This window comes from Thunnus albacares, chromosome 10, assembly GCF_914725855.1.
Source record: "Thunnus albacares chromosome 10, fThuAlb1.1, whole genome shotgun sequence".
Lineage (NCBI taxonomy): Eukaryota > Metazoa > Chordata > Actinopteri > Scombriformes > Scombridae > Thunnus > Thunnus albacares.
The window spans coordinates 2,350,924-2,464,613 of NC_058115.1; the positions used below are offsets into that span (position 1 = coordinate 2,350,924).

General features: G+C 39.5%; 1 pseudogene; it reads right to left on the reverse strand.

Annotated features, from left to right (window-relative positions):
- Positions 1-41,485: 41,485 nt before the first annotated feature.
- Positions 41,486-96,373, reverse strand: LOC122990949 (annotated as a pseudogene).
- Between the last annotated feature and the right edge of the window lie 17,317 nt (positions 96,374-113,690).

A 113,690-nucleotide genomic window follows, 5' to 3' on the forward strand; every position in this document is an offset into this window, starting at 1 on the left:
TCGGTGTTGGTCCTCAGGCTGCGGTATCTTTTGCCTGACTGCAGCACTGAGAACAGGCCGTGGTCCAGGTGACTGAGGTCGTTAACTATCCTCCCTGCCCTGGTTCTACACGGACGTGTGTAAATGTCATGCAGGGCAATTAGGGGGCAGTGACACGCACCACCTGCTCAGTGGCGTTGTCAAACCACACCGTGTTGTTCCCAGCCAGGAGGCTCTCAATGGTACCCATGTAAAACGCCCTGAGCACCTGCCTGAACCTGGCCAGGTGATGCAGAAAGTAGAGGCGCTGCTGTGCCTTCACTGTTATACTGTCAGTGTACTTGGTCCATGAGAGGTCCTCAGTGAGGTGGACACCAAGGTATTTGAAGCTCCTCAACCTCTCCATTGGAGCCCTGCTGATGATGAGTGGGCTGTAGGCCCTGTTCTGTGTCCTGCCACAACCACAACCAGCAAAGTCCAAAACCAGCTCCTTTGTCTTTTTAGCATTAATGGAGAGACCTGAGCCAATCACAGTAAAGCATCACAACATTGGCTCAATAAATAGAAAGACACTTCTTCAGAAAAACATCTTGTTGTCTGGAGGTGCTGAACGTCGGGATGTGAACACACTTCTGCAGCCAGAGTTTGATAATGTGTTGCATCAGTCTGATGTTATTTCAGTTTTAATTATATTGTATCTCTGACCGTAAATGGTCACATTGTCAGTGACACAACAGTGTTTGCACCGCAATGCATTTCAGGAATAAAACATGAAATGCTACTTTTGCAAAAAAGAAAGTTGGAAAAGAGGCTATGATGAGCCCTGGTAACCTGACATTTCCTCTGTAAACAGGCAGAATATTGAGTTGTAACTGACCAGTCTGGTGTGTGTGGAGGTGTGTGTGGTTATTCTGTAACAGCCTAGTGAAATCAGGTGGTTTAACAAAGGTAAGTGAACAGTGAACGTCCGTGTGTAATGGCACTGCACTCTGGCAGCTCAGAGGCTGTAGATTTATCAACATATCAGTCCTGTTGCCTTCAGATGCTGCAGGGATTAAATGAAATGAAGGAGAAACCTTTCATACAGTGAGTGTTTAATTAAAATAATGTATTTACATTTTAAGCATTCATCTGTTATTGTAGTATATTTGCTGCAAGTATTTACTTTACTGTAAAATCACCAAAGTTTCAGTGGATTCATTGCAAAGTCTAGGAGCCAATTTCCACCAAAATACAACAACTGGCATATGAATGAACCTCCCACCTGTGCACTGTGTGCTCTGCGCCTCTGTTGCTCTTCCTCAGTTTTCTTCTATTTTTTTCACAATTAAGGTGTTTCTTCTTTGTTTGTTTTGTTTTTTTCTAAATTCTGCTCTTTGAGGGAAATTTCATTTATTGAGCTAAATATTAAAATAGATTTGACAAAACACATTGTTGGCTTTGGCTGTTTCACCAGCCTTATCCTTTAAATCTGCTGTTAAATGAAGTACAAGTACAAAAACTTTTCCAATTTTGTATGTAAAAAAACAAAATAGTAGGACTATACATGTGTATAAGAAATATATACATGCTTAAAACCATCAAGAATCCATATCCAGAATATATTTGCATCAGTCGTGGCATCCATTGTTCTGGAAATGAAAAGAATATGGGAAAGACGACACAAGTTGTAGCCTAATGTCTACATGGTAGAAGGGTAAGAAAACAGTGGACAAAATATTTCTTATAGGTGGAAAAGGAACACCTAGTAACACCCTGAGTGTACAGTTGAAACAGTTAGCAGAGAAGCGGATAGACGCCTCAGTAGATCTACAGTCACAGAAGCTATGTCCTCCATCTCTAACCCCTTCCACACATGCACTGCAACCCTGAGATTGTCTAGACATTATCCGTAGGAGCTGTTTGTGTGAACACAAATGTCTGAACCAGTCGGACCAGATATTAAATGGACTTCCTCCTGCCAGCTCCCTAGTATAAAGTTTGTTTAATGTACGATTGAGCCCATGTGTGAATACAGGAGCTCATTTTCCGGAGAATTCACAGTGATAGACGCAGCAGGCCCGCTAAGCTGCATTGTTTTGACTGGGACTGAATGCTCCTTTGTGAAGCTAGCGCTAATGTTATTTCTCATAAAATAAAAGCTGTTTTATTTCTGGTGAAAAGCTTAAAAACGCTGAATTACAACCACAGTGTACTTTTTGCCTCATGTTCAGCCTCCTGCATGCTCTACCCAGGCGCCACTCCTCACCTTAACCAAATGGAATATTGAACATGTCATGTGACACGGACAGTCTCCTGCTGTGTGCTACATACGTGAAAGGGCAACTCCGGACAACGTCTGGACCTGATTCTTCAGACATTGTCTGGAGTTCATATGTGAAAACAGCTTCTATAACCTCAGTGTTCAGACTGAATAAAAACAACAGTAAACCAGGAACTATTTTCTCCTTTAACAGTCATCTGTGAAGGTCATATTGCTGCTTTAATCCTATTGGCTCCATTCAGTGGTGCTCAGTTGGCCTGAGTCTCTCTCTATTTGTCCATCCCTGAGGCTGGCTTTCTGCTGTGTCCTTGGACACTGTGCTCACACTTCACAGCCAGTATGAGTGCCACACACACACACACACATACAGTTACACACGTGCAGATTGCTCACACACACATCCACACACCGATCAGTCCTGGCCCTGGGGAGTGAGAGGTGCGAGCCAGAGGCATTTCTATCTAATACAGCTCTAACAGCTCCTGTGTTTATTCCTGGATCAGTTTAACACCTTCTGCACACTGCTCACCCTCCACCCATCCCTTGCCCACTGGGAGTGAAGAGGCAGGAGGGTGGTGGTGGTGTGAAAACACAGAGCGTGCTCTATGACACATATGCTTGCTTGTGAGTGTGCATGCTGCTCCCAGGGGATCAGAGTGGAGTTTGATTTCCTCTCACCAAACCCCTCCAAGATTATTGGGTGCTATTCTTATCTCAGCGGTTGGGATAAAGGCAAACTGCTCGCCTTTTGTCCCAACATGGAAGCTCCTGATTGGGTGTCAGGCAGGATAACCCCCCCATCACTGCTCCAGGCCTGGCTGAGCATCCATAGTCTCAGACCATGAATCACTGGATTCAAGTGATATGGGCTTCAGACCAGCAGTGCTAACACTGATACTTTCATTGTCAACATACACATTAACACTGATGTCTAATATCTTTAACTTTGGCTATTGGATCCAAAATAATTACAAGTATTCAGTATTTCCCCCAGAGTTTACACCAGTAAACACTTAAGATAAGAGGTACTAGAGGCATTCAGGCATGTTTTAAAGCAAACTTCTGTAACTTCCACTGAGCAGTGGCCAATATGCCACAAGTGACAATTACAGGATAATAACAAATAGACTGAAGAGTCATAAAGTCAGTAGTGACTCAGTAAGGTCCGTTACACAGTATTATCATACCAGATCTGGTAAACATGGAGCAGCAAAAAACCTGAGTGTGTTCAACTGCATGTAGGTGTATTTTGTTGCTGATTTCAATGTTCGTTTGTAAAAGGAAGAATGTGCTATTTCATCTTTAAAGAGTTACAAAGTCTCAATCATGACCTGCAATGTCTCTGGTTCAAGTCCTGCCATGGACCTTTGTTCCATGTCATTCCCCATCTCTCCTCATTTTCACTGTGTTTTGACCACCTCGACTGTGTGCTTTGTTTTTGTGTTGCAAAGCTGGCGTGCCTTACAACAGCCATCCTTGCAGGATGACGTAAAGAGATGTCATCTACAACTTATGGCAGCAGCCAACATGACATAGCAACTGAAAAAAACAAACTCCAGAATATAGCAAGTTCATGCATGTGACGCAGGCGACAACCACAAGATAAAAGAACTTTCTTTGAGACCATAGACATTGACAAAGGCAGAAATTATTACAATTTACCTGATTTATCCCTTTGGATGACATCACATTTTCAAGTTCTGCTGTCTTAGTTTTATGGAGTGACAGGTCAGCATAACGTTACCATCAACACACTTCATATCTGAAACTGTCATACTAGAGATTTACAATAAGGTTGTCAAGGTTGTACCTGCGAGTTCTTTGTTCTTTTGCCAAAAAATAAATGAAAACTGTTGAAGGAAAGCTCAAGCTGTGATAATACCTTTAGTATTATTGCAGAGTTATTCAATTGTCAACCATATTACCTAAACTGCATAATTTTAGTAACATGTGCAGTAGACAGCTGTGTTAGGGCTGGCTTATGCTAGAAAAGATCTAGTTTGTACAAAGTTTTTTATGACCATATTGGAGGACAAAGTGTTTTTAGCTTTTCAGAAAGGCCACACTTAAAGGCAGGGTGTAAACCCTGCTGCCATAGTGACAGACCTGTTGAAATAAAAAATTAAACATGGGGCCAATCAGTGCGTGAAGTGTGTGTGAACATAGTCCACCATTGCCACATGGGAAAGGTGTAGGGGGAGGGGATTTCAGATGCTGTTCGACCATCCGACAAACACTTCTTTTCAAGCATACTGCCCCCTTTATTTAGGTAAACACAAGTAACAGATCCCTTATATTAACCCAATACCACATTTAAATCTTGATCATGACATCCCTGTTTAGGAAAATAATAAATGATAATACTTGAACAAGTTCTAACCAGGAGCATTTCCCTCTGTTTAAATATCTGCCAAATAAATGTCTTTAGCCAAAGAACTAGTAGGGTTGTGGTCACAAAACATTCAAATATGTTAAGCAAAGGAACAACAAAAAATACAATGAAATGACTGACCTTAAATTGCACAGTCTCACCAACTCTAGTGCACTTGTGGAAACTATGTCACCCTTGACATTGCAAAAAACGTTGTTTACGTGATTCAGTGTTTAAAATGTCTGGGGGGGGGGGGATTTGAGTATAAAACTGGGTAGACAGTTGGAGCCAAAACAAAAATAGAGTCTGTTGAGCAAGCAGGAGCTGCAAAATATCTTTCCAAATGTGTTCAGCAGACTTTCTTCAAGGTTGGAGTGATGACGAACTGTTTGAGGTTGAACACGAGTCAAAATCATCAAAGCCGTTTAACTAAGATGTCACTGGATTGTGATCCACTGCAGATTGTTAACTTCAACTGTCTGACTGCAGATTTTTCCTCAGAGAAGAAGGAGAATGCTGAGGTTAACATTTTTCTGTCTTTGCTTATTGTTAGTTTAACAATAGCACTATTGTACAGGACATGTGGTCCTTATTGATTATGATGGGCCTTTAGTGGCATCATAAACTAGGTCCCATCAACCCTTAATGCAGGGCTGGATGCAACCCAATCTTCTTTCAACCTATATTTAGTTCATAAAAAGGTTCTCATTTGCTGTTGCAACTGCTCAGTGTCTCAGCTCTCTCCTGGAAAAAAAAACATTCTCTGGTGCACAGGAAGTGATGTGTTTTATATTGCTTATTAGGATAAATTTCTATATGCATTAATTCTGGTTTGGTATCACTTTATGTGGTGAAGGCACACCCATATAAACCTTTCTGAAACAAACTACTGTATTCATGTTCTGCTCGTCTTTCTGAAGGGTGGACATTGTGCTTATGTTGCCCCACAACAACAACAACTGTTGACAAAAGCAGTGCTCAGATTACCTTGCTAGTTTTTAAGCAGAGCAGAACGACCTCCACCCACCTCCATGCACATTAAAAAAATCATTGTCCATAACATGGCAATGGCAATTTTGCTCAGAACAGAGAACAGCTTCAGTTACATTGAGCACAGGATACAACAAGCACTCATGGAGTGTATTTAAATATACTCACATGTCTTTTATAAATGCCAAACTATGACTATTCTTTGTGAGTATATGCATACGTACATAAACACAGACACACACTGCACATTCCTTCCACTGTGCAGCTCTAGCAAATCCAGATGTGTATGGGCTGTAAGACAAAGAAGGTCTATGAATGGATCTGGCAACCGAGATATGTGTGTGTGTCCGTGTGTGTGTGTGTGTATTTGTGTGTCTGTGTGTGTGTGTGTGTGCGTGTGTGTGTGGTTTACGTGTATTTGTGTGTGAATAACTGTGGAGAATTCCTGCTATTTGACAGTTATAGCAAACAATGGCTCTGACCTTCAGACTGTTGGCAGTAAAATTACCCCACAAACTCTTTGGAAGGAGAGCTGTATCCAAACACTGGCCTGTTCTGAAGAAACTCACAACCTTATGCTGAAGGAAATGTGCGTGTGTGTGTGTGTGTGTGTGTGTGTGTGTGTGTGTGTGCGCACTCTGTTGATGTCTGCCAGTACTTTTTTTTAATGACTTTTCTGCTGGTGGTGGCAACTATACAAAGCCATGTGGAGGTAAAGTTCTAAGCGCCTGAAGAACTGTAGGAGGCTCAGGGAAGAGAAGAGAATGATTGAAAGAGGAGAGGAAAAAATAGGTCACAGCTGTTCTGTATCTTTTCTCGAACGCCCCCCCACCCAACTCCAAGCACTCCAGCCAACCATACCCCATCCCACCTCCTCAGCAATCCCACCACGCCAGCATACACACACATACACATACACACACACACACACACAAACTCACACCACTTGGAACAGTCTGCTGATCCCCAGACCTCACGTTTCATGTGTTTATTTTCTAGGTGCAGGGGGAAAAAGGGAAAAAAAGGTCCACATTCCACAGGATACATGATCTGCTGGCCAGAGGAGGAGGAGGAGGAGGAGGACAGAGTTAGATATTTATCAGTGCAGTGCTGTCTGCAGTTCTGGGAACTAGTGTCACCATGTGGAAATGGTTTAACTACATGTTACAGTAGCTTAGTTCAACTGAAAGAGAGAGAAGCATGTTTTATTTGCACATCAGAAAACAAGATGCAAGAGTTTTTAGGTTCAAATCCTATAAAAAATGAAACAAAGGAAATGTGCTGTCAATACAGATGCTCAAATGCACACTGTTTGATCTCTGAGTGTCCAGTACAGAAAAAGATCCAGGATGTGGTTAGCCTAGCTTAGCACAAAGAGTGGAAGCAGGGGGAAAGTTAGTAAAGTTAACTAATTAACTAATTAATAAAGTAAAGTTAACTAATTACCATGTTATATGTGTTTAATGTACTTTTAAATGGCTAGCTGCTCTCACCAGCTTCCAGTCTTTATGCTAAGCTAGGCTGACCACATCCACACAGACATGAGATTGATATCTGAACATCTCACTCAAATTTTGAATTATTCCTTTAAAGAGTCAGTGAACAGCAGACTGAACAGCAGGAGTTCTCTGGGTAGGGTCAGATGTGTGCTCTGTTGCACCTGTAACCACATTTAACAGTGATGTCACATGGTCATGAAGTACACGTGTACATCACTGCAACAAGGTGATCCAAAACAAGGTTTTCGGGGTGTGTTAAGTTACTCTTTAATGAAGGTGTTGTGCAGTGAGCCTCCAAATGTTACTAGTTACTAATTGCAATAAATAAATTGAGTCAATAATATGTTATTGCACATAAGTTGGTCTATATCACTGATACACCAACATCAGATCAACACATTTGCTTGCTGTCTTTGTCAAATGAAGCCTGCAGCAGAATGTGAATGTATTCATTAACTGACAGGGTAAATGGATGAAAGAAGATTGGCACTGAGGTGGAGGGAGGTTTAGACTGACTCCTCATGGCTATTCACACCTCATGCCTCTCACATCACTACACCCACACTGTGTCCCTCAGCCAGGGCACCATATGGGTCCTCTGCCCCTTGACTGGGGACTCTGGCTAACTGTTTATCTGGGATTTGATAGGAGTGCAGTTTCTCTTTCCATCTGTCCCCATGTTCCTTCCCTGCCTCTTTGCACACATACATTAATATGGTATGCAGTATATACAGTATATATGTATGCATGTATGCATACTGCAGTTTTTACACCACAATAGTCTCATGAGTCAGATAAATCGTCCTTGAACAAGATAATGGATCCCTGCAGGCTTCAGAGTTGCTGTGCTGCTGCTGACCCCAACCTTTGATCTTTGTCTGGAGGCGGAAAAAGAAAGTATGAATTCCCATGCGGGGACCACTGGTGGAAGATGTTTTCAGATCTTTTAATTAAGTGTAGAAACAATACAATATTCAAGGTACAAGTAAAAGTCATACATTCCAAATCTAACAACAGAAGAAATATTATCAGCACAACGTACTGAAAGTATCAAAAGTAAAAGTACTCATTACGCAGTCAGAATGGCCTCTCTGTATAATATTAATGAATTTTTATAACTGATGCATGGACATGTGAGAGGGGTTTAAATGTGGTAGCTGTTCCAGGTAGAGTTGTTTTTACAACTTTATATGACGTTTGACAGTTTTTTCCATAATGTTCCTTGTTTTGTAAGCTCATCATTTTTTTCTATAAAATCCAAATCTACAACTATTAGTACAACTCTCAAATAAATGTAGTGGAGTAAAAAGTACAATTGTTACATCTGAAATGTGGTTAATTAAAATTATAAAGTAGCACAAAATGTAAATACTAGCACAAGTATCTAGAAATTGAACTTAAAGCTGTATTGATCAGTATTTTAGATTCATAATGGATCATATAACTATGTGTAATGTGAAAGTCACAGGAGGATTGTCACCCAACTCTGCAGCTCCTTTCAGCTCTAGGAAGCATTTTAGCCTCTTTCAGCTTATTGTTTTGGTTTTACGCCCCACAGCTTTACTGTTTTGATTCACTGTGATGGCTCTCAATGGCATTGTTTCTCATTAGTATTGTTTCCGGCAGCAGCAGGCTGAAAAAGCTCTAACAAGTCCACTGCATACTACCGGTTCATCACCTTACAGGAGAGAGACAAAGTTAGAGACTAGCTTGTGAACATAGTGGAGCATTTAGCAGCTAAAGAGGGCCAGATATTTTTTTAGGAGTTGGTGAAGACCAAAACAGAGCTAAAAGAGAGTAAATTTTGGACTTACATTCATCAGGTGATACAAACACAACTTAAAACTTAAATAAAACAACTTAAACTTCATAAACAAGTGAATGATGATATTGATCTATGCCTGCTGGATGTGTAGGTATGCAACTGCTTGCTAACACATTCACAACAACATTATAAAGTAATAAAATATCTGTTTTGTGTTTGCAGCTTTAATCTGATCCCTGCACAAAATCATACCTTGTTATGATCAACATGTCAGCAGACAGTTTCCTATTTACTCATCCAGCAAATACAGAGTAACATTAGCATTCATTTGTCACATCACATCCAATATTCACTCTCCTTTTGGCTATGGTGTTGGTCTACACCAAATCCTGAGAAAAATATCCAGCTCTGTAGTGCTGGGCAGGTAGTGTGCAATGGGTTTCAGAACATTTTGGTAAAAACAGATGCCTGCTGCTGGTGGAAATGAGCAATGAAACTGAACCAAAAAAAGTACATTGATGGGCTGTAAAACCAAAACAATAAGCTGAAGGATGCTAAAAAAGTCCTGCAGAGCTGAGAAGAACTGCAGAGTTGGTGAAAATTCTCTGTGAGTTTGTCACTGCAAGTGACTCTTTTCACATTACACATTGTCATTTGATCCATTGTCCATAAAAAAAATATTTATTAGTGCAGCTTTAAGTGCCGAGTAAATGTATATACCTGCACCTGTATGTACCTGCATATTTTTACATCCGTTGTTATGCCGGGATTTTCAAAGAAGCACACACACACAGACACACACACACACACAGGCACAAAAAAAAATCCACACAAAGATTGCAATGTTTAGCTGGAGTCTCGTGCATGCTTATGTTGTGCAGAGACGAGAAAACAGGAAATTGGTAGCGTCTCGTTCCCTTCTGCCAGGCTTCAACTGCTAATTGAGCATATGCTTTCCCCCCATAGTACCTCATTAGAGAGAGAAAGAGGGGGGAGGCAGGGGGGCAGAGGCAGAGGAGAGAGAAGGAGGAAGAAGAAAAAGTGATTCAAAGACAGTGTGAAAGGAAGAGAAAATAAATGATGGCAAGAAAAAGAAATGAGAGAGAGGAGATGTGAAATTGCCTTCAGGTGGTAAATTCTGCTGTGACTGTGAGGCCCTGTGGCATCAGGGAGAATTCCCTTCCTCAAGTCAAGCTGACTGCTATTCCTGTCATAGAACCGCAGGCTATGCCACACACACACATGCACACACGCACGCACGCACACACACATACACACACACACACACACACACACACACACACACTCACACTCACTATACACTGCATTAAGTGCAAACTCTTTACCCACAAACGCAAGAGCAGTATTGCATTTAAAAGCATCACAGCTATGCGACCAATCTGGATGTTCTATTCATAAGGTAATATACTGTATGATACAATATTTTACATTGAGCTTGAAAGTTCATCAGTGACCTTGGAAAAAGTCTTAGCACAAGTTCCACTAACTGGATATTTTACATAAGTTTCAGCTACATCTGTGTCCTAGGAATGGGAATACAGTCATGTGGTAAGTTTTGTAAGAGTTATAAGATAATGATAAGTTATGATAAAATATGTAAGTCACATGATAACTGAACCATGTCCATGATAACGCTGAAAGCTCTGGAACTTTTCCACAAAATAGACCATGCACTAAAAAAATGTTGTCATATTGTTTTACATGACTGTGAACACCTATAATACCACTAATATATGCACACATTTGCATTATGCTACCTCACCCAACAAAGTATCAGGTTTGGAGCCAGTTTATATACTTGGTTTACAGTATTAATTAGCCTGTTGAGCAAACATTCAGTAACGGATGAAAAAAAAGAGAAAGTATAGCTGCCAGTGTGTAGTCAGGTGCACATTAAGTTCTTTATTCTACATCCATATTTGTTCACCTTCTGTATGTCTTGTAAACTCACATATTTAGGTAAATGGGCCCAAACAGCCAGTAGTCTTGGCTTTTGCTGGATTTTTTTTTGTCCTCTTTCATTTTTTTTTCATTCTCATTGCTAAAACCGCCTTTCTGTGAGCATAAAATACTGCACAGCAGTCCAGCCTGGTTCTGATCAAACATTTTAATCAACTGTGGGTACAAGTTACTCAGTGGCATTGTAGCAACATTTTGAAAAAAAAAATCAGACTGTTGGCCCACTTTGGGGAAATCTTTCATGCTTTAACCTGACAGAAATCATTGTGGAGGTACTGTGAAGGTGATATTAACTCTCTAGTCCAAAACTCAAGGTGCTGTATAAGATATTTAGACATGGATGAATAATTCTTCTTTTTGGTTTGAAAACTTATCAATTGATTGAAAGCTGACTAAAAAACTGCATATTTTTCTTCAGAAATTCGTGGCAAAGGTCGTCACAGTAGAAAAAAACTCGGAATGAATTGTAATACTGAATCAAGCTGACCAGCTGCTGTTGTGAAGTATATCAATATTGTACTTAAACTAGTGTACCTGCACCATTCAATATCTTCATATGATTAATGACTCAAATGATTACATGTAATGTGAGAGGTGTCGCTCATAGTTACAAACCAACAAATAATTGCTAATTCTGCATTTCCCTCAGCTCTACAGGCCGTTTTAGCATCTCTCAGCCCATTGTTTTGGTTTTACAGTCTGTTTACCCACTTAACCTATTCTGGTTCAGTCTCTCTGCTCTCATCAACCTGGTTTCCAGCAGCAGCAGGCAGCTGTTTTCAGTGAAAATGCTCTAAAAACCCACTGCACGCTACCTGCTCAGAACCAGACAGCTTTTTTTTCAGCATTTAGCAGCTAAAGAGACAGATATTTTTCTCAGAAGTTGGTGGAGACCAAATATAACTAAAAGGAGAGAGAAAATTGGACTTAAAATTCATCAGGTGAACACAAACATGACTGTAAATGAATGCTAATGTTGCTCTGTGTCTGCTGGTTGTATAAACAAGCTGTTTGGTAAAATATCCGCCATATCAACTTTGTAGGTGATTGTATGTCAGTATTTTCAGCTTGTTCTACTGCCTCCTGGTGGCCAAAACATTAAGTACTGCAGACCTAAGTTTGTTGATGATACCACATTAGTAGATATGATTTGCAACAACAATAAAATGGCTTGCAAGAGTGAGTTTCATGTTTCGTGCACTCATGTGTCAGAAACAAATGTTTTCAAAACCAAAGCACCAAAGCAAATTGCTATCAGCTACACTGAAATGGCAATGAAGTACAGTTGAATTTAGTCCCTATTGATGATATGTAGTGCAACAGGTATACCGTGTATGCAACATGTATGTATATACATTCACTGAGCACTTTATCAGGAACACATGTGCATGCAATTCAATACAGCCATGCCAACAGTGTGTCCAAACTTTTGACTGGTACTGTATGTGCAGAGTATGTGCTTCTATTGATTATATATATATAAATAATATAAACAGTCCAAAAAAGATTGGAATAGATGGACATTTCGGAAGATGGGCAAAAACTAAAACCATAAGAGCCATCAACAGTCTCTTACTTCTCTCATAAACCTCAGTAGAATTTGAAATATTTGCTCTAACAAGGTGTCAAACATCCCATCATAACCTGCCTCCATGTCCACCACTCTGCCTGCCTGTCTCTCCTCCGTCATTGTTTCTTCTTTCATCCTCATTGTCCTTCCTTTAAAATCCTGCCTGCCTCTTATGATTTAACCAAATCTGGTGGAAAGTAGCAGGCTCTCTAGAAGCCTTATCTCTCTCCTGACATCTCTCCTCCAACCCCATTTGAAAGGCGTACCAAAGCCAATCTGAAGGCTCTCAAATTGATACTTAAATCTTCCCAAATCATAGGAGGCTCAGAATGACAAATTTTTAATCTCCAGCCACCCGCAGGCCACAGCTCAAACTACCATAACAAACACGTCTCTCTCTCTCTCTCTCTCTCTCTCTTTCTCTGACTCTCTATCCCCCAGTTTATCTCTTCTCTGTTGTTGTGGATTTTCTTTGTCATGATCTAACCTCCATTGTTCTCAGCAAGCATTTCGAGGATGACAGTGTGCAGGGGCGAGCCAAGATTAACATCAGTTTACGTATGCAAAACATTCTCACATCATAGTAAGTGTCAATTTTTTGGGGTTGACTCATCTTGCCAAAAGCTGAAAGAAATTCAGTGCTGAACACAAGGGGCAATTTGGCACACACAGACTACTTCCTGCTTCACAATGGCATATTAAAGCCCCTTGGAAGGCAAATCCATCATTGGCTCTTAATTATTTGGGGTCTAATGTGCATATAGTAAACACCTAAAAAGTATGAGAACATAGCCTTTGACATAGTTATGTAATTCTTTAGAAAGTCTCTGTCTCTTCAATTGTTACTGGGTTGTAGTTAGGCGCGGCTAAGCAAGGACATTAATTACATAATAAATGTCTTCTCAGTCACATTTAGGAGAAAGATAATTGATGTGGCTATCTAATCAAGCTGACTTCACAACACATCCAATCATCTCCTCCATGGGAAAACACAAAACTGTGTTAAGCTACCTGGCAGCAAAGCTAATGCTAACTGTTTAATGTAAGTGAATGGAAGATGCTAAAACACTTACTGTCTTAGGAGGTATAGATCAATAAAAACACATGTCTGTGTGGTCTACCCTAGTCTGCTAGTTAGCTGATTAGTCAGGATTACTGGCAGACTACTGGTGTAGTTGATAATAAGCTCAAAAGTTTCGCATAGAAAAGCTAATGCTAACCGTTTCATCTAAGCTGGAAAATGCCAAAATGATTAGCACTCTGGGAAGTATAGTTAAATAAAAACACAGATTTGGGTGGTCTAACCTAGTTTGTTAGTGGAATATTAAAGCTTTCTACTATGTAGAGTCCATCTGATAGATTTGGTAGTTAATAGCAATATGTTTAAGCTATGATAACCAATTCATGTATGTAAATGGAAAATGCTAAAACCATTAGCATCATACTCCAAGAGGTATAGTTGAATAAAAACACAGATTTGGGTGGTCTAACCTAGTTTGCTAGTTAGTCGATTAGGCAAGCTTTCTAACCAAGTAGGGTCTATTTGTTAGATTTGGTAGTTTATTCCATGACAGCAAAATGTTTTACTGATTGAATGGAAAATAAAATGGTAACTGAGCCTAAAGGGAGCTGTCAATCAAGAGTGATCTGATCATGCCCCCACAGTCCTGAGGAATAGTTTGATCAGCCAAATAGCTGTTTTTGAACTAGGTTTTCTAATATGTTATGTTATGAACATTTATTTTCACTCAGATTTTTGTGGATGCTTAATGAGACACTCAATTTTGATATCATTTGCATTTTTACTATGTGAGGCCAAGGTTCCAGTGGCTTTAAATAACAAATGTCAAGACAAAAGCTAAACATTTAGCTTCTCATCTTTTTTAGCCATATACCACGCACAGATGTTTAATATAGGAGTCATGTTTACAGAAGTTGATTATGCATTCTGTTGGATTTAGTAACATCGTGCAATTTTTGACAGTTTGTCAGTTTTGCAGAGACAACGCTGTGCCTCTGAAGACCAGAAGTAAACATGGTGCAGATGAGACGTAAGGAGGGAAAAAGAAACAAATGCACTAAATAGACCTTTACAGAAGTGAAATCTGATTATTAAAAACAAAATTAAGCAATGAAACTTTTATTAAGGAACACAACAACTGATTACTGTAACACAAACAAATAGTTAATGTGGGGTTTTGATTTGAACTTGAACTTGAATTTGACCATCAATAAACTGTAAAATCACTACAGGCTGCAACAAAACTGTTCTCCCTTCGTTCCGACATTTAAGTGTGTGTTTATCTGCATTTACCAGCAACATGTCAACACCATCTCCACCTCCACCCACTGCACTTGTCACTCTTGACTTGTGCTGTGTACAGATTTTCACTGTTTCTTTAAAAAGTAGGTAGTTTCAAACTGAGTTTCACTTTTTTATGTTATTGTGTATCCAGAAGTTATGTTTTATTCCTCCAGTAAGATGCTGTAAATGCACTTATGTGTCAGAATAAATTGTTCAACAACAACAACAAAAAAAGTACTTTTACAATCCAATGTTAAGCAGATACTGAATATAAATGATATGTTTTTATATCTTTGCCACAAAAACAACTACCTTACAGGGTCACCTGTAGATTTTGGGATAGAGTTGTAATTTTCTGTTGCATACAAAATAAGTAACTCAACAATGTAATACATCCCACTAGTAAAATGATTCTACATATATTGAGCATTCATATTTACATGAACGACAATTTGTTGCAAATCCTGCAACTGCTGGAGTGTTTCACTTCCCTCCATTCCTCTATCTCAGTCTGTGTTTAATGACATTCAGTCCTACAGCATGTGTGCATCTAATTGGTCTGCAGCATCTGTCCTCACACAGTCAGACACGCACACACACACACACACAAACACAAACATGCAGGTCTAATGCTGCCTGTCAGACAAACAAGGGGGAAGACACAAAAAGCTTGCAAGCATGTGACTTCTGTGATATAATGTGCATAATTTTGAACTATGTGTATGTGTGTAGCAAGTGTACACCATTAAAACATAAAATCCAAGTGTTTATGATAGTAACACAAAAATAGGGGTTATATGAGCTTTTAAAAGAAAAGGAATAATCATCTTGCACCAGCATTGAGAAATGTGCATGTTTTGGGGTTTTTAAAACTCACAGTGGTGGAACATCCCTAATGACACACAGCAACCTAATACTTCAGGGTGGAATGTATGCATAGCTTAATGCCACATTTTGTTTTGCACATGGATATTAAAAGCATATGCGGTGGCGCTTGTTTTTACATCGGCTATGAAAAGATACTTTCTCAACTTCCCTGGGCCGCTGGCAAGTTGACTTGCTCGGAAAAGGATCAAGCATGAGAAAGAGATGAGGAGTTTGCATCATTCCTTTAATCTGAGTTTTAGGAGAGGGTTGAAGAGAGGGTAAGAGAGGGGGAGAACGACAATGAGCGAACAACAAAGAGAGAAAATGACAGAGGGAAGAAAAGACGAGAGGGGGCAAAACAAGAGAATAACAAGGGGGGCAGGGGGGTGCTTAACAGTTCTAAATAGAGCGAGGAGAGAGCATCTTTCTTCAGACAGGACACACACACTGATAATACACACCACACATGGCCTCCCTCTATCTACACAGATATACTGAAAGAAATATGAATCTATTTCTCTTCAGAGTGACTTGCAGTTGTTTTTCTTTTATTAAGTAGATGAAAGTGCTGTGTTTTTGCTTGTGATAATATTGGAACAAAACTGTTTTCTCTCATATTGTACCCCACAGTGTTCATAAAATACCAATACCAAACCAATACATCAGCCCAGATCCAGAGACAGAGCCAGCCGAGCAGCAGCATATTGATTTTCCTTGTGACCTCCTGAGTTAAGAAACAGATGGGTCTCAAAGAGGACACTGACAGGCGTCAGCGGCGACAGCGATCAAATTGGCAGAGCGACAGAGGCGACATCCAGCAGCATCCAGTCACAGCACGCGGTTGGAGGGCAGACAGACATGATGCCATTCTCGATCTGGCACTCTTTAGTCTGCCTGTCTCCACTGTCACTAACAGCCAGTGGCAGACATGGTGATATAGTCTACATAGTTCATTTGAGTTTACACAACATTTGCTTATTTTGCTGAACTCAAGTGGACAAAATACTTGATTGTATTTTCGTTGACAACAGTAATTCTATGTTTGTATTGTAGTGCTTTAAACGGTACAATGTGGAGTTTTTGGCCACTAGTAACACTGCAAAGCAATACTTTAATGACCAGGTTCCAGTTAAAGTCCATCAAAATAAAACAAGTCACATAACTCGTTTCCAATATACCGAACAAACAATTTCAAGTCTAAACCTGATCAGATCCCAGAACAATCAAAGTAAATAAGACAAAAACAGGAAGTGCTTACGTGACGTCACACCTTGACTATTTGATTATTCGACTTGCACTATATTAACACAGCTTTGAAAGTAAATGTTCAAATGTCATGTCATTACCTACCCAGGAACTTGAAACACTTGCAGCTTAACTTGGACTCACTTCGACTGTACTTGAGACTTGTTTTGACAAGACTTAAGAATTGACATGGACTTGTTACAACTGACTAGACACTTGCTTTGACAAAACCTGGCTCTTGACTTGAAATTGTCTTGACTACGTGTGGGACTTGACTTGGACTTGCCATAAAAGACTTTTTGACATTGTCTTCATTGGGATTCTTTATGACCTTGTTTTCAGTTTAAGATATAATAACAGTGCATGTTTGAATACTCTAATTTCAGACTTTCAGACACTCAGCTAAGACCATCCAGAGGCTGCTGAGAGGTTTGTTTGTTGGTTGGCACTATTTTTGACAGGGAAAGATAAACTCAAAGTTTGATAGTGTTAAATAATAAAATAAATGTTTTTAGTCACCATCCTTTGGCCAGTCTGTTATGATAGTGAGGAAATGAGTTTTCATGCAAACCCTTTCTAAACTTGAGCTACCCTGCAAACAGGCAATCAAACAGATGGATTGGGATGAAAACATAACTCCATCCAACACTACTGGCGCATGTAAAAGGATCGTGGATGTAGGCATTTCAACAAGTTAAACATGCAAACACTTCCAAGTTTCAGCAGGAGTGTATCATCTTGTTCTTTCGCCTCAGCATGAATATATTTCATTACCAAAACAAGAGATAAGAAGGCCTAGAATGATGATATGGCATCAATTTAAATTCCTGTAGCACTAGCATTTCAAAGACATGTCTAATAACTGTATAATAACAGTGAGCTAACTATGTTCAACTAACATAGAATCATGGAAATCACCATCCTCAAGGGATACAGTATAAATGCTGCAAAAACTCTATAGCTGTGCCACTGATACTCTATTACTACAAATATACAAAGCAGTGGCATCTGGTGATTATTAAACAGGATGAAGCAACTAAGATTGATCTCCTGTACAAACAAATTAAATGTCCCCCCTTCTGGCTTGATGTTCAGCAAATACCCAAAACACTGAAAATTGCCATTAACTGAGAACTTTGGTTCCAGCAACAGAGTTATCAGTTTATGAGATATACCTGTACAATGACATTCAATATATTGTCCACTGCATTTAATACATAAGGGGGAGGCAGAATATTAGAAAAAGCTCTCAATATAATGCAGTCCAACACAACATCACAACAAACTACAGTCTCAAAAATGAACACAAGGTTGAATAAACAGAGATATAGCTTGATTACTGACGCATAAAACAGTTAAGCTACTGTGTCTGCCCCTCTCACCAAGTAGCTTTCAGTGTGATATCAGGCTTGTCCGATATAAGGTTTTTAAAATCTTAACTCCTCCACTATTGTCCACAGGGATTAAGGTGCTTGCATAATCAACTTGAGTGTACTGGTTCTGATGCTGTACCCTGCCATTTTACTCATTGAGTGTACTTCAAAATTCTTTTTAAAAAAGCTAATTTTCTGACCTCTGGTAATTCTGCTTGTTTTCTGTTTTGCCAGGAGTTAGATCAGAAGCTCGCTATTGGTTCTATATCTTTACATTCAGTAGTAAGATATTGGCCCAGGTCATAAAGAATGGCTGCGGTGGGAAACAGTCTTATATACAGTATAAAACATATGGTATCTTTTTAGCTAGCAAACAGGCACCGATCCAACCGAGAGTCAGCTAGGTTTTGTTTAGATTTATGGACACAAAGCACAAGGGCTTGTTTTGCTGCAATTATTATCTCATTTCTATTCCTATGGGTTTTAAATACACGTGTAAATAAGACACTTCGCTGGCTGGTAATGTGCCACACATTGGCCGTATTAACCCAGGATTAAAAGATGCTAGCAAACTGCTACTACTGTTGCTGATAGTGAAACTATCCTAACTGCTATTACTTCTACTTTTCTCAATACTACCACTACTACGGCTACTACTAATTAACTACTACCACTATGACTACTACTACAATACTACAGTACCAGTATACATGAGCTAAAACTTCAACCAATTTTACTAAAATAATACTATACTTTAAACGTACATTAACTGAGTTTTTGGTCATTTGGGGGCAGCAGAAACAAGTTGTTAACACACCACTGACATATCATCATATTTTAAGCATCTATGTCCACATCCAGCAGTTACCGAGCAACATTATCACTCATTTGGAGTCATGTTTCTGTTGAACCTGGTGAACGTAAGTCCAATATTCACTCTCTTTTAGTCTCTCTACCAACTCCTGAGGGAAATATCTGTCTCTTTATCTGCTAAATCTTCACTATGTTCACCAGCTAGTCTACAGATAACTGTGTCTGTTTGCTGTTCGGTGCTGAGCAGGTAGTGTACAATGGGTTTTTAGTTGCAGCTGGATGGCTAAGCAATGAGATGAAACTCACTGTGATGCTCCATAAAGCTGAGGGGAGCTGAGAGGAAATATTAATTATAGCCACTTCAAATAAAGGTTTTGTATTCTATGAAGCATATCCATATTGTAAGCTACTATCTAAGTACTACTTTTGATTCAAAAAGACAATAACTCAAAATGTTCTTTTTATTGCATCAAACTAAATATTTTATCATGGTTATGAAAACACTGTTCTAGTGACAGAACTGTGTCAGTGACCTGGGGGATATTACTTTTTATTTTTTTCCATAGAAAGATGAAGGGACTACTTATTCCTATGAACCCAGCCTTAGACACTGTGGAGAATTAAACACACACTCTGAATGCTGTATGCCGCGCTCTAAGCCTCTTGTGATTTGTCCAGTCAATCAATCAGTCGATCAGCCCATTTGACTGTCAGCCTGTCAGAGCTCCAGTCGGCGGCGGCTCGGTGAAGCAGACCAGATAAGACCGAGTCCCTGCGGACGAGCAGAAAAACACCGCTGTCACTGCAATCATTCCAGCAGTGTGAACTTGGCCTCACCAACCACAGCCTGGCCACGGGGGCACCCACTAGAGCGCATGGGTGGGTGGGAGGGGGCAGTTCTGAGAGGAAGTGTCTTGTGCCTTAGGAGATGCCATTCTGGGAGCAGCTGGTACCCTGGCAGGATTAGATACAGAGGAGAAGCCACGCTGACAGAGAAAGATGGAGGGCATCAAACACCCACACAGTCATCCCTCTGCCGCCTCTCTCCCTCTCTTTCTAAGGGTAAACAATACAATAAAAACAGTGTCAGAGATAGCAGTGATGCCAAGCCCAAGGCTCTCCAACCAAACCATCTGATATTGACACAACACCCAACTCACACTGAGGAAGAGATGTTGTGGAGATGCTTGGCAGTTGGTTCTGTGTAAATGCACACTAAGGGGAGCACTCACAGTGCATGAGTTTGAGAGGGGGGGCAAATGCTATATTTCTGTACATACAATAACTGTTGAATATACTGTTTTAAACAACTCTTTTTGTTCCTCCACCATGAAGGGACTAAATCACAACAAGACTAAGAGTCTACAATGCCTTGACCTAAATGCTAACATGAGCATACAAACATGATAACAATTGTAATGCTTGCATGTTGATGGTGCAGGTATAGTGTTTACCATTGTAGTGCAGCACATGCAAACACTTGCACTTAGCACTTAACGCAAAGTACAGCTTAGACTGATGGAAATATCAGTAGTTTTGCAGGTATTTGGTCATAAACCATTTTGACCTGATGATGGCACTTGATGAAAAGTCAAAGGATAAAAGTTGTTACAATTCATTCTGAGGGGAACATTAATGTATGTACCAAATGTTATGGCAATCCGTACTGTAGTTGTTGAGGTATGTCACTCTGAACCAAAAAGGTTTATAAACTTTACAGGAAAAGTCAGAGGATCACCAAAGTCTATAATAGTCTATAATTCATCCTCTGGGGACCATGGAATATCTGTACAAAATTGTACAGATATCTCAACAACAATTCATCCACCAGTTGTTGAGATATTTCAGTCTGGGCCAAAGTGGTAGACTGACGGACTGACAAGAGATTGGCATCCCACAGCCATACAGGTAGTATGGCTAAAGACACCATTGATTCTACTTGTTAATGACCTAGAAAGGTTAGCTGAGATTAAGCAGCTGAAACTACTTAATCATAATCAAATCAGAATTGGATTTTGGTCATGGTTGAAACCTTTACTGAAAATGCAACCTCTTGTCAGAAACTGAACTGTTTAAGTAGCCATGGTTGGATGTCCTTTCAGAGCACAATGGAGCAGGTGATCATGTCATGTCACATTAATTCTCAACAAGCAAGCTCTCAGGTCAGATCTTCTCTGCATTTATATACAACCTGAAATTCCAAATTCTACAGTGGCCTAACTCTCATTCATATCCAGTCTTAGTTATGTGTTAAAATAAATCAGGTCATGACCTGAATACTGCAAGCCATAGGCCATAGCTTCCCTGAAATATCAATCTATCAATCAACATCAATCATTCAGTTGATCATCTTCAGTTGATTGTCATTCAGTTTATCAGACAAAACAACCATCTCCACCAGAAAATAAAAATTAAGGATAAATACCCAACCTTAACCCTAACCAATCAAGTAAAATCAACACCAGTGCAAAAACTCAAGATTGAGTGGGTTTCACAAAACATGTAATCTCAGTCTAGACACACACAGGCCCTCAATCACACACCCCCTCACACGCATACACATCAGATGCTGGATTGGTACAATCACAGAGGTATGTTTTATGAGAAGATCATCTAATAGGATCAGAGAAAACAAGCAAATAAGTAGACATTGAGTTGAGATTGTTTTGTCAATTGCTGTTTCTGAGGTCAAAGATAAACTGTCAAGCTCAATTTATTAACACTTAAGTAAAATGATCAGTGGTTTGTTATTCCTGTGACAGTCATTTATAATTTTTCAGGTGAATGTTCAGCATGTTGCCGTCTGTTTTACTGTTGTTGTTGACCACAGCAGAATATTTACATCTGAATGTGATAATCAGAGGTGTTGTTGGCTAGACCATTACAGCGAGGCCAGCCCTATAAACCCCAATATCTGTCCGTCACTGACTGACTGAGTGATGAAGTTACATTATTGATTGGCTGAAAGATGAAGGTTGCTGAAGCTTGGGACAGTCAAGTATCCCAGAATGCATTTCACACCAACCGGCGGCGATGGTGGAGATTCTGAGCCAGGCCAAAAGCTGTTGTAATTTCTGCTGTAGGATTATTAATATATCACTTTATTAAGTTTTAATATTTTTTCAGGTGAGAAAGTAACCATTTAGATTCCCAATATGTGGTCAGTTTATCCAAATAACACCTATTTAAAAATTTGCTCTGATATTTTCAGACATGTGAGGAGCCACTGGCCGGGTGACCAGCCAGTCATCTCAGCTGTTAGTAGCCCGACTCCTGAGATGATTGTCCATTGTCATCCCAGGGAGAGCATGATCCGATGAACTAATCTGTGCAGCTCTTTGGTGATTTATTGCTGGTTCTAATGTCTCTGTAGCATTTTGATATATGATATAATTCCTTTTGGAAGATAAATGTTGGTCTCACAGATGAAATCTAACAGTTGTAGCTGCCACATCAGTTTGTCTGAATGTAAAGTGAAGCTTCATGTTTTTACTGCATGGAACAACAGCGCTGCCTCTGGGGCTCTATATGTACTGATACACCACATTTACATAAATATAAATCTATTAAAATGAACAGATCAGTCTATATCAAATTTTGTAATATTTTTTTAAGCTATGTAAGCTATGTTTGGATTTTTATTATAGCTACATTATGAACTGAATAACATAAGTCACTGCATCTCTCTGTCAATGTTACTTTTTGTGATAAAAAAAGTGTTAGTGAAGCTTTGAGTTTAAGCTGAGCTGCTGCTGTCAGCAAGTACACAGCTGTTCCAATTGCAGAACGATCATACTGTGTCCTCCCGTCCTGTATTTCCGAGTCAAAGTTGTCAAGTCCGAACTAGTAAGTACATAAGTCCAAACTTGGTGTACATGATATTGAGAAATGCCCTATGTCAAACTGGCTTCAGTCAAAGCCTGGGGGCTTGGTTGCCACTTGTCACCACTTGCTGTATCTGTCGTTTCAAATTAAAAGCCCTCTAGCATTCCTTACACAGTCCAGCCATACACTAGGTTTTGACCTAGTCTTCTTTGTCCTCGTCTGCATTGACAGTTGTGCCTTTACCTCTCCCAATGTGATTGGCTGCTGTCAGATTGATTGCACACTTTTTTATAACATAATCTTTCATATAATCTTTCATCTTTTGTAGCTTCGAGTCAAAAGGCTAAAATCCAAGGGAAGCCACAAGTCATTGATGTTAAAGTCAGTAGTTAGTTGAGCTTGTCAAGTCTGACCAAAGTCATCTGATCTGACCAATACCATCATGTAAAAATACTACATTACAAGTAAACGTCCTGCATTCAAAATCCTACTTCAGTTAAAGTACAGAAGTATTAACAGTTATATAAGCATAAATTAAAGTACTGGTTCTGCAGTAAAATTGTTTATGCTGAAGCATCAGTGTGTAAGCAGCATGTTACTGTAGCTGTAGAAGTGGAGCTAGTTTCACTACTTTATATACAGTAAGCTAGTTTAGTCCAGTAGTTCCAAACATAGGGGTTGGGTCCCTCCAACGGGTTGGTATTAGTTTTTTAGACTTTATTCTTTTAATATTTGCATTTCTCTAAGATATTGGATAATTTGACCTCTCTGGGCACACAACTAGACACTGCTTTTGTTGCTAAAAAGGGTTGGGAACCGCAGTTTCAATATATAACAATGTATTTTATATGTTTATCATATGTTATTGTATGTTAATTTTCAGATTAAGAATTAACAAAGTAAAAAGTCACTTTAGCTGTCAAATAAATGTATTGAAGTAAATAATACAATATTTACTTCTGAAATGTAGCAAAGTATTAAGTAGCATACAATGGGAATGCTCAAGTACCTCAAATTTGTGCCTAAAGTACAATAAAATGTACTTAGCTACATTCCTCCATTGCCTATAAGCTTGTGACAGTTGGTTAATGGTAAATATAGTAAAAGGGAAATATCTTTGATCAAAGCTGGTATCAATGTATTTAAAGTGTTTCACAATAAGTGATGCTTGTGCATGCCCACTTGTTCTTCAGACAAACATGAACTGCTTTCCTTAGACTAAAAAGAATGAGCAGTGCTGCACTGGTTGAAATCCATCTAGATGCCGTCCTTTCTGTTGATTACCACAATTTCACAGTTCATGTGAAAGTCATCTAAAAACCAATTAAAACAGGTTCACGCTACATTCCTCCTCATTTCCACAGATCACAGGGAACTGCCGGCAGAATTAAAAGGTAAGATCTGGTAATTACCTCCAAACCGGCCAAAAATTTCAGATCTATTATGTGATTTCTCCACTGGGCTTATCATGGCCTTATCAGACTGTAGGCTGATTACGGAGCGAAGCCCTGTGATGAAAAATGAGGAAGAAATAACAAAATAGATAGAGAGTAAAATAACAGAAAACAGCATAGACACACACACACATACCAGTATATCCCCCACCCCCCCATCTCAGGTACTGAGGTGATTGTGGATTCTGGTTAAAAAGGTCCCCAGGCACCCTCCTTCTCCTAGTAGCAACAGACGGCTAGAAAGATGAAAGGACGAATGGATGTGTGACGAAATGAAAGGGGGGAAGAGATGAAAGAGGGGAGGTCAAGTGTAAGAGACGGAGCGACAGGTTTTCATCATATCTTTTTTTTGTTTTTCTGGATTAATGGCCCGTCACTTTGCAGCCCTGATTAGCCTGGTTTACTCTGCTCATTTACAGTGGGTGATGGCACTTCATGGGTGAGTTAGTACACATCTGGTGGCCCACGAGAAGATAAAGGGATGGAGCAAACCGCAGATTAAGATGAAGGGATGGAATCAACAGCACACTGACAAAAATGAAGGGAACTGTGTCAACTTCAAAAGATTTGACTTAGCTTTGTATGTTTTTTCGTGAAAGCTTGGTGTTCAAAGGTGGAGTTTGGGGGATAGACTGCTGATGAATGATTACACTGTTGAGGCTGTCTTCCCAAGAAAAACTACAGCAGTCGTTTGTTCAAACGCCTAAAACAACCTATGTTTGGCAGGCAAGGGTACATGTTAGGAGCAAAAGCCAAAGATGCTGACGTTGAGTTTCAAAACTTTGTAGGGAGGAGGCTGGGTGGGTGGATGGGTTAATATGTGACCTTGAAATGGTTCAAAACCTTGATTCTGTTCTATTTTATGTTGACAGTCAGTGCTTTTAACCATGACCACCGTTCTCTAACCTTAACCAAGTAGTTGTTGTTGTTTAAACCATGATGACAAAGATTCCATAACCTTAATGAAGTAGCTGTTTTTTTGAAGTAACCAAAACCACAATCTTTCCATATACTTCACCAAGTATTTTTGTGCCAACATTGCAGCAGAGGATCTGTAAATGCTATAATTGTAATCGTTTTGGAAGGCTTTGACAAAATATGTTCTCTTGCCAATAGTGGCATCAGATCAAAAAACATATGGGCAGAACTGTTGGAGGGCCATTAAAAACCTATAACTATGTAACCTAGGTGTTATACAAACAGAAGTAGTTAGTGTCTTAGCCAGGATGTGCCATTGCAGAGAGGAAATGTCAACCTGCTGGTGGTGCTAGAACAAAAGTAAGGGAATAACCAAAGTCAGTAGAATTAATCTTTTGCACACCATGAATGTCTGTACTCAACTTCCTGGCAGTTTATCCAGTAGTTGTTGAGATATTTTAGACTGGACCAGTCAGTGGACCGACTGACCAACTGACTGGCAGACGGAAATTGGCATCCATAAAGAGGTATGCTAGTGTAGCTAAAAAATGATCTTAAAGAAGAACTTAATAGCAGGCTCAACAAAAGTTTTCTCTGTCCTCTCTGGTTGAAATTTAAGAGTCTGTTTCACCTCTGACCACACCCAACAGTGATGCCACAGTGTCCTGGAGTACACCTTTACATCACTGCTGCAAAGTGAGAAGTTAAACCACTACAGATCAGCAGAAACAAGATTTTCACAGGCTTTTAGGTTATTCTTTTAGGACTGATCTGGAAAACTGCATTTATATAATAATGTATAATTTTTTTCTGATTGGCTGAAATGTGTGCATTAAAAACTGAAACTGCTGTTGTGCCCATAGTACACATTTTGGAGCACCACCCTGCATAAATTTTTACTGAATTTTTACTGTGTTTTAATGTACTGTATGTATACAGTATATATACACTCACCGGCAATCTAATGCACAATACAATCTAATCCAATACAACAGCTCTGCCATAAATTCTACATTTACAAAGCTTATACATTTTCAGGTTTTGTTGACAATAATACTTTGTTCACTCCATTAACATACATGAGGGGGGCAAAATACTAGGAACACTTTTCAATATAATGCACTCCAGTACACCATGACCACGCACTACGACCTCTCTCTCTCTCTCCCTCTATATATATATAAATATATATTTATAACCATCCGTTTTAATTATTTCACCTTTGACTCTGAGAAATCAAATGTTTTGATAGTTTTGGACGATAGTGGAAGTGGCTACATTAGCCTACCCATGATCCTCAGTGACCATTACTATGGTGAAGATGCCAGATAAAGCTGTAGCAAAACCTACATTCAGAATAACATTATATAGTACTGCAGATTGGTGGTTACAATCAGGAACAAAATACTGTACTGTATATTCAAATGTAAAGAAAGTAATGTGTGTATGTATAAAGTATGGGACTTCCAGAACCCAAGCAGCCCAAAGTAACCCCTCCCACTTCACATGTCAGTCTTATATGTAGGCCTATTATTATTATTGTTATTATGATTATGATTATGATTATTATTATTGTTGTTGTTGTTGTTGTTGTCGTTGTTGTTATTATGTATGGGCCAATGAGTCTAGGGGTATTTGGACTATCTATACATCTATCTATACATACTATATATAATTATATAAAAATTACAGCTCTTTAATGCTTTGAGACATTCATATTAATGCTTCATACATATGCTAAGGACAAGTGTGCTGACATGGAAGTATTTGCTACTTAATGCATTATTTTGCTTAATTAATTACCTCATTAACATAAGTGTTATGTTTAATATATCAGTGTGACTATAGCATGACATTAGGCAGTTCAAGTGCTTTGTTTTAGTGTTTTACTTTTATGCATATTTAAAGATACAATCAGTATTATATTACTGGCTCTCTGCCCAATCTTGGGTTCAATCCCAGGACTTCCCAGAAGGTGACGAGGCTAACCACTAAACCACAGTAATGCAGTACAAAACTTTGGGTTTTGATTTCATCAGTATAAAAAACTCAACTATCTCAACATAAGAGGCCAGTTAGCAGCTGCCGCTAGTCCAGACATGGTTATAACAGAATCAGAAGAGGAAAGGCTGACAAATGCTTATATCTATCCTGTGGAGATCAGACAAAAGTGGTAACATTACATTTTGTGTGAATCTGATTGACCCTGTTTTCTCATCTAAAAGGTTTTAAGAAAACTGAGAAGTTGTTGAATTGACATTGTTATTGTCTTTGAGAGGATGCATTCAGTAAGTCATATCTGGCTATGTTTATATATGCATAGCAGAAAAGCAATAGTCTGGCTCCGTTCTTGACGGTGTAACATTTTGGGTCCATGTTTCTTGGTTGAAGTAGAAGAAGATGAGTCAAAAACTCACAGCCACGCCGATACTAGGGTTTCCACAGTGCTTGTCGTTTATTACTAACATTCACATCAACCTTACCAAGCCCAGTTGAATGGCTACTATTTTATCATACATGAACAAAACAGGAGCCACACGTAACCAAATGTTACTCTTGAGTTGAGGGGCAAAAACAAAATAGCAGCTCAATAACATGCGTCCACTTACGTTGAGCAGCTTGCGCGCTGCTCAACTAACTCAAACAATACAAGGCGCTGTCTGATGACGTTTCTTCTCTTGTATTTAGGCAACGCAGTGAGTCTTAAAGGAACATTTCACAATTTTGACTGTTACAACGGCATTAGATGAAATCTTCCCATAATGTTGTTCGTACAACACCAAATACTACTTTGAAAATCCAGAGGTGGTTAGAGGTTTACTTTAGCAGTTCATTTAATACTTTTCACAATGATCAGGGAAATATGCCAATCTAGTTGTGATTTTTCTTAGTTGAGTTACGACAACTTGTGCAGCTGTGTCAATCTCTTCCACATCTTTTTTATGCCATTTTTGTGGTAGTTTATCTGTCATTATTATTCATGATGTAGTGAGCTAGATAGACATGTAAGAGGAGGACATTCCCATTCTTAATCCCACCTGGAAAACGCTGGGTATTTCATACACTGATGTGTTTCCTTCATTGATGTGTTTCCTTCCATTTGGTCCCTCTTAGGGCTCTTAGCACTTTACACTGGGATGATAGCACAAACATAAAAGTAGTTTTTCTTGACTCAAGGGATGTTTTGAAACATAAAACCTTCATGGATTGAAAATTCAGAACTCAAAGAGTAATATTTGACATTGTTTGCTGTTCCAGATGTCCTGGCCTGTTTTACATGTCTCTTTTGTAATGGAGGTTTATGGAGGAAATGCTTTTTCGGACGTAGAGGATTCTATTAGTTGCAGTACTGCAGTTGGTCACTGAGACAAATCGGCAGCAAGGCTGAGAGGCTGTGCTGCATACAGTTCTCTTATTACGTCTGTGGTGGTGATTCACAGTTCTGGAACCATGAAAGGATAGCAGTGAGGTACCTCTGAGTCAGATTGTAACATTGAGTGCATTGGCTAGATACACTGCTTCATACTTACATACTGGTTACCTAACGTGAAATTTGACCGTCAAATCCTTGTAAACAATTTGATAACAGTAAAAAGACGTGATTTTCTTGAAGAGCATGCTCTTGAAGAACATGCAGATGAGGAATTTTAGAAGTTTTTTGCTACTAATCACATATTTAAGTATCTGCAAGTATGACATGTGACATAAAGAGAAAAAAACCCTTTCTTTGCCAATGTCTTTTTCATCAAAAAAGCCAGCCATACTTTTTTCAGTGTATGAAACAGAAGACAACAGGGACTTCCAAAAACTTCAGAAAGTCAGAGCAGACAGATTCTAAAAGATGCTTATGGGAAGTAATGAGGTTCCAATTTGCTGAAGAATGGCTTGTCTGATAAGAAAAAAGAATCACAACAATGAGTGAGACAGAGAAAGTGGAGATTAAGCAGTGAGAAAGACAGAGACGGAGGGAAAGATTTAGAGACAGAATATTCCGAGCATCTGTTGTCGAAACTGATGATAATGCCTCATTATTGTAGTCATTAGGGAAACAAAGAATGACAGAGAAAATGATGAGCAGTGAGAGAAAGAGGGAGAGTAATAAGCGTACAAACTGAAAATATACGATACAGAAACACATTGTAGGTGGAGGGATGGAGTGGAGAGTTCACCTACCTTTTTGTTTGGAGAATAGACTTTACCATTTTTAAAGATAAGAGAAAACTTTATTGATCCCTGTGGGGAAATTGGGTTTCTACATCAAGTTACAGGGTGCAGCAGGGAAATAGAAAACTATAATATGACACCTGAAAAAAGCATCAAGTGGGTGGTAAAATGAAACAATAAAAGCAGAAAAAGACAAACAGTAGAAGCAAATAAAAAGGTAACTGTATAATATAAAAGCATTTGCAGGGTCATGTAAACATAGCTGCCAAATATACAGAGATCTGTTCAAATGGGAATTAGACTACCATCACGCTTGCTGCTCTGTGCGGCTGTTATGCAAAGCAAATTGTATGAGGATAAGGTCCAGAGTGGTGGTTGTCATGCATGCACACAATGACATGCTAACATGCTGACGTTTAGCAGATACTAGGTTTACCATGTTCACCATCTTAGTTAAGCATGTAAGCATGCTAACATTTTGTTAATTAAGGCTAAACACAAGTAAAGCTGCAGCTGATGGAAATGGCATTAGTTTTGCATTTTATTTTATATCTATATATATTTTTTAATTAATATATATTGATAATATATTATCATGGTATAAGAAATTTTCTAGAGATTCAATTCAGGCCATCACATTGATGCACATATAAATCCATCAGTCATTCTACCAAGTGACAACAACCTTGGCTTGAGGCTGAAACCAGTGTGAAAGTGTGTTAAAGTGCAATGCCACCAACACTAGATGCTGGCTCCCATTCAAAAATCCTCAACACACATTAACACATCACATTTTTGGCGAACGGGATCACATTTTTGGTGAGTGCCAGATGACGCTGTGAAACTGAAACATTGCAAAATAACTGGAGATCCATCATGGCGGTGCCCTGCTGCTAGAGGAAAACAGACCACAAAACCAAATAAAACAGACCAGGCTATCTTCACTGGAACTCTCAAAACTCTGGATAACCTATAGGACTTTGTGGATGACTCTGCAAGCTGTGCGTCATGAGTCCACCATAAAAACAACCCTGACATGACTGGTCCACCACAACTGACGACGGGACCACAACTATTGAGGTCAGAGTGCTAGAGTCCATTAATAATAAACTCCTGGAAATACTGCACACAGACATAAAAGAACTAAAAACAAGTTTCAAATACACCCAGTCACAAATCAAAATTTTACAGGTGGAAAATAAGGAATTCAAACTCACCATCAATACACTCGTGAATACAAGTGGAAACCATCTTGAATGAAAACAAAACTATGACAGAAACCACACTAGACCTCCAGAACCACAGTATGTGCGGCAGTCTCGTATTCATGGGAATAACAGAACAACCTCAAGACAACCCAGAACAAGCAATGAAAGAATTTATGCAATCAGCCCTGAAACTGACATACAACACTGACAAAAACATAACCTTTCATAATGGCATCAGAACCAAAGCAACAGCAGACCAGGGCTTATTGTCACCAAATTTGAATATTTTGAACAAAAAGAACTTGTTAAAAGCTGAGGAAGGGGATTTAAAGGAAGAAATTATTGGATGAATGAACAATATTCACAGGAAATCCAAGACAGGTGAAAGAAACTACTCCCAATTCTCAGACAGTGCTCTGAGAAGGGAAGAAGAGTCGCACTGACAGTAGACAATCTGTACGTAAACGGCCAACGTTATCGAGACAGCAACATCACCACCTGGCTATAACTTCACACTTTGGGATCCCACATCATGTTTAACTGAGCAAAAATGACAAATCTAAATAGACCCTCCACAGATATGGATATCTGTGTGTGTGTGCATGATGTACCAGGATGTATACAACTTTATCAAATCTACATACAAATGCCCACTCAAGTTTGTCAGCTGGAATGTGTGGAATGGCAAAAAGAACCAAAATTATGAATAACCTCAAAAAAATTAAAAGCTGATGGGTGTTTACTACAAGAAACTAAATTATCAGACAATGAATACAAGCAGTTAAAAACACAACATTTCAATCAAATATACCTTGCTGTATACAACTCCAAAAAGAGGCGTCTCAATTCTGATTAATAAAAACACGCCACTCATCCACAAACACACCATAACAGACCCAGAAGGACTGTCATTATTAATGAACCAATCAATAACATCATATAACAATTACAAGTATTTATGGCCCAAACACAGATGACTCAACATTCTATCATGACTTCTTTACTTCACTACAAGATTTTTCAACATCAGTTATAATCATAGGTGGTGACTTCAACACTGTTATCAACCCAACTGAAGATATGTCAGTCAACAATGTCACATCATACCAAAAACAGGCACTCAACACACATATTCAAACAATATCTTGTCGCCAACACCAAGATCCATCTTGGTGTTGGCGACAAGATACTGTTTGATGGATCTTGCTGTTGGCGATAGTTGGAGGCTACAAAACCCATCAGCTAGGGAATGCACTTACTTCACTCCAGTGCATCATTTTCATGAGTTGACTACTTCTTAACAAGCAATTCCATGACCCCACCATCCATCCAATCATCATATCCGATCATGCCCCAATTAGCTTCATAATGCACAAAAATACAGAAACTAAAATCAACCCAAGGTGGTGATTTACCACATCTTTACTCAAAAATAAAGGAAAGAACAACAAGTAGAAAACAAATTGGAGGGAAAAAAACAAACAAACAATTACACAGCTCCTATGAAGCAAACCTCACATAACAAACAGTAACAGAAATCAGAGAAGCTAAATTCCAAATTGAAAATATCATCAATAAAAAGACACAATTTATGTTACAAACACTATGATAGAACTACTCTGAACATAATGAAAAATCCAGCAAATACCTAGCAAATCATTTTAAATGCAACAAGGAGAAATCACTCATCTCAACAGTCAAAGACTCAACTGGGAACATCACCAATGATCCACAAACTGTAAACAACATCTTCAGACAATACTACTGTGACTTACAGTGACAGCAAGGGAAAAAACTCAGCAGAAATAGAAAATTTTCTAGATGGCATCACATTACCCTCACTAACAAAAGACCAGCCAGAAATCTTAGACACTCCATTAACATCCACAGAATATGAAAAGGCACTAAAAACAACGTCAAACAATAAAGCCCCTGGACTAGATGGATTTCACACTTTTTTATAAATATTTTTGGCAGACACATCATCACTATTCACCAGAATGGCAAACAAGATAAAAAAAACAAGCAAACAAACAAAAAATCCATCCCCTATCATATGAACACAGCACTCATTTCAGTACTGCTTAAAACAAATAAGGATCCAGCTCACTGCACATGATACAGACCCATTTCTTTAATAAATACTAATATGAAAATCACCAGAAAAGCACGAATTGAATCAATTATCTCATCCCAAATTCACCCATATCTAACAGGATTTATTAAAGGCAGACATTTATCAAATAATACGCGCCATCTTTTCAACCTGATAAATATATCCCACCAAAATGTCACTGAAACTATTGTTCTTTCACTAGATGCTGAAAAGACATTTGACAAAGTAAACTGGACATTTCTTCTAAAAACTCGGAGAGTCATTTGTACAATGGATTAAAACATTCTACAACAAACCAAGGGCAGCAATCATGAATAACAACCTAATCTCACAAAACCTCACACTCCACAGAGGTACCAGACAAGGATGTCCACTCTCACTTTCACTATTTGCACTTTTTATTGTATTATTAGAAGCAGCAATATGCCAAAACAACCGTATCACAGGCATCCGCACCCATCAGATAATAAATAAAATCAGTCTATATACAGACGATGTACTCCTATTTCTACAATATCCAAACAGATCAATCAAAGAACTTATCAAAACCATCAATACATACTCCAACATCTCTGATTATACAATAAACTGGAATAATTCCACCATCCTACCAATACATGGTGATAACACTCATGCTACACCACAAATCCCCCACTTACCACTCACTACTGGCAACATCACATATTTAGGTATAAAATTCTCCCCCAGCACTTTTCATTATAGGAAGTATTACCACGATAAAGATGATGGTATTACCAAGAATCAATTACTTATTAACAGTGAATAAGTAACCACAGTAAAATGGTTCAACACTGCACACACTAATAACAACATTTTATTGGAAAAACAAAACCCAAGCAAGCCATCACCACCACCCATGGCTTGATATAGAACAAATTTAATGCCAAGACATAGCAGTCACAGACTTACTCTTCCTCAGTAACACAGTCCAACACCACAACTGCTTCAAAAACATTGCAACTGTCACAACTCTGACAGCTTGGTGGAAAGTCAATAAAATAAAAAACACTATAATGTCACCTACCCATATGGCACAATCCAGATTTCACTGCAAATAAATCACCTCTAAAAGGCACTAAATGGAAAGTAAAGGGGATTACACACCTCCACCACATTTTTGACCATAATACCTTGTTAACATTTCAACAGCTTGTTGAAATATATGGCACTGAGGAACAACAATACTTACAGTACATCCAATTAAAACATTCAATCAAGGCAAAAATAGGCATCTCAAGCACACACCTGGGACAACCACCACTATTGGACAGCATCAGTAAAATTGCAAAATCAAACAAACTACTCTCAAAACTGTATAAACGTATCTTCCACTGACTCTATCAATGCACCACATATTCCAATAAACAAATGGGGAAAAGACCTCAACATCCACACCGATAACCACTTTTGCAAGCTGTCTCTGTCTTAGCCATAAAATTGCCAAACTGGAACAAAGAATATCCACCCTTTATCGGATTAAAGAAGGCGAACAGCTCCTTGAATCCCTGGTTAGCGTTGACCCTGCTAATGCTATCGCAGCTGGAGGGCAACTTGACTCTACTGCGCAACGCTCAGAACCAGTTCCTTCCCAGGCTGGAGATCCCTGGCGCAAACTAGGTGCTAGACCGAAGTCTCCAATTAGCTCTACCCCCCAGTAAATGGAGCCCTGAACCACCGTCCTAAAAAGCAAACATGGCAAAAAGAGTCCCTGTCCAGCTTGTCATCCCAGGACATCTCACTGGCCAACAGATTTAACGCCCTGGATGAGCAGAATTTTCCTCCACTAAGGGGAGGCCTCTGGTCTCCCCCATCTATGGACACAACAGTCACTGCCTTACCCCTAGCAGTCACTCCAGCCCTGTGAAGATGGATTGTATTGTTGTTCATATAGGAACAAATGACATCCCAAATCAACAACTGGAACTGCTTAAACTGAACTTCATCCACTTGTTTAAGGTCCTGAAGACACAGAAGTGCCATGTTTACATCTCTGGCCTAATTCCCACTCTTGGCCGATGGGTGGGTTGCTTCAGTCACCTGCTGAGCCTACACACCTTCAGTGTTATAGTGCATGCACCACTGGTTGGGAATTTCATGTTTTATATAGTGAATTCTAAAACCAATAAATCTCTGCACCAGTTTAGGAGTCATTTTGATGTTGATCAAAAACAGTATCAGATTCATTATTGTCAGTGCTGTCTCTGAGTTTTTTTTCTGTTTTGCTCCTGAGCTCTAAGTGTGTCCTGTCTGTTGAGTTTGTCAGAGAGCTGAATTGCAGTGAGCTGTGGCGTGAAACACAGCCTTCCAGTTGGAGCGATAAGACGACCTGTGCCAGCCTGTCTCCTCAGCCACGCAACCTGATGGCGAGAGAGAAGAAAAAAAGTAAGAAATCAATATGTCAGCTCTCTGGCCCTCACCATAATGGCTCCCAGAGGGGTGATAAGGAGCTTAGTGTTTCCCAATGAGAGAGGAGGGTGTGGGAAAAAGGAGGGGGGGCAGGAGACAGTACTGTGTGTGTTTGTGTGTGTGTGTGTGTGTGTGTGTGTGTGTGTGTGTGTGTGTGTGTGTGTGTCTGTGTGTTCATTTGTCTGAAACATGCTAGGTCCGACAACCCCCAGACATCTGTCCGTCCCCATAGGACTGGGCCCAGACACTGGAGGTATGATACATACATGCAAATGGGTGAGGAAAGGGGACTTTGGGTGCAGGGGAGAATCAGGACTCAATCCAGGTGATTTATTGAAGGATAATACTGATAACTTGGAACTGGTGTCAGTATTTTTTTTATTCAGTACAGTTGCTGTAGACAGTATTGATCCAAATCAGGTTTATTAGCCAAGCATGCTCACACATACAAGGAATGTGACTGCCGTAATCAGTAGCTGTGAATGGACGCACACACAGTGACAGAAACATACAGAAAGACAAACAACTACTTCACATCATGTGAACATTTATTATGTTTATATTTATTATATTTATATATTCATTAATTGATGTCAAATGTCAGAAAATTGTTCCCAGAGCCAAATGTACAGATGTTACTCGTTAAAATTGACGTGACTATTGTAGTAATACCGGTAATGGTAATGCCGTGGCGGCAGTGAAGGGGCGTGAAATAATTTATCCAGGAGTAGCTGGATAAATTATTTCATTATTTAATTTAATTATTTAAAGTGGTCTTGGTAAGAATAAGACAAGACACACTTCTGTGGGGGTTTCCTGTGGGTGTGAAAGGTGGGTGATGATAGTGATGATGTCTCCAGGATTCCCTTTGTCACTGATTCCTTCCTGTTATGTTACTTGGCTGAATAAATTGTCCTCTTTCACTTGTTTTTGTAATTTGGTCATACAAAACATTGCAAACAAGAAAGTAACATAAAAAACAATCTGACTTAAAATTCCTGTTATTTCTCACATTCCTTTCTCACATTCCCAAACACATCATTATTATTTGACTGTACCTTGAGCATCCAAACCTGCTGAGCTGTGTTCAACTTTTTGATAGCGGGATAAATAAATATACAATGCATGTCTGTTGACTTGCTCTAGCGCCAGGTCTGAGCAAATATATATATATAACAAATATAGAGTTATATGCAGCGATCCCCCCCACAGCTGCATCTCCCCATTGAGAGAGAGACGCCATGCGTATTTACGTACGAGCCTCAGCTATGTAGATATCATGCTGTCAAATAGTAGCAAGGCCTAAATGTAGCAAAAGTTATGCATTTTAAAATGAAAACATATGAAGGTGGATGTAGCCTTAATGTGTTTGCTGTGTGTTTTGTTACAGTACATCATTTATGATCAAGATTATCTTAAAAGTGACAGTACTGTATACTGTAGTAAATGAAAGTAAAGCCAGGAAGACACTTCACAGAAAAAGTGTGACTGTGCCCAAGTTTACGCATCCACATTTTGCGCAAATTACACAGTACACTTAGCGTCCTGCAAAAGAGCGTACATACATCCAGTTCCACAGCACTACTCCACAAGGAGTGGAAATACGGACAGCACCACTCTGCCATTGCTGACCACACTGTGGTCCAAGGGGGTCTATAGCAAAATCCTGTCAACAGGATTCAAGCACTCTGATGCCACCTAGCATCTACAGTTAGGTAGTGCAGCCCCTACGTTTACTGCCGTGGCAGCACCGTAGTAACACGGCAATAAGTAAGTAAAGCAGACAAATGAAATGAGTAACATCTGTATTGTCTTCAGATGATCTTAGTCTGAGCAGCTGGGCAGAACACAGAGATATTAAATTTATTACTGAGGAAGAAGAAGAAGAAAAACAGCAAATATTCACATCTGAGATGCTAGAACAAGATATTTTTGGCATTTTACTTAAAAAACAACTTAAATGAATAAACGAGGATGGATATTGTTGCAGAATAATTTTCTGACGATTGACTAATTGATTAATAACATAAAATCAAATCAAATTAACTTTATTGTCCAATTTTGTTGCATAAAAGTAGTCTTCAAGTTCCATGACAATGAAAATCAATATCACATCATTCACATCATACGTTACAAAAACAGTAGGTAAAAAACATTTTACACTATACTAGATACAACGTAAAAAATTGGCTCCACCAGTCTCTTTGACTCTTCCTACTGAGTACTGAGCATTGAGCATTACTGAGCATTGCATAACACATGGCCGACATGGACGCTGACAACATACTGTCAGAGAGAGAAGATGCCAAATTTTTAAATAAATTACATTTGTAAATAACCAAACCTGAATCAGCATGAATGGTATTAACCAGACCTGATGCCTGATATTTTTTACAGGTAGCAGAATTCTACTGCAGCGCAAGGTAAACTATGTGACAAAATTGACTGGTTACTCATTCTTTGCCCCCCACGGGGTATGTTCCAGAGCTAGAAAAACCCAACAAGGGGGCTCAGGGCAAAAATGAGGTGTGGGCCCCTACTGAGTCCCTAAACACTTGTTCCCCCAACCGTTTTTGCCCAAAATCCCAAACCAGTACTTCTACAATGGGATACTTTCCTGCACTAGGTTTGCTGTATGTCAGTAAGTTTGTGATAATTTGATTAAACAGTATTTCCAAACAAATTTGTAATTAATCAGATTACCATAAAGAAATAGCCACAGAGACACCCTGGTTCCCCTGAGGGTCTGTCACCTGTTCATCCAAGTGTCTTGACTAGTCGAGGCCTGGCAGTCATGAGCATTAGGTCTGTCAGTCTGTCATCATGTGCTGTTCTGAGATATCTTTTGACATTTTAATGCTGAAAACAATCTCCATCAAGTGTGGTACATAGTGGAAAAGCAACAGCAGTGTAGAAATACTTGGCAGTCTCTGAGAATGCTTAAGGCGATGAGTTCTGCTTGATCAAGGTAGAAAGTATGCCTTTGCTGTCACCTTCTACATCTGTTTCAGTCATGGGGAACAAAGGTGTAGGAAACTGACATAGTGGCTGGCGAGGTCATATTGGTGTGACATATTACACATATGCACGGACAGAACCTGTCAGTGTGGACACAATGCCTGCAGATTACGCTTGTACCAGAGTAAACTTTTTTTTTCAAATAAAAACTAAATATATTGTTCAGCATTTATATAATCATTTGGTATAGTATTTGGAAAATGAACAGAAAGTATAAAACATGATATAAAATACGAAACATCATCACAACAGGAGTCTGATCTGTGGTGTTAAAGAGGTTAATTTTCATTTTCCAATTATGTTTTCCTAAAGACAATTTCCAGTGTATCTGAAGTTTATCATTTAGCATTTCAATGTAAATCCATCCAATCCACGCAATCAATTTCATAAGCAAATCCCTCAGGGAAGCTAATCACTTTAAATCCCAGTACAGGATTTTACTGCCATGGCAGCGTTGGCGTCATATTTTCCAACAGTGGATACAGTATCTCACTTTAAAACAAAAGACGTTAAATAATTGCATAATGCAAGTGGGATTACCTGTGATAATCCAATATGCTGAGCGTCTGACAGCTGTGACGAAGCTCAGAGGCAGTAATGTGATCAGTGTGCTGTAATTGGTGTAATCATGAAAACAAATCTCTGCATAGATTTAAGCTCACGGGAGAGAACCTTGGTTCTCGTCTTTCCTTTGAAAACAAATAGATGTCTATGTTAAAAGCTCTTACTATCAGAGGAAGCCAAGCGGCTGACAGTTCTTGGTTTTCCTAAAAGTTAAGATATGGTAAAATGTTCATTAATTTCTTGTCTGTCTCCAATTAAGGTTTATTTGAATTCCAAAAACTGATGAATGTTTAAATGAGTCCTTACAGCTAGAAAATAAGATAGAATTTGAAACAAATACCTCTATTTCATGATGTTGAAATTCAAATAAAATGACAGTGGCTGAACAAAAGAAGACTGAAAATTCAGTTTCTCCAAAAAGGTGGCCCTTTGGCTTAATTTACCCCAGATCAGAAGTAAATTAATCCTAGTGGGAGAGTCCTTGTGCCATCTGGGGGCAAACTTATCCACTAAAGTACTGATGCACTGTATCTTGGCAAGATATAAATATATTGTTTCAATGTCAAGTGATCTTGAATTAGTCTTAAATACAGTTTAAACTGCAATTAGCTCTTCTTAGCCATGGTTACCCAAGAGCTGAGGATGCCCAATATGAATGCCACAGGGCCTGAATGTTCCAATTCAAAAAGTTCCCAGTCAGTAAAATGCCCTGATTCATTAAGCTCTGATGCAAATGAATCTTTTATGGGAGCTTTTATCTCTCCTCACTTGTTTTCATTAGCAAAGAGCAACAAAAAACGTATACCGTAGGTAGCAGACAGACCGTCACTATCTCTGGTTAAAATGACAGACATCAGCGGCAGCTAATTAACGTTAATTCTGTAACAGCTATAATAAAAAATTGTGATTTTCTGTTATTTATATCCCGTTACGATGTCAGTATCTATGTTAAGTAAACATGGTCAAAGTTCCAAAACTTGAGGTAAACGTATGTAAATGCCACCTGCAAGTCAAAAGCCAGGGCTTCAACCAGTTCTGAACACAGTTTGTTTGAACACAGAACAGTTTGTAACGCATGCCCACAAACAGCCGTCTGTTCTGTAGTCTTTATTGCTAAGGTTGTTGCTAAGGTTTTTCCATGCGTTGTTTGCGTTGTCCACTTTGCATTGGATTTGGAAACCAATCAGAACAGTGTGGGTTTATCAACAGGCGGTCGTAAAGAGAGAGTCAAAACTGCCTGTTTCAGGCAGAGGCTGAGTTGAGGGGCTTCATAAAGGCCACAAGGAGTTTTTCTATACATAAGGAGCCCCAGATTAAAAATGTAGACCTGGAAATGTGTGGATCATGTCTTCTTTGGTGAGCGCTCTACAGATGCTGTCTGTATTCAGACTGTTTGAGAGTAAAGAGACACATCACTCAGTGGTACCACAGTATGACCGCCAGTGGTGCCTAGCTCCTCCAGTTTGGACACCATTGCAAAATTTGGAATATAATGAAATCGGAAATATATTTATTACTGAAGCAATATGAAATTGTATAAATTATATAATCTCAGAGAAAGTGTTGCATGGAAAAATCTAAAAGAAATCAAAGTGCACAAGAAGTTAAGTTAAATTTTCTTACGCTTTCATGGAGTATGCAGATATAGTTTACTTCAGAAAACTGGTGAGGTAAGTGCAATGAAACCATTATACCTTTTTTATACTCAACAATGGAATTTTGACTAACTTACTGCCACAGCCCATTTTACCATTAAACTTCATTAACACTCAAATGTAGTCTTGCTTGGTATTACACCTAAATAAGATCATGTCAACTCACTGAAGCAAAACTTGGCTTAATGCAACTCCATGGGCTTTAACAAAACTCTAACTTAATCTGCTCCATCACATCCCTGATCATCTCCCTACATTTTTCTGTTGAACTATGATATAACACTACCTTGTGCTTTGGCAATAACAGTAAAGAATCATTTCAAGGTGCATGAACAAACAAATAATGCAGTTTTTTATGGACAAGACTGTCCATAAACATACACTATATGACTATGGATCCATATTAGAATACAATATGCATTTTACTTTATTTGCTTAAGAAATCTGGACGTAAATGTTGTTATTTTGTAATTTTCTCTACATGTAGCAATGTATCCACTAACGACGGCAACATGTGGCAAGTTACAAACAGTTCTAGGGTTGCTGTGTTATAATGACTTTAATTTTTTTAAGACTGGTTGTGTTGTGGAAACTGATTTTAGCCATGACACAAAACCTTAGTATATAAAACTTCAATCTAGACCCAGCTGCTAATGCAAGCTGAGGTGCAGGAGCACATGGGTGAAGACAAAGACGCAATCATGCAAGTGAAATGTTGACGTGCACACATTTGCAAAAGCATACATTATGTAAATTATTAGTCTAAAAGCTTTCACCAAAAACGTACCCTTGTTTTTTAAAATGTCTCTGCGAAATATTCCAAAGGAGTTACAGCACTAAAGAAGCTAACAGAAGAGTTTTGTTTTTTGGGGGTTTTTTTGTTTTTTTTTAAAAACAAGAAAACTTAAAAGATCCTTGCTCGTAATGTAATCCACGCATGCTGGAGCCTCTCTATGCACCCTGGACTCATGAAGCAATGGCATATGACTGGGGGTCACTCATCAGGATGGGGAGATAGTCAGCTCACCCCCCTGCCGAATCTGCTACCAGGCCAGTCCAGGTTTTCAAACATAAACATCAGATTAAATATCAAGTAAGACCATCTGTACATCCATCTCAACATCGAAGGAAACAGTCCTGGCCACATGGATCTTCTGGGGTTCCTAACCGCCCAGATGGCGGCCTTTTCTCCCCGCTGAGGTCGAGAGGAGGTTCCAGGTGCATCGGGCTGGTGTTGAGGGGCTTGAGAGGAGCTTCTACCCTCTGGCCACTGGGATCCTGGATGGGATTGCTACATAGGACTGTCATCTGAGACCGTTTATCGTACCACAGAGCATGCCTGTCAAAACCTGCATCAAGTTCAAAGCAGTGTTACATCAGCAAAAACACCTGGGCTGTGTTTCATGGAATGCTTTTTGGACTACTGTTGATACTCATTGCTGTATTGTCTGTACGTGTCTGTCTGGCCAGAGCAGTCAACATTGATGGAAAACAACTGGGACAACAAGTGATTGAGCTTGGGACAAATGCTGGCTCATGGCCAGTTGACACCCCTACAGTGAGTCTTCATCATAACTTACTGGGATATTTTGCAGTCTATTCCTCTGTCCTGTGGCACGGATGAGCCCAGGTGCCACAGCGCATCACTGATCCAGTGGACCGGTCATCTGCCACCCCATTTTGGAGAGTAGCAGGTCTCCTCTTCATGCTGATCCTGCTCTCTGGAGATGTTCAGCTAAATCCTGGACCAGTGACACCTGGAGTGCTGCAGAACTTCGATGCTGATTTGCGCCCGAGTGTGTCTGGGACTCCTCTGGTGCCAGTAACGAATGAGCAGCAACTTTCTGAGCCGGGCTTCTCCCTTAACAGACTAAACTTTGTTAACACGAGGCATGATGGCTCCATGAATAACTTTTCACTACTGGGCTGTGGAAACCTTGATAGGTCCAGTGTCTCTCTCACAAAACCTGCTGCTGACACCACTGCATGTTGAAACCCTGCAGCAAGGAGGCAGAAGTTATTCAAAACCTTCCAAACTGTTAATCATGCAAAAGTCTTCTAGGACCCGAAGCTGAAACCAAAGGGACTATTCGGTGGACATTTTAACATCAGAAACATTACTGCAAAGAGCAATCAGCTAACTCATGTTGTGTCTGACTCAAATCTGGACTTTCTCTGTCTGACTGAAACATGGTTGAAACAAACAACTCCTGCGAGTGTGTTCATGGTGCCCGGATACCATTGTTTCAGAAGAGACAGACCTGATGGAGGAGGAGGAGGGGTCCTTTTTTATGTGAGAGACAACATCAAATGTGAACGTGTGGTTTATAATGCGGGTAACACATTAGAATATATTGGGATAAAAATAATGTTGTCCCAAACAAATGTCTTTTAACATCATAGGTGTCTATAGGTCCCCTTCTGCAGATGACACTTTGATTAACTCAAAGTGATTAACTCACAGAAGTCTTGAAAGAGTGCAATCTCAACAAGAATTATTACTTATGGGTGATCTTAATGTGAACTGGGAGGATAAAACTATGAGAAAAAAACTAAAAAGGATCACAGAGAAATTCCAACTAGAACAACTAGTAAAGGGCTGAACTGGGATTGCAAAATGCTCCAGTACACAAATCGCTCTGATATTTACTAACAAACCAGAAAGAATAACTAAAAGTTATAATTTAATCACTGGCTTATCAGATCATGACCTAACCCTATGTGCAAGAAAATTGACTAAAAGTAGATTTAAGACCACAGCAACTAAGACAATGATCCTTCAATGCATACCCAGAGCTAAGCAAGAAGAATTTTCCAGTGAAATTAACAGCTTGAACTGGGATGATGTACTGTCCTCTGATGACCTGGACTATGGCTGTGATACTTTTACTCACAGAATCATCTCTGTGAGGGAAAGATTTAATATGAGGATACAGATAAAATCTAAAAATAAAAACAATTTGCCATGGTTTAATGAAAATTTGTGGAAACTAATGAAATCTAGAGATGCTGCACTAAGGAAGGCAATTAAAACTAGAAGAGACACTGACATGCTGATTTAGAAAAGTTTAAGGAACAAAGTTATCCAAGAGCTAAGAGAAGCTAAATCTCATTTTTATCTCAATATTTTGAATGAGGCAAAAGGCGACAGTAAATTGACCTGGAAAAACATTGATAATCTCACATGGAGGGACCCAAAATTTTTAGGGATTTTAGAGATTTTAAACTCAAAGTACAGGGAAAGTTCATTTAAGATCATCTTACTGTTGCTTCTGTCTTTGATATTTTTTTTTCTTGAGTCTGTATATGAGTTAGTAAAAAAATTAATGAAGAGGACACTAGATATTGTTCCTATAGATGCTCCAGGTCAGGTTTTCGAGCTGGTAGAAACTAATGAGTTACAAGTAAAAAAAATCATCAGCTCCTTTATCAAATCACACAAAGATATTTTAACTCCCCCTATTGCTCATTTCATTAAATAAATTAAACTAATTGTCTTTTAAACACAGCGTCTTGAAATGTGCCATTGTCATGCCTATTTTTAAATCTGGAGACTGCCTTGAAGCCAGTAACTACAGACCAATAAGTATACTGCCAGTACTCTCAAAGGTTGCCGAGAAAGTTGTCATTAAACAACTCACAATATTTCTTAATACAAGCAATTTTGGTCTACATTGTATGCACTTTGGCTTTAGAGCATGTCATTCCACCGAAACTGCTACCTTGCACTTAATAGAGCAAGTTAAATCAAGACTTGACAAAGGAGGAATAGTTGGTGCCGTATTTTTAGATCTGCGTAAAGCATTCGACACAGTCAATTATGATGTTTTAATATCAAAACTCTCTAAATGTAACTTCTCATCTGGAGCACTGGCATGGATGTCTTCATATTTATCCAATAGGATACAATGTGTTAAAGTTGGTGACACACTGTCCAATAACATGAACTGCACAATGGGTGTTCCACAAGGGCCAGTGTAAGGTCCCCTATTATTTAGCCTATATATTAATCTCCCTCAACAGTGTCATGATGCAGAACTTCAAATGTATGCAGATGACACCGTACACACATGCAAAAACAGTTAGCAGAGTTAGCTGCTGCTAAGCTAACAATCGCATTGGAAAGGATCACACATTGGCTTGATCAATCATGTCTGAGTCTAAATGTAAACAAGACAAAAGGTATGTTTTTCTCTAAAACTATGGTACAACCTCCTAATGCTGATATTTTCATAAAAGGTGAAAAAATGCTTTCTACTGTTTGTTGTTGTGCTGTTGTATGTTTTTTGTCAGGGACTACAGATGCAAATTAGCTTCAAGCTAACTCTGGTGCAGTGCATCTTTAATGTTTCAAACTGCACACTGTCCCATTCAATAAATAAAAATATCTGAGAAGAGATTATATGCTGACAAATCAGTAGTTTTGGCTTCGGTGGACGGGAGGTACTTTTGAAGCCCTTTTATAGTTTCCAATCCAGTTCTGAAAGAGAAAATTAAAGTGACAATGTCACTAAAGCGAAGAGAAATATATTATTATTTTGGTGAAAGTAGTGTAATAAGTAACATGTTACTCTAGTAGGTTGGTATGCCCCTACTAGCCCATATATGTGGGACTGATGTGTTGCTGATAACGCCTATTTAATAGGCTGATAACAGTCAAATCGAGTGGACAGAGTGAAGCCTCTTATCTAGAGAAATGATCAGCTGATCACCTCACCTCACTTTAAGAACCTCCCAGTTCAACATTGATTCATTACAGATCAGATCAGAACATTTGATCTGATCAGCTCCATAGTTGTGAATCAGGACCTTAAGTATTTGGAGTAGGTAGCTGGTAAAGAACAGGAGGCTGCAGCTGTTAAGTGAATGTGTCAGATACATTAATCTATCATTTCATATATAATGCAGCTCAAATCATTTTGAGGTTGTGAACATTAATTTGTCTGCCTTTAATAGCTGCAGTGTTTCTGCTTCTCAGCCAACAAATGTGATTAGACATCTTTGAGCTGTAGTTATTTTAGCTTTCAGTTCAAATGTTGAAATGCAAATGTAATAAGATTTGATAAGGAATGCAAAGAAATTCAGATTGAATCTCATCCCTACAGATCTGTGATGACGGAAAAAATCTACATAAAGTGTGTTAGTTTGGTGTTGTTCCACCATGAGCCTCCAGAACAGCTTCAGCAAGCCTTGTCACACAATCTGCAGATTCTTTTGTGTGTGGAACCCTACTGTTGGGATGAACAGCATCCTTCCAAAATATATTCCCCCATTTGGTGTTTTGATGATGGTGGTGGAGAGCACTGGTTTTCATGGTACTCCAAAATCTCCCACAGTTCTCTACATATTTATTTGTATCAAATTCAGTTTTGGTTTGCAAGCCGCCTTGACAGTGCTGACCTTTGAGGGGACCATTTACTATCACACTAAAAAGTGTTCCACAAAAGAGCAATGGCTTGCAGACAGTTATGAGACAGGACTCGATGGTACAAATTTGTCTTTTAAATAAACTGTGTGAAGTTATTGTCCTATCAGTGACAGAGCTAAGATAGCCTAGTCTAGTTAGCTCATCAGCTACAGAAGTTAATCAATCCTGCAAGAAGTTAAGTCACCAAGCTTCTGGAACCACCTATTTCATGTTCATGAGCAAATGTGACTGAGGCATGACCACCACTTAAGGTAACAAATGCACTTGTTGGGTAAGTGAAAGTTTATGGTTTTGGTTTACACAAAATGTCTCATGCTTCAAGTAACTGCGGACTTAACCTTAAAGAACTGCCAGTACCTAAACAAAATTTTAATAATGCCGTAGTTACTGCCTGGGTACATTGTACTGCAAAATCTGATATTGAATGAAATACTTTGTTAGTGAATATTTTACATTTTCTCATTGTGTCTACAGAAAATGTCATCCAGGAGGCATTACATTTCCCTCAAATGGTACTTGCTCTTGTAATTTAGTAGTACATCAGTGTCATTTCTGGGAGACAGGGTTGCCTGCCTAAGAAATCCTCTATATCATTGCACACTTCTGCCTATACTGCTGACAGACAAGAGTCATAATTTACACGGCACCTGGAGGTCCCTTGTCAGTTAAACACAATCATTAGTCATATTTAGGCATTTGAATAAACAACATATTTATATACTTGTATTACCAATTTGGTAGCACTCATTGATTTTGCTGCTGGTTCTTACCACTTTATGCCAGCAGTTATGGGACCTTTCTGGTGGTAAACTTTTGAACCTGAAGAGCTGATGCAGACCGCCTGAAAGCACCATTACTTCTGGACAAGAACACCAAATGATAATGAGGTCAATCTTTTGCCGAGTGTTTCATTTGTGGAGGGATTGTAGGTTTTTCCCATGAGCCTTCAATCCTCTGAAGGCTGCAGAACTGTTACGCTGAGTATGTCATCTGAAATCTTTGTCATTTCTGAGGTAGAGCCACTGAAGACAATTAACCTCAAATATATCCTCCTACTTATTTCTATTTCCTCTCCTCTCACTTTACATGATCATATTGTAGAATACTGTTAAAATACTGAGGCCTAACATTGCACTTCCTTATTGTTGGCTGCCTGTAACTAGTTTGAGCAGTTGAAGGTTATTTTTCTGCTGCATTCATTGTAAGTCACTCAGTAGAATAGAAGCATCAGCTGAATGTCTACAATGTAAAATGTAAATGTAACCTCAAATCACATATTCCTTTACTCTGTGTCACTGTGCGCCTCTTCATGTATTTTATCGTCACCAACATGTCAGCCTCCCCCTTAACCTCTCCTTTCCTCTCTACCTTCCCCCCCCCTTCTCTCCCTCATTCTGGTAGAACAACAGAAACCAAGTCGATGGCAGTGACAGGTGACGGTTTAGATGAAAGTCCCTGACTCCAGCGGCTGTCACAGCGCTCAGCAGAGAACTGAAAGAACCAAAGGAAGAAAGGTTTTAGTTGGAGGGGAATGGAGGGAGGCGAGGAAGGAGCGGAGGTGGAGATGTGAACTGAAGTCGTGGAGTGTCGCCCCCGGGGCTCTGAGCCTCTAATTGACTGCAGTGGGCTGACAGAGGCTCTTTGTGACTGTCATTGCCGACACACACACACACACACACACACACACACACACACACACAGAGGTTTGTATTTCTATACTTGTGAGGGTTATTTGCACTCCCTCTAACCTTAACGCTTATCCTCACAGCCACATGTCTGGTCTTAAACCTTACCCAAACCTCATCTAAATCCACATCTGCATTTCTAAGAACATTATTCAATGGATTCAAATGAAATAGGTACAATCAGGCCCTGCTTACACCTGGCATTAATGTGCATCTTGGGTGATCTGATCTCAAGTGGACAGTTGTGAATGCACCCAAGACGCAGTGAGGACGCACTGAGATCTGCAGGATCATTGAGATGATCTGGGACGCATGTGGCCGCATTCATCTAGCAGTGTGAACACAATGCATCCTGGGCCACATTGAAGGACTGCCTACACAACTGACGCCCTCTATTTTCCGGCAGACTAGGCACAGGACTTGCATTGTTGCTTTCGTTCCTTGAATGCCTCTGTCCAAAGCTGCGTTTGATTACAGGACTTGTTTGATTACAGGATAAACAAATGCATTATTTTGTTTTTCCATTTTTCATGTGAATTAAAAGAAAACAAAATCTACTTCCCATTTTTCCAGTTCCAGTTTTTGTCTTCAAATGGGTAATTGGAATAGAAATGAAACCAAACCAGAAAATAACTTGTTTTTTGCTTGTCTGACTAAAAAGCTTATTTCAGAAGCTAAACATTTAATTCTGTTTCCCCTGGATAGTTTCCTCTGTCCTGTCAAGTTAACTACAGTTTTTAGTTTTGCTGTGCTGCTTGATATAATGGAGCTCAGGATTTATCAGGAGGATGGCTGCTTTACTCCAAACACTATATGAACCTTGACTGTGTGTGTAACAGCTGACCAATTGTATGTGTCGAAGAACACAGAACATTAACTAACATTAGATCCTGACCAATCCTGTTGGCATGTCAGAGATTTAAATAATCGATTAAGTCATGACGGGGCACACAATGCATTGTATATTTGTTTATCCTGTTATCAAACAAGTTGAACACAGCTTTGGATGGAGGGTACATGCCGGTTAAAAACAACAGAGAATTTGTTTTTTGCAAACGGGAATGATGTACATGTTTGGTGTAATCAAGGCCTCAGTGTATTTGTTTGTAGAAGCAAAGACGTCCAACTATGCCTATGTATGACACACATTTGCAAAGTCAACCATATAGTAAACTGTCTTATGTGTGATAACTTCGGAGTGTAAATGACACTGCAGAATCCAAAATAAGGGGAATATTTTTAGAATTTTTCTATAGGAGTCTAACACCTATAATCAGCTAGATCTACATTCATTTTTTGTTGGCCACTTGAGGGCAGTGCAACAAGACATAAACACAAAACACAGCGCTTATACATTTACTCTGGTGAATGTAAATGTTTTATGGGCTTGTCCCAGCAAACAAAATAATGTCCCCGGATGTCCCCTAAAGGTCCCTGTGAAGATCATAGTTCTCTTGGTCTCCTGAATGTTCGAGAGATGTGCCCTGCTTGCTGGGTATACTTAATCAGTATACTAGTTTAGGTTTTTGAAGGATCAGCTTCATGGCTGAAAGAAAACGACATCATGTTGCTAGGAGACGGAACGTGAACTGTGACCTCTACTGTCAGGGTCACACACCACAGGCGTTTCTCAATCTGCGTCTGTACTTGTGTTCTTGTAGACTTGTGACACATCATCAGTTGCAGCCCAACTACTGTTCCAATCAAAGTCCACATCTAGCTAAGTACAGTCCAAATACCTGGATGTGTTCTTGCTCCGCCCATTTTATCAGGGGTTCATCAGGAGCTGACTTGTGTGGATATGAAACAGCCAAGTATCCCAGAATAGCCAGGATAAAAGCTGTTGTAATTTTCACTGTATTTTTTCACGTTAAAAGAGTATATTGAGAAGTGTTCCTAATATTATACCTCCTTCATGTATGTTAATGATGTGGACAAAATATTTGTAAAAGTAGAATTTAGGGCAGAGCTGTTGTGTTGGACTGCACAGGTGTTCCTGATAAAGTGCTCAGTGAGTTTATATTCACTTCTAACCCCTACAGTAACTGGGTAACATTTCTTTTCTTGAGTGGATTGTTGTCATCCTCCTATCCTGTTCCTTCACAGAAATACATAAACATGCATCTATTTATGTTAATACACTCACAAGCACACTCACAAGTAGTTGTACAGAAAAAGAAATGCATAGAAAAATCCTGCATCCATGCACATGTCAACACATAATCACAAAAACACACACGCATGCACCAACTCCCACGATGGCTGTGTCTTGGCTGTATTCCAACAAATTAGACTCTCTGTTTCCTCCTCACCACTCCTGACACACACACACTCACATGCACACAGTCACACACACATACTGTAATTCTAGAAAACGGGTGACAGATGCAGCAAGGGAGTTTTTTTTCGAAGCCTTTTATCATGCCAAAGTTCCACTGGGACTCATTCAAATGGACTGCTCTGACAAAAACATGTTGATAATGGCCACGCCACATATAGCTGGGACAGGGGGACCAGAGGGGATGGGGGGAATATTCGGATGACTGGATGGATGGATGGAAGGATAGATAGATGGCTTGATGGAAAAATAAATTGGTGAGTGGCTAGGGAGGACAGGAGGTGGTTGTCCCAAGAGGTGCGGTCAAGACCAGATGGCATTTGTGTTTGAATCCGTGACTACGTGTTGACAGCAGGGAGACACACACACACACACACACACACACACACACACACACACACACACACACACACACACACACACACATATGCTGAGCTTAGGTAGGAAAAAATAAACAAGTAATACTCAACTCAACTAAAATGCCTTGGCCAAGGAATGTTAGGTTTGAAAGATGTGTAAAACTACACATTTATTGTGATATACGTGGTGTAACGACAGGTGTAGTAACAGGCAAGAGGACTCAAATGCACCACTCAGAAACAGAACTGTTTGGTCAAAACAGTCTTTACTTGAAGAAGTACGTTACACAGAGAATCAGCCTGAATGTGAGCCAAACGAAGTCCAGTAATGGGAAGACATAGGCAAGGTCCAGGGAAAACAAAGCAGGGATCAAAAATACCAGGAGAGTAACACACTAGAAAAAGGCTGGAACGCTAGACTTGGAGGTACTAAGACAAACTGGCACAGAGAGAGGGGAACACAAAAACTAAATACACTACGGAGGGAAGACCAATGAAGGGCAGGTGAAACTAATCAGGGCAGAGAAGACAATCACACAGGCAGGAAACACACAAAGGCAAGCAAGTAAAGTATCAGGAACCAGAGGAATGGTGAGTATTTTAAAATAAAACTGGAAACGGTGACAATGAAGCACATAACGTAGGGAGCAGGGCAGACATAAACAGGAAGGAAAGTCCAGGGGCATCTGGTGGACAGGTGGAGAAATGGCAAAGGTTAAAGCAGAGTGCTGAAGGCAGAGACAGAGACAAAAAGGGACCTAAGCAGGAATCATGACACATGGAATATTTACAGCCTATAACATTCAGGTAAAGCTTGTATGGATCTCATTTTGGGGCATTGTATGTCTTTATTACATAGAGAACAGTATGGAGATGATAAGAAATGAGGAGAGAGAGAGAGGAATGAAAGATGCAACAAAGTTCCCCAGCCAGACATGAAAATATCAGGCGAATAAGTGCAAAGTATATTTTGTTAAGTAAAATGTTCTTTAAAAATATACTATATATAATATATCTTCTCCACATCTACACCCCTTAGACAATGGACTGCTTTCCACACCTCACACCAGACCTGCTCTGTTGGGGGACAGAACCTTCAGTGCTGCAGCTCCTCCGCTCTGGAACGCTCTCCCTGCCTCAATCCACAATGGTGAGTCTTTAAAGCTGGTTGTAAGACACATCTGTTTAGCCAAGCTTTTTATTAACTCACCTATTGTGTATGTGTGTGTGTGTCCTTGGGTTACGAGAAAGGCGCTTAAAATCAAATGTATTATGTACTATTATGTATTATTATGTAGTATTATTATTATTATTATTATTATTATTATCATACCCAGGACATTTATGTAACCATATTTATCACAGGCACTAGGCACAAGCACAGGAATGTAACTGTTGTAGAAAAAAAGTGCTATAAATGTTCTTTTATAAAGGCAATATCAAGCTGTAGGGTCCTGTTTCCACCCACAACGAGCGGCTGGGAAAGAAAGACAGAGAGAGAAAAAAGAGAGAGAAGGAACCACACAGTGATGAGTGCAAATTGCAAAAATTGCATTATATTCTCTTAAATTTTTGTAAGGTCAGTTCTGCTCCCTTCAGTTTGATAGACTTGTATACAAACATACATTTTTATGAAGCGCAGATATAGTGGCACATCACAATAACACATCTTGAGTGCCCACAGCTAGATTCCGGCCATGGACCTTTGTTGCGTGTCATACACCTCTCCGTATCCATGTTTCCTGTCGACACTGTCGATTGTCACATAAAGGACAAAAATACCAAAAATAATTTTTAAAAAACTGTTTGCCAGTTCTTTTTCAATGAACCACCTGTGGCCATCAGCAGCAGCAGAGTGTGGCATCTGCAGTCTTTGTTTTTTGTTTTTTTATCTGCTAATTGTATGCACAGTTCACACAGTGTTGGTACCTTTGCTAATTATTTAAATCAACCGTCACACCAGGATCTAACAATCAAATGACTACTTGTGCTTTTAGTGTAAGTAATGTTCCAAACCCCATTTTCTTTGGATAATCAGAATAAATTGTCATGTCAAAAGGATTATTACTGAATTCTCATTTTATGTGTTTTTTTACAGTAGTGGCATCTTTGTGCACATGTAAATGTATACTGATATGACTGAGTGAATGCAACCTTTGAATCAGCTATTAAAAATATATATAGTCAACAAACAGTGTTAACTCATGTCATATACATACTGACAGGAGTTCAGTTTCTCCTCAAATGAAGCTCTGTCTCCACCTCTCACCTGACTAATGACATCACTGCACCTGCACGTGTAGCTGCAGTGATGTCTGCTGCTTTTCCCTGTAGAATCATAAATAAGTTGTTTTGCTTATGGCCATAACATGTAAATGCTTCCAAGGTATAGTGAGTCAACTCTTCTTCTGACATGATTTCTTGTGACTGCTGAGGAGCTGGTGAGGAAACCCTCTGTTGTCCACCTTCATAGGTAAATGAAACATACAGGCAAACAGCATTACAGGCCCAGACATGTAATGTTAGTGTTTCCTTAAAGTGCTTCTCCTCGACTCCACGCTGCCTAACACACTTTGATTAAATATTCCTGATAAATAAATCAGTGCACACACTGACACAACCACATGGTCACACGCACACACATACAGAAACATGCAAGACACACTGTCAACATCCTGATTCCATTGCCCTCTGCACTGATTTCACTCTCATGCATAATGCATTAGCTAAATGCTTAAGTTGAATTATTAGGATGTTTTATTCAGGAAGGGGTCGGGGCTGCCTCTTTTCTCTCTGTTAAGGAGGGTTCGTCGGGGAGGGGGCGAGGCGCCTAAGCGCTTGGGCACTGTGGAACATGATTTGGATTAATTAGTAATGGTGAGTGTAAGGTGCTGGAGATGTAACATTAATGTAGACAGGCTGAGGGCTACCGTGCTAACAGCTGCTTCCTCTTATCTGGCAGAGCGGAGGAGATGCCAGATTTCAGAGTTTAATCCTCAGGTCAGTGGAGCAGCAGCTCAGCCTCATGTCCCCTCAGAGACACCGTACACACACTGGACAGTTATGGTCTTTAATCCAAACAGACATTAAGTGGAGCTTTCATTAGACGCATACTGATAAATCAGTGCAGCAGTGGTCTAATCAATAGATTCAACCCAAATATACTCAGTGTATTATAATTATCATCCTCACTGTTACTGGAGCTTTAATGCCCTATGGGCTTAATGCTGCTTCATGTGTTTTCCAGCCTTTATTTTGGGAGATAAACTTATATGCTTTTTTTCTGAGAATGAGGGGGAAACAGCTAGCTAGTTTTTAGCACCTGGAACTATTGAACAGCAGCTAGTCCCTGGTTCCTTCAGTTGAAACACAAGTTAAGTTCCTGAGTTCCTCAAAAGGTTCTTGGTCACCTGGGAAAGTTCCTGCAGTGGAAATGCCCTACAACACATCAAGCACCCAAGCCACAAGGTTTAGAGGTGTTGGTAGGTGTATTTTTTACTTTTTTGCTAAGCTAGGCTAACCATATCCTAGCTCTGTACTTAACACATGGACATCTCACCCCAGCTAAGAAAGCAAATAAGTGTATTTCCCAAAATGAATTTACCAAAACAATTCACTGCCTGAGAGACTGACTACGTCCTTGAAGGGGATGTGTTCTGTACATTTTCAGGTCTATAGTTATTTTTTGGGGCTCCATTGAAATATCTTTGCGTGATTTACAGTTAAATACAGTTAAAACAGGCCATTTTAGCTCTTTAAGGCCCCCCTCCCAATGAACCCAGTCTCTTTGGGAGACTTCCTCCGGCCCCAGAGGCTACCTCAACAAACCTTGAAGCAAACTATAGTCATCAGATTTCTTTACTACTTGTTCTCATTCTCATCCTCAAAATGTCACCTTTTCAAATACATGTGTATATGTTCGAGCCGGAATCCGATCTGAAATATGAGAGTGGTCAGCGTGAACACATGGTAAAACCTTAGCAACAACCTTAGCAACCAAGGCTGTGGAACGACAAAAATAAATTCAAGTTTTGGAACTTTGACCATGTTTAACATGTGACATCATGACAGTATATAAATAACAAAAAATCACAGAAAGCATATGTCCCCTTTAACTGATGTGATTGAATACCACAATAAAAAAGTTTATCCAGAATTACCTTAAAATATCCCACAAAATTCTTTAAGTTGCCATCAGAAAACGTCTTGAAAATAACTCCAACTGAAGATGTTTGAGGCCACACAGTGGAATTTTAAAAACAAACATGGAAGACGATATCAAGAAAAGCAACTGCCCACTGACAGTTCACCTCACTAACGACCCAAAACACAAGGTGGCAATTATACTGATTCTTTTTATTGGTCTATGATCAGGTCACAAGACAAAACTACAAAATACTGTTGATTTTTTCAGTCAGAAAAACACTGACCAAGGCCAAGCCAGATCTGCTAGTTCCCATGGATACTTCTATATCATTGCCATTAGTAGCTGTGTGTGTACGGTGGGGATGTAAACACATCTCCAAATGTCTCAGTGTCCCACTGGAGCTGCTCACTGGTTGTTGAAGGTTGTGAATGTGTGTAACAGAGAGAATGTCATGCAGCACAGTGCTGAAGAACAGTATGTATGTTCAGATGGACCATTCTCTGGAGGAGTAAAGGCCAACAAGGGTATATGGTGCTGAGAGGCACGTTTGACCCCTAAACCACCTCAACATGGCCTCTTTCAGGTGGACTTATTGTAAAGGGAAGGCGGATAATAAAATTAGTCCTGCTCATCTATATCTATAATTTTAGATATTGCCATATAACAGGAGGTGTTTCTGTGAAGATGTACAACAGGAAAATTATGCAGGTTTTGTCACCATTTAGGCTTATGGAATAATTCAATTTAATACTATAATTAATATTATTATTATTCAAATTTCAAAATGTCGATTTGTCTAATATTTTTTATGACCAAATAAGTGCCAAATGAATGGCTAGCTCCCAGCAGCCTCGGCTGTCTAGTGCTAATTAGCAAATGTTAGCATGTTAACAAGTTTAACTAACAACTAACATGGTGAGCATGGTAAACATTGGTAATGATAATACTAACATGCTGATGTTTGTATTATCATTGTGAGCATGTTGTAGCACAAAGCTACAGCGTCACTGAGCTGCTGGCATGGCTGTTGGTGTAATCACGAGTCAGCTTTGTTTTTCTTTTTTTTAACCAAGCCAAATATCATCCCCTAATCATAACCACATAGTTGCTGCTGTACTAATGATGACAAAGGTCTCCTGCTCTTAAGAAAGTAATAATTCTAACCCACACCACATGTTTCTCTACTATAACAAAGTGATCATTTTAACCCAAAACATGATCTTTCCAAGAAATTCTAAACCTGGCCAAGCGATTTCGTGCCTAAACCTAACCAGACCTTGTCACATCATGAAACTGTGATTTGTGACCAGGGCTGTAGTGGTAAATAAAAGCTTGGGTAAACTCTACTAAACAATGTCATTGAAAACACTGTATGTAATTTAGATAAATAAGGGCCATATAGACTCTATATGGTCCCTATTTTAGATCAATGTTTGGAATATAACAGAATAACAAAACTGACTTGATGGGGAATGAATATGTTTAATCTTTGTCTTAAAGACAAATCGCGATCAAGATGAAAAATCTGCATTTTATGTTTCCTAATAGGCTAACTGAAACTGTCAGTTTTACAACAGTTACTGAGGTCAACAACTCTTTAACAGCTTAAGAAAACATCATATTAATGTAGTTGTGTCATGTTAGTACCTCTATCTGTCACAGATACAGGTGCAAGTTAGACTTTACTAGTCTGTATGTGTTTCTCTTTCCTCCTTAAACTTTTCAGGTCTTTACTTTCAACATGTTTTTCTTTCAACATCAACACATCCTGCAGTTCTTCCTGTCTCCTAATTCTTTGATTCATGCTCTGAAAAAATCTGATAGAGCATAAAGCAGTACTTCTACTTACATAGCGTCAATTATAGTAACTATGGATTAACAACACACTGTGAGGATACATGAGCAGTTAAACTATTCACACTATCAAGCCACATTACTGTAGGCTACTGTAAAGCAGCAGCAAGCTTAACTGGATGGATAAAAAAACACTAATGTCAATTTAAAAATAAAAAATAAAAAACTAGCTCCACTGAGGAGTGTTTGCTAGCTTCTTACTTTCTGGTCTTCTGTCAGGCAGATTGTTATTTGATGCCGCACATGTCAGTTAATGTCATATATGATCCTCTGAACTCTGATTCATTTGTCTGTCTCATGAAAGCGGCTCCAGTCTGCCTGCTAGCTTCAGCACAAAGGGGGCAGTGGTTTGTTGGTCACTCTATGTTAACAGTAACAGCTGTCTCCAGGCTTCATACGAGGATACAATGTTCACACGGAAAACAAAACAAGTACTCCTAGAAGCTGCAACAGAAACTACAGTAAGAAGCTAGTCTGAGCTAACTGCAGTAAAGTGATGGAAAGCCTGTGTTAACACTCAGAGGAGGCTGTGTTACGCTATTTCAGAATTTAAGAGATGGATAAACAGCATGTACGTGTATTTAGCCTCCGCTATAGTCCTGTTTCTAACGGTGTCAGAGTGTATGATCAGAAAATCCTTCTGTGTCATTCTGGAGTGCATGTGTGGCAAGAGCAGGGGAAGTTATTTTATTAATAGTGTCAACTATTAAACTATAACCTTATAACTATACCTTATAAAATACCCGACTGAGACATGATTCCAAGAATATACACAAATCTTAGTTAACAATATAATACATTTGTCAGTACTAGTTCAACCCACACTATTTACACAACTGCCCTGCCATTGGTCATCTGAACTAAAAACACAGAAAACCACTCACACCACACACACACCCAGCTGACCAAAAGGAAGGCAGCAAAATCAGGAACAGCTACCACTATAACCAAAAAAAAAGAAAAAGAAAATAAACAAAACAACAACAACAACAACAACAACAATAATAACAATAATACAAAACAATGAAATGCGGGAGGCACAAATACAAAATAAATAACTCAAAGTAAGTAAAGTAAAGTAACTAAACTACCAATTAACTGAGAAGGAACCTAATGTAACTAAACAATAAATAGGACCACATGAACTGGTCCACCACCACTTCAAATAAACTTAAAAAAGGAGGAAAAAAAGAAAACTGAAAAACTTGCACTGCTTAGTGTCCTACATGGGCTGCTTAAGTTCACTCCTGACTGAACTGCAAATGCAAATGCAAACTACAATGCAAAACAAAACACAGAAAAACAAACAAAAAAAACAATAAAAGTAAAATCTGTCCATATACAGTAGAAAGAAAACAGCTGAGACAGAACCAGCAGATGTAGAGATGTAAAAAAAACAAACAAAAAAAAAAAAACAGCTGATGTTGCTCAGGGAGTGGGGTCTGGGCCACCCACCGTAGTGCACAGCCTGGCTTCAAAAATACCTGCAAAGTGCACGAGACACTAAAATTACCAAGTGGGGACTACGCTTGAATTAAAAGTAATGCAAACTCTCGTATACATACCAGAGGGCGAAGGCACAGCAGCGGGAGGATGAAAGCCACAAAACCGCAGCTGAATCACTAATGACAGCAGATCAGAGACCCAAAAGAAAAAGTTACATTTAGCTGGAGGCCAAATAAAAGTAGCTTAAAGCTAACGAAATAAAATTAAGCGAGCAGACCACGCAATGCAAGAGAGCAGAAGCAGATATAACACCAATAACATATGCTGTAAAAATACATACCTTACCACTGCTGGGAGACCAGATCGCAAGGAAACACGGCGAACACGCCAGTCCGTCAAACTGTGCACACGCCAGCTGCACGGAAATCAGGCTCCAGAAAGAGGCAAAATTGTCCATTAGAGGAGTGGTCACCTGCATAGATATAGCACTGAATGTGCTGCCCAGTAATAAGCGCATAGCTGATTCATTGAATGTTTTTTTTGCAGCGGCCCTCTTCATTGGCACCCACACTGCACTGCCACAGCCTCAATTCAGATTTTTTCAGGCAGGGCTAATGTCTTACTTTCTTTATTGAGTATAAAGTAAGGTCCTATCATTCAACTTTAGGGGAGTAATGAGTAAGTAATAATAGATCACTTCTTAATTAGTGAGCTGTTGAAGACACATACTGTGGTATTGAGTCTATGATGTCATTGGTTCACTCCAAAGCAGCTGATGGCTCACAAGGTGACTATTTTTCATATCCATAACTATTCCATAATCATGTCCATACTGTATGTCTCAGTGGATATAATCACGCAGCAGGTAATGATCATTACATTATCAATCCACCAAAACACAATTAACACTGTTGTGTGATGGCACATCTCCTGTTTAGTGTGTGTGTGTGTGTGTGTGTGTGTGTGTGTCACAGACTGAAAGCCCTTAGGGGTCAGTATGTTAGGCTGCACTCATTTCCCATCTAACAATATGGTACAATTAGCGAATTAGCATGGAGTCTGACCACACCTGAACACACACACACACAATCTGTTGCACCTATGATATCTTGGGAGCGCAACCACTCTCTCCCCCTCTGTGTGTGTGTGTGTGTGTGTGTGTGTGTGTGTGTGTGTGTGTGTAGCAGTTGTAGGTCCAACAGATGGTCAGATCAGTGTTGCATATGTTCTGCCCCCACTCTTCCAATAGGGACGATTAAAACACAACTCTATTTACAGCTTTATTTACGCCACAGCTACACTGGTTACCTGGGGGCATCCTGTTTCCTCTTTAGCATATGCAGTAGACACTTTGTTTGAGCATTTTTTAATCACAACAATAATAATGTCTTCCAGAGGGCATTGTTGCAAGACATTGCACATTAGAGCCATATTACACAGAAATTTAGGGAATTATTGTATTTGTTAGCACTCATTCAGCTGCTCAGACACTTCTGGCCGGTGTGACTGTGAGCCACAGCTCCACCTGTGGATCCAGGAGAGAAACACTGGACAACACAAAAACACTGTAAATAGATTTCTTGGTTGAAAAAGAACAAAAAAACAAAAAAACAAGTACAAGTACAGCACTTTTTAAAACAAAGTGAGGGTAAAGTGGGTAAAGTTTAAAACATGGCAAGTACATTGAAACATACACTGTAAAACATCATGCAGGAATTTAGTAGTACCAACTCATCTTTTGTCATTGACATAAATATATACGTTGTTGTTATCGCTTGTTGAGTTCACTCAGTTGAAGTTATGTTTTTACAACTCATGAGACGACTTTAAACCCACCCTCCTCCACTGTACTATATTTTTCAGTTAGATTTTGTGGCACAGAATCAGACCTTTGTTCTGTCATGTTTGTGTGTGTCAAAACAGACAAACAGAAAAACAACAGAAAAACCAAAACCTTTTACTCACATGCAGTGAAACCAAAGGATGGAAATGTTGTTCTTTAAAGGACGGGTTCAAAATTTTTCAAGTCTGTCTTAAAACAACAGTCAGGAGCCCAAATGAACATTGAAACAGGTTTTCTTGCTGTAATCATTCCTCCTGTTCATGCTGACCATTAGAAGATCCCTTCATAATGACCTTACAATGTAAATGATGGGAAATGGGAGGATGAGTAACAGGCACAGCCCAGCGCCCTGAGATTTGTGATTTGTGATGCGACTGGCTGGCCTGCATTATCATCCAGGCAGAGCGCCTTTTCAACCCCTGTTCTTAGTAGGACAGCCGTGGAAAGCTGCAAAAGGGAAAGCTGAATAACCTCTCATCTTCACACAGCAGGGTAAGGACTGAGAGTAAATGAGAAAGTAAAAGGCCACAGAGAAAGCTGGGCTTCAAACTCTGGGTGACTTTGCTTTAAAAGATGTAAGAAGCATGTGCAGTAAAAACACCAAAATACTCTGTTTCCCAAGGATATGTTCTCTGACATGACTGAGAGAACCCTGCCTATCGTGGCTGCACATCCAACTGAAAAATATCACAGTGCACAGAGGGACCAATAATGTTGTGAAACAACAGTCTGAAGAACTGAAACGAGACTTTATCGATCTGTTGATCACAGTCAGCTCTTTAAATGGTGAGGTGTGTATCAGTGGCCCTCTACCACCAGTCAGAAGAGGAGCTGAGAGATTCAGCAGATTGTTGGCACTGAACATGTGGTCCTGAACCACATGAACTGTCTATTCAAAACACTTTATTGACAATTTCAACTTTTTCTGAGGCTGCAGACATTTTTTTTAAGGCAGATGGAATTTGTCTTATCAAGCCAGGAGTAAAATTGTTCACCTTTAACCTGTTTTACATCCTGCATCACCCATCCAAGGACAAGAGACAAGAGGAATCAAAACAGGAAGAAGACATAACTCAAGTGCAGCAGAAACCTTGAGGGAGAGCCACCTTGGCCACCATCTGAGGAAAGCTTTGATAATGGAAGACATCCGAGCTGAGAGGAGGAGTCCACCCCCCCCCTCACCAACAACTGTCTCTGAGGATCCACTTCCTTCACCACCCGAGGCCCCATCCAGGTCATCCTCCTCTCAAGTTACCCCCCCCCCCCTTGGAGTTCACTGACCACATGAAAGAGCTAGTCACTGCTCGGACCAAACTTACCCCACATTTTCTCTCAACTAAACTCCCCTAAACTCTCCTCAGTGCATGTAAAGGATATGGGGACCTCACTCTGTCAGGGTCTTCACCAAGTGAGGTTATCTCAACTGCTGTGGTTGTGAATGGCAGGTGAGAAGTTGTCATTTCTCTGACATGTGGCCTCCATTGACTCTGCAGGTTTTGAAACCACAATGAGTGTGATCCTCTTCTCTCTAATATGTGGCAGCTGTTGGCTCTCGTTAGGTTTTTAAACCTCAGAGAGCAGCCCTCTTCTTTGATCACTTCTCTTCCTCATCTGTGAGCAGTGTGGGACTTGCCTCTTCTCTCTTTGGGCCTCTGACTTGAGTGCCGGCAACTTTACCCGTTTGTAATGCTGACGTGCACCCACGTGGCTCTCTCTGCGACCTATACTGCTGAGACAGTGGTGAGGAGAACCTGGTACGGCCCTTGCCAGCTGGCCTGATTCCAATGTTTTCTCTTGAAGTCCTTTATCACCACCCAATTTCCAGGCTCAAGGTTGTGCATGTCGCCTGGCCTCTCATGAGGAAGGGCTGCTTCAACATTTGGTCAGTTTGTTTTCTTTTCTTTTTTGACAGTGCTGTTTTCTCTACTGCTCTTCCACTGTGTTGGTGGTAGGAACAGTGTTGTTTTAGGTCAATTCCCAAATATTCAAATAGTAAAATAATTGCTTTGCTTACAAAATGTATGCAATTATCACTACTGATTTTTCTTGAAATTCCAAATCTGGGATTATTCTCTTATCAACTCCTTTGCCACAGCACTACTGTTTTGCACAGATCTGACATCTTTCAGGAAAAAAAAAAGAAATTGAGTAATTTGAAAAGTCTCTTGTGCCGGTCAGTGTTCCCCCCTTTTGACACATGTGTCAATATAGAAGAGGAAGAGATCATTTGGGCGTATCAAATACCATCCTGGTTTTTGCTTCTTCCTTTTTCCACTGTTGTTCTCATCTGGTGTTGCTCTGTTCTGTAAACCTTTGAAATCAGCTGTTGGTGTTCCAGGTGTAGTCGTGTCTGTTCTCAGCACCTGTAAACAGGAAGTAGTTTACGCTGCGCGCTTTGCTGTTTGCTGTTGAGACAGAGTCTGTGTTATTTGTGTACACCTCGCATTTGCATACTGCAAGCTGTCCAAGTAACAGTACAGCATCCAGCAAATTTTTCCACAATGTCCCAAAATCATGGAACACCCCAAAACCTACTATCTGTATAGATAGTGGCTGTTTTCCCTTTTGCCAATTTGCATGTTTCTATTAATGCTTTCAATTCTGCTGCTTGTGCAGAGAAGTGTGTGGGGAGTGGTTTTGCTTTCAGTGTCTCGTGTTGTGTTACTACAGCATAATCTGCTGTTTTTACCCCAGTGTTTTGATCTATGGATGCTGATCTGTCTGTGAACAGCTCCAACTCTGCATTAACCAGTGGTGTGTCCATAAGGTCTGGTTTTGGGGCTGCAGACTGAGGAGTTGCAGGGCTAGGCACAGTACATTATTTAACAGTAATGTTAAGCACTTCCCACAACACTGCATGATATATCAGTCATCTAGCTGCAGAAAGGTGAGCAGTCTTTTGCTCCAACAGAATAAGTGACACAGAATGTGGTACCAGTAGTGTCAAATTTTGATAACCTACCAAATCTCTGGAAGCCATAATGGCTTTTTCTGCAGCTGCTTCTGCTCTTAGGCCGATTGGAAGCCCTGCAGCCACCAAGTCTAATTTTGATGAGAATTATGCAACCGGACTTAATCTGTCTCCATGCTCTTGTAGTAGCACAGAGGACATGCAGCCATTTTTCTCATTAACAGTCTATGTGAATGGTTTAATCATGTCTGGTAGCCCTAATGTTAGTGTATTTTGTAGAGCTATTTTAAGCCTGTAAAAGTCCAAATTAGCTTCGAGCTAACACCGGTGCAGTGCATCTTTAATTTTTAAAACTGCACACTGTCCCAATCAATAAATCAAATGAAAAGAGCGCTCCCCCCCTAGCAGACTTAACCTTGCCAGGTTTCTTTCAATGCTGCAGAGAGTATTGTCAGACTTTCACGATACCCCTGGAATAATCTATTGATCTTTACACAGTACAATTTCAATTTGTTGTACATGCTTAATCAGACAACATTGTATTTACTTTTAGCCCAGAGAGTTGTAGGAATATCTGTCAGCTCTGTGGAGTCAGCTGTTAATTGAACCATGGTTGTTTTTCTGCACAGGCCTTCTGGTTGTAACCCACAGACCTAAGTCCTTTCAGTTTGTGACTGATCCTTTTTCTAAAGACATATGTGGAGCTGAGTCATGCATTTTGAAAAGCCAGTGTTTTAGGTTTTCTGGTACTTCCACTCCTGCTACACATATGTCCTCTTTACAGTAAAACCACCTTGTACTCAATCTGTCACTTTCTCTATCTTTGCTGAACCCCTCTAGTTCAAATGTGCTCCTAATAAATGTGTGTAGTATAGTATGAGTTTATCTGCTTTATGTACCATACTACAATGCCTCTTTACTCTCCGGAGGCAGTCCTCGGATGAAGTAGGAATTCAGATGCGTTTCCAATGGTGTCATCTTGGTTGTTTGCAGGTGTTACGAGACCGCTGTTTGCATCTTCTAGTGGATTTGGCAGTTCTTCACCTACTTGTACCGTGTCTGTGTGTCCATGGTTTGAACACACTCTGTGTTCAGAGGATCATATTATTGGTGTCTCTTTCATCAGGATGGAGAACGTATTCTACCATGGGGAAGATACCGCGCATCTCCTGTTCCTTGTCTCCCTCAGGATCTGTGGGATAAGGAACAGCTCATATCTTGCTTCTAGTGTGCATATATGGTGGTCCTTGCCCTGGGCTGACCTGTGGTGGAGGTGCTGAAGGGGGTGGAAGCGGCCTTCTGGTGCCTTTCTTTGGCCCCATTATTCTTGTTGGTGGCAGTGGGACCAGGGTACAGTGGAGGATTACGGCCTTCTTCTTCTTGAGGGTTGTTTTGCGGCTGAAGACAAGCTAAGTCAGGATTCTGTTTATCTGTTCTAAGACACTGCACAGACTTGTTAGAAGCCCCTCCCTGACCTTCTGCTGCTACTATTGCTATTGTTTTTTGTTTTGCTGCTTCTATTTTTTTCATCTCACTTTCATTTACTTCTTCCTGCCACAGAATAAACACTTTCCAATCTCCAGTAAATGGAGTGAACTTCTTTCTTTATTTGACATCTCTTCTGCTTTCTTTTTATCTTCCTCTTCCTTTTTCTCCATATTCTTTTTCAATTGTTCTAGCTGTCTTGAGCTGAAACTCTCTTCCGAGGGGGAAGCCAAATTCTCTTACCCAGACCTCAAATTGACTACAGCTTTGTTCACAATATATCTTCAGCATATGTTGAACTATGGGTGGGACTGTTTTTTTCATCAATTCAATTTCATCATTTGGTTCTTTTTCCCATTTACTATTTTTGGTACCAATGTCTCTGTAGTCTGATTGTAATTACTCTATAATTATCAATAAGTCGTCACTTTTATGCAGACCCCATTCCTTTCCTTGTTTCCAATTTTGCTGTTCAATTTATGGCAATCTGCTACCTGGTCTTTTCTTTTTGGTTAAGAATCACAGGATATGATATTTTATTTATTCACCACATAATTAGACACATTTTGTGAAAACACAAAATTCAGACTGAAAATGACGTTCCCAGCCTTACTGTTACAAATTGCTGTTACTTTACATCAAAATGTCAATAGTATAATCCTGCCATCTCTAAATGAAGCATCACTGCAACATCACTGCCAACTTGTGTTAATGAAATGGCACAGATTTAAAAGGTGCAAATGAACAGCAATAAACTGCAATCTGTTGCACTATTTTACTGTAAAGTTAGGAAACAACAGCTCTATGATGTCTTTATAAAACAGCAACAAACTGCTAATAACAGCAACAGCAAAACACCATCAATTTTACAGTAAATTAATGGCAACCCTGCTGCCAGTTCTTTATTATTTCTCTGACGGAAAGAATCTCTAACAGTGAAACATGAGATGGGGAACAATAGAAGAAACACTGACTGGTTATTCAGTAACCTAACGTTTAATTATTTCAATATCAAGTCAAGTCAGCTCCATCCATACAGTGCCAAATCACAATAAAAGCAATCTCATGACTCCTTTCATATAGAGCAGGTCAAGACCAAGACCATCCTTTTGTAATGTGCTTCTTTCAAACTTCATCTTAATGCTTTTAATGTTTTATGATAAGCACTTTGAGTTGCCTCGCTGCTGAAATGCACTATACAAACAGACCCAAGCCATCCTGCCTTTTCCTTCTCCTTTTTTCCTCTCTCCCACAGACCCCACACACTGGTTCACACTTCTATTTGTTTCAGAACAAACTGTAACACTATGGTCCACTGTCACCTGCAACAGCCACAATAAATTAATTGACTGTGAAAAAAGAAATAACAATTTTGAATGGTGCCTTTTGAATAATATGAATCAAAATTTAACTCAGAACACCTAAAGAGTGTGTATCAGCTGCACAAATTTATCAGGCTAAAACAACACAGTATTCAAGATGTTTCACTGCTCTCAAATGTAAACATAGGTTAGATTAGACTCTGAACGGTATGCAAAGGCCAAACAGCATTACTCTGTCTGTACTTTTCAACAATAATTGTTTGCTATCACAATTGTATCAAAGTCCCAGAACAGTTTTTTTCTCTTACCGGACAATTCCTCTGAGTGAATTCACTGCTACGAGATGTCTTCAGTGACCCAGTGCTGGACTCAACACCTCGGTTGCCCCTTCTCACCCAACAGGACTTTGGTTAAGATGCAGTCGCTTGGAGGGGAGGTTTGGAGCTTGTCAGGGTCCCCAACCTCTGCTGTGCACGGTTTTTGGTTTTTGTCCACAGCAATGAGCCGTCACTGGTTCACATGTTAACATCCCACCCTTGTCGTCAGAATTGTTGTGGAAATTTAAAGATGAATTCACAGAGAGCAAGTTGTGTTTCAGAGTTTTATTGCAATATCCAGAGTACACATTTGCAAATGTGGTTCTCCCAGTTTGCTAGGCTGAAGAGATATTGTATAAAGTTCAGTGTTGGTATTTGTATATACAGCCACATGCATCACAATCATCCCATATTTGTCACCCTAACAGTTATTTTTAATTAATTCACCGTATCTCTAGGGAATTTCTTTCAGTCTCTGCTGAGAATTAAGGGTTGAAGGCAAAATCTTTATCTGCCTTTTCACCCTGGACTTTTTCAACAGCTGAACAACTTCTTGGCACTAAGCAACTGTTTTGATGTCTTCCAGTCAGGATTTCGACCACACCACAGCACTGAGACTGCTCTTGTTAACAGATTTAAAAGGTGCTTTGTGCTGCATTCGACACGGTCGAGCACAACATATTACTAGACAGACTGGAAAACTGGGTGGGACTTTCTGGCACAGTACTAAATTGGTTTGAATCCTACTTAAAGGACAGGGACTACTTTGTGTCTATAGGTCATTACACATCTGAGCGGACATGCGGTGTTCCCCAAGGCTCCATTCGGGGGCCTTTTCTGTTCAGCATCTACATGCTTCCATCGGCTCAGATTATGGAAAACAACAAAAATTGTTACTTAAATTATGCAGATGACACATAAATTTACATAACCATATCACCAGGGGATTATGATCCAATACAAGCACTGAGTAAGTGCATTGAACAAATAAACGATTGGAAATGATTTGCCAGAATTTTCTTCAATTAAACAAAGACAGACCTGAAGTCATTGTCTTTGGAGCCAAGGAAGAACGATCAGACAGCTGCAGCTGATTCAGAACAATTCTTCTCAAGGTCTCCCTGAGACCAAGAGAGTGGTTCACATCACTCCATTGCTCAGATCTTTATACTGGCTTCCTGTCTGTCAAAGCATTGATTTCAAAATACTGCTGTTGGTTTATTAAGTTAATGAATGAATGGTTTAGGGCCAAAATACATTTCTGATCTGCTGCTATGTTATGAACTATCAAGACCTCTCAGGTCATGTGGGACAGGTTTTTCTATCCCCAGAGTCAAAACTAAACATGGAGAGGCAGTGTTCAGCTTTTATTCTCCGCATATCTGGAACAAACTTCCAGAAAACTGCAGGTCTGCTGCAATGCTCGGTTCTTTTAGATCAAAGCTGAAGACTTGTGTATTTGCTGCTGCCTTTTATTAAATCAAATAATTATTAATTTCTTACTCTGCACTGTAACTGTTAGTCTTGTATTTTATACCTGTCTTATTCTATTTTAGCTTGTTTTTGTTTTCTATTCTCTCAGCTTTTAAATGACTGTTCTTAGTTGTATTTAAATGTCCTTTTATGGTGTGTTTATTTTGCACTTTGTCTCGATGATTTATGTAAAGCACTTTGAATTGCCTATTTGCTGAAATGTGCTATATAAATGAACTTGCCTTGCTATGCCTTATAGTAACAATCTGAGCCTGTAAGTGGCAAAAACAAGCACTTTTAGTGGATGTACTTTGACGGGCGCAATTGCCCCCAAGGATTACATTGCAGCCCATTTCATGGCTGCCGGCTGAAGCACTCTAGCTCAATCCTGGACCAATTTCAAAATTCTTGTCCCCATTAGTCACTTAGACCCAAAATGATGGGGAAATAGAACCCAGGTTGAAAAATACTGGAATTTCCCTTTAGTCTGATTTGTGATCAAATAAAGGAAGAGTACACTAAAGACAAGAAAAGCTGAATCAAAGTTCTGTCCTTTTTTGAAGTTCTGCCAGATTATTTACACTGATAGAGCAAGTTGAAAGCAGCGGGTGACAGATGAAACAGAAACATCACTGCATATTCAACATGCCTCTGATCTCTATTTGTGTGGTGTTGATTAACTTATGTATGTTCCCTGCGTGTGTGTGTATGTGTGTGTGTGTGTGTGTGTGTGTGTGTGTGTCCTTTGAATTTCCACTGGTATATAAATCATTTAACACAATACCACATTTGTAATAAGCTTGCCTTGATTCTGTCAACGCCACCAGAAAAAAAAAAAAAAACACTGCTAAAGTTTCAGCATCAAATAATTCCTGAAGTGTAAAGTTTTCACATAGAAATGTTTCTGTATAGTGTGAGGAGGCAGAGATTAGCGACATGAACTCATGACATCCAAACATGGATGTTGCGAGCTGTGACACACATCACAGTCAAATTTATGTGAATGTATTTTTCGCTGAGTTGCAGTAAGCTGCGGGTTTGGGGGTGTTGGCTTGTTGTGTTTTGATAGTGTGCTTCTTTGCTTCATGGCATAAAGATATCATTTTAAATGAATAATCAATGTTTAATACAAAAAGAAAAAAAACAGACATGGTTGCCTTAAATCAGATAGATTCACTGTTGTTCATTATGAAACTGTTCTACCACACAACCACAAACTGTTGTGTGTTTCAGATTAAAGGTTTTAATTGTTGAGCTTTAGTACAAAGCCCCTATTGTCCATAAAAATGATTTCTTTTTAGTAGTTTTAGTAGTTTAATAGCAATATGGAGCCTCAAAAGTCTAAAAAGATTTTTATCACACAAGTTAATATCTTGCAATTATCTTGAAGAAGAAAATAAGTGTTTAAACGCTTGAGCTTTTGTATGGAGCTCAATAATTCAAACATTGTTCAAGTTATTCAAGTTATTAACTCTGTACTTATTAACTGTCTGTACTTAGAATATGTTTGGATGTGACTTTTTAGCCCCAAACTTTTTTTTAAATGGGAGATTTTTCTTTCCTCCATAATCCCTGGAGTTCTGAATCCAGCACCACTTCCCTCCCTTCGTTTTAGTCCCTAACAGGACTGCTGTTGGTTTGTTGTGTCCCTCTGGTTGGAACCAGAAGCCTCAGGGTGATGGGTGGGCAGCTGCCTGAGTGGGTGGGTTGCTGTTTAGGGCACTTTGGGATGATTCCTGCTCTGTCCTAGTTTCCAAATCACTCTGAAAAACATGTTGATTGAGGAAACCTTTTTTCACCATGTTTTTTTTTTTTCTCTCTTCGTCCTCTACCTCCTAAACTCCCCTCCTCCCTTCTTCTTCACTCAACCACTCACTATCTCCCTGCCTCACCAACCTCATAAACAGTGTCTCTTTCAAGTAGGGTAAAATAGCATGTCATACCAGAATTTGACAGATTCTCGTCGTCACTGCCGCTGTGATTCCAGCCTGAGCTTTTTTGAAGTCAGTCAGAGATAAACACATTTTTGGCTGCAGGAGGGAGAGGAGAAGGGGAAGAAGGGGGAGGTAAAGGAAGAGAAAAAAGGCAAGAGGAGACAAAGAGAGCGTAGGAGGGAGAAAAGGAAAGGAGGAAGAAATGATAGAGGGAATCTGAGTTGGGCTGTGAAGTTTGTGCAGAGGCTCCTTCTGATCTGTTATTGACTGGAGGGATTGTCCCACGCACACAGCTGGACTGTGAAGTAAATGACCCTTATCTGGCAGGTCATTCACACACATGTGTGTGTGTGGGGGGGGTCTTACATAGGCTACTTTTGGGGACAAATTTCAGGCTTAAAACCAGTTAACTGGGGACAGCTTGTCCAATTGGGGACAAAAGCCGTACATGTCCCTAATTAGGAAAAATTGGATTTTTGGGTGAGTGGTTAAGGTTAAGGTTAGGCTTAGGCAAGTAGTGGTTGTGCTGTGGTTAGGAAATGAATGTGAGTTAATGTCCTAGTGACCTAGGACAGTGTGTGTGTGTGTGTGTGTGTGTGTGTGTGTGTGTGTGTGTGTTGGAGGAAGTAGGCAGCAGCTGATAACAAAATAGGATTATCTCCAAGCTTTCACTAGCTGATATTGTGTGCCCCTAAAAATATACAAGAAAAAATACAAGACTTCCTCTAAATTGTTTCATTCTCTGGGTGGAAACACCTGTGAAACAGCAGCAGAGCTGTAAAAAGAGGGGCCTACAGTCTATGGTGGTAGTGGTGTTATATGAGACGCAAAGGTATTGGTGAAGAACATTTGGCTCAGTATGTGACTTTTGTGGGTTCAGTGCACCATCTGAAGCAAATAATTAATGTTGCACTGTTGCATTAGCACCATGTATCTCAAAATGGGGGGCTGGTCTCCCTGGAGGGACATAGAGCCATTGCAGATAAGGGGTGGCACATGATCAGATGGAAAAATGTGGAGTGGACCTAAAGTTGAATGAATTTACGAATAGTTATTTAATAACCAGTAAAAGGAAACTCTGAAACTAATGCAGTCCATTTACTGGCAAGGCCATCAAGGTTCATGTTAGTAAGATCCAGACAGTAAAACAACATGTAAAGTTGGAATTAGTGGACAGAGTGGTGACAAGAACGAAAAGCAAACAGGTGATGCTTATCAAAAAAAAAAAAAAAAAAAAAAAAAATCCAAAATATGACAGAGTCTACCCTGCTGTCAGGTGTGTAGTTGGTGGAAGTACAGCTTGTACAGGGAGTGTCAGTGATTTGACGAATGCAGATGACCCTCTGATGTCATTTAGATCACTGGTTCACAACCTGATTTTTGAGAACTTCATGAGAAAAATGAAGAAAGAGAACAATTTACATCTGTTTTACAGTCCTTACCCGCCTGTCAGTTTCTGTATTGATTTTAAGCACATCATGTCTTACACCAGCCTACTCCTCTGACATGCTGTAATGTATGAGCCAGTAGGCCTTGAGTCTTTTAGTTATTCCAAATACACAAATACTTTTTTTAGTTTTTAGATTCCGAGCCTGCCTGAGGATCTGAGAGTAGCTCAGAGTGTTGATATCTTTACATTTATAACCTACCTCTTGGCTTTTGATTAGAATGCTTTATGGATATTATTTATTTTATTAACAATTTATTGTATTTATGTATTAAAATGTTGTAATCCCTCTAATCTATTTTATCTAGTTCTTATCTTTTTTATATATTTATATTGGTTTTATTATCACATTTTCATCATTTTTTTAAATTTATCATGTGCATGAGTCTCAAATTGTTTTACTGTCTACATGTGTTCTGTCTAATCAGTTTGCCAGTCATCTGTAAAACACTTTGAATTGCACTAACCTGTATATGAAAGATGCTATGCAAATAAAGTCTGATTGATTGATTGGACACTCCTCATGATGAGTAAACTGACATTGTATGTTTCAAATCTCCTTAAATGTTTATGTACAAAAAAGGATAAATGAATGAATCTCGGAAATTTGTATAACTTACACTTAAAAGAAAAATGAAAAGAAACAATCAACAGGAGCGTTAATGGATTTCATCACATTGGAGTTGGAGCAGTGTAAAGACTAACCTTCAGCATTTGTTTGCAGTGAGATAAGAGTAATCCTACTCCATGTAATCAGCTCCTTCCCGTGCCTAGCAGCAGCAGCATTAGCTGCTTGCTCACTGTGGCCTGTCAGAGCCATGATGTGCTTGAAGTTCAAGCCGGTGGGAGACAGAGGCGGCTGTTGTTTGGTCTCGGTGTTGTTGATGGGCAAGAGACGGAGGGGAAAGGGCACGGAGACCCCAGGAGAGAGAGCGAATAAGAAAAGGCTGGAAGATGAAAAACATCATGTGATGGAAACAGGGAGAGAGGGAGGTAATGGAGACCTTTGAACAGCAGCACTCTGGGCCTTTGAAAGGGTTTTGGTGTCTCTGGAGTCCTCAGTGACACTCGGCATACACACACACACACACACACACACACACACACACACACACAGAGTCACACACCGGCAACAAACAGGCTTCCACACATGCACACACAATAAGACAGAAGTCTGGCTGCAAACAGAAATGATGGGGGAGGAATCAGTGGATTGCAGAGGAGCACAGTCTTTGAAGTGGAATGATTTCAACCAAAATAACATTTTAAATATCTCTCTCCCTTTTCATAAGCTGGGGTGACATTTTTCCAGGGTCAAAAGCATGTTTTGTTCTTTTGAGTCCTTCATGGATGGTGACAAATCATCTTGACTTGAAAGATGCGATCACACCAGATTTTTACAGGCAATATTTACTTGTGTGGTGTGGTGAAGAAAGGGTGGGACAGGAAATAGCATGGATAGGATTGCAAACACAAACTAAGGGAACTAGCATGTTTATCAAGCCAATAAGAGAATTCCACTCAGCTTCTTATCAAACACTTTGTCATTGACCTCTACCATCATTGTTCTTGCACTCACTACAGCCAAGCAGTGTCCTTTTTTCTCTGCTGCTGGCGGGGTCATTTCACGCCCAGGAGACATTAGGAATAGTGAGTTCTTCTATGAGATGAAGAGGGAGTGAAATCTGGTGTGAGTGCATCATTAGTCTGGTTCCAGACCTCTGAACTGCCTTCCACACCTCTCATATGTTCAGTAATTCAAACAGGTGTGGTGTTGTGAGTGTTGACAGCTGTTTCCCCTGGTTGGAGAAACAATCATCCAATCATAGCTTTATAGGCAGGATTAAGAATGGGGAGGGATATATATGGTATTTTATGGATACCAAGCTACATAACTCCACATGTAAGAAATAATGATAGAAAAATGTGTGGATGTAGCACCATGGAGAGTAGGGGTGTGCCCGAATACAAATACATTATTCGGCAAGGCACAAATAGTGGGTTTTATACGAAAATTTGTTTCATACAAATATTTTTCAAATTGCAAAGCAATAATTGCCTTTGAAGTTCCTCCCTACACATTACACAATGTGCTGTCTCTGTGTTATGGATGTATAAATAAGTAGAGGTCTGACTGCAATGAGGTGATAAGTGAACTTTTAGCTCAGTAGTCAGTGCAGTCGTCTATGATCTGGGAGACTCCAGTTCAAGACCCGGTGTGGGGACCTCCTTCATAAGGTAGTTTATTCATGAACACTTATTGTAACACTTTAATTTAAGTTAAAAGTGTAATAAAAACAAAAACAGGACTTTTAAGCTTATTTCCACTTTTATTCGAATACAAATACAGATACAAATAATTTTGCTGCCTCAACAAATACAGATACAAATACAAATACCGGGCCCTTTGGTCAGAGGTCGGAACATTTGACTCAAGTGTGTTGGTTTTACATTTATAGCTCTGCAACTAGTAAGGCTCTTAAAGACACTATGTGTAGATTTTTTGTGATTATGGCATCTTTGAAATTATAATTAATATTCTTTATATTCATTTATATATCTCACTGTCTTTCTATCAGACCATTCAGTCTTTGTCTTTTTAGCCACACTAGCGGTGTGGCTCTAGTGATGCATCTTTGGTTGGCTGTTTGTCCACCACTTTGGTCCAGAACAATCCTCTGACTTTTCATTCAGTACCATCATCAGGTATTTCAACTGTCCAAAATTTTAGTTTGTGACTAATACAATATAATAAACAAATTACATGACATAGCATGTTAGCATGCTGGTGCTGTTGACACTGGCAGTAGGTGTTCCTAAGTCAAAACTGTTTCAAATTCTACACATATAGTTTTAATACATCTACATCTATCTTTACAAATACGTAAAAGTTCATATATTCTTGTAGTTTTTAGCATTTTGTTTTCATTTGATTTCAACTGTGGTAGTCAACTTTTGTTATGTGACTTATGTTATGTTATTAAATAAAGACTGAATCATCAATCAAAAAGTATCAATCAAATAGTTCAGTGATAATTTTATAATTAAAAAGAGTTGAAGCATAAAAAAAAGCATAAAAAAGAGAGCGCAATAAGATGATGTCATTAAAAGTGCAGCATTCAAACCTCAAACAATGGAAAAATGTGGAGAATCTGATGAAAATATGACATTTCTGTTTGTTTCATGTATTAATTTGAGAGAGATTACAGCCCTCTCATCTCTCCACACAGATCTGATGTTTTTGTCTGCTGCCATTTTTCATCTTTTAAATCACATCTTCATTTACAGTGTGTCATGATTTACTCTCTACGTCTTTTTCCATTGCACTTTAACACATTTTGTTTTCATTGACACACCAACTTTTCCACCTCACCGTTTTTGCAATATTTCTAGTTGTTTTGTATCGGGGATTTTTTTTTTGTTTGTGTTTTTTTTTTTTTTTTTTTTTTTCAAAATTTGGTGTTTCCACTCAGGTTTTCTCATGCACAAATTGAAAAAGCATATTGTAACAGATGGATGGAAATGCATTTATTGATACTGGTAATATTGTCAGTATCCAATTTAAAAGTCATCCATCTCTCTTGTGCTGTACTGGAGGTTAGTGAGGAGATGAGGTGATTTGGCTGTATTGCATGTGTGTAGCTGTGTTTTCTGCCTCTCTCTCTCTCTGTCTTCCCACAGGGCTCTGGGCTCTCCTGGTATTTCTCTCTGATTTCCATCTTTGCATCATCTGACATTGTGAGCCCTTCTTAGACACTGGGATCAGCCCGGTCCTCCACTTCACAGGCAGTGCAGTCTGTCTGTGTGAACCACGGTCACACACACACATTTCATATATGAACAAAAAGATACACACACACACATATTGAGCCACCCCTTGGGCTCCAATGCAAGTTGCTGCACTGCAAACAAGGTTTGCATTTGGGGGGCGGGGGGGCAACAAAGAGGGCTCCAGCAAAACAACACAGGGTCTTCCGGCAAAAAAAGTTGAACATGGTTAAACTTTTGCTGCAACACAACGTGACATCATCTGGTAAGGCATTGCCTTGGTGTGACAGCTCCAGTGTCTTTTCCCTTGGTCCTGCGGTCTGTGTGTTTGTGTGCTCACATCAGCCACTGCATTCATACACTCTCAAACATTACACTTCATTGCATTTATTATTGTTACATTAAGTTTGGCATGCCTCTCTCTCCTCTGTTAACAGTTGGTCAATCACATACATGTAAGCACACATTCCTGGAGGAAAGGTACTTTGTAACGTGAACGCTGTGAATCCTGTCTGAGAGTATTACAAACTGCTGTGCAGTGTTTTAGTGACTGAAAAGCCTTGGTGTATGGTAATCAGTGCTAACATTAGTGAGCTAGGATAACTCAGTGGAGTACAAAGTCAGCACAATGGATCCTCCTAAATGCTAAAAACAGAAAGCTTAAATCGCTGATGGTTAACACTATGTGAGAAAAGGGATAAAGATGCCTTGTTTCAACATATGTAAGCTATACATTATAAAGTTGTTCAGTCAGTAGACTCAGATAATGTTTCCACAAATATTTCCAAAGGAAAGTGTTCTGTTTTGAAAAGTGGAAAATTCTGCACAGAAAGAATTCAAGGTTCAGTTTGACTCTAAGGTTTGGTTAGGTTTAGGTAACGGATTGTTTAGGTTAGGAACTGTCAGCAGGAAACAGGATGGTTGTACGTCCAACCATCCACCCTGACCTCTTCATTAAAAGAGGCAATATCACTACTTCTGACAGAAAATATTGATTAATGGTAAATAGGCTGCATTTATATATCACCTTTGTAGTCTTCTGACCACTCAAAGCACTTTATACTACATGCCACCTTCACCCATTCACACACACATTCATACACTGATGGCAGAGGCTGCCATGCAAGATGCCAACCTGCTCATCAGGAGCTCTAATGCTCATTCATCACACACACACACACACACACATACACTCACACACCGATGGCACAGCCTTTGGAATCGATCTTCCGATTAGTGGACAACCTGCTCTACCTCTGAGTCACAGCCACCCCTACGCGGCTAAGTTTTACACAACAGTGTACCACAGTGCATCACAAGGAAAGCTGTCTGTATGTAGTCTAACTGTTTATCTGAGATTGCCACGTATCTTAACATTTGGCAAATACTTGTAAACTTAGTTACTGTCTAAGACAAACCAGTACCTCCTCTCTACCAGCAGAACCTGCAGGCAGTGAATCACATCAGCAGCAGAGGACAGAGGACAGGATGAAAGACTGCCTGCGCAGAGAGCAGCTGCGCACACATGTTGTGCACTTCCAGAAACAGATTGTGATAACAAAAAAGAAAAAACTATGAAATCGGGAGATTCACGGGAGTAATTACCAATCGAGAACACAGTGTGAAAAAGGGTTAAAAATAGGGAGACTCCTGTGAAAATCAAGATTGGTGGCAGGTATGCTTGTGCCACCCATGTGCAATGTTTCTAGCAATTCATTTTTCAATGTTTTATTTTCCTTGCAAAAGTTAGCGTTCACTGATTTTGACATTTCATGTGTTCACATGCATGAGACTTAAATCTGTGATGGTCCCACAGAGAGAGAGAGAGAGAGAGAGAGAGACAGAGAGAGAGAGAGAGAGAGAGAGAGAGAGAGAGAGAGGAAGCAAAACAGAGATGGTCCCTGAATCCCTCTCACTGTTGTCCTCCAGGCTACTGTGTCAATCCCTCTAATGAGGCCTGTGTGTGTGTATCTTTGTGTGTGCACGTGTGTTTGAGCTGTAGGAAAAGGTCACGTCTCCCTCAAGGCCTGTGCAGTAATCAGGCTGTTTCCAACAGATAATAAAACAACAGCAGCACAGCACCCAAAAGCTGCATGTCGTCCACCTGGAGGGACATTTAGAGGGCGGACTGGGACCCCCAGGACTCACCCCTGACTTGGCAGCCACCTCAGCCCCCACCCTGCATTTCAATCCAGCAGCAGCAGCAGCAGGTCCCTGCTTTGGGCCCCTAGTCAGCTAAGTAACTTCTCCTCCATATTGAACGAGTTTGGATCAGTAGAAGCTGATGTTTTAAAGATGGTATAAACTAGTTTTCTATTCGTCAGTACGACTCACAGCTGCATTCAGAAGATGCCTCACCCCAGCTTCACGAAATGAAACTTCATTGCAAAGGTTTTGTGGCTGATAAAGCAGTGTTAAAGTGGCACTGCAATGATGCAGTATTGCATTTCCACGAGGTTGGAAATGCAATACTGAAGAGAGAAGAATGATATCCTGAGTTTTTGTCCCTTTAGGCCCAAAACTTGCTACATGCAACAATGGAAATAGCAACACCTGGCCTGGCCCGGCTGCCACAAACATACTCAACGTTTGCTCTAATACGCTGGTGGAAGTGATCGATCTCAGTCCTCAAGGAGGCGATGTAGGCTAGTTAAAGCTAACTGGAGCATTTCCATGACCACAGTAGTACACTAACATGGCGTCTGCCAAAGCTTTGTCAAACTGGTTAGCATGATTGATTTGAGTGGAAGTGAGTCCAAACAAAAGTGGTCAGCTTTCTCTTGTTTCATGGTGTAGCGCCCCCTAGCTACATCGTTCAGACAACAGCTCACACTTGTGTTGCATTAAGAATTTTTAGGTGACTCACTGCAGAACATGACAACATGTGATATTATTCTTATTTCTGTTGTTATTATTAACAATCTTCCGACCATTCAAAGTGCTTTACACTACATGCCAATATTCACCCATTTACACACACATTCATACACTGATGGTAGAGGCTGCCATGCAAGGTGCTAATCTGCTCATCAGTTTCTAATCATTCACTCACACATTCACACACTCACACACCGACGTTACAGCCTTTGGGGGCAATTTGGGGTTCAGTATTTTGCCCAAGGACACATTGGCATGCAGACTGGAGGAGCCGGAGATCGAACTACCAATCCTCCAATTAGCGGACAACCTGCTATACCTCATGAACCACAGCCACAGTTAAAACAGTTAAAACCACAGTTCAAACTAGCTCCACCTCCAGCAGCTACAACAGTAACATGCAGCTTACACATTGATGCTTCAGTATTAATAATCTAATGATGTCATATATAATAATATATGTAAGATATAGAAAGATATAAAGCCATGTTAAAAGGCTATGTAACTGGGAATTGCAACTGCCTTATTTGAACTGGATTAAGTCTCTTGCTTGTGTGTTTGATGTTTGTATTCCCTATCTGTTGTGTTTCATTTCTACTTTAATCGTACCTGGTGTGCTGTCTTGGCCAGGTCTCTCTCAGAAAAGAGATTTCAATATCAAGGAACTTCCTGGTTAAATAAAGGTTAAATTTAAAAAAAATATCAGTCAGGGGGACCAAACCAATACTTTTATTTTCATATTCTTTAACTACATTTTTCTCTCACAGAACTGGTTCTAACGATGTGCTGTCTGACTACATCAGAAATCATATAGTTGTTCTGAACAGCTTCACTCAAGGGCCCACCGTCACAGAGAGGGGAGGGGGACAGGGAGACACAGTATTGTTTCACTACGGAGAGAGAGCGACACTACAGGGTAACCAGGGTAACCAGCCTACCTTGGCTAAGCTGGCTAGCATACTGCCATGAGCATGCTACTGCTAAGCACTGCACTGCCAAAACGTCCTGGGTTCTGGGTAGAGGTGTTGTTCTACACATCAGATTAAGTGGATTATTAAACTGTTTTGACAGTAATTTCTTGGGTCACGTAGTGTATGCTTCATACAACTGCATGCACTGAATCATAACATGATGGTTTGGGACGAATATACCTACTGTTAAACTCCTAGTCTGCACAGTGCAAACTGAAGTGTTAGTAGGTGGAGCTGGAGTTAGTTTGATGTTAGATATTCAGACATTCTGTGAGTTTAATCCTCAATAACTCTGGAAACATTTTGATCATCAGTTTTCATCTGATTTGTTTTTCAGAGCAGGATAAAGCTTGAAAATGATTCAATATGGCCCAGTGAGCTATCCTGACTTGTATTTACCCATGTTAAAATCCCCTTCATTCTATTTCCACTATTCATTTCCACCCAGACTATTAACAAACACACATCTCTTGTTTAGACTAAGTTTGGACTATTTTTCCCTTTTTTGGAAGTGGAAGTTGGAAGTTTCCATGTGGGTATAATGTGTCTTTGTATTTTGTGAGCAGCTAAACTTATTACATCTACCAAGCTGACATAACCCTGCTGACATCATCAGGATTATTTCCTCTGACTTGATAAAGTTTAAGAGCCAAAGAAGACATTATACAAGCTGAGTATTACTCCCTATAACAAACTGACCTGTAAGGGTAACATTGGTGGACTGCCCCTTTAAGTTTGTTATACAAAATTAACTCAAATGTATCGTCACCAAGTTCAAGTGTGAAAAAGTTGTCTACAGAAGAATAGAACTAAATGTTTTGATTGCTTGTGGTCTTTGGAGCCACTGCTTTGAGTTTTGGATTAATTCTGACTGATATTCCCACAGGAAGTGAATGCAACATGATTTCAATCACAGCTGAGGGAGCAGCATACTGAGCACACCGCATGTTCAAAAACTCCGGATGGATACTTGACAGAAAAAGAAGACAAACAATTCTCGTAAATGATTTTGACCTGATTCTGATGAGAGCTAAAAGCCTTCTGCCCTTTCCTTCTTTGCCAAAACACTCTTTGTAGTCATGGCAACCAGCAGCCTGTCCCCTGTTGTCACTCTGAGCTGTTTGGGTGATTTTTTTTCTATTCTGTGGTGCTGCTGGTTTAATACACTTGTGTGTGGATTTAGTGGAGGTTAAACCTGTTAAATCTGGAATTGCATGGGATTAATTTATCACACATTCAGTGGTATTAGTCTCACCTTCAGTGAATGCCCACCACTTACAAACCTCTGGGTTTCCACCTATTCATGTTTTCAATAAAATCATTTGAAAAAATAAATAACATATATATACAGACGTGGCCGAAAATATTGGTACCCTCCCAATTTTCTCTGTATGAAGTTGAAACTGACAGAGGATAGTGTCCATCATTCTTTATTTCACATTGAATATAACTGAAACTTTGCTTTGATTTACAACTTAACATATTATTTAATACAATAAAAAAATGAAAATGGCATGACTATAAATATTGGTATCCCTAACTTAATATTTTGTGACACAGTCTTAGGAGGCAATAACTGCAGTCAAGCACTTTCTGTAACTCTGAATAAGGTTTCTACACTTCTTCACTGGTAGCTCGACCCACTCTTCTTGAGCAAACTGCTGCAGTTCTCTCAGGTTTGATGGGTGTCGTCTCCCGACTGCAAGTGTCAGATCTTTCCACTGATGTTCCACAGGATTCAGATCAGGACTCATAGCAGGCCACTTCAGAACGGTCCAACGTTTTCTTCTCATCCACTCTTGGGTGTTTTTTGATGTATGTTTGGGGTCATTATCCTGCTGGAAGCTTTCTGACACTGGGCTGTATGTTTCGCTCCAAAATGCCTTGATAGTCTTCTGATTTCATTGGGCCCTGCACAGATTCAAGGCACCCAGTGCCTGAGGCAGCGAAGCAACCCCAAAACATCACTGAGCCTCCTCCATGTTTCACAGTAGCCATGGTGTTCTTTTCTTTGAAGGCTTCATTTTTCTTCTGTAAACATAGGGTTGGTGTGATTTACCAAAAAGCTCTAATTTTGATCCATCTGTCCAAAGCACAATCTCCCAGAAGGACTGTGGCTTGTCAACATACATTTTGGCAAAGTCCAGTCTGGCTTTTATATGTCTTCCTCTTAGAAGTGGGGTCTTCCTGGGTCTTCTACCATGAAGCCCATTTTCATTCAGATAGTGACAGATGGTGCGACTTGAAACTATTGTACCTTGAGCTTGAAGTTCAGCTTGGATCTGTATTGAAGTTTTCCTTGGTTCTTTCTCCACCATTCAAGCAATCCTTCTTTTCAATCTTGGGGCAATTTTCCTCTTGCGACCACGTCCAGAGATGTTGGCTACTGTTCCATGGGCCTTAAACTTCTTAATAGTATTGGCAACAGTGGTCAAAGGAACATCAAGCTCTTTGGAGATGGTCTTGTAACCTTTACGTTGACCTTTTTTCTAATGTCTTCAGACCACTCTCTAGATTTCCTTCTGTTTTCCATGTTCTATGTGATGCACACAGTGACACAAAACAGCACAGTGAGTAATTTTCTCCATTTAAACTGGCTGCATGAGTCATTATAAGATTGAAAACACCTGTGATACTAATTAAAACACAATAGTCTGCTTAAAGTATCACTACAAATCAGTTTTTTCTTACATCTTCTAAACGGCACCAATAATTTTGTCCAGTCTATTTTAGAATGTCTTTGTAGAATAAGCATAACTTCAGTTATTGTCACAGCTTTTTTGTTTTGTTCCACTGCAAACCAAACAGACATGCATTGATAATAACATATCTTTAAATGTCAACACTGTTCAGGGTGAATGGTTCATCATTTTAATAAAATGCAAGGGTACCGATAATTTTGGCCATGTCTGTATATAATTATATATACATATATACATACAAATACTAAGATGGAAAAGTCAGGGTATCAATAAAAGCAAATTGCAAGGAAGTGCAATAGAAACAGACTTAGTGAATAAATCATGACCTATGTGAAGTATGTGACTGAAACATTTCGCTCCACTGAAGAGATGAAAATATCAGATCTGTGTGGAGCGATGAGGAGACTGTAACATTCCTCAAATTAATACATGAACCAAACTGAAATGTCATATTTCCATCATGACCTCATCTCTTTGCACCCTCTTCTTTAGTGCTTTAATGGCAGCGACTGGAAAATAAGGACCACCAGTTGCTTATCTTGATAAACCAATTCCTAATATTCACATTAGGGCAGTGGATGGAAATGCACATTAAATTGCATTTTCTTTTGCTACCTTTTTTGAAATTATTTATTATTTGATGATATAAAAAGAGGGTGTGATGTCATTATTGACAGCTGTTACAGCCACCCTCAAACCTCTGTCAGGCAGTGGGACGGCTGAGGAGGTGTGTCTCATGGAACACCATCCTGTCATCCAACTTTACTGCGCAGACTCTGGCTCCAAATGACATCACACAAGCAAGATAGCAGCTCCTGGAAAGGAGATATTTTGGCTTCACTTTTGCATAGCGGTAGGAAGTGGAGATGCGTCGTCCATATTTATATACAGTCAGTGATGCAGATTTGTGCATTCATTTGGTGTGTTACATTGCATGTGAGTCTGTGTGCATGTGTGTGTAGGTATGTGATGCTCTCAGATCTTGGGGGTGTCAGTATGAAAGGAGAGTAGAAGTTGAGTGTGTGACAGGCTGTCAGAAACAAGTCATATCTCAAACTCATCATGAAACATGTCCTCACCTCTGAAGGTGTGATGTACTCTATATGTGTGTGTCAAACTACTTCAGCCCCAAAACTTCTACCTGAGTGTTTAAAATAAATTCAATACACTGTATTACGACCTTCTGGGAAAACTATAATATTTAGTTTTGAGTTGTGATTCCACAATTTAATACCTACATTACATTTCTGCCTGGGATTATTTTTATTGTTTAGTGCTTTTCTTACTGCGAAATGTTAAAATATCGTCTGTAAAAAAGGTCTTTTTTAAAAACAAACACAATCCACCCTGTTTATAATGAATACCTAACCTTGTAACTACCTTGCATTGGATGTCTGAAGGCCTGGTGATGGATATGTTTCTGCTGAAGCTCCAACAGCTGACATTTTGTGACAAAATTCAATGTCCTCACAAAGAACTCTAAGAGCGCGGTCACACCAAAAGGTACAGTGAAATGTATCCTCACATCCTTGTGAAATACCTGGTGCTGGAAGCTTGGTGACATGATGACAAAGCTAAAAACACCTAGCACATCAGTTCAAATCCTTTGACTGTCAGTTGGTGCCTATTAGAGGTGTGCCCGAATACAAATACATTATTCGGCAAAGCACAAATAGTGGGTTTTATATGAATATTTGTTTCATGCAAATTAAAATAAATATATTATAATAATTTAAATATTTGTTGGGGGTATTCGCCAGAGATAAAGCTGAGCTACTGACACTAGCAAAGTGCTTACAAGGGACTCTCCATAACCTGTTGTTCCCCTTCTTCTTTCCACAAAGTTAGATTGTAAAAAATAGGCAATAAATGAAAAGTGAAAAGCAATAATTGCCTTTGAAGTTCCTCCCTACACATTACATGGTGTGCTGTCTCTGTGTTATGGGTGTATAAATAGGTAGAGGTCTGTCTGCAATGAGGCGATGAGTAAAGTTTTAGCTTTTTAGTAATCAGCGCAGTCGCCTATGATCTGGGAGACTCCAGTTCAAGACCTGATGTGGGGACCTCCTTTGTAAGGTAGTTTATTCATGAATGGTTAATGACACTTTTTCTAAAATTAAAAGTGTCATAAAAACAAAAACAGGATTTTTAAGCCTCTTTCTACTTATTCGAATACAAATACAGATACAAATAATTTTGCTGCCTCAACAAATACAGATACAAATACTGGGATCTCTGCACATCCCTAGTGCCTATCACACACTGGTTGCTTCATGCACACAAAAAAGGTTAAGGTACAGTAACAGTCATCATGTGCTGGATTAGTTCTTGGCCAGCAGCAGTAACTTTCTGAACTCTCCTGGCAACTTAACAGTGGCTAAAATACAAACAAACATACATACAAAAAAAACTCCCAAAAGAACCACCAGTAGTCAGATGATCAGAGGTAAAAGCCCCTGAAATGTCACAATTAACCCCTTATTGTACAGGACAGTTCAGTCTTGGTAAGTGGGTATATTGTGGTTTCCATCCCCACATGCGTATTCACCCCACTGTAAACTATTTCATCTACAAGCAATAAAAGTAACTATTTTTCAAGTTTGTAAGATGCCACTTGAGAGCTTATTACACTGGCATTAAAACTGGACTCAAGGTGAGCAAATGGTGCTAAATAAGACAGAGGAAAATTTTGGATATAAATACCAAGGAAATCTCTACAAATACGTATAAATCCTGGAACATAACTCTAAACATGTTAAACAGTAAAATGATAATGGAGACAAACTTTGCCAGGTTGACTAGAGAATACAAACAGCCATGAAATAACTTTAAAATGTATCTATAATCTGTAATCGATATTTTTGAAATACAAATACAATGTATCAAACAATGCAGGCACGGAATTAAGTCATTTTTAGGACAAGACCACTTTGGCCTTTGATAAATACAAATTTGTTGGGGCATTGGGGACAAAATGTAGGACACCAAGGTCAAAACCAATGGTGGAATATCAATAAGTGATAATTACAGTGTATGAAGACAGTATACAATCAACAATTAGGAGATACTGTATTGAAAAACAGTGCTGAGTTTATTAAAACTGTACACTGAATGTTTACAGTTTTTACATAATGTTTACATGACTAAAAACACTTATTTACATGTTAAACATTAAATACGCTGATGAAAAACTTCTCGTAGAGAGACTAGGATGAGAGCTGTCAATCATGTAACAGCTGACAGACTCTCCTGATCTGTCTTAACTGAGAAGTGTCTGTCACATTGCGCTGAAAAAGTAGCAACCCATCAGATCTCACAGCAATTTATAAACTCTATGTACTTTTGTAGTTAGCTAACACTATGCAGCAATATCCTGGTTAAAGATGTCAAAAGTTAACCACAGACAATATTCTATATTATATTATTATACATATTATTTATATATATGTTTGCATACACACTCCGCTAGTAGCTAGAAAATCACGTGTTCACATCAGATGTGTAAAACCGACTCCTACATGGAGTGCTGCATTATGGGTTGTTTGTGGCATTAATGTTGCTAGGCTAGCGAGTGTCTTAAAGTCTGTTTCTAGTGAGTGTGTTAGAGTCAGAGACTGCAGCTCCCCTCAGCTTTACAGAACTTCATAGAGAGCTTCAGCCCATTGTTTAGCTGTCCAGCTGCAACTTTAGTGTTTTGTTTCACTCTCAACGCTCTCATATCATCATTTTCGGTGGCAGCAGGCAGCTGTTTTCAGAGAAAAAGCTGTAAAAAGCCACTGTACACTACCTGCTCAGCATCAAACAGCAAACAGACACAATTAGCAACTAGCTTGTGAACATAGTGGAGCATTTAGCAGCTAAAGAGCCAGATATTTCCCTCAGGAGTTGGCAGAGAGCAAAAACAGAACTAAAAGATAATGAATATTAGACTTACATTCACTATGTGGACAGAATGTTGCTCCGTAACTGCTGGATGTGGAAATAAGCAACCGTTTGCTAACTGGTTCAGATTTTTTAATAAATGATATGGTAAATCCCTCTGCACAGAGGTGAAAAACTATGGTAAGTACAGTAGGTCAGAGTTGAACCAGGAAGTCTATGAACTGTGATATCTGAGGGTTTGTCTGATCAGTCTGATGGTTCATGTCTGTCGGCCTGTTTGAGTATTCAGAGGAACAGGGAGGCATGAAAGTTATTCATTTATTTTAAAAAGGCCTTTTAACATTTTTGTGTTACACTTTATTTTATGTCCCCCTGGTATTTATAAACATTTATAATCCATATATAAACAGTTAATAAATGGTTAATAACACATGATAGTGTAATTGTTAACAGATATAGAGTACAAATCAAAGGTCTGGACACCCTCTCCCATTCACTTCAATGAGTAAGTGTGTCTGTAAGTTTTGACTGGTACTATAAGTGTCTATTGATGCATTTGTTAACAACTAACTAACTCCTCCTGTGGACACTCTTAAGTGTTTGCTGCTGTATAATCACATAATAAATGACAATATAGTAAAACACAGTAATAATAATATGAGTGACACTGATATCTGTGTATAACTACATTATTGTGTGTTATAAATCATTTATTAACTGTTTATATACTGAATAGAGAGGCTTGAAGTAAAGTGTTACCATTTGTGTTTTATCAGATTGTTTTACAGCGGAGAGGCTGTAGAGATTGGACAAAGAGAGAAGTTGTCATTGTATTAAACGAGAATAACTGTTTCTCTGTGTCATCACTTCTTCTCTTTTTAGACTAAAAACCCAGGACACTCACATCTGACTTTCTTCTACATTTGGAGTTTGACAGAAGTTTGTAATCTGTGTCCTAAGCAGCCAATCAGCAGCTATCAGCCTCCTATATCACACACCATGCAAAACCGAAACGCACATCTCCTGTGCTGTGGATTTTCTTCAACGAGAGATGAAGAAAAACACACACACACACACACAGAGAGACAGACTGAAATGGACTGAGGCGACAACGCATCTGAGAACACTCTGATCTTGATGCCGCGTCCAAATCAGAGAGCGCAAAAGATTTTCCACATCACCTTTGAAATACTTTGGAGAGAAACTGAGCTCAAACTTTATGAAGCCATGCAGAAGTACGTGGACTCCTCCAGGCGAGTATTTCACTGCTGTCAGGTGAAAACCTCATATATCTGGAACCTTGTTTTAGCTGGAGGCCAGTGCATTTATGATATTATCCAATGAATTTTGAAAAGGTTTCACAATGAGCCTTGGGCGTTGGCTCTCAACTTGTGGAGGAGCATTCGATCCTTTGACTTAGTTTGAAAGCATGAAACATACACAGATACAAGGAGATACAAGGTTTTCACCTGAGAGGGATGATTTGACCTCTTTTAAAGCACCATCTTTAAAACAATAAAAGGTGTGTGAGTATTCAGGCTTCATCCTAATGCACAAACTCCTACAGACCCAGAGTGCTCTATACTTACACTCTGACACTGAGCAAATGTAGCTCCACAAATAAATTCATCTCCCTCCTAATAAAAGATACAGTAAGCAGTGCAAGGTGAAAAAGATGTGTGTGTGATGTGTGTGTGTGTGTGTGTGTGTGTGTGTGTGTGTGTGTGTGTGTGTGTGTGTGTCTGCCCTTCCTCCCGCTAAGCTGATATTTGGCTATTGATTTATGACTGAAGCATCTATCGTGTTTAACAGCAGAATGCCACCTGGACATTGGGCCAATAGAAACGGCCTCCAAATGATTAAGTATCGGCTCTTATACAATCTTTGGGAGTGTATGTGTGTGTGTGTGTGTGTTTCTTCTACCAGTATTTCCTTCCCCTCTGCTGCTCCTGTGATGCAGCTGATAATAAAGATGGAGGTTACTGGGGTTACAGCCGTGCCCCCCCCCTGCCCACCCCACCACCCCCCAGTGATCTATTGGGCCCATCGCACCAAATGAGATAGCACTGTCCCCATGCCCTGTGTGTGTGTGTGTGTGTGTGTGTGTGTGTGTGTGTGTGTAAACAGGCGGAGGTTATTCCTCGCTGCACATGGCGGTGATTTGTTTGCATGTATTCCATGTCAGGTTTGATGTATGTTATTATTGCAGGGCCCCTGCAGCCGACGAGGCCATTATGAAATAGAAAGCACACACGCACACACACATACACACACACATGCACGCATAGCAGCAGATAAGCGAGATTCACAGTGACACACACACACTTCGTCCCTCCTGGCAATTCAAAAGTTGACACAGCTGATAGGTTGTGCAGTAGGAAAACTAATATAAACTAATGTATTTGCAGTTCCTGGAGCTGCTCTGACCTGCACAGCCTCTCTCTCTTATAATCCAACATCTCTCACTCTTGCCCATTGTACTGCCATCTCTGTGCTTTGTATGTACTCTTGATGTTTTTACAACTGTCTCACATCTTTTGTCTCTAAATTAAAGCTGCATTAATACATTTTTATCCACTTTTGGCAGCAGAAGAAACTGTAAACAGAACACTGACATGTCATCTCCTTGTAAAGTCGATACCGCTAACATGTTAGTGAAGATCTGATTCTACGTTGTGTTGCGTAGAGGGTAATAATCACACTTCCCAAGACTGTCTGTGAGCAATTTATTTCCCAACCAGCAGCAACAGCAACTGTAGTTGTGAAGAAACAAAGCATTCACAGGGTTTCTCTTGCATAAATGCTCTCTGCGCCTGGATATCATGAGTAAAGTCACTAACAAACAGTGTCAACACACTTCTCCCCTAATTAATAGATTCATGCATGAAAAGAAATAAAATTACAGCTCTACAATGTATTAATATTAAAACACTGACTTCACGTGTGTTTTTAAGTAACCTAACTTCATATTTACCGCAAAAATAGCTAAAGTACAGAGGGCACAGAACATGTGTACCTTCCCAGGAAAAGTCCATAACACAAAGAGGAGGTACAGCACATGACAAATGCAGTTCATAAAATAAGACGATCACTACAATTCCTGCTATAACCCGAAACATGTGTCTAATATTTACCAAAATCAGATTTACTCACACAATTTCCTAAATACATACTGACAACATATGAACAACACTTGAGAAACATAGGAAACATGGCAGTGGAAATGCTAACCTGCATCCTTCAAGATAAAAATCTGCACTTCAATCCATATAAGATTTTACTGGGATGTACACCGCCCTGTTCGTAACATAGTGCAACAATACCACACTACTACATTAGCTCACAGTTGCTTATTTACTTGGGGCAGAGCCAGCCCTGACCAATCTGGTCCCCTAGGCAAGATTTTAGCTGGTGCCTCTTGCATCGCAGCCAAGTCCACCATCAATGTTCACACACTCACACAGAGACTGCATAGCTTTATGTCTTTGAGATTTTTTTATTTTTTATTTTAGAAACAAAAAACCACCACAAAATAAAAACAGTATCAAAGAACCTGATGCTGCATCACTGGGCTGGTCTGAGGTGGAGGAGACAGGAGCGCTTGGTGATGCATTGCTGGAAGGTGCTGAGGTGGAGAAGGTGTCTGCAGGTCCAGGATTTACAGGGGTGGGATTAAAATATTTCAGAAGTGCATCTGAAGAGAGGAGTACATGTGACCATTTAGACCATTTACACACAGAACTTCTCCCACATGATGCATGCTGCTTGCTACACCTATGAGACTAATCAATAATGAAAATGCAAAGGCTTACAACTATTAATGACAACAGGGGATAGAAAATGAAAAGCATTTTAATTGACTATTACAAGCAGAGCTAACGTTGGCTAACTAGACTAAGATATCAGTAACAATGAATGTCTGCCTGGTTGAGACAGACAGTGGATGATTCATGCAGCAGCAGAATGTATTTCTCAAAATGATGTTGTAGATTATTCCCCAAACACCTGATTAGTATTTCTAACTTTCCCCAGTGAATTTAAGGTAGGAGTAACTGACGTTAACTTTAGCTATTTATTAATTTAACGAACGTTAATATCATCCAAAATAAGCTAACATTAGTAACACTGTGCTAAGTAACTACTAGGGATATACAGAGATCACAGTATTTGTATCTGTATTTGATGAGGCAGCAAAATTATTTGTATTTGTATTTGTATTTGAACAAAAGTGGAAACAGGCTTAAAAATCCTGTTTTTGTTTTTATTACGCTTTTAATTTTAGAAAATTAAAGTGTTACAATAAGTGTTCATGAATAAACTACCTTATGAAGGAGGTCCCCACACCAGGTCTCAAACTGAAGTCTCCCAGATCATAGACGACTGCACTGACTACTGAGCTAAAACTTTACTCATCGCCTCATTGCAGACCTCTAACTATTTATACACCCATAACACAGAGACAGCACACTGTGTAACATGTAGAGAAGAACTTCAAAGGCGATTATTGCTTTGCACTTTTCATTTATTGCTTATTTTTTACAACCTACTTTGTTGAAAGGAGAAGGGGAACAACAGGTTATGGAGAGTCCCTTGTAAGCACTTCAGGTGTGTCAGTAGTTCAGCTTTACCTCTGGCTAACAACCCCAACTCCGGGAGTGATGTCCAAATAATGAAATGTGCATTATGTAGCAGGTGGATGTGACTCCCCTTGTTGAGACCTGCTGATAGATGCAACAGCGGAGCAGAGGAGAGAGACTGAGATAGTGATGTAAGTGATCTGCGCACTGGTATTTGACTTTTTTTTTTTCCTGAAAACAAATAATTTTAAAAATGTTTGTATGAAACAAATATTCATTAAAAAAAAAAAAACAACCAAAAAAAACCCCACTATTTGTGCTTTGCCGAATAATGTTTTTGTATTCGGGCACACCCCTAATAACTACTATGCAATAGATAAACTATTCATTCACCACACATTACCTCTGTCTTTGACATTTTTCCTCCTCTTCTTTTCTTCTCTGGGCACCAGAGAGCTTTGGTCTTTCGTACATGATATATTTGAATTAGGCCACTGATAATCATATCACATTTCACAGTCAGTGTCACTCACTAGTCCATATAAATTGCCCATCCCCCACAATCAGGCAAGTCTAACTAAGAGCTGGGGTGGGGGGGGGGGGAGTCGTCTGGGATGATGCTGCAGGCAACTGAGAAAATAAGGTCTATTTAAACGCACAATATGTAATTTCAGCCGCTAGGGGTCTCTCAATTAAAACAATAACAAAAGACGGAGTGTGATGACGGTGTGAAGTAACATGAGATCATGGGAGTTGTTGTCTTCATTGTTAAACAATCAGCTTCTTCAGGTTAGGATTACTCCAGTGTTCATCATTCAAGATGTTTTTACTGGGAGACAAATTATCCGCAGAGGTCTCCTCCTCTCCAAAACAGACGGACCCAGTGATTAAAGCAGGTAAAGACACTGAATAAAGCTGTTTCACCTTAAAAATAAGAGCTTCTCTGTCACTGTTCAGCAGACACAGGACATCCAGTAGGTGTTGCTAGCTGAGCCGTTGCTAGTGTTTACTCAACTTGTTTCTTTGATAATTTAAGATTCAGACATTCGGTCAGTCAGTCAGTCAGTCAGTCAGTCAGTCAGCGCCATGGGAGTCATCCACTCAGAGGCTTGAAGCTTCAATAAAAATAAAAAAAACAACAACAAATATGTCTAAAAACTGCTTTATCCTCTTTTGGAAAATGGAGAAATGTGCACAACAACTAAAGCTTCATTGTAGTTTATATTTCCTCAAAGTGAGGAGAAAAAGAATCTCAGCTGGATTTTAATGTGCTTTGTATCTTATTAGCTGAACACATGTACATAGTCAGGTCTTTTCTTCTTTTGATGAAAGTTTCTGTGGTTAATAAATGTCTTCTTCTACTGTGCTTCCAAATCAAAGTGTTGTTTGATCTGTATTTTTTTCCGTTTCATTCTGAGACTTTCTTTTTAAGTTTTTTTTTACACCACTTATGATTGTGCATAATATCTTCATCAGTCCTTCAGAGTGTGTGTGTGTGTGTGTGTGCTGAGGCAGAGCTCTGGGTGGCTCAGCAGGGATCTTCATCTCGCCTGCGGGTGGATGATCCCCACAATCCAGCTCTTCCTCTGTGGATCAGTCCCAAAGCTCCCACTCAAAGGACCAAATATCCTCTTGGCTCATGCTTAGCTCGGTCCAGCACAGCGAAAACACACTGACTTTGGCTACGGCTACTCTGTCATGTTTGCTATGGTTCTGAAGATGATCACACAGTTAGATTCCCAAGTGTCCATTCAATAATTCATCAGCTTTAACAAAGTCCAGTTTCTAAACTTCAAAAGACTGTGCCGTGGAATAAACTGGGAACGAGGAAGGCCAACAACTGATGGCTGACATCATTATTCTCAATGTGTCAGTGTGATAAATAAATTTGCATCTCAGTCAAACTCATCACATTTCACGTTTAAATTTCAAACATCAACAGTGGAATAAGAGGACATTTGGGGATTTAGGGTGCTAAAACACAAGCTATATGGTAGCTGGCTACTAAAAAGTTATCGTTATGGTATAGAGTCAAAGTACTTTACCCATTCTGAATCCTATTTCCTTTTGTTTCTTGCAGGTAATCTTGCAGGTTTATGTTCCACCAACACTTAATTATTTCAACTTCATTTCTGATAAAGAAATTTCAGTTTGGCATGGTGGGTGGCTCTATAAACTATAAAATACCCATGAGCCTGAGCCATTATTGCTAAAGAGGAGAAATCAGCCACAGGTGTGAATCACCTGGTGTTTCGAATTCAAAATGCTTTGTTGTTGCATTCGTGAACAAAACCTCATAGCTGCTGAATTCATTGAAGCTGCAGATTGTATTAGTTGCTTCCTCAACAGTGTAATCTTTAGCTTCAGCTCACTGTGAGGAGCACATGTAGCACAGTTCTGTGATTGGTTGTTTTCTTACAGTAAAATTTCATTTTACGTTTTTATGTCCACACTACCTTCAACTGTTTATCAAAGAACTAGATATCTCCTAACACATCACAACTCTATTACCGTAACTAAAACTTTTACAATTACATTTTTTAAATCACAATAATGTTATATATAGTTTGATCTTGATAAAGGTTTCTCTTATGTCAGGATTTTTTTCATCTTCAGTCTTTTGAAAACCCTCAAAGTAAAGCTTACTTCAACACTCCTTTTATCTCTGTTTTGTTCTCCACCAACTCCTGAGAAAATAGCGGCTAAACGCTCCACTATGTTCACCGGCTAGTCTCTAACTGTGTCTGTCTGCTGTTTGGTGCTCAGCAGGTAGCATATCAGAAGATAAAATTACACATTTGATTCAATGTTAATATAAAATGATTGATTAGTTCAGCTATAAAAAAGATGTTCATTCAGTTAAAATATCAAGTGGGAATGTAATTTACAGTATTACTTATTTTCTTGCTCAAACTACATTTCCCTCATGGTTCAATCATGTAACTGTGCAAACTTTTAAACCCATGGATCATCATAAAGTGTGTAGTCAGTTGCCCTCAAGCTGACAGGCTTTTGAGGTTTCCCACTCAACATCCGTCTTTTGATTGCACTTCAACAAAAAGTAAAAAAAAAAGGAGGGGGATGTCAGAAAAGAAAAATTGCAGAGTAAAGTAATGTGGGCTGATGATTCTGAAATGTCATCCAGAACCCTCTTGACTTTCATGCCTTTGTTTTTTTATGTAAATCAGATGTTGATGATTTTCTTGTCCTCTGATGTTAGCAGGACATCTTCTCTTAGCCTCGGGTAAGCAAAGACACAATGATCTATTGTCTTTTCCTGGTTCAGCCTCATCAACTCTCCCAGTGCCTTGTGGGAACTGGTGTCCAAACAACACTTATCATTGTCATGTGTTGAGTTACACTGTATGGATGACTGATGCATGTTTGTGTGTGATCTCTACTGTAAGGCATGACTGCAGCGTGTAGTAAGTCATTAGTTAGAATAACAGATGGATGTAATGTACAGTCAGAGCACAGAGAGTATTATAGAGGTCTTCATTATTCACAAAAAGCAGATTAATGCCACTGTGTGCTGGTAAGTCTAATGAACAGTGGGTGGAGAGGCATTAAAATCCTAAAACAACGAGATTCAGCCCGAGGATCTAGAATGAATTAACAATAGAGGGAGAAAGAAAGATGCCAAAGAATCCTATCTGCAGCCCTCACTGATTTCCCCGAAAAACATCACTGAAAGAATGGGAGCCTCCTCCGATTTCTCAGCCAAAAAGTCTGAAACAATTACAAGCCCGGGATCACAGGCAGAGCGTCCCTCGAAGCTTCTTTTCTTTTTTCAACTTTCAAACTCGTCCTTTTCTCTGTGCCTGCTTTGATTTTCGAAGCAATTAAATTGAGACAACAGCGAGCTTTGCCGAGCGCCGTTCAGGGGAGAGAAACGACCGTAGTCATTGGGCAAATATTGAAATCGGCGGATCACATCAAAACTTGATCAAACTTGTCTGATGTGTCGAGGCGACAGTGGCAGTGAATTAGACACTGGGGGGAATCCAATCAGCCAAACAAAATGAGCCTGGTGTGTGTTTTTTTTTTTCGAAGTCAGATTGGCACAGAGCAGCGCACTTGTTCTACATGCAGCAGCCCACACAATGAAACTGATACAGGCTGAGAAACATCTGCACATTGTTCATCCAAACACAGCAAACTCCCCACGCAATATGCTGAAAACAGATCAGGCCTTATTCCCTCCTGCTTGCTCAATTCATTGTCTCTCATTTCCGCCTGCTGTTACCATGGCTACACAAATTTACTTTTATGAGAAGAGAAATATCAGATGATTTGATGAGTTTCTTTCCTACAGCTTTTAACCGGTGAACTATGCACATCTAGTGTCCTCAGATGTTTAAAGTCTTGTTTCAGCTGCAATGTGTTATGTAATATTATTTTTTACATAGAAATTCAAATGAAAGCCGGAGACAGAGCAGCTCCACTGGGACGGGGGCTACATTTCTAAGCTCAGAGTGACTGTGATTAAGCTCTAATTCAGGTTAATGTGCTCATCTGAACCTTTGCAGCCTGTGACTGAGTCTTCCAGTTACTATGAATAATCCAGTGAACAAAACCTCCCCTGTTCTATATGAACACATAATTCACATTATTCTATAATGGATTATATACAGTATATTTTCATATATGGACAAATATTTTAATCCTGTATCTGTTTGTGCACATATATTGACATCTATATGTAGCAGGACTACATAATATTTATGTCGGCGTTGCATGTATTTTTATTATTGTTCAAATAGACATTTGTGAGCTATTGTGCCCATATGTACCTGCTAGAGGTGTGCCTGATACAAATACATTATTTAGCAAAGCACAAATAGTAGGTTTTTTCCATACAAATATATTTTAAATTATTTGTTTTGGAATTATAGAGGTCTTCAAACATGTCAAATACCAGCGCACAGGTCAGTTACATCACTATCTCAGTCTCTCTCCTCTGCTCCGCTGTTACGTCTATCAGCAGGTCTCAGTGAGTGGAGTCACATCCACCTGCTACATGACGCACATTTCCTTATTTGGACATCACTCCCAGAGTTGGGGGTGTTCCCCAGAGATAAAGCTGAGCTACTGACACAAGTGAAGTGCTCACAAGGGACTCTCCATAACCTGTTATTCCCCTTCTCCTTTCTACAAAGTTAGGTTTTAAAAAATAAGCAATAAATGAAAAGTGCAAAGCAAGAATCACCTTTGAAGTTCTTCTCTACATGTTACACAGTAACAATAGGTAGAGGTCTGTCTGCAATAAGGCAATGAGTAAAATTTTAGCTCTGTAATCAGTGCAGACATCTATGATCTGGGAGACTACGGTTCGAGACCCAGTGTGGGTTTTTCTTTGTAAGGTAGTTTATACATGAACACTTGTAACACTTTAATTTTCTAAAATTAAAAGCGTAATATTTTAAGCCTCTTTCTACTTTTATTTAAATACAAGTAATTTTGCTGCCTCAACAAATACAAATACTGGGCTCTCTGCACATCCCTACTATGCGTTCTACTGTGCTATAGCAAGCACAGCCAATGACAATGTTTTGAGATGCAGTAGGGGCAGATAATATAGATATAATAATAAAAGCGAAAAACAAGTTGTTTTCTGGTTTTGGTTTAATTTCTATTCCAGTTGCCAATTTGAAGATGAAAACTGGAAAAGCATGTGAATTTCTGTTGTTGTTGTTTTTTTGTTTTTTAATTTGCACAAAAAATGGAAAAACAAAATAATGCAGTGTATATTTGTTTATCCTGTTATCAAACAGGTTGAACTCAGTTTTGGAGGGAGAGTATACAGACCCCCCTGTTCCTCTTTCATCACAGATTGTCAGATCATTTTCTTTTCTTTTTTTTTTTGTTAAACTAAATGAAACTTTATTCATGTAATGTATTGCCATATGCACATATGTTATGAACATAATATAATCACACATGTCAAATACAGAATTTGAATGTATTTGACATTCAAATACCCCCACTCTGTATAAATATCAAACATTTCTACAAACGTAGCATATTATGTTTTATGGTGTGACAACGCTGTGGTTAAGGTCTGGTTAGGTTTAGGCACAAAGACCACTTGGTTAGGGTAAGGGAAAGATTATGGTTTGGGTTCAAATAAAATAAAAAATAAAATAAATGTCCCGATGTCTCACTGAAAACACCTGGTTTTCTCGCTAGAAAAATGGCTGCAAATGTACTGACGACAAAAACACCCACCCACTTTTGCCGGTTGAAACAGGGAGCGGGCATGGGTTTCGAGGTGGTCTCAAACCGTATCTCTGCTGATTTCCAACTTGCTGCCAAGAAACTTACCAACCATTCACCGACCCCTCCACCTAATAGGAAAGTCAGCTCATATAGATCGCATGTGAACTACGTCACTTTAGAAATATTGAGATGATACGTATTTTGGAAATGTTGATATGCTACATCTTGTAGAAATGTTGATATGATACGTTTTGTTGACATGTTAATATGCTACGTATTACACATGTTTAAACGTAGATATTCAACATTTCTGTAGTTTGCAGAAACGTACAATGCCAACGTTTTATTCTGGCGACCAGACTGAACATAAAGGGAAGAACTTCAAAGGTGATTATTGCTTTGCTACTTCATTTATTGCCTATTTTTTACAACCTAACTTTGTGGAAAGGAGAAGCGGAACAACAGGTTATCGAGAGCCCCTTGAGAGCACTTTGCGTGTGTCAGAGTGATGTCCAAATAAGGAAATGTGCATCATGATGCCATTTGCACTGAACATGGGCTCATGAGACCAAGCGGTGAAGGACAGCATGGCTCTCTTGTCCTTGAAGATGCCCTGGGTGTATCACTTCTCTTGTGAGTAGACAAAGCCCAGTGTGAGCACCCGCTCAATCCAGCCCTGATTGCAGGAACAGTGAACCAGTACATGGGGAAATGAAAGATGATTAAGTCTGCCATCATTAGTTTACATTATTCTTCAGTGATGTAAGCAGACAGTTTTCCTGCCTCCCATGCCAATTTTGTCTCCTGTGCGTAACGGAAGTGTTCAGCATTCTTAATTTCTCCGGTGATGTCCAGTGCAGTAGCAGTGGCTTCAAACTTCATGGCGTAAAGGTCAGAAACTTCTACCATGCAGCTCTGAGCAGTTAAAACCTCCACAGCAGCATCTTTGGCTGCAGCATTGAATGAGCCAGCACTCTGGTGTGCATACATGATCAACACTGTCTTTGCCATTCCTGAGATAGCAATGTAACTGACCTGCATGCTGGTATTTGACATGTTTTTTTTTCTTCCTGAAAACAAATAATTTTTAAAATATTTGTATGAAACAAATATTCATAAAAAAACCCAAAACACTATTTGTACTTTGCCGAATAACGTATTTATATTCAGGCCCACCCCTATAGCATTGAATAACCACGGGAACATGATCATAGTTGGGGGTGCTGACTATAAGCCCCCCCTCAAAAAAAGACAAAACATTTTTTTTAAATTTATTAAATACCGGCAGTAATCCCCCTGCAGCAGAGACGGTGTGTCTGGAGATTTAAATAATAAATGAAGTCCCACTGCTGTGCCTCATGCCTAAATGTGCACAGTGTCTCTCTTAAGGGGGAAACACACTTATTGTTTCTGCTGCAGGAGGATTGCTGCAGGTATTTAATAAACTCAACAGATATCTTTCAACGTTACAGTCTTTTTTATATTGCCAAATTCCCTCTTTTTGTTGTGATACTTCCAATGCAGCTCAACAGGGAAACACTATTAATTAACATTAATTACCATAAGATCCTGACCAGTCCTGAGTCATGTCTGGAGATTTAAATAATCAATGAAGTAACGCTGCTTCCCTCTTTTTGTTTCCATGCACAGTGTTTCCCTGTTGAGCTACAGTGGAAGGATCATAACAAAAAGAGGGAATTTGGTATTAAAAATACTGTAACTTTGAAAGATGTACGTTTGAGTTCATTAAAAACCTGCAGACCTCCCCATCCCCCCATAAGTGCATCTCCCCATTAAGAGACATGCTGCATCCATTTACGCAAGAGGCACAGCAGCCTAACTTCATTGATTATTTAAATTTCCAGACACGCCATTTCTGCTGTGAGGGAACACTGTAGGTATTTAATATACTCAAAAACTTTTTTTGGCTCCACTTTTTTTTAAAATCATGTTTCCACAGCTATCTATCTATCTATCTATCTATCTATCTATCTATCTGTCTGTCTGTCTGTATAGGAGGGGCAGATAATATAGATAAAAGCAGCAACAAGTTATTTTCTGGTTTTGGTTTAATTTCTATTCCAATTGGGGATTTGAAGACGAAAATGGGAAAAGCATGTGGATTTCCATTTTTTTAATTCACATGAAAAATGGAAAAACAAAATAATGCATTGTGTATTTGTTTATCCTGTTATCAAACAGGTTGAACACAGCTTTGGACGGAGGGTACACAGACAGAGGGGATTTTTTTGTTTGTTTGTTTGTTTGTTTGTTTGTTTGTTTGTTTGTTTGTTTGTTTTTAGGAACCTGCAGCATTTAAATCAAAAGTAAGGTATCAAACCAAAGACCCTTGATTTATTACGAAAACTTGAAAAATAAAATTATGAAGTCAATCTTATGCAGTTTTGAATACATCCACATACAAGAAAACTCATATATCAGTGTTTATTTGATAAAATACATGTATACTGTAAATATTTAAAGGGAAAATATTCATAGATGAAAAAATATTTTAAAATGGTATATATGTGGATATACATGTGTCCAGATGTTTGACTGGTACTGTATGTGACTTTAATGTTTTGTATATTGGTGAGAGACACATTGAAATGCAGTATATGTACTATATGATTTACATGTACGGCTATATAGCAGATTTCTGTATCCTAGCAGTAGCAGTGCTATTACATAATATATCATAAAACTACTCATCGTCATCACACATTTGTGTTGACATCAAAATGTACCCATAATGCTTTATGAGTGAACATGTGAAGTGACAGCAACGGGATGTTCATTTGCCCTGGTAGACTGTTTAATATAAGAAGAGACCAAACATCTGAAGCAGCTTCATCATCATCAAACAAGGAGCTGAACAGGTTCGTTCAGGATGTCTACATGCTGTATGTCAACCACAAACCAGTTCAGTGCAGTAACTGGGTTAACAGGGGGCTCTCTATGTATCTGTTAGTGACTCATAATGTTTCTCTTCAGTATTTGCCTGTTAGCTTGGTCACTGTAGTGGATAAAGAGGCAGTGGAGCCTCTAGCAGGGCTGTGTGATTCTGTACCTGCAGGCTAAACTCCAGCTGCTGAAGGGTCTGTGCTTGTGTTGGCACAACAGTAGGATTGGGATTAAAGAGGGGCAGAAGGTTGCTGTATATACAGTAAAAGAACAATGTTAACTATTATTAAAATCATTATTATAATCAATAATTTACATCAGGATAGTGCAGGTAGATGTTGTAGGACTGCAAAATGTTCATTGCATGCTTTACTAACACTGATGTTGCAAACTGGCAGAGCCTGAGTCATGTTAAACTGAATTGCTGCTTCTGCTTAAAGGACTAGTTCAACATCTGGGAGATGCATATATTCTTTTTCTTTCCAAGAGTGAGATGAGAAGAACAATACCAATATTATTGATCAACATCATGTCTGTGTGTTATTCACTGCTGGTTTAAACACACTGATGTTCCGTGTTCCAAGAGATATTTTGTGATGACGTGTTATAATTAGCATTTTTTTCATTTGTCCGCTTTCCTTCAACCCGTCATGTAACTCCCTCGGTTACTGATTTCCTTTGCTTCCCAGAATTGCTCTTAACTACATACAAGCCTAAGAGTCTACAGCTCATATCCATGGATGTATTAAGAGAACTGGATACAGCGTTGGAGGCGGGGCTCTGTTCATTCCTATGAAAATTGCTCATTGGCGCATGAAGCTAAAAGAGCCACTTCCCACTGTAAAGAAATAACTCAGATGTTGCTGATGCTTCCTGATCGTTAGGCCCATAGAGCATGCACACCAGAGACTTCTGCCAACCAAGCCAGCTAATTTCTGGTTTAGCTGTCCACTGACTTGAATGGGGATAAAATAATTCAATTGTTTGGCTCTTCTAGACTTTCTAAATGTTTTCGGACCAAATGGATCAAATTCTGATAGGGAAACTAATCATTTTATATGGGTTTTGGCGCTAAAAAAAACGTATCCACTGTTTCACAGCTGCTCCTTTTTCAATGATTGTGTGAGGCAAAAAGTCTTTTTGGACCTAATGGCATCACATGACGGACCCAGAAGTTGTAATTCCATGGTTTGGCCACTATGTCAACTTCTGCCAAAGACCAAAGACCAGCACACTTCCTGGGGGCTTGCTCACATCGGCATGCTAACATGGTTAGCATGTTACCAGGCTAATATGTGCTAATTAAAGTTAAACACAAAGTACAGCTGAAAGCTGATGGGAATGTCAGTAGTTTTGCAGGTATTTGATCATAAATTTGGTATTGGACAGAATGAAATGTTGATCAGATGATGGTGCTAGATGGTTAGCAGATCAATGTTATTATAATCCATTCTCTGGGAACCATGAATGTCTTTACCAAATGTCACAGTAATTAATCTGATAGTTAAGATATTTTATTAAAGAACTAAAAAGTAAATCTCGTGGTGTCACTAGAGGAAAAGTCAGAGAATCACCAAAGTCTTAAACTCTTGAAATTCCCCATAAATGTTTGTACCAAGTTTTGCGTCAATCCATGAAGTGGATGTTTACATACAGTATATCACAGGAAAGTTGTGGACTGACCGGTAGACCGACTTTGCCATCCCTAGAGCCATGTCACTAACATGGATTAAAATCAGTCAACAATAAATATGCCACCTTCCATTAATGATGCTGGTTCCAAGCTAATCAGTAACAAATACACCACCTTGCTTTGACCTATAATGGTAGCACTCCTGGCAAGCCAATCTCTAAAGTTTTCCCACAGTGCAAAAACACAGATGTGGGATGCATCATTTGCCAATGATTAATCAAACTTTCGGAAACACTGTGACAGGAAGACTGTGTGAAAGAAAATGCATATTTTATGTTTAGTCTTTGTGATTGCAGTGCAGACAGACATGTTTCTATCTCCATCTCCATCTTTTCTGTCCTCATCTCTCTGTCACCTCTTGTTCCTCTCCTCCATCACTTGCATCCCATCTTGTCTGCATCAAAGGAGCAACACTATGGCAACAGTGAGTCCCATTGTGGGACTCGTGCAGCCAATGGAGAGGCTGGTCAGAGGGTCCTCTTAGGAAAAAAGCATTTTCTTTTTGCCAAGCAACAAGCAGCTAAAGCAGCCACTGTGTGTTTGAGACTGAAAACACCTGAAGAGTGTGTGAAACGTTAACTGGCTGATGCTGAGTGGTCCTACACCACAGCATGATGCAGACAGTGAAAACAGGCAGACAACAGAGAGCAGATGCTACTTCTAAGAAATGAGAGTGTACTAATTACAATTGATATAATACATAATGATAATGATGATATAGCATATAATGATATATCATCATATTTCATTACATCAAATCATATCAAATTTCATCTAATTTCATTGTCAACTATTAATCACCTTGTCTCAAAGTGTGTATGTAACGGGTATAGGATGGACCCAATAGCAGCACAAATGACACTGTTATAAACTTAGTAGTCTTTATTTCACACGATGTCAAGGCAATATAAGCACGGTCGGAGAAACACAGTTCTAAGGAGTATGACTCCACCGGAAATTGAACCCCGATCTTCCACTCCCACAGCAGACAAAGACCAGGGAACAGGCAGGCAGAACTCAGAGTCAGGGACAGAAGGCTGGTGGGTTTACAGGGGCAGAGACGAGGAGCGATGGTCGAAGAACCAGGAACCAGGAAGTCAGTCCAGTGAAGAAAGCAAGACGACGTAGTGTAGACAATCTGACAAGGAGGGAGTGGGCCGAGGCAGCTTATATACTGGCTTGATTGCAGATGATGAGCAGGTGGGAGCGCCAGGTGAAGGTGGTTGAACTAATGAGGGGTGTGGCAGAGCAGAGAGTGAGACTGAATGATTGGATAATTCCCACAGCAACAGGTAAGGGGGAGAGCAGACTCTGACAGTGTATGATTTAGAGCTGGAAGTAGGCATATTTTTGGACTTGCCAGGCTAGCTGTTTCCCCCTGCTTCCAGTCTTTATGCTAAGCTAGGCTATCCACGATCTGACTGTTTTTGAGTTTTTACCAATTTTCATGAAGATTTCATTTATTTGAAAGAAGTGCATCAGTTTAAACTGATTATCTCCAAGATTTTACGATCCCTGAAATAAAAAAAAAAACGTGTATGTCTTTCTTCTTTTTCCTTTTTTCTCATTGCAAGAGGACGCTGATGACCTCAGTTTACAGTGATCGAGTAGTAGTAATCGAATCGAAAAGCAGTGAGTGTGTCTATACGGTGATGTAACATACAGGCTGTTTTCCTACAAGTGCTGTATGGATATATATGAAGGACTTCAGGTCTCTTCTGACCACAGAGAGGGCCAACACTCCTGAGTTCTAAAGACATCTCCAGATAAGAATTACAGAGCGCTGTGATAGTAGAGAGTGAAGTGTAGATGGTGGCTTATAAATATCACCGTAGTCAAGATTGTACTTAACTGTTGCTGGCTGCGTGAGAGTGTGTGCAGAAAGTTCAGATTTTGAGTATCTCTGTATCATCTTTGTCATTCCAATGAGGCACACTGTCATAAAAATACAAGACAACATACAATATTTACAAGGTCTTATTAGCCATGTACAGAATATTACCAAGCACTGTTACTGTATATATAGAGATTTTAGGTCCCAGATTATATAGTTCTAGTTCAGTTTCTAGTTAACATTTTTTATTTATATTTTATTACTTTTTTCATCTACCTCACAGTGTCCTCATTGTTTGTTTTATGATTATTGTGTGTGACTTGGCTGCTGTAACAGTGCATCTATCAATCTGTGAACCATCCAAGCCATATATGTACATATGTGGGGAACTGCGGATACACATCTACTTCAAGCATGACTTTTTCTTTTTTTTTGCATTTAATACCAGATTGAGATAAATAAGAGTTATAAGTTGTAAGACCTGAAAATGAGCTTGTAGATTGACTAAGGCTGAGATTATGTATCTCTGGGTCTGTCACTCTGAAACATTTATGTGGCTGTTTCTATTATACTTCTATACATGTTTATGTTTGTTTTCATCTCCATTTCTGACCCACATCCCAACAACATTGGAATACAGTCTCCAACCTGCTAGACACTCAGGTCCACACTACACATTCTTGAGATTTGGAAGTAGTGCATGTTGGCTCCTGTGCGACCTCCAGTTACCCATAATGCATTTATCTGTGTAAGGGTCACAGGTATGTTTGTGTATCCTTAGAGAGGCATGATTCAAAGGATGGGTTCACAATTTTCAAATCTGTCTTAAAACATCAGTCAGGAGGCCAAATAAACATTGAAACATGTTTTTCTTTCTATTCCTCCCGTTCATACTGTCCATTAGAAGATCCCTTCATAATGCACTTACAGTATAAGTGATGGGGGACAAAATCCACAGTCCTCCTTCTGTGCAAATATGTATGGAAAAGTTTACCTGAAGCTAATATGAAGCTTCAGCGTCCAGATGAGAAGATGATGAATCAAGTAGATATCTTTCACTCGTTACAGTCTTTTTAGTGCCAAAGTCTCTCTTTTTGTTACTATACTTCCACCTGCAGCTCAACAGGGAAACACTGTCCGAGGAAACACAAAGAGGGAATTTGATGCTAAAAAGACTGTAAATGTGTCAGATATCCACTTGATATGACTAACTGTCAGGTTGAGTAGCAGGAATGGACGCAATTGCAGAGACCAGCATGCAGAGTAGACGAAAACCTTTAATCTTGAGGTGGTCAGGACTGGTCAGGACTGGTCAGGACTGGTCAGGACTGGTCAGGACTGGTCAGGACTGGTCAGGACTGGGCAAAACAGAACCACACAGAACAAGCTGAACAAAACAAATGATCCAACAAAGACTCAACTCAAAACCAGACCTTAAATACAGACTAAACTAATCAGGGAATGGGCGACAGGTGATGAGACACAAGGGCAGGCTGGGAGTGATTGGCTGAGGGAAACACAGGAAGCAGGGCAGGGCTGACGAGACTGATACAGGGCAGGTGTGGGGAAGACACAGAGCAGAGCAGGGCTAACAAGGGTGAAGCAGGGCAGATGAGGAGGAGTACATGAACACACAAGGGAAACACAGTAACAAAACAAAAATCCAGAAAACACAATACTCTAAATACAACCCACACCAACCTGTCCAAGAACCGCCATGAACCTAAAGTATACAACACACCAGGCTAAACAACAAAAGGCAGTCCAAACACACCACCCAAATATAACAAGAAAACCTACAAGACCAGAAGGACTAAACAGAAGTGCAAACCAGGAAACCCCAAAGAATACAAGAACATAAAAAGACCAAAAAACACACTGTCCAGGCAGGGTGTGACAAACTCAGACTGCTGAAGCCTCATATAAGCTTCACATCAACTTTTAAATGCATTTTTGCACTAAATGACTGTGTGAACACACGGTGGATTTTGGATCTTTTAATATCCAGTATGAACAGGAGGAATGATTACAGCGAGGAAAACCTCTTTCATTGTTCATATGGACACCTGACTGTTGTTTTGAGACCAACTTGAAAAAATGTAAACATGTCCATTAAGAAAAAGCTACTGTATACAAAATTTCATCATCTGCATAAAAATGGTATTCAGAGATATTTCTCCTGACTTTTCCTATAGCTATATCATCAGGTCACAGTGCATTCAGGAACTTGGTTTTTGACCAAATACCTGCAAAACCAGTGACATTACTACGTTATGTTTAGGGCTGTATAGCAAATGTTAGCATGCTAACATCCTAAAATTCAATGATAAACTTGGTAAACACTGACCACTAAACATCAGCATGTTAACATTTTCATTGTCATTGTATTTTTTAATTGAATTTTCACCTTTGCTATATTCAAAATGTCACCTGGATGTTATTTTTATAATTTTTTAAATTTATTTTTAAATAATAATAATGTATTATTTATTATTATAAAATAAATAAAGATGAAATAAAAACCAAAAATAAAAGACAGTTCTTCTTGTTAGAAGAAAAATACATATTGCACGCGTGTGTGTGTGTGTGCGTGTGCGTGTGTGTGTGTGCGCATCCTTCAGTAATGATGGCAGTCTCTGGAGGCGGGCTGTGGTCACTTTGAATTAGTGGCTTTGTCTCATCAGACTACTGTGTGCGTCTCCATACCTCACTGACTCCTGTGTGTAGTATTGCTCACTGGACCTGAGTCACACACACACACAAGCACAGACTCACAGTGCTGTGCCACTCATTGTATGTATGTGTGTGTGTGTGTGTGTGTGTGTGTGTGTGTGTGTGTCAGCCTCTCTGACAGCAGCAGCCTCGGGCCAGTCAGCTTCCTCTGCTACACATTTACATGCAGAAACAAACAGCTTCCAAAGTTCTTCAGAACATGCATCCATTCATCCATCTCTGCTAATATGAAGGTAATAACACACACACACACACACACACACACACCACATACACATGCATACACACACAATCTTGTCACATCCATTTGGGCCATGAGTAACCCTATGGGTAGACCCCTCTTACCTGGGGGGGTCCGCTTCTTCTTGTTAATGGGGACAACCCTGGAACCTCAGGATCCACCACGCACACGTGTGCGTGCACACACACACACGCACGCGCACACACACATAGACACACACACGCCCCATTAGTTACACTTTGCCAGAGGGATCACCCCCTCCTCTCACTAGGTTGAGTCACAGCCCTAGTATAGCAACCTCTTTCTCTTTCTCTCTTACACACACACACATGCATAGTCATGAAAACAATCATTTTTTATAGTTTTGACCTCCTCGCTAATGTTTAACTAACTTCCTTTCAGATTTGACCTCTGACCCTGCCCTCAGGGTCTCTTTGTCAATGAGCCCCTTACTCTCTGCATCAGGTTAGCAGTTTTCACCCTCCAGCATTTCCTGCATTGCTGGTGGCTCCACCCCTTCAGGCTTCATTGCATTTACACACAAACAAAACACACTCAACATATGCACACACATGTACCTACACACTGAGCAGAGTGGATGCAGAGCCTGTTCATTCTTCAGTTGTTCTTCAGTAACTAGACAGCAAAAGCTAATGACAGCCATATCAAGTGTTAGATGGTGAGATAGCCACATCTTGGCTAAAGCCAACCAGCTCTGTCGGCTGTACTTACACAACAGAGCTTTGAGCTAAACGCAACATGCAATCATACTCATAATGATTAACATGTTGATGTTTAGCAGGTATATGTTTACCGCTGAACTGAGGCTGATGGGAATATGATTTTATTAAAAACCACAAATGTGAACCTCCTAGTGGTGCAAGAGGATAGTCAGGGAATCACCAAAATCATTAGGATTCATTGTCTGGGCATCATTGATACATGTACAAAATTTCATAGCAATCCATCAAGTAGATGTTAAGATGTTAGACAGGATAAGTAAAAAGTTTGATCTGCTGGTGGTGATAGAGGAAAAGTCAGAGGATCACCAAAGTCATTAGGGATTCATCCTCAGAGGAACATAAATGTCTGTACAAACTTGCCATCAATCTAATAATTGTTGAGATATTTCAGTATGGACCAAGCTGTGACACATTTGCACTGTTTTCACACAAAAGTATTCAGTGACTGCTAGGGGTGTGCCCGAATACAAATACGTTATTCGGCAAAGCACAAATAGTGAGATATTTTTTTACGAATATTTGTTTCATACAAATATTTTAAAAATTATATGTATTTGGGGGAAAAAAAACATGTCAAATACCAGCGCACAGTTCAGTTACATCACTATCTCAGTGTCTCTCCTCTGCTCTGCTGTTACGTCTATCAGCAGGTCTCAACGAGGGGAGTCACATCCACCTGCTACATGACGAACATTTTTAACATTTTAACAAAAACATTTTTAAGCCTTTTCCCACTTTTATTCGAGTACAAATACAAATACTGGGGCCTCTGCACATCTCTGCTGACTACAGCCTTCAAATTTCCTGAATTTTCACTCAAACACAAACAACCAACAAATGTCTGTGGATCTGCAGCACATTTTACTCGTTTACATCCTCACTTCAAACATATATTTATATGGAAAGCGATCTGCCAAATCATAACCACACTGATATACACCTATATTCAACCAAACCCCCACCAAAAACAAACTGTCAAACTATAAAGCTTTCCTGCTGCATTTCTATGACTCGTTCCTGTAAAATACACTGCTGTACATTCTATAGAGAGCTACAAATGAAAAGTTTGTTTACAACAATATACACATTTCTCACATTATCCATAATTGAAAAGCAATGCATACAAAATAAAAAAAAACAGAGATCATACTTCACAGACTGCCATAAAAAGATCATGTGTTGCCTGTTAGTGTTTTTATCTGATTGACACGTGAGTAGTTGTGTTCATGTCTGCTGGAAGGATTTGCTCTTGTGTGTAAAATGAGCTGCTGTGTCCAGCAGTGGTCTGGTAAAGTTGACTGCATGAAGAATTTTGAAGATGTGGACTCAGTATTGAAGCATGCATGTGACCAATCATAAAAAAAAGAACTGTAATAGCAGACAGACACACAGTAAAACAGTTACTTTTGAATGATGAACTGTAAATACTAAAATCAAAGTTATTTTTTCTTACACTGTTTATTTAAAATAGACAAGAAAGCTGACATCACATTTTTTTTTCTGTAGATCCTGCATTTTCCCGTCACATTCCCTGAGGAAGGCAGAGTGCAGTATCTGCAGTTTTTAGGCATTATGCAGGCTCTATGACAATGACTTGTTTGAGTAAAATAAAATGGCATAAAATCAAATTTAAAATAATATATGATCTTCTAAGTAGTTTTACTGGCTATATTTAAAAAAAACAAAAAAAACTCAACTTTATGGTGTGTGTAGTTATTGTTCTCTGTAGATGTAGGGCAGAGTGACATGATGACAGGTAGTGATAGCATGACGATTATAGTAGTTGTTCATAATTATCAATTAGTATAGTAGTTTGTAGAAGCTCCACATTGCACACGTTATCACGCACATTGTCACAATGGGCAACTTTTCAGGAACCTGGGCATGCTTTTCAGTTTGTCTATTTAGTTTTCAAATGCAGAAATTAAAAAGATGGGGCTGGTGTTTCTGTTGTCAAATAATGTATTAATCCATCTGTCTATACTTTCTGACTCAATACTTGCAGCCCCAAGCACATTGGCTCCCACTGAACACGTAAAACTTTCTAAAACTACCCACAAATAATAATTTTCTGAAACAGCTGCTCACTGTAGTTTTAAGAAACGTACCTCAAACAGGAGGCAAATTGTACGTTTGTTGGGGACTATATTCAGCTGCGGAAGAATCCACATTTGGTGCTCTGGTGAGTATTTCTAGCAGCAGGACAGTGTGTGTGTGATTGAGTCAAATAAACTACAGTGTATGTGTTCATGGTAATGAAGGAACATGTCACCCAGTGCAACAGTGTGGCTCACTGATGTGTTTTTAATGGTTGTTTGTGGAATGTAAACTGCCTGTTGTCTTTGCCTGTTGTTAACAAAAGGGGGAAACTGGACTTTAAGGGGTTGATAAAAAACAGTGAATATGTATCAACTTAGTTAATGATTCTGTCTCAGTTATATCGTAATAATCACAAAGACAGCTGATTGCCACCAAGCCTTCAGATGTGTTGGAGAGAGGTAGCAGGACAAACTAACACAGAAAGACATATATGACACGTGAATATCTCTCTCAGCTCTCAATTTCTCTCACTCTGTCTCTCTGTATGTTTTCATCCTTGAATTGAAAATAATCCATTCCTCACACATTCAGTAACTCAGTTTGCAGGAAGCATGAGAATCATTTCTGTCGATTTAAAAACCTGCATTGTGGGGGCAGCTGTGGTTCAGGAGGTAGAGCAGGTCGTCCACTAATCGGAAGATCGGTGGTTCAGTACCTGGTCCCTCCAGTTCTTGGGCAAGATAATCAACCCCAAATTGCTCCCAAAGGCTGTGCCATCAGTGTATGAGTGTGTGTGAATGAGTCTTAGATTAGATCTCCTGATGATCAGTGTATGAATGTGTGTGTGACATGCAGTGTAAAGCGCTTTGAGTGGTCGGAAGACTAGAAAGGCGCTATATAAATGCAGTTCATTCACCATTTACCATTCACTGTTGAATCTCTGAAATGTTCTGTCTATTGACTGAAGGAGGGAAGTTCCTGTGAGCTCTGGAACTGTTTGAAAGACATTCATCGAGTGCTGCAGTTCACGGTTTTGACTTTGAGTTAGAAACATTTCATTATTAAATATGTCTTTTTATTCTATTGCTAGTTTAGTTTATAATACACAGGAGGCAAAGTTTAAGAATTTTGGTAATAATTCTCTCGTTCCTTCTTCCTCTTTGTAGCATACAAATAAAAGCCTGCTTCCTCTGCACCATATAGCAGCTCAATAATATCTCTGTTTGCTGTGTTCATGTGTTATGTGAGGTGTTGGAGTGTGTTAGTGGTGATGTCTGTCTTTGCTTAGTTCTGTTCTGTGCTTCAGCTCATTTCAATAGCAAATGTCCAGAAGTGTTATGAAGCACTGCAGCACCCCCATGTGTCTGTCTATGGAACTGCATGTCAACGTATCAGAAAACTGAGACTCTGTGTGTGTGTGCGTGTGTGTGTGTGTTGTGTGTGTGTGTGTGCGCGCGCATGTGTGTTGTTGGATAATACAGTGAAAGGTCAGGCAGGAAGTCCTGGGGATGGAGGCGCATACTGAGAAGATGAAGAGGAGAACAATGGAGGAGAGGAGAAGAGAGGAGAAAGAAAGAAGGAGAGAAGAAGAGAGGAGGGGAGGGGAGGAAAGAGGAGAGGGGAGGAGAGGAGATGAGAGGAAAGAGCACAGGAGAGGAGAGGAGGGGAAAGGAGAGGAGAAACACAATAAGAATGAATCCAAAAATACACTGTTAATACCACAAGTCTCATGAAGCATACTGTATATTGTGACTCACATGTAGCAGTGAGACTGACTGTAAATGGCTAATAGATGGTTCAATAGTTTGTTTGTTTTTTTTTGCTAGAAGAGATGTGATGTAAATGTAACATCTGTCTGGCAAAGACATTGGAAAAATGAGAAATGTCATTTTAAAGCAGCACTAAACTGTCCGTAGTGTTGCTTAAGTAAATGTGAGCAATAGTGTTGACAGTTTGTGTTGGGATCAGACTGTACACCATGTTTGTGGTTTCAGATGGTCACTGTATCAGATTAGGAAAGAAAGACTTTCTTGCTATGTCTTGGCTGAAAGGTGGTGCAGACCACATGTTGAACCAATCAGAGCTTGCATTCATGACTTCACTTATGTATAAAAGTCATCAAGAAGGATTAAGAAGGAAGTGCCAGGGACCAACTTGAGTGTTCCATCTGACAACACCAACGACAAGTGTTTCTGTATGTGATCAGGGTTTTCTGAGGGAAAGTGAACTAGGAACACTGGGCGGTGAACGTGGGTTCTGTCTTTTTCCTTCCTACTCGGTAGAAAGAGGGTGAGTGTGTGTGACAGATAACATCACTGGAGCAGCATTGCATTTCCTTCAAAACATATTTGATGTTGCAATTTAGTAGCATGTAAACACCATTGCTAGGAGACAGGGTTGTCATCTGACTGCTCATGTTTGTTTCTCCTGTCAGACTTATTTTTTAGCATTGCATAACAATAACTCTTGTGAGTACAATGACATTACCAATAGAAACTGAATATAAGTTGTATGAGGCGCAGAATTATCTTTCAAACTGGAATTGGTGATCAAATGGTATTCCCTGCTCTTCTTGATACTAAACACATTATCAGCTGTGTGTGTTTTGTGTCTCAGTTGGATACCATAGAACATACTGTATACTGGCTGTGAATGCAGGTTGGTGCATTTCCTTGGATGCCTCCTCAAAATGTTATCCAGCTCTTTTCTTCTTCTCCATCTCTTTCTCTCTCTGATTCTCTGTTTCTCTCTCTCTCTTTCTCTTTCTCGGTCTCTCTCGGCCTGCAACCAGGACTGTGGCACATTGTTCACTCACGTGTGTGTGTGCATGTGTGTGTGCGTGTGTGTGAGCCTTAGCCTTTGTCACTGCGCCAACTTCTGGCATTTTCTCCGTGTCAGAGCTGGTGTGTGTATGTGTGTATGTGTGCACTTGTGCGCGTGTTATCTCTTAGCTACCAGCATGAATGTTCCTTGAGCTGACACAGTGTGGTAATAGAAACATTTCATCATGTGCACACACACATATATACACACATGCATACATGTGATGACACATGGGTGGATTGATCTTTTTTTTTCATCTTGCACCTGGAACCTAAATTCTTTAGTTCGTGTGAATTATCTCCTTCATGTTGCTCAGAGGTCAAATCAAAAGGTCGCACCTCTTGACTCAAATGTATCAAAGCATTTAATTACAGATTTCTCTTTTCTTCAGTGTTTTTAAATTAAAAAAAACAAGCTGTTGAGGTATAAAAATAGAGTGTCTCAACCCCTGTGTGCTGGCGTTAATGAGGTGCTCAGATATGGTGATATGTGTGTATATGTTCGTACTGAACAGAGACTGAGACTGTTCATCCACTGGGAGCTTCTGTTTTTACAGTGCTCACTTCTCTCTGTTGTTTGGTGTGGAGAGGATGCATTGTTGTGTGCTTCCCCTCAGAATTCAGCTGAATGTGGTCTTAGTGCTCACAGTGCCAACTCCTGCAAGTACAGAAATATGTCAACTTTTAAGCTTTTAGGGGACACAGGGGACAGCGTACCCGACTGTAGCTTCACTTTGATGGGAGCCTGTCCCTCAATTTTTTAATGTTTGGACAGACTAGTACTTGTATCAATGCTTCAGGTTGTAGTTCCATATTTAATGCTGGAACAGCTGTATTCAATGGACCAAAATTATTTCAATAGTGTTATGACCCAGCTCTTAGGCCATGACAAAATAAGAGTAATGCACACAGTTGTACTGAAAAGTCAATCAACTATGTTTACTTTTGAAAGAACAAATTGCAATAAAATGTGCTTATCAAATGTATGAAATGGTCAGTCAGTAGTGCTGGTGAGTGGGTGTGTGAATGTGTAGTGTTGTATGGTGTAAATATATGATAAGGGCAACAAAACAACCAAACAAACAAAAAAAAGTGTGATGCAGAAAGAGAGGGAAGGAATGGGGATGGCTGATCTTAAATGCATTCTGTTTGGACTGGCCAGGTGCACCCAGTGGCACTAATATACAGTGTCTGGCTACCTGGACACAAAACACAAAACCCCTGCAGCAGCCCAGGGCACCACACAAACCTGAAGGCCATAGCAAAGCCAGAGGGCCATCACTGTAGTCCTGTAAAAATGTACTTTCTGAGTCATTCATTTAGAATTTTCACAACCATTGTAATCTTTTTAACATATCAGATATGAGATATCTTGTTAAGAGGTATCTGCCAAATTATCACGCCTCCATTACTGTGGCCAAAAATATCACAGAAAATGGCATTATGACCACATTCATCAAACTTGAAATCAAATTTCTAAATGTTGGCAAAATGGGAATCATTGCATTTTCTATCAACTCCCTTCGTGCAAATATATTGAAGATTATGAAGAAAAATCACTGTCCTCTTCTCTTTCTTGACACGTAAACTTTTCCACCTTCGCCAAGCGTAACAATTTGACGCTATTTAAGCTTCTACTTTTTTTTTTTTTTAATTTCATCCATTTCCTCTCAGATTTTTTTCCTGCACAAATAAAATATGTGAATGACAATTGGTTAATGGAAATGATCTGTCTTAAAATCCCAGCTGAGACCTTATTTTCCCATATGAGACCCTGAATTAGACTGCTATTACTACTACAGATGTTAGGAGACACCTGTGATGAAGCGACGCAGACTGCCACAGAGTAACACGCACTGGAACGTGAAGAGGTGGATGTAAAGTATTATGAAATCAGGTTGCCCCTTTAATATTAAATGTTAATTAAGGCTCATGTGAACGCATTAAAATAAATGTTGAAGTAACCTGAGCATTGACAGCCTGTGAACCGTCAGCAGTGTGGTACAGGTCCATGTGCCTGCAGTGTGGGCACAGTTGGCTTTGCTCACATAAAGACTTCTGCTAGTTGAGTTTAAGCCAGCTTTTTTATGGCTCAGCGCTAAAGTGAAAGCTCCCGGGCATTTTGTCTCCATCCTGCCATCCTCTCATCAGCAGTAAAAGCCCTCCATTTACAGGACAGAGAGCTGAGAGGGAATGCAGTGTGCCACAGGGCAGCGGTTACACAGACAGATTACCTGTAAATCCCACCCAGGGGGAATGGAGAGCAGCCACATCAGCAGACTGCATGCCAAACACACACACACACACACACACACACACACACACACAGCTTGGAGTAAGTCTATAACCACACCAGGCCACATAGGGCCAAGCTACTTCACTCCTGATGCAGGAGGTAAGAGTGTGGTGCTGATGTAGTCTGACTGGCTAATGTGAAATGTGAGTGGACTACCAGGGGAGCAGAGAGTCCACATAAGGTCAGAGAGGTGATGGAAAGTCATAATAATGATTGTGTCGAATGGCAAAGGTCCTAATGTTAGGACTGGATCATCTAACAATGTTAAAATGGACAAAAGGTGAGCACAAATACGTCTAGAACTGCTGAGGCCAACATTAATAACAAAGTAAGTTTTACTGAGCAGACAAAAGAGAGACGGGGAGTTTGTACTCAGAGGAACTTGTGTAGCGTGCTTGTGTAGTTGTTGTACTGTGTGTGAGAGATGCTGACAAGCTGATGTGTAGTGTCCTCTGTCATGATGATCCACTTAATACTTTGTCATGATGTAACCTTACTTTATGTTTGAGATGCATGTAATTATTAGTGCAAGTTGAGCCTGGACTATGCTTTTATTTCTATAAAGTTCATTTCTTTGAATGCTCTGAAGTGTTTTAGCTTGACAGATACATAAATGTGTGACATACAGTAAATATTTAGACTCTGGTGGCTCAGTATAGAAAAGTATAGGAAAATTATACCAATCAGGCAATAAGTCATTCATGTTTCAACTGGTGGCAGCACGCACTACATGGTCAGCTGGATCCAGAAGATGATCACCAGACTGATTGTACATTATCACAACATTTTCATAAACATCCCACTAGAGCTGCAGAAAAGACTACACCAATGGTTTCCTCAACCTGACCTGCCTGCGTTGCCTTAAGTTTATTAATTATATCATGTTGTATCATATTTAATTCATATTGCTTTATCATTTTACAAATGTCTGTTGTCCAATAGGATTCACAAGTAAATTGTAATAAAAGCTAAAATGAGTTGTGTGAGGTTTTGTTTTATGATGAAATACATCACAGTTCATTGCGTTAAA